A 144,179-nucleotide genomic window follows, 5' to 3' on the forward strand; every position below is an offset into this window, starting at 1 on the left:
CCTTGCTTTTGCCCAACCTCGGATCTCTACACTTCTCACTTCTCATTCTCCCATTAAAGCTCTTAGTACTACTACGATTCACTATCTAAAGTTATAGACCTGGAGCTGCCAAGAAAAAGCTTTCTTAAGAAGTTTTGCTTTTAAGCCACTGAGTGTATCTAACACTCAGGTATCAATCGAGAACATTTTACACCTCTCTAGAAGATTAATTCACTTAAGAAAACATGCCAACATAAAAAAAAAACACCTACATTACTTAACATAAAAAGACTACTGAACATCTCTACATGCCATTCTAGTATGTCAGAGTACTTATGTAAACCTAAATTAGTAATGTGTTCATTGAACTGATTTGAAAAAGCCTCATATTTAAACTGCATTACCAGTGTTTACCAAAAATAGGTACATGTTGTACTACAAAATTAGCCTAATAACAAAAAAAAAAACCACTCCACTTCCTCCCAGAGAGTTACATTGTGCTGATATCCCATAGACAGTACTATAAAGGGATTTCATTTTTGCAATACACTGGGCTCACAGTGAGTATATTAGTACAGAGACCATGGGTTTAATGTTACTGTAAGAATGTCATTAGTGAAACATATATAAGGCATGTAGAAAACTAACATTAAAGCTCTTAAGGGCAATGATCTAAACTGGCAGCTGCTAGAAAAGGTGCCGCTAGGAATAAAAAATATTAAAGAAATTTAATTTCAGCACATACTAGTTTTTAATGGTTCCACAATGCAATGAACTACTACTTATAAGTTTCTACTGCTGGAACTAATGGACCAAAAGAGAATGGACTTTTGTCCCCTTTAACTACTTTCCCAATCTTGAAAACGGAAGCAGTCGCTTGCAATCTTCCACACGATATTGTCAGCAGTAGACTGAGCAGTCAGCAGGAAGTTCTGGTTGAAGTAGTGTTGTCTGTTTCCATCAAACTTCACAGTTCCACTGGTCACCACAAGAACTGTAGCCTGGGCCTGAGTAGCTTGCTCTTCACCCACACAAAAAAAGAGAAGAGGTTGGATTCTCTCTCTAAGTAAGCAGATTTTCAGGTTTAAACTACACTGCCTAAAATTTAACACTAAAAAAAGTTTCATAAACTTTCTTTACTTTGCACATTATCTTGAGCATGTGCACCCAAAGCCAGAAAACTCAATAATCATTTCAAAGATATTAACATTATTTTCAGTCCAGAAAGATTTTGGGGGCTCTAAAGTTTAAAAATAAAAAGCTTATATCTAGAATAGGACCATTTGGTTGCTGTATTTATTAATATTTCATTGGGTTTCTAAAAGAGTTTTGTCGTATTTTGCTTCTTAAGCTTTCTTTTCAAGAACCATAAAGAAAAAAAAAAAAATCACACTCAACTACTACTTAAGATGCTTAGGACCCCACCTAGAGGTTAATCTTATAAACTGCATCAATCTACTACCTTGAATCAAATTCTGTCTTGCCAAAAGTCATCCTTTCACATAACAGAGTGAATTTCTGTGAAATTTTAATAGGTTGTAAGATAATAAAACACATTAATCAGAGATAAGGTATAATTTTTCTCTGGAGACATTTCAAGGTACAGAAGGCAACAATTTATTTAGGGAAAATAGTCATTCCTCTCCATTAACAAAAATCATATTAAGGCTCAATTTGTCACATGACTTTTACTAAGCCATAATCACTCAATCCACCAAAACCTACTAGTGGTCCTCTGGAGAGAGATACATCTAAAGGAAGACCAAAAGTTTGATTTGACAGCTAAATTCTTCATATTTAATTTGCTCAAAAAAGTAATTATTTCTACCACTGAAAGTGGCTAGCTGCTTTTGGTGTTAAAGTTCACTGCTCACTAAAGGAAAACAAAGGAAGTATCTTAAAAGACCATGATCTTACCATGAACTGGCTGGCAATCTAGCATATTGACCTGAAACTCACTAGAAGGCAACACGTCAAAAAACTTAGTTAGGGCTTCCAGCCCTGTTACAACATTTCCATTCCATACTAAGGTGGCCTTGTCCAGATACAGCCTGGTTAGTGCCTAAAAAGAAAGAAAAAAGAAAAAAGGGAAAGTTTTTTGTTTCTGGGTATTTTATAGAAATGGATTGAAAGGTTACAGGTAGTATCTAAACATTTTTATTGTTCTTCCTCCATCTCTCCTTCCCTTGCCCCCTCTCATGGGAAGACTGTGTCAACAAGGTATGTGCCTTATAACGTTGGCTTTAAATAGACATTATCCTGCTTTTAATAAACTAGGCAACTAGCTAAATACTTTTTTTTTCATATTTCACTTTAGCCACACTGAGAAAACTGTATATCAAACTGGAAGAGTTTTTTTTTTTAAAGTTTTGCTCTCTGTATTAAAATAAATTAAATGATCACAGATTTCAAGCCCATGCAGCCCCGAACCAGTTTTAATCTCCCTCCCTTTTCTAATTCTGTGAATTAACAAACTTGTCAATCAGGCCCTACCTGTACACTTCAATCCTAGTGTTTATATACATGTGAGTTATTTAATGTTTGAACCATTTCATGTTGTATGTGTTAGGAAGCATTCGTTCCTTTCACCACTATGGAAATAGCATATTTAGTTCAAAAGAATCAGGAGTACTTGCTAAAACAGAGTCTTTGATAAGTCAAGTAAGTTAAAGCTCAAATAAGGCAGAATTCAAGAGTTAACTTTTTAGTCCCAGGAGTCAGTCACAGGAATTTAGTGTGTCACAGGACACATTTGCTTAGCTCTAAAATTTAACTTTGATTAATTTAAAGGGCCAACACATATCTGGACTCTGGAAATGAACTATGTTTCCTTTTTTGGGGGGCTACTTTGTCTTTGAAGGCACCAAGGCACAATAAGCGTCCATTGTTACATCGCTTGCCCCTGTCCCTTGTCATCAAACGTCAGTATCAAGAACTTTTTAATCTTCTGCCTTAACAAAATAGTTTTTAGAGATACTAACTTCTGTACCTACAGCATAGACAAAGTTCTCTAAATCATAGTCCTATTCCGATAAGAGACCTAGGCAAGACTCTCCAGCACATACTAAAATAGTTACTTAGAAGATGTGGCTCAGGGATAAATCACAATGAAAAAAGCTGATGAAGTCAGAACTTGCTCTGCTGAAGACTAACTAAAAGTATCCAAGCCATGCAGATTCTGTTTGTGAGTGCCAGCTACAGCTGTGAGCTTTAATTGAAAATTATCAATTAATATATGAATTTAAAGGGGCAAATCAGGGAACAGTCCCTGTAATGCAGACCCCCTTCACTAGCATGAATACTATTTTAACCATATTGGTTATACAATGGAAGAAAAAAATGTAACATATTTAAGTAAATATACATTGGGTCCCATGATAAGTGCAGTAGTTAAATTAATTCCCATTTACCACCCTAAAAATAAAATGAGGTTAAGAGAGGTTAGCAACTTGCCCAAGGTCACAGAGCTTGGCAAACACAAAGCTGGGGTATGATTCCAGAGTCCACACTTCCATAATGCCATACCAACCCCTCCTTAAGCAATGTGCTTTTAAGGAACACAGCTATCACTTATGCAAGTCAGATGAATGGCTGGATCAGAAAAAAAAAAAAAGAAGAAAGAAAGAACTGGTATTTAATAAAGAGTAGTAGTCTATAACACTCACCTGTCTTCTCTTGTCCATTGTCTCATAGTAAATATTGACAAATTCCTCAGCAGCTTTGCATGCCTGATCTACATAAATTTTAAAATCCTACAAGAAAAATTTCATTAAAGTGTACTTTACCACCCCTCCAACCCCTCACAAACACAAAATCACCAACAAAAGCTGATGATTTATTTCAATCACTTTGTAGCTCCATACACAGTCCACATTTTTCCACATAAATTTGGACATTTTTAATGTTAGGGCTCAAGTTTCCAATTTTCATTATTTTTAAGAATGTATCTTCAGGAAATATTCATCCTTGATTAGTCAATTTCACTTTTTTTCTTACTTTAAATATAAATTTATAATCTTTGCGTGGCAACTGGTACCTTAGGCTCCCAGTATTTTACAAAACATTTACCTTAATAAAAATTATGCAGTCTGAACCTTAAAAAAAAAGAGAGAGAGACGGGGCGGGCGGGGGGCGGGCGCGGATTGCCATTGAATAAATTAGGAAACAAGCGAGAAGTTATTCAAAAGTAGTTGAGTGGGAAAAAAAATAGAATAAGTTCAATGAACTTGTTTGAAAAGCTAGGTACCTAGGAAACGTCCTCACATTACGTAAAAATTCACCGGCGTTTGTAAAGGATTTTAAAACCGAAGCAAATAAATGCTGTTGCGGTTTTCTCTTTCAGGAAGATTAAGTACTTTCTTCCCCAGCCATTTACCAGCCCAGCCTATTATCTGAATTAAGAACTAGTTTCGTTTCTGTCTCAGGCAACTTAAAGTTATTTAGATCGAGAAAAGATTACAAGCCATAAGCAACAGACCCCAACATTCCGGACTCTCGCTATTTCCCATCTCAGGGTCCTTTCCAGGATCGGAAAAGCGACTGCACGGCCCTGGAGGTGGGCGGTCGGGGGGATAGTGGGGGCTGCAGAGAGCGGGCCCCGCCCCCGGCGCCTGGCGGGCTGGACCCTGATTCGCCGCTTGACCACGTGACAAGCAGCCAGCCCGCCCCAGAACCCCTCCCCTCAGCCGCCCGCGCCCGGGCACCCTGCCGCGGCCGGGGCACTCACCATGGGCCTGGCCATCGGGGTGGTGCCAGCAGCCTCTTCCGCCGGATTCCCTGAGTCCCGTCGTGTCCTGCTCTCTTGCCTGCGGGACGATCAAATACTTAGGAAGACAGAGAAACCCGCCAAACCCACAGAATTCTCTGCCCGCCCATTCTCTCCCGGAAGCAACTCGGTCCGCTGTTAAAAGGACCCCGATGTACCAACCTTAAGTTCAATTCTGTTCAGTTCCGACCATACCCTCCCATCCGCCTTATGTATTCACTCGTTTGATATTTATTAACTTCGTTTGGAAGAAAAAAACACTCTGCTTTTGCAGCTGGACAATTTTAACAAAAGTATCCATTTCTCCAACATGCCCAAGGGCAGCAAAAAAAAAAGACCTATTTAAGGCGTCCAATGGGGAGACTCCTTTGCTCCAGGAGGTGGGGCCAGGGCTAGGTGAACACCAGCGAGGAACGCTAGGAGACCGGCCTGACCTGTAGCTAACCGGAAAAAAGGGTGAAGCTTGGGGAAAAGCGTGCAACCGTACTGCACATGCCTGGTAGACAAACTGCTTAGAGTTCTGGAGCCTTCTGGAAAAATCAATCTTCACCGAATTAAACCCCAGCCTCTCAGTAGTAGTCCTAAAATCATTCACTATTTTGATTTGGCACTATTCTGTGGAAAAGGTTCGTTTAGTTCTATTCTGAAAGGTCTTGCAGACCTCAAATGAAGATTAGTCTCTAGGGCCATTCACCACCTTCCACAACGCACCCTCTAAAAATATTTAAAATGTTACCGAGTGGTGACCGCAAGCAAGGTACTTTTCTAAGCATTTGAACCCCATATTCACTTCTTACAATAACGCTATGAGGTAATCATCTCTGTTATACAATTAAGACACAGAGTGATTAAGTAACCTGCTTAGGGTCACAAACTGACTGGGATTCAAGCTCAAGCAATTTACCACTTCAACCGGACTCGACTCCCCAGTGTCCTTCAAAACCGCTCATCTCAAAGTCCCCAACAAACCCGATATATCGACAGTCTTACCGCCCATGGCTGGTGTGTGGCTGCTCAAAAACATCACCACTGCCTCCTTGGTGTCTTTCTCTGTCTCCTTGGTGTCTTTCTCTGTCTCCTTGAGACGACGAGCTGCTGCTGGATTTTCTCATACTTGAACCTGAACTTTCCGTGTCGGCCTCTCCTCAGTTTCCTCAGGCTCTAACGGCTGCAACTTCCCAGCATGCCCTGCGCCCCGCTCTGAGCCCCGTTTATGGCGTCACTTCCGGTGGCGACTTCCGCTTGAAACCGCACTCCTCTGAGGTGGTCTCAATCGTTACTTGTTTGCTACTGAGTCTCAATACGTCGCCAGCACCGCCCTCAACCTCCTCTCTGGGCTCCAATTCTAAGTGTTGAATTTCCCTAAGCATGAACACCGGAACGCACTACAGGCTTCTCAAACTCGGGGAGTCCAAAATTTAAACGCATTATTTCCTCTGCACTTCTAATCTTCTGTATTCTTTCAGTCATCTATGCTTGAATTCTTGGAATATTTTTTTTGGTGTCTTCCCCCGCCATCACCATAATTCATTCCTTCATTCAACAAATACTTATTGAACGCACACTATGGGTCAGGCATTGTGCAAGGTTCTGGATATACAGTGGTGAGCAAAATAGACATGATCTATACCCTCATGAAGCTCACAGTGTAATTGGGAGTCATAGACAAAAAACAAAACAGTGAATTACAGAGGAGTTCCAAGTAACTTGCCCAATTCTGCCCATTCTTTTCTTTTTCTTTTTCTGCAGTACGCGGGCCTCTCACCGTTGTGGGCCCTCCCGTTGCAGAGCACAGGCTCCGGACGCGCAGGCTCAGCGGCCATGGCTCACGGGCCCAGCCGCTCCGCGGCACGTGGGATCCTCCATGACCGGGGCATGAACCCGTGTCCCCTGCATTGGCAGGCGGACTCTCAACCACTGCGTCACCAGGTAAGCCCTCTGCTCATTCTTCTTTTTTTTTTTTTTTGCGGTATGCGGGCCTCTCACTGTTGTGGCCTCTCCCGTTGTGGAGCACAGGCTCCGGACGCGCAGGCTCAGCGGCCATGGCTCACGGGCCCAGCCGCTCCGCGGCACATCGGATCCTCCTGGACCGGGGCACAAACTCGTGTCCCCTGCATCGGCAGGCGGACTCTCAACCACTGCGCCACCAGGGAAGCCCTCTGCCCATTCATTTTTTTTTTTTTTTTTGCGGTACGCGGGCCTCTCACTGTCGTGGCCTCTCCCGTTGCGGAGCACAGGCTCCGGACGCGCAGGCTCAGCGGCCATGGCTCACGGGCCCAGCCGCTCCGCGGCACGTGGTATCCTCCGGGACCGGCGCATGAATCCCTGTCCCCTGCATAGGCAGGCGGACTCTCAACCACTGCGCCACCAGGGAAGCCCTCTGCCCATTCTCTAAAGAAATTCTCTCTCTCTCACTCCCCTCTTTCTCTCTCTCCTCTATACACAAACTTTGACTTTGATTGCTCTATTCTGATTTTTCCAAAATTCTTCTAATCTTCTAAAGACCTATCTTGGTCTGGTCTGAGTTTACCCTTCCAGACTTCTCTCCCATTATTCACCAACATTGGCAAAGTTAACTGCTGTTAAACTGCTGTTTACCAAAAGTGACTCATGTTTATTGCTTTATAGGTAATTGCCTTTCTTGATTGAGAGCTTAGAATGTGTCTGGATTTATTATGATTTCATTCAATCCTCACAATCCCTGGAGAGGGAAATATTATCTACATTTTTAAGAATTTAAACTGAAGTTCACAGAGGTTAAGTTGGCCAAGGTGACGCAGCTAGTGGAGCTGGGATTTTAACTCACAGCTGTCTGATCCCAGAATCTCTGTTCTTAGACACTTTGCTATTCATGCATTTGCTTATACTATGTTTATTTTGGAATGTTTATTCCTTCCATTTACAACTGCCTTTCAGGGACCAGGGCAGGTACAGCCTCCTCCATGAAGCTTTCCCTCATTTCATGTCCCCAGAACCCCAGAAGATGTGACCTGTCCTTTGGCTATGAGGAGTGGCTGTTGGTGTGGGGCAATAGTGCTGGGGGCTAGAGGAGCATTGGGAGCACTGAAAAGGGACAACTGAGCTAGAGGTAAAGAGAAGGCTTAGAATTTTGCACTGAATGTTTGCACAGAATTTTGTGCACTTTTATTGATGTGCTACAAGGATGGGAGGTTGGGTAAACTGATAACATGAAACCAAGCAGGACCCTGAGGGGCTTTCCTGGGGACAAAACATCCTATGTCTCCTGCCTCTTGTTTGTAGAAAAGCTTTAGCATCCTAGGCCTTCCCTGAGTTATTTTTTTTTAATATTTATTTGGCCACATCGGGTCTTAGTTGCAACACGTGGGCTTCTCTCTAGTTGTGGCATGTGGGTTTTCTCACTCTAGTTGTGGCGTGAGGGCTCCAGGGCATGTGGGCTCTGTAGTTGTGGCACATGGGCTCCAGAGCGCATGGGCTCTGTAGTTTGCGGTAGGCAGGCTCTCTCGCCGAGGTGTGCGAGCTCACTATTTGTAGCGCATGGGCTTAGTTGCCCTGCAGCATGTGGGATCTTCGTTCCCCGACCAGGGATCGAATCTGCGTCCCCTGCATTGGAAGGCAGATTCTTTACCACTGGACCACCGGGAAGTCCCCCTTCCCTGTGTTCTAAAGAACAAATTTAATCAGAGAAATAAAGAAACAAAGGAAAACAGTCAGGTAAGACAAAATAATAAGAATGTAGCCATAAAACAAAGTCAAAGACCTTTAGTTCCTCCTTAGGGGCTATAGATAATATCCTGAGTTGTTTTGCAGATACTAAAACCCCCATCAGGTAGAAGAAGTTAACTGCTGACCACCAACATGTAGACCCCAGACCAGTTGGAGCCAGAAGTTTGATGATGTTGGTGTTGACTTCCAAAGTACCACCGAGTTACCTCACCACCAACCAATCAGAAGAACGTCCATGAGCTGATCAGGCACCCTGAGACCCTCTCCCTTACCTTGCCTTTAAAAACCCTTCCCTGAAAGCTGTCTGGCAGTTTGGGCCTTTTGAGCATGAGCTACCCATTCCTGCTTGACCCTGCAGTAAACACTGTACTTTCCTTCTCCACAACCTGGTGTCAGTAGATTGACTTCGCTGCATGTCGGGCAAATGGACCCATGTTTGGTTTGGTAACAAACACAAAACGCGCTGTTGGGCTCTGGTTGGTCAGAGCAATGAATTTAAACCATATGAAAACTATGTTTGGGGGGCAAATGGGAACCAGGTGAATAAAACACAGAATTGGTCTTCACTAAATAACTGCACATGGGCAAAAAGTGGGGCGAGTGATTAGGAAGGGTGTGAAAGGGCTTTTCTTGGAACATAGAATGGCATCTTGGTTAAATAAATTGTTGTTGGCACCAGTTGGGTTTAGATCCTGGCCATGCCACTGAGCAGCTCTGTGACCTTGGCCAAATTACTTAACCTCAGTCTCCCAATCTATAAAATGGAAATAATAATGTTAATACATATTTCATAACATTGTTGTGGGAATTAGATGAGTCGGTGCCTGGTGTACAGTCCCTGCTTGAGGAATATTATTTTCCTACCCATGGCAGAGATTATGCGGCCAGCCCCCTATTTGAGAGTATGAAGTTGGGACAGATTAGATAAATTTTGTTGTGTTGAGAGGCATCAGTACAGTTCAGGAGATGGTTGGGGGGTCTGGAAGAGCAGACTGTAGGAGCAATAAATTGGGTTGATTAGGATTGCTGTGGCTATTCTGTGCAGCCATTTCTCCTGGTCAAGTGTAGACCTAATGGAAATAAACCTCTTTGGAGTTACCAATATCCCTATCTCAACCTTCGCCTTGCTCTTGACTTGAGAAGGACTAGTCTAGACCAATCAGGGAAGTGATGTGAGCAGTCAGTCTCTTCTCAGGTCTCTAACTGGCAACCAGACTGTTCACATTAAGTCTCCTGCTCTACCGGCTAAGTTAGCCAGGTACCTTTGGCCTGTTCACATTAAGTAGTGCTTTTAAAAACAACTTTATCGAGATACAATGCATATCGACCATTTAAGGTGTAGAATTTGGTGGTTTTTAGTATATTCACAGAATTGTACAAGCATCGCCACGAAATTTTAGAACATTTTCAATGCCCTGAAGAGAAATCACTTTCCCATTAGCAGTCATTTCCCATTCCTCTTTCACCCTAGCTCCTGGCACCACCAATGTACTTTTTATTTCAATAGATTTGCCTATTCTGGACATTTTGTATAAATGTCGTTCTTTGTGTCTCAGCATAATGTTTTCAAAGTTCATCCATGTTGTAGCATGTATCAGTACTCCATTCCTTTTAATTGCAGAATAATATTCCACTGTTTGGCTATAACATATTTTATTTATTCATTAATCCATTGATGGGCATTTGGGTGGTTTCCATTTTTTGGATATTATGAATAATTCTTCCATAAACATTTTGTGTGGACATGTTTTCAGTTGTCTTGGGTATATACCTAGGAGTGGACTTTCTGGATCATATTGTAATTTATATGTTAGAAAACTAAATTCAACTCAGTAAAATTTTGAAGATCTCGCTGGCTTTATTCAACAATTCATGAATTGTGCAGCATCTAATCTAGCAGATAGAAACAAATTCCGAAGAGCTATATGAAATGTAAGACTTTTATAGTCGGAAGGGAGCAGGAATAAGGAAGTTATACTAGGTAAAAAAACGAGTTGGTTATTGCAAGGTTAGTTTCCTTTAGGGGATGGTTGAGGTCTGTCAGGCAGATTACCTAACTAGTGATGATCAGGTGATTCTTGATTGATTGGTTTAATATTCCATTTTTGGGAGAGCCCAAACTGTAATTAAGTCTTGGTCTGGTGACATGAGGCTTAGCATAAGCAACTCCATTTTGGTCCTGTTGTCTCATTTTTAAACATATGTTTAACGTTTTAAGGAACTGCCAGATTGTTTTCCACAGTGGCTGAATCATTTTATAATCCCGCTAGCAACGCATGAGGGTTCCAATTTCTCCACATCCTCACCAACACTTGTTATTGTCTATCTTTTTAATTATAGACATCCTAGTGAGCTCAAAGCGGTATCTCACTGTGGTTTTGATTTGCATCTCCCTGATGCCTAATGACGCTGAGCATCTTTTCATGAGCTTATTGGTCATTAGTATATCTTCTTTGGAATCTGTACATTCAGATCCTTTGTCTATTTTTAAAATTAGGTTATTTGTCTTTTTATTATTGAGTTTTAAGTATCTTTATATATTCTAGATACAAGTCCCTGATTTGCAAACATTTGTTCTCATTCTGTGGATTGTCTTTTCACTACTGTGGAGCTGTAGAGAGGGGTATGGGAATAGGTGAGTAGGTCAAGTTATAACACTACAAACCCTGCTGTCTTTATGGATGTTCAGCAGGTTTTCTTGAATAAGTATTCCTCAGATTTTGCAAGTGTTTGCTTAATTTCTAGAGTTCTGAAAAATTAATTTTGACAGTTTTTGCTAGTGTTTTTATTGCTTTTATGGAGGGGTGGGTTTACAGAGGTCCTCACACTGGCATTCCAGAAACCCTGCCTAGATAGCCCTTATGCATATCTTTTTGAAGACATTAATAATAAATAATAAATAAATAAATAACAAAAGTCTGCCTTTTATTATTTATATATTTATATTCTTTACAAGGTTTTAAGTTCCTGTGGCTAACCTTATGTGTTTTTCATACATTAAACACTCACTCATACCACAGGTATTGAGTAAAAACCTTACATGGAGTAGGTGGTAAAAAGTGAATGACCAAATGAAATTTCATTCTTTTTTATTATCCTCATTCTGAATCCATTCTGAAGGAAGTGAAGATGTGACCTAATTTCTTATAAAGGGAACTTTTTCTTCCTGTCATGATTGAAGTGAGAGAATAATCCATTTTCACCTCATTACTTTTCAGTTGCCTCCTTTATGGGATATTCACAAGTCTTATCTTCGGGAGGGAACAAGTCTTTCAACTCTGCTGGAAACTTTTTCTTCAAGTAATTATTTTCAGAAGCAAAACGTACAATAAGGCTTTTGTATTGGTTGAGCTCTCAGGTTTTGGGAAGTCCCACTATCATTCTGGCTCAAACAGTCTGAAAATTTCTTAGAAAAATGTGAATTATCATTGTCAAGACATCATAATGTAAGCTTCAGACAGGGGCATACGTTTAATTAACAAGATGAGAAACTAAGATCTGCAAGTTTTCTTATCTTACTTGGCTCTATCTGAGAAGTCTCCTTCATACTAAACACCTATGTTTTTTTTCTTACCTTCTCCCTGCCATCTAGTTCCAACCTTTTTTCTGCTCCCATGTATTCAGTAAAAATAAACAAAACAAAAAGTTCTCCCCCTGCCACAGAAAAAAGGAAAGGAAAGAAAATGTTGCTAGGGGCTTAATGCAGTCACTCAACTGTTCTCTATTCTTTTTACCTTTAAGTATATGTTTTCCTGATATCAACATAGATCTACAAAAATTTTTGTTAGTATTTGCTTGACAAAACTTTTTCTCATTATTTTCTTTTTAACCTTTTGAGTCCTTATGTTGAGGTGTGTCTTTTGTAAATTGCATATAGCTCTGTTTTTTTTTTGGCTTGATAATCTTTTAAAATGATGTATATGTCCATGCCACTCTCTCACTTTGTCACAGCTTACCCTTCCTCCTCCCCATATCCTCAAGTCCACTACTAAACATAAAATAGCTAGCTAGTGGGAAGCAGCCGCATAGCACAGGGAGATCAGCTTGGTGGTTTGTGACCACCTAGAGGGGTGGGATAGGGAGGGTGGGAGGGAGGGAGACGCAAGAGGGAAGAGATATGGGAACATATGTATATGTATAACTGATTCACTTTGTTATAAAGCAGAAACTAACACACCATTGTAAAGAAATTATATTCCAGTAAAGATGTTTAAAAAAATCTACAAACAAAAAAAAAATAAAAATAAAATGATATATAATTTACCTACAGTAATGTTCATAAAGTTTAAGTGTACTGCTTAATGGATTTTACAAAAGTATCCACCCATATAACTAACCACTAACTACATCAAAACAGAATATTTCCAGTGTCCCAGAAGGCTCCTTTCTGTCCCCTCTCAGTCAATATTCCCCAAAGGTAACCACTGTAATGACTTTTATGATTATAGATCATTTTTTCAGTTATTTAACTTCATATAAATTGATTTATATAGCATGTACTCTTTAACATCTGGCTTCTTTCACTCAACGTTAGTGTGAGAGCATCCAAGTTCTTGCATTTTAGCAGTAGTTCATTTGTTATTTATAAGAGCTTCAAAATGGAAACAACACAAATGTCAGTCAATGGGAGAATGGACAAGTAAACTGATCTGAGGGGAAAAGAGTTCAATATTTCATCATTAAATAATACGCTACCTTTTAAAAAATGCCCCTGATTTAGAGAAGTCCCTTTCTATTCTTAGTTTGGTGTGTATGTTTTTTTTTTCTTAAAATAATGATCGGGTGTTGAGTTTTATCAAATACCTGTCCTGCAAGTATTGGCAGCTTTCTCCTTTATTCAGCTAATATAATAAATTGCATTGGTTGACTTTCAAATACTTAAGCAAGATTCATTATTGAGATACACCTCACTTAGTCATGATTCATTTCATACATTGCTGGATTCCTTTTGTTAATATTTTGTTTAGGATTTTTTCATCTATCTTCATGACAGATATTGGCCTGCATTTTTCCTTTCTTGTTGTGTCCTTGTTAGGTTTTGGTATCAGTGTTCTGCTGGCCTCATTAAATACAACTGCTTTGGCTTTCTCTTTTGGTGTTTGCATTGTATATATTCCCACCCTTTATACTTTTAACTTTTCTGTATCTGTTATTTAATCTGAGTCTCTTTTAAGCAGCATGTAGTTGCATTTTTTCTATAAAAGAAAAAGCAGTCTGATATCTTTGTATTTTAATTGAAGTGTTTAGTCTATTTGCATTTAAAGTAATTATTGAAGATAGTTGGGCTTATAGCTACCATCATGCTATTTGTTTTTTATTTGTTCTGTCTATTCTTTATTTAGTTTTTCTTTCTTGCCTTTTTATTATTAAAATATTTTTATTACTCTATTTTATCCTTTATTACTTTTTAGTTGTATATTCTTTTATAATTCCTTTCGTGGTTACCCTGCGGATTATAATATGCATCCTTGACTTATTCCAGTCCATCTTAAATTAGTATTTTTACCATCTGCTGAACACGTAAGAACCATATAACAGTTTCACTCCATTTATTGACCTCTCATCCTTTGTGCTATCTTTGTTATATACTTCATTTCTATGTATGTAAAAACCCTATGCGAGTTAATTTTTACGTTATGTATATTTTATCACAATACAAAACTCCCTACAAGACATTATCATTGTTAAACAGTTTGTGCTCTTTGCGCTTCCCTGAAGTTTCATGCTTCCATCTGTGATCATTTTCGTTCCACCTGAAGTGTCTCCTTTCATATTTCTTGTAGTGTGCATCTGCTGGCAAAAAATCAACTTTTATTTGAAAATCTCTCTTGTTTATTGAGGTGAAATTCTTTTTTTTTTTTTTTTTTTTTGCGGTACGCAGGCCTCTCACTGTTTGGCCTCTCCCGTTGCGGAGCACAGGCTCCGGATGCACAGGCTGAGCGGCCATGGCTCACGGGCCCAGCCGCTCCGCGGCATGTGGGATCTTCCCAGACCGGGGCACGAACCCGTGTCCCCTGCGTCGGCAGGCGGACTCTCAACCACTGCGCCACCAGGGAAGCCCCAAGCACTTTTAAAAATATGTATTTTGTGTAATTTTTATAATTATTTCCAGTGGGAAAGTTAGTCTGCTAAAAGCTACTCCCTTACTGCTGTGATTGGAAGTCTTTTTTCCCATCCAGCTTTTGACTTCAACTGAAGAGGTTAGTCTATTATGTTTATTATGGCTACTGGTATATTTGGATTTAATTATACATTCTAACCTCTCACTTTGATATTTCTCATTGTCCTGCTACTCTTGTTTCTCTTCCGCTACCTTACTTCTTGCTTCCATTTGGATTGATATTTTAAAATGTGTCTGTTTATCTCAACTACTTTTTCTATTTGGAAGTTATATGCTATGTTTTTATTCTTTTAGTGGTTACCTAGAAATGTTAACAAGCATATTTAATAAAGTTTAAAGTAGGGCTTCCCTGGTGGTGCAGTGGTTGAAAGTCTGCCTGCCGATGCAGGGGACACGGGTTCGTGCCCCGGTCCGGGAAGATCCCACATGCCGCGGAGCGGCTGGGCCCGTGAGCCATGGCCGCTGAGCCTGCGCTTCCGCAGCCTGTGCTCCGCAACGGGAGAGGCCACAACAGTGAGAGGCCCGCGTACAGCAAAAAAAAAAAAAAAAGTTTAAAGTAAATCAATGTATTTGCCATTCTCCCAAACAATGCAAGGACCACAGAACACTTTAACTCAGATTGCCCTGTTCTGACTTATAGGTATTTATTGACCAGAGTTTTTGTTCTGTATTTTGACCCCATAAATTAGACATTGTTTTATGCATTCACTGTTTATTTTGGCTTACTCATATATTTACCACTTTCTAAATTTATTAGATCAAAGGGAAGGAAATGTAAGTTTGGTCAAGGCAAATACATTGACAGAGGTGTACTCTCCCAGGATTCAGGATTGAATGTGATGGGACTCAAGTACTTGAGACTGACACACAATGGGAGAAAGGAGGACTATTTTTGGAACCCAGATGGTTCACTGAGTTTTTATTACACTCCTTTGCCCAATTATATTGGACAAATGGAAACTGAAGCAACCCAGTAATATAGATAATACCATAACGAACTCACATCCTATAGACATAAAGAACTTGGTTTTCCCGTGAATTTAAGAACCTGGTCTAGCCTGGATGCTGGCAGAGGGAAAGGGGAATATAGAATGGGTGGTGGAAGAAGGCAGCTTTGATTATTATCTTAAGCAAACTACAAAAACCAGAGATTGCAGCTGCTATGTTTTATGTTATTTTTTTAACCCTATTTTGATCCCCACCACCCTATGTAAAAAGCAGTAGTGGTGACCACTGTTTTAGGTTTCACGTGGAAATTTGACTGGATTCACATCACCCTGTGGTCATACAGTAGCTGGTGGGACTTTGATCCTGTGCTTGTGAAACAAAATCTTCACCTAGATGAAGGATGATGAGTGGATACTGGGGGGCATGAGGAGTGGACTGTGTTGGATAGCTTCCACTTGCTCCTCCAGATGCACTCCTCTACTTTTCTTCACTCTGCGCTAATCCCTGGGAGGCTGACCTTTATGGATTACATCAACAGGATCCCTGTCCTTTAGTTAATTTCTAGTTAGATATGTCCATTGGAAGTCCATGGCAGGATATCCTAAAGAGATGGGGGAGTGAGGTTAGGCTATTTATTACTCCCAGCTCCTTCCTGTAGGATCACCTAGAGCTGGTTCTTTAGTCTACCAAAGGTCACAATTCTTTTCAGAGTGGTCCTTCTACATGAATCTTTGTGAGTTCTGGTAATCACTTCCCTCATTCCTTCCAACCTAGGGGTTTTAACAGCTCCAACGTATAATGTTATCCCTTGCGGTTTTGCCACACCCTTGCCTATATCTTTGTAAACAATCCCTTTATTAAACCCTCCTTGAATTTTCCTATTTTGAGTGTGTCATCCATTTCGTATTGGAACCCTAATATGTCCCTTCTCCTTGTTTCCTCCCTCTCTCTGTCTTGTCCTTTTCCTTCTCCAATTCCCTTAATTGTAGGTATTTACTGTAATTTCAGCTATTTCCTGTAAGCAGATGACACCCACATCTACAGCTCAGTGTCATCCAGGCCTCAATCTCAAAGTCATATCTGACTCACAACTCTGTCCCACTCCTACTTCCACTGCTACCAAATCAGTTGCTGTTACGTCTATTTTACTTCTTAAATGTTTCTTCCATCCACTCTCCCCTGTCTAGTCTCCTGGCTATTATAGTGTGCAGCATGGTGATGAAGAGCATAGACATTGGCCTCAGTCAGACCTGGGTTTGAATTCTATATCTGCCACTTTCTTGGATGAGTTCATTCCCTCATTCAGTAATTTTTTTTTTTTTTTTGCAGTACGCGGGCCTCTCACTATTGTGGCCTCTCCCATTGCGGAGCACAGGCTCCGGACGCACAGGCTCAGCGGCCATGGCTCACGGGCCCAGCCGCTCCGCGGCATGTGGGATCTTCCCGGACCAGGGCACGAACCCGTGTCCCCTGCATCGACAGGCGGACTCTCAACCACTGCGCCACCAGGGAAGCCCTCATTCAGTAAATATTTACTGAGCATCGACTTTGTGCCAGGTACTGTTCTAGCCCCTAGGGATTCAGCAATGAACAAGACTAACTCCTGCTTTCCTGAAGCTTACATTCCAGTGTGGGAGGCAGATTATAAGTACATGAACAAAACAATAAATAAGATAATTTCAGATTGTACCCTGATGAAAACAAAACAGGGTAATGGAAAATAAGTGTCATAGGAGGAAGAAATCTTAAGAGTCATAAGGGAAGTGTGGCTAGAAAAGAGAAGAGGCTCTTGGACTAAGCTCTGGGGCATGCCAAGATTTGGAGGTTTGCAAAAAGAAGAACAAATGTGTTTATGGTCTTTACTAAATGCCAGGCACTGTCCTAAGTGCACTATGTACAGTAATCCATTCAATCCTTGCCAGAACCCTAGAGGGTATCATTTTGATATCACCATCATTTTACGAAAAAGCAAACTGAGGCACAGAGAAGTTAAGTAACTTGCCCAAGGTCATATAGAAAGCAAATGGTAAAACTTGTATTTGGACTTACAGCAGGGTAGGCTAATGTTTTATGTAAAAGGCCAGATAGTAAGTATTCTTAGGCTTTGTGGGCTATGCGTTCTCCATTGCCACTACTTATCCCTGCCATTGTATAGTGAAAGCATTCATAGAAAGTACATAATACAGTGTGAGTGGATGTGTTCCAATAAAACTTCACTTATAAAGCCAAGCCTGGGGAGGGCTGGATTTGGCCCACAGACCAGAGTTTGTCAACCCTTGGCCTACAGAATTAATTTGGCATTCAGGTCCCTACCTGCCTCTTTCAACCTTGCCTCCCACTTGCTCTCAGTTGTTGGTTCCCACTTGCTCTCAATTGTTGGTTCACAGACTGACCCCTGTACACAGAGGGCAAAAAGACATCAAAAAAGCGGCAGAGCACTCCAGATTGGTAGGTGACAGATTTAATGAGCAAGGGAACTTACATACTAGGCTTATCTTTGGGGTGGGGGCGGGGGGCGTCCGCAAGATGAGTAGATCTCTGCATCCATTCTCCAGAATCTTAAAAGTTTATATACAGGCCTTAACTGGGTTTTGTCACGTATACGCTCCAGATGGTCTCAACACATTATTATCTCAAGGCTGTGTCCTTGGGATAGCTTGTAGCATGGGGAAAGCGAGCAGAATGCACATTCCAAAGATAAGGGCGGGGGTGAGGAGCTTCCAGTTGCCCGAGTCCAGCTTGCAGGTCAACTGGTAGTCACATCCTCTCCATGACCTCTGCCAACACCAGTCATCCATTTAATACTCCAGCCAAACCAGATGACGCTCTGTTCTCTTTGTTTACACTAGTTCCTCTAGCTTAATTGCCCCCCTCTTCAAGCTGTCTGTTAAAGTCCTATGTATCTGTATTGATTAGGGTCCTTTGCAAGCATTAGAACTAACTTTGGCTGTGGTATAGACTGCAGGTGCTCATCAATATCAGTGTTCTTTTCTTTCTGGATGCCCATCTAGATTACATTTCCCAGCCCACCTTGCAGTGAAGTGTGGCCATGTAACTGAGTTCTGGCCAACAGAATATGAACAGAATTGACATGTGCTGTTTTCCATAAAATCCTCCCACATTTGATCCTGCCAGCTGAATGCAGAGGATGCCTATTTTAGTCAACTCAAGCTGCTATAACAAAATACCATAAACTGAGTGATGTAAGTAACAGAAATTTATTTCTCACAGTTCTGGAGCTGGGAAGTCCAAGATCAAGGTGCTAGCTGATTCAGTTCCTGGTGAGGTCCCTCTTCCTGGTCTTCAGATGGCCACCTTCTTGCTGTATTCTCACATGGTGGAGAGAGATCATCTCTTTTGTGTCTCTTCTTATAAGGGCACTAATCCCATTCATGAGGGTTCCGCCTTCATGATCTAATTACCTCCCAAAGGCCCCAACTCCAAATACCATCACATTGAGGATTAGGGCTGGGCTTCAACACATGATTTTTGGGGGAGACACAACAATTCAGTCATAGCAACTCCTAAGACCTAGAGGAGAGCAGAACCAAAGAATGGAAGGAGCCTAGGTCCCTGAGTAGCATGGAGAATAGTCCTCCTGCTAACCCACTTTGGATTGGACATGATTAAGAAATAGACATTTTTTTAAGCCACAAAGATTTAGGAGTTTGTTTATTACTTACCTAAATGAATATACTGGCTAATCAAGGAATACACCTGGAAGGCAATGATTTAGCTCACAGAAGGAAAAAGTAAACAACCAGGTCTCAGAAACAAGGCATCTTGCAGGATCTAGATAGAGGGAACTAATGGACCACTTTTCTAGGCACACTGGCACTATGAATCAGCTCCAACTCTTTCCCATCTTTGCATTGCTCAGCTCAAAATTTAAATTCCTAAGAGGATCCAATTGATTTGGCTTGGACCTCATGCCCGCCTCTTGACCAGAGAAGCGCAGGATATATTGGTTGGCCGTCCTTCAAATGCTACACACAGTGGGGGAAGGGAGTCTTCCAAAGGGAGTAACACAGCTGGCGCTTGTAATGTCCTGAAAAGTAGCAGTAAACATTAGTCTTTATGTGGTCCATGGAGAATTCTTAATTTCATTTATTGTATTTTTCGATTTCAGATTTTTCATTTGATTATTTTTTATAGGTTCTAGCTTTCAGGTGAAATTCACTATGTTGGCATTTCTTTTCTTGAGTATTTATAGTTCCTGTCATACAACTGCAATAACTGGATCAATAACTGGATCAATAACTGGATCAACTGCAATAACTGAAACTATGAGTCTGTTTCAATTGCTTGGTTTATTTTTCTCTTCTTGGGCTCATTTCTTGGTATGTCAGTTAACTTTTTACTGACTGCAAGACTTTGTGCCTGCAAAGGTATACAGGCTCTAGATGATCGTGTGTCCCTCCAAAGAGGTTTCCCCCCATTTTCTGCGAGGCAGCAGAAGGGCAAATTACCTTAATCCAATCAGCCACTGAAGTGACTTGAGGCTGTTTTACAGCACTTGCTAGACTCAGCCTACCTCTAGTTTGCCCCATTCCAAGGATATAGCTCTTTACGGGGTCCCAAATGAGAGCCAGGGGCTGGATGTTTCCTAGGGACCTTCCTCCGTGAGAAGTCCTGGACTCCGACCTTTATTTCCTCAGCTCTCTGAAACTTCCCCAAACTCCACTCTACTTTTTGGCCACTCTGCTTGACTTCTAATATTTTGCCCTGTGTAACTTAATTGGCAATTTCCTGAAAGGAAAAACCTGGGCTGAGTGTCAGGCTCACTTTTCTGTGCTTCTCCTCCCTCCAGATTGTGGCCACTCAAATCCTAGTTGGCTTTGGCAGAACTTAAACCCCAATTTTTGTCGCTTCAGTCCTGTGATATTACCTAAAGCTCTGGTGGCCTCTCTGCCTCTTCAGAGTCACCCTCTACCCAGTGTCTGGGCCACGAATTGACAAATATCCTAAGGGAAAAACAACATGTAGGAAGTTGGGCTTGCTTTGATGAATTTCCCTTCTTTCTGGAATCTGCCTTCTCAAGGCCTGGTTCTCTGACATTTTCGAAAAGGATTTTGTTTTTTGGAATTTCACCTGATTTTTCTAGTTACTCTCAGCAACAACATTGGTCTGCTACAAGTTACTCCATCTTGAAGCAGAAGTCCCTTGTATGGTACAATATTTTAATAAGTATTGGGCCTCCAAGAAATTTCTTATATATTTACCTCATTTATCTGGCCCATAACTGAATTGGAAACCAGATGTTTGCAACACCTTAAATATGTAATGTTTAATGATGGTGACAGTGTTCCAGTGTGTGTATCAGTCAGATTTTAGTGCAGGAAACAGAAGCCACTCTAAGAAGTTTAAGCAGGAAGAGATGTCCCTACCTCTTTATTACAGAAATAGAATCATACAACCTGTTGTATTGAATACACCATATATCATGACATACATACACATGTCAATACACACACAACATTTTTTTCAGTTTGGTCTAAAATATCTCATAGTGAGATGTACTGTATGAATTTAGCCATTCCCCTATTGATGGAAATTCAGGTTGTCACCAGGATTTTTTTTTTTTTGCCACTAAAAATAACACTGCAATAAATGTCTTTGTGGCAATGGACCCTGATGCTCTTATTTCTGTACAATAGAATTTTCCAAATAAGACTGCTGGGTCAAAGGGTACAAATATTTTAAAACCATAATAGATAGTGAAACTACATTCCAGAAAGTCCATAACAATTTACAGCAACGAATTTAGAACAGAGAATTGAGTACTTACAGAATTGCTGGAAGGTCTAAAGGAGTGGTGTGTAGGCTGGATTTAAAAGAATAGTTACAAAAAAATACTGAACTGAAACCTCAAGGGAGCTCTTACTTCTGATGTCACCTCTAGAGCCCTGCGGGAATCAAGGAGCTGCCATTGTCACCTCTGCAGCTCTCTCTGAATACCCAGGGAGCTAGATGAAGAGCATCCGTAACTGCGATCCAGTGATTAGAAACCACATCAAGAAACTGCTGTTACTGCCTTTGCTGGGGGTAACCCCTCTGTTCCTCTTGATACCCAGGAAGCTGGAGAAGAAACACTGCAGAAAATCATTTCTACAGGCAGGACTGCAATTTCTAGCTTGTCAGCCAATTTCCATCTGCCAGACTTTCACATAAGTGCATCTACTGGGTGATATCTAATTCACATGCAAAGCCCTAGCTGGATGGGACTCTGGGGTGGAATGCAAGTGGAGTAAACCAATGCATACTGTTAGCCACAGTCTGTAGTTATTATATAGCATTACTAACTACCCAATTCTGCATAATGCTGGGCAAGACACCAATTTGGGCTATTCTCTGTCTACCACTGGACCTTAGAAGTGGGGGAAGATACAAAGAGACACTTTACAAAACAGGAAATGCATATGACTTATAAAATTATGGCAAAAGAATGTTTAAACAACTCACCAGTAATCCAAAAATGCATATTAAAGCTAGATTTTTTTTTTGGCCTGTGGAATTAACAAATATAAATTTGAGACAAGCTGGAGCTGATGACAGAGCGATAAAAAGGACACTTTTATTTTATTCACTGTTAGAAGGAGCATAAATTGGCCCAAATATTTTGGAAAATGAATACCATACATGTCAAAAATCATCACTGATATTCATATACTCTGACCCAGTAATTTCACTTCTGGGAATCTATCCTAAGGTAATAATACTAATATACTGAAGAGAAGTTTATATTATAAGATATTCGTTATAACATCACTTATAATAGAAAAAAATTGGAAACAGCCTAAATATATAATAATAGGGGAATGGTTGAGTGAATTTTGGATCGTACACAAAATTAAGTATTCCACAGCCATAAAATAATGCATAAGTGTAATGATAATAATGTTAGCCAGAAACTTTTATTTTAATCCATCAAGCACTATAGGCACAATGTCTAAGATCTATGAACTTTTATAAGACCTGCAAAGGTGTTTGACACGTGATGAATATTATTGGCTTCAAAATATGTAAGTAACTGCAAAATTAAAGTCAATAAATGTTTAAGTAAATGTCAAAAAATGTAACACATCGATTTTATGAATTACTTCTTTTTGTACTCAGAAACATTTCAATACATTGGAAAAATTGTTGGTTAGATTGAATCAGTTTGTAAGAGTTCCTGAGTATATATAATCTCTGCTAAGAAGTCATAACTAATACATTTCAAAGGCAAAATTTTAAAAAATTACTTCAATTTAGCAAAAAATATATTTAATGTAGGATGTGGGTACATGTTAAAGTATAAATGGAGAGATTGGGGTGAGGCCACCTAAAGCAAGAGTACATGGGGTTTAGCATGGTCTTAAAATGCTCTGCCTAAGAAATGCCATGTTTTGAGTACCCACTGTGTTCCGGGCACTTTATATGCATCATCTTTAATCCCCACAGCAGTGCTGGGTTGTAGCTCTGTTTAATCATCGTTTCTTTCATAGGAGGAAACCTAGGCTTTAGGGAACTTATGCAAGTAGCCCAAGGTCACATGGCTAGGAAAGTCAGAGCTGGAATTTGAAGACAGGTTGGCTTGAATCCAAATCCTGAGCCCTTAAATTTATGTATGTTATGGTATCAAATTTTTTTTAAAAGGAGCTTACAAAATTGTATATGTAGTTTGATTGTGATTTTTAGAAAAAATACAGTATTCATTAAAAACAAAATTTTTCTGATTTTTACTGCTCTGCATTTTCCAAAATATGTTTACAAGTCATGCAACACTTTAATTAAAAAAAAAAAAAAATTGAGGAGTTTGAGAATACTTGTATAATAGTGACATCCTGTGGCTATGTGTGGGTTCATTACAGTCTCAGTTTTAATTTCAGTTTGGGACCTGACTACTAGAGGGCAGCACTGAGCTTCATGCTGGTCAAGATTTGTGGGCTGAATGTGGCCGAAAACTAGGTCAGGATTCTACCTTTCCTCTCAAAACTGGAGAAAAATAAACCCATTTATAATGTCATTTTTTGGCAATTGTACTTAAATATAGTTCAATGTAATTTTATTATATTTAAAAATATTATTCTGGGAAGGGTCTGTAAGCTCCACAAAATTGCCAGCAATCCACATTAGGAAAAAGGTCACTAATGCCTTTATCTGGCATATTCCAGACAGGACGCTCCACCAGCTGGGTCCTGGAGAGAAGACCACAAGAAGCGGAGCTGGGCTTCCCTGGTGGCGCAGTGGTTGAGAGTCCGCCTGCTGATGCAGGGGATACGGGTTCATGCCCTGGTCCGGGAGGATCCCACATGCCACAGAGCGGCTGGGCCCGTGAGCCATGGCCGCTGAGCCTGCACGTCTGGAGCCTGTGCTCCGCAACGGGAGAGGCCACGACAGTGAGAGGCCCGCGTACCGCAAAAAAAAAAAAAAAAAGAAGCAGAGCTGCCACTGACTCATAAAGAAATAGAATAGATAGATGGATAAATAAATAGATAAATGAAACACCCTCTAATAGTTTCTCTGTATCCTGAAGCAATATAGCAAAGTTGTTAAGCTCGCAGCCCTGGAGCCATGCTACCTGAATTTGAGGCCTGACTCCACCATTTCCTAGCTATGTGATCTTGGCCAAGTCACATAACTTCTCTGGACTTATCTTTATCTCCATCTCTGAAGTGAGGATAAGAATTGTCTCCCACATCTTAGGGTTCTGAGAGAAATAAAATAAAATAATACATTTATAGTGTTAGTTGGGGGGTGCTTAATAATCAGTAATTATTATATCGCCTGCTACCCAAAGCTGTCCTTCCTTTAAGAACCAACATGTATCTTGTTGAGCATCATAAGCAGAGAGAACTTTGTTATTGCTACTGAATTCACAAAAGAACTTTCAGTGGGTTAGGGTTTATATGAAACATTTAAAGAGAGGTGGAAAATTGCACTTCAGAGCTTGCACTGGAATCAGGCAGATCTGGCTTTGAATCTGGCTTAAGCCTGCAAGGTACCTGCTCTGTCTAAGCCTCGTTTGTCAAAGATGGAGAAAATAATATTACATGCGTCATAGAGTTTTTGTGATGATTGAAACGAGAGAGCACCTTTCATGCTTGTAGCACAGTGACTGGCATGTAGAGCTCACAGCAACTGTTAAATTTTATTTTCCTCCTTATCTTCAGCAGGGTTATATGTGACATGGCAGCCCTTGTGGCAAAATGTGGACGTTTGCAGTCAGGAAGTCACGTGAGAACCTAGGGAGCAAGGGAGGTGGGGGAAGATGACAGAGAGTGGGAGATTAACTAGGAACACACCGTTCTGGACTTATTTTTATAGCCCAGGCCCCAGCCCTGCAGAATTATTCATCCTGTGCCTCAGTCTCAAAAAGAGTACATAGATCCCAGGCTAATGTCATGGAAATCCTTTCCCACTTTCCCATGATGTATATAATTGGGGGTTTCCTGTAGTGTTTAGTAGTGAAAAAAAAATTAAATATTAAAGGGCTGTGTTTCTGTCTTTGCAGCTAAAGTTAAGAGGGAACCTGGACACATGTGTCTGGCTTCACAGTCAGTCTTGTGGGGAGAGAGGGTGCCATTCTGGATCCTTGTTCCATGGCTCCTTAGGAAGTAAAGATCATCCAGAGATGCTTGAATTCTATAAATTGTTAGGCTTCCATATAGGGAACATAGAATGGGAACTGATATAAGTTTCAATAACATCCAGTAGAATCCCACTAATATTCTCCAACAAGACCCCTGAGGGACAATATTTAACCAGACAGTGTAGCTGATGTTTCTGACACAGCGATTCTAAAAGGTCCATAGGAATGACCCCTAAGATTGTACTCGTGAATGAACTTAAGGTTTTTGTAAAATTTTAGACTCACAAGGAACCCTAGTGGTTTTGAATCATTATCATTTATCATCATTAATTACACTGTCACTGAGGTCTAGAGATCCAATGAGTATTTTTGAGCCTATGGATAAATCCAATGGCCCCACCCTACAATTTCTTTTTTTTTAATTAATTAATTTATGTTTGGCTGCGTTGGGTCTTCATTGCTGCGCGCGGGCCCTCTCTAGTTGCGGTGAGCGGGGGCCACTCCTAGCCATGGTGCGCGGACCCCTCACCGCGGTGGCCTCTCCTGCCTCGGAGCACGGGCTCCAGGCACACAGGCTTCAGCAGTTGCAGCACTTGGGCCCAGTAGTTGTGGCTCGCGGGCTCTAGAGCACAGGCTTAGTAGTTGTGCATGGGCTTAGTTGCTCCGCAGCATGTGGGATCCTCCCGGAGCAGGGCTTGAACCCGTGTCCCCGGCATTGGCAGGCAGATTCTCAACCACTGCACCACTGGGGAAGCCCTACAGTTTCTTTTAAGAGGCAGTCATTAAGGACCTTGAGTCTAAAACTAGACCACTTGTTTTCACAATCTGGCTGCACCACGTACTAGTTGTGTATCCTTGGGCAAGTTACTTGACTTTTCTCTGCCTCCGTTTCCTCATGTATAAAATGTGGATGATAATAATACAAACCCTATAGGACTGTTGTGATGATTCAACAATTTAGTATATGTAAAGCCCATAGAGCAGTGACTAACACATAGTGAGCCTTCAGTAACTGTTAGCTATAATTATTAACATAGAGAGAGACAAGTGTTTGTGGAACTCAATAAAAAAAAATCACTTTAGAAGTTTTATTTATATGTTAATTCCCAGCTACTCCTACCTATAAACTTGGAATCTCATGCCTATTCAGGATTTTGGAGCATTCCTTGAATGTGGCCCCCTGAGCATCCTAGCCCTTATCAGAACTCTCCTGTGAAGAATCTGCTGTCCCCGTAGGTAGAGAAGGCTAGAGGGCCCTCACTTGCATGAATATTTCTATCACGTCACCTAACATTCCACAACTGGGGATTGTTTCCTTTGGGTAGTCACCAGGATTTCCTGGACCCCCTGTTAAAATGCAAGCAGCCTTGGACGTATAGCACAAGAGATGCATTAGTGGAATGTGGCAAGGCTAAGAGTGGGCTTTGTTGGAGCCAAATGGCCTTGGGTTTGAATTCTGACTCCACCACTTATTCAGAATCCAACTGTCTGGGCTTAAATTCTGGCTCCACCGATTAGTGGCTGTGTGACTTTGGGTCAGTCACTTTAACCTCTCTTTACTTCTGCAATTCAAACAGTACCTATCTTATGGGATCATTGTGCAGATAAAGGGAGATATAGGGATTCCAAGAATGCCTACCATATCATCAGTACTCAATAAATATTATTATTGCCTAACTTATCTGAGTCTTGGTATCCTCATTTACAAAATGGGGGGAATAATAGCTACTTTCATGGTTGTTGTGAATATAAAATGAGATAATGTACATGTAAAAATGCCTACCGTACTAAAAACCGGCAGCCAAATAATGACCATTGGCAAGAACAGGTGGAGAAACAAGAACTCTCGTATATTGATGGTGGGAATGTAAAATGGTACAGCCTCTTTGGAAAACAGTTTGACAATTCCTCAGAAAGCTAAACATAGAGTTATCACGTCCCAGCAATTCCACGTTTAGGTATATACCCCAAAGAATTGAAAACGTGTGTCCACACAAAAACTTGTACACGATGTTCATAGAAGCATTATTCATAATAGCTAAAAAGTGGAAATTACCCAAATGTCTATCCATTCATAAATGAGTGAACAAAATGTGATATATGCAATAAAGCAGAAAATTATTCAGCCGTAAGAAGGAATGAAGTAGTGATGCATGCTACAAGATACATGACCTTTGAAAACATTGTGCTAAGTCACAGATGACTACATATTGTACATGGGCATTTATATGAAATGTCCAGAACAGGCAATACCACAGAGACAGAAAGTAGATTGGTGGGTGACAAGGGCTGGGAGGAGGGGAAGAATAGGGAATGACAGCTAAATGGATACGGGATTTCTTTGTGGCAGGTCATAGAAATGCTCTGGGATTGGATAGTAGCGATGGTTATACAACCTTGCGATTACATATATCAAAACCCGCCAAATTGTACACTTTAAAAGAGTGAATTTTACGGTATGTGAATTATGTCTCAGTAAAGCTGTTAGCTTTTTAAATGTCTGACATACGGTAACCATAATTTAACAGAAATCATTTTTAGCCTCCAACCCCTCAGCTCTTACCTTAGGAATACAGAACAGGTCCCTGAATGAATGATGCTCGCGACAAAGAGGATTGCTAAGGGGAAGGGGATAGATTTAAAGTATGGGCGTGTGTGCAGAGTTGGGGGAGAGGGAGTTGGGGGGTCTCTCTTGGAAGGAAAGGCAGTGAGGCATTTAAGGAGGACAGAAGGAGACAAACTTCACCTACTTCCAATTTTGCAGGGAGTCAGCCTGGATCATCTTTCATATCCTGGACTGGAATCACAACTGATGAATGTTCTGGCATTTAAAGCCATCCTGGAAAAAGGACATCATGTGTGATTATTGGACAGAAGAGAAAAAGGAAGAACACAGAGGCAAAATCCGAGGGTATGTGAGTCCAACTTTGAAAGGTAGAAGTAGGCAGTAGTCCGTGGAGGATGCATTTATCCAGAGGACTCTGTTAATCTCTGGGTCAATGCATTTAGGTCAGCACTAACTCTGCTACAGGTGGGATCAATTTAAAGGATTAGAAGTGTCTCTCTAAATCCTAATCCTGGTCTTGGGCTGGGGATGCCGAAGAGTGATTTAAAAAAAAGGTGTACTCTCCCTCTCAATTATTTTCCCGTTAATGGAATTTATCAACAGACTGGAGTCCTTGGCAGGATTATGAACGCAGAGGATGCCCTGAAATGGACACACGGGGTAGCCAGAGATTTGCATGCGCAGATGGTAAATTGAAGACTTGAGTGGTGAATTACATGGTGAGTAGTTGACAGCTCTTGTTTATTAGAAATATTGTAGTGGGGAAAAAACATAGCCCACTTGGGAGCTCAATCTTCTGACTGAGATATATCAGTTTTACTGCAATGTGTGGCGGGAAAAAAGAAACAAAATAAAAAATGAAAGAGAGAAAGAAGGAATGAGAGAAAGGGGGAAAAAAGAGCTTTCAAGACACTTTAAATAAAGATTTGGGCTCAAAGGCTCTCATCCAAGCTTTCATTTAGTTTCTCTCGTGGTTCTTTTTTATTTCATCCTGATGTTGTCTTACACAAGCTGTTAACTTGATTCAGGCTGTAACTGCGAAGATCTATCATCCACAGAAGTCCTCAGCTTGACAAGCTAGGATGAGGAACCATTTTCCTCAGAGCTATTTGTCATAGTCTTTCTTTGTACATGTTTAAAGAACAGTCATTTCCCTTTTGAAATCAGGCTTCGCATCACATTGTGAAAGCTACCTGAAATAAAATGATGCATCCCTATGCTCCTTTCCATGGAAGCCCGATTCCATGCAGGTGTTCAAACCTGAGTTACCTAGGCAACGGCCCCAGAAGAGCTGTGGGTCAGTAGTATTCTATTTTCAAAATTTCATACCTTCAAACTTTTAGTTACGTCCACATTTCCCATTAATCCCAAAGAAGGCTTCAGCAGGCTTGTTGTGTCTTTGACACAAGAGCTTTATAATTTTGTTTTTAAGCCCAAATCAGCAGGAAAAAAGAAGGCTTAGGGCATCCTCTCTCCCCCCTCCCTCCCTCCCTCTCCCTTCCTTTTTCCCTTCATTCTTTCCTCCCTCCCTCCCTTCCTCCCTTCATCTTCCTCTCTTCTCTGTCTCCTTATTTTTTTTTTCAGACTAAGTTTCCTTCTGCAGAATCCTGGGATCAGGGATCAAGACTACATTCTAGAGCAACACAGAACTTTCTGGTTCTCAAGGGAGTGCTAGCAGAGCTAGAAACACCACCCAATGCATGAAATAGAGCCCAGGAAGAACGGAGAGACAGATCTTCAGCTTGGGAGTTGTTTAACAAAGGGCAACAACAACCTAGACAAATAGCAAGAGGTACTCTCTGACGTGTGTGTGGCTTGAGGAAGGACCCATGTTGTAAATGTGTAAACTTGAAAAATGCCACACAAAAGGAGCAAAATTTGAATTTGAATTTTTTATTATGATAAGAACACTTAACCTGAGATTTGCCCTCTTAACAAATTTTTAAGTGCAAAATACAATATTGTTAACTATAGGCACTGTGTTGTACAGTAAATCTCTAGATCTTTTTCAGCTTGCTGGGCTAAAACTCTCTGCTCATTGAACTTGCCATTTCCCTCTCTCCATAGCCCTCCGCAGCCATTATTCTGTTCTCTGCTTCAATGCATTTGACTACGTTAGACATCTCACATAAGCAGAATTACACAGTATTTGTCCTGGCTTTTTCATTTAGCATAATATCCTCCAGGTTCATCCATGTATTTGCATATGGCAGGAATTTCTTCTTTTCAAAGGCTTAATAATATTCCATTTTATGTATTTACCACATTTTCTTTTCCATTCATCCATCGACGGACATTTATGTTGTTTCCATATCTTGGCTATCGTGAATAATGCTGCAATGAACATGGGAGTGCAGATATCTCTTTGAGAGCCTGATTTCAATTCTTTTAGATATGTATATCCAGAAGTTGGATTACTAGATTATATGGTAGTTCTATTCTTAATGTTTCGAGGCATGTCCATACTGTTTTCCATAGCTGCTACACCATCTTACATTCCCATTAAGAGTTTGCAAGGCCTGAAACAAAAGCCTGTTCAAGAACATGGTAATAAAACCTTTCACTTGTGCTCCATATCTCCTCTTCACTATTTATTCAACAAACACTTGCTGAGTACCTGTTATGTTTCAGGCCCTGTGCAGGGTCCTGGAGATACCATGGTGAGCAAAAGCAAGCAGGGAACTTACAAATTTGACCTTTTACACATGAGCCATGTTGGTGGATATTATTGCTCTCTTCCTCCTGATGTACATAGTTTCTTTTCCTGGTAAGATTTCTTGGCCAGGCCCTATAGTCCCCCACTTTTTATTTCGTAGCTACAGGCCTAGCACAGAACAGGTCCTCAATGTATCCTTGCTCATAGTGATAAGATAGTGAATGGTTTTAGGAATCCAGATTTTCAGTAATAGTATAACTACAGCATGGGGGTGGCACTCCACATTGTAGGTACTTGGTAGAGGATTCTAGACCCAAATTTAAAATGATCAGGAACTAGATCTGCCAGATGGGAGTAAGCGCAAACCACTCCAGCAAAATCTAATTAGAACAGCAGAGCCTAGGGAATGTTGAATGAATTCAGAAAGCAGTTTCATAGTGCAGAGGTTTAGAAAAGTCACTGCTTGGAAGAAGTACAGAATCCCAGGATCAATGTACATCAGAGAAGAAAGGGACTTGAAGATCCTCTAGTTCAGCTGTGGGAGAAAAAGAGAGACCTAGAAGGGGGAACAATATCTTCAGTGTCACATGGTGAGTCAGTGGCAGATCTGGGTTCAAGATCCAGGCCTTCCGATTCCCAAAGCAGTCCTCTTTCCAAACAGCAAGGAAGAACTAGTATTTACTGAAGGACAACTGCGTGCTCAGCATTCTATCTTATTTAATCCCTTACCTCAAACGCGTTCAATTAAATTTGCCTCCATCTTGTAGATGAAGCAGTTAAGAAGCAGAACTAACGTGCCAAAGGTCGTACTCCCAAGACTTCTGTTCTCAAAGACTAGGATTAGCTTCATATAGAGTACCATGTGATTGGAGGCCCGCACCCCCAGTTGTGCAATACTGCACCCTCAGTGAGGGGTCCCCAGGTTTGGCCGGAACACTGGTGGCAAATTTCTTCTAGTTGGATAATAAATTTCTGTCTGTTCCTCCTAGTTTACTCCATCCCTCCCCCTCATTACTTAATTTATTATTTCATAGGGAACAAAGGGATTTTTAAAAAAACACCAATGAATCATTCGAGCTCTATCTGGGTAGCATAGAAGGTATAATAAGGACTGTCTCAGTGACTTCATAGATTAGGGGCTGTTGGCAGGCAGTGCTTGATCACCTGGGATACAAATCCCCATCCTGCTACCGTGTGCCCTCAGGCAAATTACTTACCCTTTCTGAGCCTCAGGTTCGTCATCTGTAAATGAGGGTAATAATAGTATCTACCTCAAAGGGCTGCGACGAGTCGATTTTGTTTATTTATTTATTTATTTTTATTTATTTTACTTAGTTATTACTATCATTAGTTGCTCTTCTTTTATTTTTTTATTGAAGTATAGTTGATTTACAGTGTTGTACCAATCTCTGCTGTACAGCAAAGTGACTCAGTTATACACATATAGATATTCTTTTTCTTATATGCTTTTCCATTATGGTTTACCATAGGAGACTGAATATAGTTCCCTGTGCTCTACAGTAGGACCTTGTTGTTTATCATCCTATATATAATAGCTTTCATCTACTAATCCCAAGCTCCCAGTCCTTCCCTCCCCCATCCCCCTCCCCCTCGGCAACCACAAGTCTGTTCTCTGTGTCTGTGAGTCTGTTTCTGTTTTGCAGATGGGTTCGTTTGTGTCATATTTTAGATTCCACATGTAAGTGATATCACATGGTATTTGTCTTTTTCTTTCTGACTTAACTTGGCTTCGTATGACAACCTCTAGCTGCATCCACGTTGCTGCAGATGGCATTATTTTGTTCTTTTTTTATGGCTGAGTAGTGCTCCATTTTAACCTGTGTACAAATGGTGGGGCATACTATTGTGGTACGTCTGTAAGATCCAGCAGATGTGCCCCTGAGTGGTTTCTTGAAGAGTCAGGCTTTCTCATAAAATTAGGGGTGAAAGTCAAGGTGATAAGCAACAGACCCGGCCCAGACAGAATTATTGCTGGCAAGCCCAGTCACACAAGAGCCGATTATTAACCCTGAAGAGAGCCATGCCATTATTTTGATCTTTGGTTGGAATTAAAAATTCACTAAGGATTTTCCTCATTACTATCTCCCCCAAGCAGTTAATTCTTCTTTTTATATCTAGTGAGGTTATTCTTGGCCTTGGAGCAACTTTAGTGTTTTATTAATTCATTTCACAAACATTTATCTGGTACCTACTATGTGTTGGCTAGGCATTAGTGCGATGAAGAAGATCCTTAGGAAATCCCAGTACAATGGGCTCTGTTCCCCATAGAGAGTTGCCCTCGTTGCCTACCCCTTGTAGTTGAAAGTATGAGGTCCTGTAAATACAGAGATAGCAAACAGTTCGGTAGCTTTGTCACAACACAGACCAGAAACAGGGACAGTTTATAAATCAGAGGAACGCCTTTCCTAATGCGTATAAGGCACAGGTGGAAAAACAATGAACTCAACCTGGGGGTGTTAATTAAGGCTGCACAGAGGAGGGAACACTTTATTTGGGTCTTGAAGGTAGAGTTCATCGGGAGAATCTGGAAGTGGAGTATGGGAGGAAGGAGGAGGACATTTCAGGCAGAAGGAATGGCATTTTCCAAATCCTATGCTTGGCAGACTATGTGACATATGTCTATAGAACTGCAAAAGATGTACTATAGCATCAGGAGAAAACAGGGAGATGGGGGGTATAGGGAAAGACAAGGGCCAAGTGGAGAAAGGCTTTGCATGCATCATCTTGAAAGAGCTCTCCACATTTACTGACTCCACTTCATTCATCCCCATTCTTTTTTTTTTTTTTTGCGGTACGCGGGCCTCTCACTGTCGTGGCCTCTCCCGTTGTGGAGCACAGGCTCCGGACGCGCAGGCTCAGCGGCCATGGCTCACGGGCCCAGCCGCTCCGCGGTGTGTGGGATCTTCCCGGACTGGGTCACGAATCCGTGTCCCCTGCATCGGCAGGCGGACTCTCAACCACTGCGCCACCAGGGAAGCCCATCCCCATTTATTTTTGACTCATTGTGGCTCCTTCCACTTGCAGCCTTACTCTCTGAATCCAAATCTAATGGACAGAGACCTTTCTATATTTAGCTCACCTGACTTCTCAACAGAGTGTGAGATGTGATAAACAGTCTTCATCCTCAAAGTGTCATCTTCCTTGTATTGTAAGATATCACTGTCTCCTGGATTTTGCTGTTTCTCTGGACTTCTCATGGAAGTTTTCATTATAACCTCCTTTCTCTCTGCCTGACCTTTAATTGTCGTGGGTTTTCAGGATTTTGTCCTCTGACTTCTTTCTCTACTTTGCAAGTCTCTTTTGTTGATCTTATACACTGCCATGTCTTCAATTACCCTCTATCAATTGATTACATTCAAATTTATATCTCTGGCCCAGCTTTCTGTTACAAGATCCAGTATGTCAAATGGTCAACTGGATCTTGCTACTTGGATATTCTACAGGCATCATCAGTTCAACGTGTCTAATAGAATACATTATATTTCCCAACCCTTCCTTTAGCGTTCCCTATCTCAGAGACTTATATCATTTTCTCACCAGTTGCCTAGCCCAAAATCATCTTGGAGTCCTCCTTTTTCCCCCTTACCTTCTGCATCTTGTCAGTCACTAAGTTATTATTGGCTTTACCTTCTTAATCTCTTTGATGTTTTTAATCTTGGTGGAATTCATCTCCATTCCTCTACGTCTTTACTACCACTCTCTTGGTCTGCCATCATTTCTCATACGGATTACTACAACAGCCTCCAAACTGGTCTCCCTGCCTCCAGTCTTGCCCCCTTCCAACCCATTCTCCACACTGCTACTTGAGTAATCTTTAGAAAATGAAGATCTTATTACATCATTTCTCTGCTTAAAACTATTATCTACAGGATTAAATCTAAAAACTTACGAATGGCATATAGGACTCTTGGTGACCTGGCCCCTGCCTTGGTTGACATCACAGACCTGAGCAGAACAAATGCATATCTTTTTCCTTTTTTAACCTCTGGGCCTTACATATTGTTGTATATTGTATATTGTTCCTTCTGCCTAGAAGGCTCTTAGCAACGACCCCCTTGCAACCCCACTCAGCTGGCTAACTTTTCTTTCAATACTTAACTCAGAGAGACGTCCTTCCCCCTCCCTCTTCTCCTCCCCTGAAATTTGGGTTTGGGTGATCCTCTCTGTTTTCCTCTGTCTGGGCTACCTCAGTCATAGCACTTCTTACTCTGCTTTGCCATTATCTATTTACATCTGTGTCTGTCCCCAAGAGGGCGGTGTGGTGGAGAAACATGGACATATTTGAAACTATAATAATGATAAAAATATCACTAATATAAAGTTAATGACCTGCCAACCCCTGTTAAAAGTGTTTGCTGTATGTCAATCCATGTAATCCTTACAACACTGTGAGATGAGCAACTATTACTGAAGTTGAATCAACAGTACTTGGTGATGGATTGAATGAGGGGCAGAGAAGAAGGAAGAGTCTCAGCTGACTACCAGGTTTCTGACCGGAGCAAGTAGGTGAAGGGTAGATGGACGCACCATCTCCTGAGATAAGGATTACAGGAAGTAGAGGAAGAGGAGGACTTTTGGTCAGGGTAGGGGAGAGAATCTTCTAGTGTAGGGACTGCCATTCCTTTGCCATTCTTTCATAACTGGTATTTCCAGAAGTTTCAGGAATAATGTGCGTAACATACCTTTTCTTCTGATTGACAGGCATTTGGAAACAACAGTGTCCATCTCGGGACAGCAGACTCACCTTCCAGTATTTCTTCATTAGCCTGCTGGAAGCAGGAGAGCTCTGTTCTTGGGACCCTGGCCTTTCTCTCACCTTATGCTCTGGTTTGCGGCTCCCGGAAGACAGCGAGGGCTCCGTGGCCTTGCATCCTTCAAGCTCCTGTGGTGTTTGTGCCTCCTGGCCCTTACGTCCCTCCCACAGCGGATATGGGCACCCCCCTACAAGATAGGGGTGGTGGGCCCTTGGACTTGTGATCCGTTGTTCTCAAAGGCCCTGCCCGAGGTTGCCGCTCGGTTGGCCATTGAGCGGATCAACAAGGACCCATCGTTTGACCTGGGTTACTCTTTTGAATACGTGATTCTCAACGAAGACTGCCAGGCTTCCAGGGCTCTATCCAGTTTCATTTCCCACCACCAGATGGCCTCAGGATTTATTGGCCCTGCCAACCCTGGCTACTGCGAGGCAGCCTCACTCCTGGGAAACAGCTGGGACAAAGGGATTTTCTCTTGGGCCTGTGTGAATTATGAATTAGACAATAAAAATAGCCACCCGACCTTTTCTCGGACACTCCCTTCTCCCATCCGGGTGCTGGTAACCGTCATGAAATATTTCCAGTGGGCTCACGCTGGAGTCATTTCCTCAGATGAAGACATTTGGGTGCATACAGCCCATCGAGTTGCAAGTGCTCTTCGGAGTCGCGGCCTACCTGTAGGGGTCGTCCTGACCGCAGGACAAGACAGCCAAAGCATCCAGAAAGCTCTACAGCGGATTCGCCAGGCAGACAGAATTCTCAGTGAGTGCCTTCTCCTGGCTCAGCTTTAAATGTGGCTTCAGTGAAAGGATATGACAATGTCCACAGTTTTCCTATCCTCACACCCTAGGATAGCGCATCACTCTCCAGTTCTTCATGCATTTGCTCCCTTTCAGTCACACTCGGGCCCCAAGACTCTCCTGCTTCAACAGAGCCTATCTCAGCACCTGGGTGGGGAAGATTAGCATCAAGAGCAGCTGTGGTCACACACCCTCCATGCCCTTAGGACCCCAGCAGTTTCAGATCAGCCAAGAAGCGGTGTTCTTATAGCTCTGTTTTTGTCTGGTCTAGTCACTGAAGGGAGATTTACCCTTGATTCTCTTCTGGGTACTTTCCCTCATAGGTGCTCAGTGCCCTTGTGTCATCACATCTCACTTAGAACCTGTCTTCTCTGGACTCAAAAATGCACACCCACCCCTTCTCACTTTCCACTCCCTGAAAGCAGGGCTTCTCTCTCTGCAGCACACAACAAGCCGATGTGGAGGGAGCTAGCTGATAATTAAAAGCATATTAAAATGAGAAGCCTGCCTAAATTGTAACCTTTCCCCTCCCAAGAGAAGTTTTATGTTCAAAGATGATTCTTAAAAAAAAAACCACAAACAAACAAAGATGATTCTTGCAGAGACCATGGACCAAGTGTAAAGCAAAGGACTGACCCACTGACCCAGGGCGAGTTGGGTGCATTTTGGGAAAGGGGAGGGCTCTTCCTGGTCCTCTTAAATCAGATGGAAGTCTTTTACATATACATACTGCAAGCCTTTGTGACACTTGGTTTTGATTTTTTTTCTATTCGAATTTTTTAATCTCCACTTTACCTTTTTTCTGGAAAGTAGCAGTGATTTGTGGGGACACTGCTCATCCTCTCTTGCAGTCACTCCATCGCTTTAGGACAGATAGCTCAGAAACTACTTGTCAAACTGATTACTTCTAGGATTAGTCCTGGTCCCAGTCATTTCCTTAACACAGCAATGGACTTGTTAGAGAATGGTCCAGCTTAGGGCTGGCCTATACCCAGGAGCCCATTTTAAGTTTCAAGTGTCTCCAGTATTGGACCTTAATTATGATCATTATGGGAGGATGAGGGCAAGAATTTTTAGTTCCAGGAACTATAGTAGTCTGCTTCCAGCTCCAGTCTACAAGATCCTATAAATGTTAAGCAATCAGTGTGGCTCTGATTACTTCATAATAGAGCTTGATTCTTTCAAAGCAGAGCACAGAATTATTTTTAAAGATATACAACCATTTCCAGGGAGGAATCATGCCAGAAACAGGCTAACATACTTAACATCATAACTTTATGTTACAAATCTTCATGAAGCCCAGTGTCTCCTGCAAGTTTACATTCCATGAGTGTTTCACATCCCACCCATTCTAAATAGTATACTCTTTGAAATGACATTTTGGCCTCTACCATGAAATGTTAAATAAATCCAGGCCCCGAAGCTCTTTGGGTTGTCAGACTGAGAGAAGTTAGGATTGAGTGTTTACCACCCACAATTCTTTTGAGGCAGGGAGGTAGCAAATGTACATATTATCGCCGTACTATTAGAGACGCATTCCTCTAGGTCAATGGTTCTTACTCTGGCCGCACACTGGAAATACCTGGATATCTTTTCAAAATGATTGGGGCCAGAGTACCACCTCCAGACATTCTGATGGTCTGTGGTGAGGCCCCAGCAAAGGTATTTTAAAGAGCTTCCCAGGTGCTTGTAAAATGTAGCCAGAGTCAAGAACCACTGCTTCAAGTTCAAGAAAATGCAAATAAATGTTCCCTACTTTAAGTTACCAGACAAATTTTTGTCTTAATATGACTTTGTTTAATCAGATTGCTTTCTGTATAGCAGTGTGGATCAGCTCGCTAAGGGAATGAAAATTTTAAGATGGGGGTAAGGGGGTAGGAGGCTGGAAGCCTAGAGAGGGAGGTATGTGGTTATGCAGCAAAGAAAGACCCTGGGTAGGGAGAAAAGCAGCAGAAAGCGCAGTAGGGACTCAGAAAGGGAGATTAAAGGGAGTGAAGACAAAGCTCTGCTCTCCAAGATTTTGCCCCGGGTTTCTGACAAAACATAGGCAGACTCAGGTGAGGTGTGCTGGGAACTCAGTGTTATGAATCAGAACGTGGGTAGGTTGGGGCGGGTGCAGGGAAACTGAGCCGTTGGCTGAGCTGCGGCCTGAGTAGGACCTCGGGCACCTGAGTGTGCACTGTCCAGAAGCGTGCGTGGTACTCACACTTGGCACAGCTAGTTTTTGGTATCTGAGGGCACTCCAAGTGATGGGTGCGATATGACAGGAGGACTTGCAGAAGGGGAGTGGGTCTTAAAGTAAGGTAAGCTTGTTGTCCACTTGATCATCCATTGAGACTAGTGCCCCAGCCAATAGGAGCATGATTCAGAGTATGAATATAAATAGAGTATCAGGACTTTAGCCACGAGGCCTAGGGTTCAGGGCACATCTCCAGTCCAATCAGAGAATGGGAGATCTGGTGAGAAACTGAGCTAGAAGTTAATGAGTATGGATTGCGCCAACTGAGCAGTAAGGACGGTTACAATACACCATATCCAGCATCTACTAGATCAAATCTCTAGCTGATCTTCTAGCCCCTTTCAACTGGTAGGGCTGAGCCTGTGAAAGTATTCCTAGCTGTTGACTATTGGGACTGAAAGAGCACTGAGGTTTTTGTGGTGACCTCAGCTGAGAAGGGCTGAGGAAGGCAGTGCCTGGCCTCTTCCTTATTTTGCTGGGTATGAGACTACTTCTTAACACTGTGGACCCCCAAGTAAACCTTCAGAGAAGGACCTTTTGTGATGTACAAAATATAGTGGAAAGGGATCCCTTTGGAGAGGACAGGCAATATTTGGAAGTAATGGAAATAGCTGGAAGACTGGTTTTGTCTGACCTACTCACTATAACAGTGACCAAAGCCCCATGTGGCAGTGGCAGTGGTGGCGGCAGTGAGAGATAGTGTTGGGGAGGGAGGGTAGAGCTGCTATGCCACTTCTCTTCCTCGTAAATTTATGTTTCCAATTATCACTGGCACATTACTGGAGTCAGAAGGAATGTCTTTCTCAGAAACTGGTCTAAATTTTGCTTACACAACAGCAGGACAATGATAAAATTTAATAGTAAAGATGATCATAACAATAATAATGGTTGTGGGCTCTTGGGAAGGGAAACAGCAGGGGTGTTACTAGAGGCTGCCGTTGAGACAATGAAAGCAACCATAATACCACTTTACATGTGAACAGCTCTCTACAGTTTACAAGGTATTTGCATATAGATAATGTCATTTAATCCTCAGGGTTATCCAGGAGCAAGGTATTTTCTTCCAAGTTTTACAACAGCTGTGAATCTCACATAACAAGTAGGTAGGTGTACGCATTATTAACACCAAAGAATGGGGTAAATGAAGTCCCAGAGAAGGGGGGATTCGGGATTCAGCCTCTCCCAGATTGTCAGCTCACTTCTTTTAAGCTTCAGAGGCAATTACCAATTAACTTTGTGTCTGACAAAGTCATATAGGAGAGATATTAATCAAGGACAAAGGCCTCAGCTTACAGGCAGGGCTGCTGTGTGTGGCTTTCCCTGCCCAAGGGAATCTAGCTGAGTGGGCTTGAGGGCCAAAATTCAGTTCACTCTCTGCTCCTTAAACCATGAGTCCTGTTGGAGATTTTTTTTTTTTTTCTGTTGGAGATTTTGATCCAATGGCACAAAAGAGCATCACTCACCAGGCAGAGCACCTGAGGGACTGCAATTACCCAGAAGTTCTTTTGCTAATTCTCAACAAAGACTAGCAGGAGGCCCCGCTAAAAAGCTCTTTAGAGAACTTTTCAAATGGCTATTTCGAGCCCTCCTCCCTTCTCCTCACCTTTTTGCCTATCAATGCTTGGCTGATTGTGAAATCCTTTCAATGTGGGTTTACAAGGTTGTTGAGCCATTTGGGGATTTCTTTAAATCCTTCCAAATTGGGAATGCTTCATTACAGTATGATGTTCGGTAACTAGGACACAGTCAGAATGTCCTTCTCTCTCTTTTTTTTTTAAACATCTTTATTGGAGTATAATTGCTTTACAATGGAGTGTTAGTTTCTGCTTTATAACCAAGTGAATCAGTTATACATATACATATGTTCCCATATCTCTTCCCTCTTGTTCTTCCAAAGTCAGATACTTTATTACTACCTCATTGTCAGGGACCTGGCTGGCCTCTTCCATCTATTGAAGATTCTTGACATAAAAAAAAAAAACCAATAATAATAATAGCAATGATAATAGCTAATATTTATTGAGAATTTGTTATATGCTAGTCATTTTGCAAGGGTTTTATATGGACCATCTCATTCAATTCTTGCAACCTCCCTATAAAGTAAGGCCAATTACTATTTAATGCACTTCACGAATGAGACTTTGGAGGCTGAGAGAGGTTAAATAACTTGCTTAATGTCACACAGCTAGTGAGTGGGAAAACTAGGATATGTATTCAGGTTGATCTAAAGCAGTGCCTCTCAAACCTAAGTGTGACCGGAATCCCCTGGGGGGGCTTGCGTCCCTCCTCCAGAGTTTCTGACTCAGGAGGGCTGGGATAGGGTACCAGAATCTGCATTTCTAACCAGTTCAAGGTGGTGCTGATGTTGCTGGTCCAGGGATCATACTTTGAGAATCACTGGTTTAATGAAAGACATGCTCTCCTGCCTCCTGTCCACTTGAGGGATGCCCCTAAAGCTTACTCACTTGACACCCTGTGTTCCATGGTGTATAATTTAGCCCTTCCATTTTTCTCTCTTAACTTTTGGGCCCACTGATGAAATTCTTTTAAGTGCCCCAAGGTAACAAGTATCGCCCCAGTTTTCCTACAGTAGTAAGAATAGTGATACTGTAATACTATGGCCAAGGGCCTTAGTGATGATAGGGAATTTGGTATACAGTTTGGTATAGATAAATGTAAGTAAATGTAAATGGTGAAAGGACAACTTGCTCTCTTGAATGGGTCCACTATCAGTAATGATATATTTACTGAAGACCCAGCCCAGGAGGAAATCTCTAAACATCTAGGCTTCCTGCGTTTAGGAGGCCTTACCTGCATAGCAATTTAGGAAAAGCTGAAGAAAACATACATTGCAAAGTATGGAGAAATATTAAAAACATAAGCTGGGCAGCAATGTGAAGGCGATAAAAGTACTTGTAATAACAGTTTTACTGGGTAAGAAAAAACACGATCTGATGCAGACAGAATGGCCATTGAATGTAATATGTGTCTGACAGCATGCTGAGCTACTTGGACCAGTTTGACACTGGTGGCAGGTAAGTTAAGTGGTGGTCTCAGAACTTAAGGCCAAAAATGTGTGCAGTGTCCTCAGTCGATAGAAGTAGCCACACATCGTGTACTACAGTGTTCTTAAAGTGTGGTTTGAGGGCCTCCTGCACTGAATCACACTTTGGGCGGTGGTTGGGAAACATGCAGATTCCAGAGCCTCCCTCCCTCTTTTTATGTATCCATTTTATAGAGTGCATGGGGGAGAACTGAGGGGAGGAAGGTGTGACTCTACTTGTTTCAGAGTGTGGCCAGATGGGGCTGAATCCTGGGGGAATGTGAGACCTGGGATAAATCACACTGTATGCCCCCCTCCTCCTCTGACCTGCTTACTCTCCCATCTCTCAACACTTGTTAACACAAAATAGGTTAAAATGAAGGTTAGTGGTAGGAAATGTCGCAAAAGGGTTAAAATGAAAATTAAGGACAATAGAATGGAGGGTTTCTGGGGATTGGGAGCAGTATTGTGGGCTCACAATATGAATATGACTCCTAAGAACTTCTTCAGCAATAGCTAGTGAAACCATCTTCATCTCACAAGGTGTGAGACTGGGCCCAGGTTCCTCCACCAAGCACTCCATAGCCAGTAATCTGGGAGAAATAAAATTTGCTTTTGGAGAAACATAGTTCCTCCACCTCGAGGAAGTATTGGATAGAGTATTTCAATATAGGAAGAGAGGTAGGAATTGAGTGACTTGGGAATTGGCTTCTCCTAGAGTTAGACATTTCCTGCTGCTAGCACTGAGGGTGAAAGGGAGGGTCCTGAGCAGCCTGCCATAGTGGGTACCACAGTATGAAGACATAGCTACTAGACAACTCAGTTGGGGCTCAGGTGGCTCAGAGAAAGCGCTAATATCATATCCTAGTGAGATGGGATCTCAGCAGGATGTATCTCCTGGTCCTTGTTTAGGCTATAGAGTGGCTTGACTGTTAACAGTCAGGATGGAAACTTACAAATTAATGTTACTCAGTGATCACCTGTTGACCCAGGTCTTGTCAAGGATTTACGGTTTCTGTCCACTAATCCTTTCCTGACAACTTACAGGTAAAATCCCATTTTAATGAATGTCATTTTGAGATAATAAAGCTATTTAGTAAAATAATCATGTAGAACAGATACATCTACAAATCCCTATTGACAAAGCACTCAATCTATTAAATTAAGATGGTGCTGTTTGAATTCAGTATTTATGCTTTCTGTTTTAATCGTGTTCGATGGAAAAGTCTTACCTTGCAAAAAATAGAGTAGCTTGTGATCATTCCCTCGAAGCTTCCATTTCATCATCTGTAAAATAATGGGGGAGTAAGACAGGCTAGATGGTCTCAAAGGGTCTTTACAGTAATAAAAACTCTGACTCTGCCTAAAATGTCCTCTGTGTGGGCCAATGAAAGGAAAATTAACGGGAGGGTAAGGTCTTGAGCACAGTTAATGACACTAAACGTTAAACACGGGCATGTTATTATCTACCTGCCCAGCAAATATCCCTTCGAATTGTTCCTCCACGCTAGCAACCCAAAATGCCCATGTCTCGCATCTCAAGGAACCCACGAAAGATACCCAGATACAAAACTTCTCTTTCTGAAATTTTTTCAAACATTCATTGTTCACTGGGTATATAATATGTACCCGGATACAGAAATAAAATACAGTTTTTGACTTCAAGGAACTCATGGTTTCATAGTAGAGGCTGACATAAATAAATAAGGGCAATGAATCTTGTAACTGCCATGGCAGAAGTCAGTTCAGGGTACAGTGGGGCTCTAAACCAGTGTCACAAGTTGGTACCCTAGTAAAAAGAATGGCAGATGGAGATCTGTGTGCAGGAAGCTTATTGGGGGAATGCTTTCAAGGATAACACTTGTGAAGGAGAGGCAGCAGTAGGATTGGAAAAATTAAACTGTCGTGCAGTCACAACAAAGGTCCCAGCCAGTCCCTGTGGGAGCTCTGGAGCTGGGGTGGCCCTTCAGTGTTGTCCAGAATTAAGGAGTGTTGACCTTTATGCCTCCATATTGACCAGTCATTGGGTACAGGCAGATACAGAGAAAGGGGTGCAATGTGATAATAATTGTTTAATAGCCAGTTTATCGGGGGAGGAGGGGAAAGCCCTGCTCTGTAGCATTTGCTAATTTCCATGGTGTTATAACACCCACCATGGCCAGTTTCAAGCTACCAACATGACATTAACTAGTTCATAATATCCCTGAAAATTTAACCATAGTCTTTTGTGAACCAGCACAAGCCAGCTCCCAACACACTACGGTGGTTCTCCTCAGCTGAGGGCAATTCCCTGAGAGGTATCAGCTATTATCTCCAAACATTCCCAGCAGCTAGGAGAATGAATGCTTCATTCCTGACGGTTGCATCTGACTGGCACACCGCAGCGCCCAATACACGTAGTATATGTTAAAATATTTGCTGTATTTCAACCAACACAAAGCACTTAGTTCTATTTAACATTTCCCATCCAGGGGAGTAATTTTAATATTCCTTTAAGTTAATTAAATGAATTTTATCTCTATTGGGTAACCTTGGTCTCATAATCTAATCTCTGTTTTTGTAGAAGTTCCCAATACTGACCCGCTTGCCAAGGATACTGTTGGAAGAACTGACCAGCTACCTGAAGAACCTGACTAAACTCAGTTTTTCCCCTCAATGGACATGTTACTGAATTAATTTGACCAAAGTGATTCATGTTTAATGGTGTAGCCAAACTTAGGGAGTTAGGGGCCTTCGGTTCTAGTTTCTCTTTCTAACTCCAATCATTGCCTTGTTGGACCTCTCTGTCACTCCATTTTCCCATCATACAATGTGTGATTATGAACAAGGGCTCAAGAACTAGCTCCAAAGATATCCCTAGAGTATTCAAAGGAAGGTTTGCACATCAGAATACGTGTAGAACCTCTCAGGGTAATTATATGGAAGGAGCTAATGGTCATTTGAAAACTCAAGTTATGGTGTGTGTGTTTGGTATCTAAATCCACTTCATAACTTACGAGGTACACCTTAAAAAATAAAGGGTACCATCTCTGGCTCAAAGGGGAAATTTTCTGAGGGTATCTAACAAGTGCAAAGAAGGTTTTCGAAAATAGATGAGGCAATACGTAAATACCAAAGACCAGTCATTGAACGTAGTTTAAGCATACTCAGTTCCTGAGATTAAAGGTTCCATGTAAGCATGTATAATTAATAGTTACCAAAGGCAGTAGGGTCTTTGCCTTTCTTCAAGGAGCTCAGAATACTTGCCAGGCATTATCTAATTAAACTACTCAATGTACCTGTGAAATGCATTGGCATCTACATTTTAAAGATGTGGGCAGTGAAGCACAAGTGGGCTTAAACTAAACTCATTTAGCATGCCAAGGGCGAAATTGGATACAAGACTTTCAGTCTCATGGTCTAGCTGCCACTCTTCAACCGTGGCCTCCACTAATCCACTCTATTCTAGCATAGCCTTGCCAAACAACATAGTTTCATAAGTCTAGGAAGAATTAAAGTGAGTGCAAAGTAATTCCAATGATAGGGAAGTTGGATTTTTTAAAATTGAACATATCACCCGTAATATTAGTAGCATTTATAGCAGAGTGTGAGTTAGTACCATTCATTGTCTATAATGGCCTTGGTAAGGGTGGGAACAGTTGGTCAACATCTGTTAGAATGTATGTCTGTAGGAGGTAGGCAATAAAAAGCAACAGTGGCTATGGGAATATCACCCATCTTCTCCCTCTAGCCTTCTTATTCTTAGGTATAATAATAGCTACCACTTATTGAGCGCTGTGTGCTAAGCCCATTGTATGTATTCCCCCTTCAGTCATCACTACCACCCCACGAAGTACATATTTACTATCTCCATTTTATGAATGAGGCAGAGAGAGGTTAAGTAATTTACCTAAGGGTATACAGCTAGTAACTGGTGATGTTAGGAATATAAACCTAGGTTTTCCAACTCCAAAGCCTCTTCATTATGCTACCTCCCACTTGCTATATTTGTTTGTTTCAGTCTAGTACCAGTCTCTGCAGCCTGTAGACGTGTCTGATTTTTCCCTATTGCCTAATTAGAGTCCCTGAAATACCTCAGCCTCAACTCAGGGTTTCAACATCTTGTTCATCTAAAGACATAAGATAGATATCATTTACAAATTGGTTATAATACAATTATTTGTTTCTCCCAGTCTGTAGTTTTTGGTACTATATTTTACTAACGTATTGCCACCATAACCTCCCTGCTTTGTCGGTTTCAGTAATCATCATGTGTATGCATTCGACCTTGATTGGGGGAGAGACTCAGACGCATCTCTTGGAATGGGCTCACGATCTGAAAATGACTGATGGAACCTATGTCTTTGTTCCCTATGACGCCCTGCTCTACAGTTTACCTTATAAGCATACCCCGTACCAGGTTCTAAGGAACAATCCAAAACTCCGGGAAGCCTATGATGCTGTGTTGACCATTACAGTGGAGTCCCAAGAAAAGACCTTCTATCAAGCCTTTATGGAGGCAGCAGCTAGAGGTGAAATTCCTGAGAAGCTGGAGTCAGATCAAGTAAGTGCAGATTCACAAGTTAATCATGAACAGAAAACCTCAAAAATCAGGAAGGTAAATATTTTTCCTATCAAGTGCCTCTATTCCATAGGAAACTCAGTCAACAGCAGGCAACCACACACAAATTAAAAACACCTTTTGTTTGCAGAAAACATTTATAAAACAAAGATACATTATTGGAGGTTTTGTTTTTAAATCTTCAAGCAACCTGCAATGATAACATATACAGCCATGAAGAAGAAATAAAATGTGTTTCAGAACAGGGAAACAAAACTTTAATATATACTAGTGCCGTTCAAGGGGCCTAGTAAAAAGAAATCTTGTTTCTCACCCGAGTTTGGAACCAATTCAACAATAGGAGAGCTGGTATGTAGGAAGATATTACCATTATTATTGATAAAGCTGGTGCTAGAGAATGCGGCTTCTGTCTACATGCATTTGAGTTTCCCAGTATTGAATCTAGGGGTTGATCAGACTTCTCCATCTAGTTACCAGCATTGCTGGACCCCTATATTTCTGCCCCGTGAGGACATGCCTTTTGTAAAACGTCCAGCCTGAAAGAGCATAGTGGAGCTTACTCCCAAGAGAAAGAAGTTAGGAAGGCTTGGGCTACACATGTTCAGTTCTCCTTCCAAACTAACCAGTCAGATTAAGTCACTCCTTTGTGGGAAGGAATGAGTAAGGGGTTGAAGAGGTCAGGTGTTTTTTGTTAGTAGAGCTATCTCTATATGAAAGGAATCATTTGGAATGGGGAAGAATTCCTCCCTAATAATATACGAGAAATAATATTTATGTATGTATAGATGAATATATGTATAAACGTATTTCAGATCAAATCACAGCCATTTGAGGGCTAGTGGAAGGAAAAGCAGTGGGGACAGGATGAAAGCAAGGAAATGAATGGACAAGAGTAAAATGGACCCAAAAATGGACAAAAGACAAAAACAAAGAGGGAAAAATACAAAAGAGACAAGGAATATGAGAGGAAGAGGGGAAGGCCAAAGATAGTTAGATTAGAAAAAATACAGAAGGGGTTTTTATAGGTTAGAGGCCAGATGTAGAAGGCAGTCATTTTCAGAATGGCCCATCAATAAGTTTAAAAATTCTAGCATTTGCTAACATATTGTATTAGTTATAATGCTCTGTTATAACTAATACATTAGTTATAATGTATTAGTTATAATGCTCTGGCTGTAACTAAGAGGCAGCTCAACACAAAATGGCCCAAGTAGTTGTTTTTTGTTCAAAACTGGAAGATATGGGGGCTTTAGGGTCAGTTAATTCAGCCTCTCATTGATGTTATCAGTGAATCAGGTTCTTTTCATCTTTCCAGTTTATAATGATAGCATGCTAAATTGCCCTCATGATCTGGGTCTTCTCCTGGTCCCAAGATGACTGCTACAGTTCCAGACATCATGTCCAAGTGCAACTGTCTACAGACAAAAATGGGGAATGTCCCTCTCTTGTGTCTCTTTTTAAGAGTGACGAAATCTTGCCCAAATGCTCGTCAAGCAGACTTCTCCCCACACTTTCCTGGTCACAATTGTGTCCCATACCCATACCCAAACTAATAATTTAGAAAGAGGAATGAGATCATCGTGACTGACTCTATGGCTGCTGGAAAAGTGTGCAAAAAATTGAAATTCCATTAGCAAGGAAGAAGGCTATCAGGTAGGCTGGTGGTTGTACCCAACTCTCACATTCTCCATGATCTTCTCCTTTTTGTATACTATTTATTCCTTTATCCTGTGCCCTGCCTCTCTATCTGAATAAATGATTCAGATGAACCTTAGGTTTTCTTATCTCTTTCTGTCCTGAGTATTGATAACAAAGATTTTGCAGATTCTTGTTCTAATAAAAAAAAGTGACCAGCAGAGGTATTAACAGTGTTGGATTTAAACTTTATTGCCACAGATATGTTTGTAATAAATCTTTCTTTTAGGAGACACACACATGTTTAATTGAAAACAATTCATTGATTTGGTCAAGAAAGGCAAGAATCCCTCAAACTGCTAAGAATGATTGCTCAAACCAGTTGTTTGGTGTATTTATAAGCAAGCAATCATATGGTGAATTTTTGTACTTTTTATCCAATGATAGCGCATCACATAGATACAGGACTAGGTCATCTTTTTACTTTAATCACAGGATTGAGGGAAATAGAAAGGTGTGTGTGTGTGTGTGTGTGTGTGTGTGTGTGTGTATCATATGTATGAGCAGATATTTTGATAAAAAAAATTCAGACCTTCTACTCTTAATGTTTGATCCAATCTCTTCGAGCTTGTGGAAAACATAAGGTAATTAAGGTAAAAAAAGACGCCATTAGTGTGGTTGCTAGGCAGCTTGTACGCTACTTTAGACAAAAAAATAGAGAAAGAGAAAACAAAGACTGTAAAGCTTATTTAAAAAAAAGCTTTTTTGGATACATTTCCACCCCCACTTTGCACGTGCCTTGGCTTTACTTTCATAACCAAAGAATGATAAAAGAGTGAGACAATTATTTTCACATCTCTGATAAACAAAACCCCCTTTTTTCCTAAATTACCTTGCTAAAAGGTATTTTTGAAGGGAGCTAGTATAGCAGAAAGAACATATGATAAGGAGTTAGACAAACTCGGGTTTAAATCTCAGCTCTCACTCTTACTAGCTGCGTGTCCTTGGGCAAGTTACTTAGATTTTTGAGTCTCAATTTTACCGTCTGTAAAGTGGGTTAGTGATCTACAGCTTCTAGGATTATTGTGAAGATTAAACAAAGTAATACGTGTGAAGTGACTAGCAGAGTGCCTGGCTTATAGCTACTTCCTTTCCACCTTTTCTTTTTGGGGCCAGGATGACCTTATTGGTTGATGGTGACCTAGCATCTAAGTTACAGTCTGACCTCAACTTCCTGCTCTCTTGAAGTTTTATGATTACTGGCACAGAATTGCTCAATAGTTCCAGCTTTCAAAATTATCTCACTTTCAGAATTCCAAATGGTATTTTCTCAGATCAAATTATGTAGCTCAATGTTTGCTTATCCCTTGGCTCCTGTTGTTTTTTCCTATTCAGTCAACAGATCAACAACTATGTATTAAGCACCTGCCATGTGCCATGTACTATGCTGAACTTCAGATAGAACAGTAAACAAGACAGGATTTTTGTCAGTAGTGTGTTGGAGCCAGTTCATAAAAGCTAATTGTGTGCCTCTTTGCCAAACACTGTGTTCAGTGGCATCATGTTGGTAGCTTGAATCAGGCATTGAGAGCATTAACACCACAGAAATTGGTAAATGCTACAAATAAAGAGTTTTTTTCCCTTTTCATAGAGCTGTTGCCAACATTTACTAGCATATCACTTGTTCCTGCTCTTATGGGGCTTAAATTCTAATGAAAGAGAGATTGTAAATGAGTAAACAAATGTATGAGAAAGATGGCTATATTTCTCCCTTGCCCAATAACTTCCAGTGGAATTGAAATTTCTATATATAGGCTATATTGCTTATAGAAGTGGTTTGCATCCTCTTTTAGTTTATACACTTGCCCATTCAAAAATTATAAAAAGCAAAAAACTAGGGCTTCCCTGGTGGCGCAGTGGTTGAGAGTCCGCCTGCCGATGCAGGGGACATGGGTTCGTGCCCTGGTCCGGGAAGATCCCACGTGCCGCGGAGCGGCTGGGCCCGTGAGCCATGGCCGCTGAGCCTGTGCATCCAGAGCCTGTGCTCCGCAACAGGAGAGGCCACAACAGTGAGAGGCCCGCATACCGCAAAAAAAACCCCCAAAAAACAAAAACATAAAAACAATTTTATACACAGTAAAATCTGTTAAATCCCTTATCAATTTCATTTGTTTTTCCTGAGGCTCTCTGTCCTCCTATTCCAATCTAAACTTGTTGTTCCCTAAGGCTGCTGTACAGCTGTTACGGTAGGATCTCTCTTTTCATCACCCTGGAAATTCGCTTTCTCTTTCTTCTGTGCCGGATTCACTATTCATGACTCTCATGACTCCCATTTTCTTGTTTACTCTCTCATTTTCGTTGAGCGCATCCTTTAGTAGCTTCTGAAAAAGGTATACAGGAGGTAAACTTTTGAAATTTTGCACTGAGAGTCTTTATTCTAGCTTCATTATTGATTGATAGTTTGATTAAATATATAAATCTAGGTTAAAAATTATTTTCTATTAGCACTTTGAAGACATGGCACATTGTCTTCTTATTTCCACCGTAGGTATTGAGAACTCCAATGTCATTCTTATTCCTGATCCTTTGAAGCAACCTGTCTTCACTCCTCCTTATCTCCCTTGGAAACTTTTAAGGGTAACTCCTTATTCCTGAAGTAATGAAATTTCATGATTATGTTTGGGTCTTTGACATGTATTATGCTGTGTATTTGGTGGGACCTTTCAATCTAGAAGCTCATTCTGCCTAGAAAATTTTCTTATGTTATTTTTTTTTGATAATTTCCTCAACAACATTGTCTTTGCTCTTTCTGAAAATATTATTAGTTGGATAGAAGATTGCCTGGGTTGATTTTTTTAATTGTATTATTAGTTCTCTTGTATCACCCATATCTTTGTTTTAAGCTTTTCTTCCTTGAAGAATTCCTCAAGTTTGTGTTCTGACTCTTTTACTGATTAAAAAAATTTTGTTGCTATCATATTTTTAAGTTCCAATAATTGATTCTAGTTGTTTGATTATTCTATTTTTATAGCATCCTGTTTTTGAATATGGTATTTTCTCATATTTCTCTGAAGATATTCATTATAATTTCTTTGAAGTTTTCTTCTGCTCTTTGTGTTTCCCTCAGTTCCTAATTTTTCATGCTTCTTTGTTTTGCTCTTTCTATTTAATCTTGGAAGCTTTCCCTAAATGTCTGATGATCCTGGCTATCTGTATGTTTTTAAGAGTGAAGCTTTAAAAGGAGAATTTGAAGTGCATGTACATGGTGGTTATGTTGACCTGTAGGCTTTAGTATAGGGCAATTGGCTTGCCAGCTGTTTTTTTTTTCCCCCCAATACCTGTAGATCTTGCCTCTTGAGCCAGTCACTTTCTTCAGAGAAGAATGTTTCAACCTCCTTCCTGGGAGTTGTAATCCTGGTTGTCACTATTCTAGGAGCCATGTTGGGGGAGATTCTCATCATTAAGTATGAAGACTTTAACTTCATCGCTCTTTTTTATGGCCCACCTCACTCTCACTGTCTCTCACTGTCATTTGGGTCAAGTGTCCCAGCTCTAGAGCTGCTCTGAATCAGTTTAACCTGTTCCCTGCAGAGATCTGGTTCTCCTTAGTACAAGTGGGATGGCAGAAGTCTAACTGCTCCTTACACAGACATCCAAAGCCATCCCTCTTTCGTGCTCTGCCTAACCTCCACTTCTGTACATAGTGCCTCTAATTCCTAAGTCTTTCCAGGATTCACAGGGAGCAAATCTGCTTGCTGCTTACCAATACTTAGATTTAATCACCCTCCACTCTGCTAAATCAGTTACCACTCCTGTAGCAGCCTTCTATCTTCATATTCTGTGGTCAAGATTATACTTGTCTTCTAGTGCCATTAAATATGGTGGTTTATTGTTTCTGTTTCTTGTTCTCCTTGTTGTTTGGGAGTGATGTTTGAGAGGAGGAAGAGAGTGAAGGAAAAAAGTCTTGATTTTGCTATCATTAATCGGGAAGTCATGAAAGGAAAAAAAGAAGTTACAAAAGGTATATATGATATTCTTTTATTGGTGGGTTTAATGACAGTCCATGAATTAACTTAGCATTTATTTATTAAGCTCAGATATAACATGGTAGTTAAGAGCATGGGCTCTGAAGGCAGACTGCTGTAAACTTACTTAAGCTCTCTGTATCTTCTTTTCATTATTTTTAGATTGGGAATAATAATAGTACCTACCTCATAGAGTTGTTGTGAGGATTAAATAAGTTAATACACATAAAGAGCTTGCCTGGCACCTAATGATTCCTCAATAAATGTTTTTCATTATTATTGTTAATGTTGTTATTTTTATTATTATGATGGCCTTGGCACTCTGCTGGTGATATAATGGAAAACAAAATAGAAGCAAGATCTTTCCTCCAGTGAAGGGGAACAGTTTTACCATTTCAGGGTGCTAAGGACACTGGGTCCAAAACTGGCACTCTGTTACATATTTGTGACAAATTCACGACTGAGACAAGGGTCTTGAACACTAACTTCCATGATGATATTACCAGAGCCCTGTGTTCCTCTTCTTAAATGCAAACAATAGCAGCTATCATGTAGCCAGTGATTATTCTGCACCAGGTAGTTTACGTAAATGATTCCATTGAATCCTCAGACTAAGCCTACAAATTAGGTATTATCAACCCCATTTTATGGATGATGAAACTGAGGCTCAAGGTAACTTGTCCAAGGTCATACAGCTGGCAAGTGGCAGAGCTGGGATTCCAACCTAAGTCTACTACCTGAAGTAATACAACCTGACCATTTAACCACACATTAGCCTTTAAAAAAAATTACATCATGTCCCATGTCTAGTGCTTTACTCAATGTAACATTGCTAAGTGACTAATACTTTGATTTGAATGGGTATTTGATTTGAATGGATTGTTTTCCTCTGATATAGGAGGTGATAGGGCTTTATGAGGACCTGTGAAAAGAGAAAAATAAATCAGAATGGAGAGATTGCGGGGGTGGGACATCAGTGAAAAACTTCCTAATTTGGTCTCAGCATGATTGGGCAAGGATTATCACTTTGTACCTTTATATTTTGGCACAAAAAGACTTCTGAAATAAGATTTTAGTTCCTGCATTCTTCTCTTTCATTGTATTCCCAATGCTTGTTTTCAATGAAATTCTATTGGCTACAAATGCATATTGCTAGAACACACATTTTGGATATTTTTTCCAAATGTGGCCTTATTTGGCTAAGCAAAAGAAATCCTCTGGATTTCTCAGCCAGCCTGGGGGACCTTAAGCTCCTACACCTATTGTTTTCCATTACCATAAATATGGGTGCTTGGCAGGGGGATGCTAGACCGAAGGCGATGTGGTTAGGACTGGAACATTCCAGGATGGGGCCCACTAGACAGGTTGTCAGAAAAGCTTGCCTGCAGCTCACAGTGGCTACAATTGTCTTTGTACTGCATTCTATGTAAAATAAGAGTGTTATCTTCATGAGTATCATCATATCAAACAGATTAGGCTATTAGACATTTTTTGGCTAAGTCCAAGGGTTGAGATCATGCATTATTGGAGGTACCACCTTTAATAACAAGAATTCAATTACCCCTTGGCTTCTTGGTCTCTGTAGGCACCTGGCTTTTTGTTCAAAGGTGATGTTGCCATTTTGTCCTTCAAGTGGTGTTTTCCAAGCCAGGTGTTTTAATGTACACTTCCAAGGACAAAGTTCTTTGGAAATCTGTTTTGTGTCCTTTAAGCACAGTAAATCTGAACTGATGATAGTCAACCTGATGACACCATGAACCATTAAACTGAACAAATTCAAATATCACTGCTCCTGACCCAGACCTTGTTCTCTTGGATACAAGCTCCAAAAATGCCTAGGGTAGAGCTAGCTAAAGTCACTGAATAATAATGAAAGATAAGTTTCAATTATCATTCATTTATTCACAATTCATTCGTTCATTCAGGCTCAGGTCTATACAGCACCCCAAACCAATAGACTGAGTCATCAGTGGTTTCACCATTCTGGCCTGTGATATAACAAGGCCATCTGCCCGACAGAAGGTCTTGCCAATCCTGTCTTGCTTCTTTAGAACCTAGTCAGAAACCAAGACAGAGGGTCGTAAAGAGGGTCCTTACTTTCCTTGTCCAGTCCTCTATCTCTTTTTCTCATTATTTGCAGCAGTTGCAACTATAGAGCTTTTGTTACCAACGCTAACAGAGTATGCCTTTGGCTTATGGGAAGGGGCAATTACCATTGCTGAAAGGCACAGCAGGTAACATGGCAACACAAACCAGCTAGAACACAAATCTAAGGCCTCACAGCAAGAGTGGGGCATAGTGACAGCCCCTCTTTTGCAACCAAGTGCTGTTGCTACAGCTATGTTCTTTCCTAGCTTCAAGTCCCCCTACCATACTTCTGTGGCTCTGTGCGCGTGCGTGCACGCATGTGTGTGTACACGTGCATGTGTGTGTATGTGTGTGGTATGTGGTGGAGGCTGGAGAATCCTGAAGAACAAGCTTCAGGTTTCATTCATCTTGGGGAGTTGCTGTCAGTCAGCTCTAGCAGGGGTCAATCCGAGAGCACCAAGGGCAGCATAGGCTGGCCAGCTGAAAACTCTGTGCGATGGGTCAGCTCAGAGGTGACGATGATGTTTTTAAGCGTTTTAATCTTTGCTTTTCGTTGTAGGTTAGATGCAGTCCCTTTCCCAGAAGGCTCTGTGCCTTTCAAAACAGAATACTAGCATTCTCCCTGCTCTCAGGGTCTTGCTGCCCTGTGGTTTTTTACTCATTTGTTTTACTAGTATTGATTTTATACTCTACCTTCCAGCCTTCACTTATCGTCATAACCTACCAAAGCCCCAGTAAACAGGCAGACTCTTGCAGCAATCCTAAATACAATTAAATGGATCATCTGAGAACGTCAGGAAGGGGAGTTAGTAAAAACCCCTGAAGGGACCTCAGTGTGTGCTAGGCAACTAAGTGTGGATGCCATGGTGGCAGCACATGTCATCCATTCACCATGCCTATATCTATAGTGTGTGTTAAAGCAGGGTGGTGAAGGGAGATCATTGGAATAGAACTCAGGAGACTGAGATGTTGATTTCTGCTCTGCTATTAGATGCTCTGTTACTGGGGCAAGGTCTTTGGCCTGAACAACTGGAAGAATGGAGTAGCTTTTAACAAAAATGGGAAAAACTCATAAATGGAGCACGAAGATTTGGGGTAAAGATCAGGAGTTTGATTCTGGGTACACTGAAACTTAATATTTAAGTAGAGATACCAAGTAAGCAGTTGACTATATGACTGGAATTTAGGAAACAGGTCATAACTGGAAGTGTAAACCTGACATTTATGGCATAGAGTGGTATTTAAAGCCATGAGAGCAGATGAGATCACCAAGGGAGTGAGTGTAGATAGAGAGGAGGACCAAGGACTGAGCTGTGCGGCACGCCAATGTTAAAAGATCAGAGAAATTAAGAAGAAACTATAAACAAACCAAACAAAAAAGTCTGCAAGCTAAATTTGCTCCCTGGACTAGATCAAGATTTGGGAAGTTTCACAGGAGTTTAGAACTAGAAGAGACCACAGAGAACATCTATTTCAACCAAGAATGCTAAAATAAACTAAGAACCAAGAGACTTGGGTTCTAGTCCTGATTTTATGCCTAGGTGAGTGACCATGACCACTGCAGGACATCTGATCCTGTCCCAAATATCCATAAGACATTTGGTCCACACCAAAAAGTCCTTGATATCTGGTCTTGACCAAAACTTCCATCAACATTTGGTCCATAAGACATTTGGTCCATGCCAAAAGGTCCTTGATATTTGGTCCTCTCCAAAACCATTTGGCATGGACCAAATATGCTCATGGACATTTTGGGTAGGACCAAATTTCCAGGACGTTTTGGTGTGGACCAAATGTCTTATGGACATTTTGGATAGGACTAAATATGACCAAATCTCAAGGACATTTTGGCATGGACCAAAATCTTATGACTATTTTGGACAGGACTAAGTGTTTGCTAATCGACCTTGACAAATCACTTAACTTCTTTGGGTCTCTCTTTCATATCTAGGAAGTAAGATCGCTAGACCAGATGACTCCCAAGGTTTAGACATTCATGATTCTATATCCTCATTTTAGAGAGGAAGAAACTGAAGTCCAGAGAGAGGGAATAAGTAACTCGCCCAACATACTGGCATTAGGAAAAGACCTCAGGCCAGTGTGTCTTCTTCTATACTGTTGGTCTTGAACCCTGTATGAATATTAGAATCCCTGGGGAGCTTTTCATAATACTGATTACTGGGTTCCTAACCTAAAGTGTCTCATTTTGTTGGCTGGGTTGTGTTTGGCGTTAGTATTTTTGACATTCCTCATGTAATGTGCAGCCAGGGTTGAAAACCCTCTGCTCTACATTTACAAGGCATGGCAGTGTCTTGCTAGCTGCTACACCACTCTGCATCTTGACTTGTATTTCTAACACAAAAATGATTCACTCAATTTTAAACCCTTTTATTCAGATGCAGATTGTTACAGGAGGATAGCTTTCTAGACCTTATGAAACCAAAGTAGCAAGTATCAGCTTTCCCTGAAGCCCAGTAAAATGGCATCACCATAGCTTTCTTGAACTCCATCCTAGAAGTGAAATGTGAAAAGCCACGAAGCCATGGCCAGTGTGGGAGGAAGCATGGAGGGATCATTTGCTCTTCTTCCCCACCTTTTTGGAAAAAGAATACAAGGTTTGTTCCAAAAATAAACTTACCAGGTTAATGAGCAGGGTATCAGACACAGGACACAAATGCTGTTGCTTTTACCATATTTATATGAGAGGAAGAGTCATGCTGTCCATTGTAGCAGCCTTGTTGCTTTACAGTGGCTTCTCACCAAAGCTTTGCCACTTTGCACAGCAATAGGATATGGGATTTCTTGATTAAAACCTACTCTCTCTATACACAACATTTGGCTCTGTATTTGTGGGTGTGTGTGTCAGTGTGCATGTCTGCATGTGTATAAGTTGGGGTATATGTTTAAAACTGTATTCTAGTGTTCACTTTCTCTGGGGAGCACGTGTCTAGGAGAATAGCCTTTTTTTTTTGCGGTACGCCGGCCTCTCACTGTTGTGGCCTCTCCCGTTGCGGAGCACAGGCTCCGGACGCACAGGCTCAGCGGCCACGGCTCACGGACCCAGCCGCTCCGCGGCATGTGGGTTCTTCCCGGACCGGGGCACGAACCCGTGTCCCCTGCATCGGCAGGCAGACTCTCAACCACTGCGCCCCCAGTGAAGCCCGAGAATAGCCATTTTGAACTAAGTCGGGACACAGACCTGGACTGTAGAGACACATTATTTATAGTCTTACCACATACACCTACCACTCTAGTAGTGCCAACCAAACAATTTTACTGGGTTTCCCTGGTGGCGCAGTGGTTAAGAGTCCGCCTGGCGATGCAGGGGGCACATGTTCGTGTCCCGGTCCGGGAAGATCCCACATGCCGCGGAGCGGCTGGGCCCGTGAGCCATGGACGCTGAGCCTGTGCATCCGGAGCCTGTTGCTCCGCAACGGGAGAGGCCACCACAGTGAGAGGCCTGCGTACGGCGCAAAAAAAAAAAAAAAAAAAAAAAAAAAAAGATTTTACCGTGCGTAATGCACTAGTAATTAACCTGGTCAATTTCCTTTGCGTGCCTCTTGTCTATTTCATACTTCTTTTTTAATGCCCTTTATAACTCTAAATCACTATCTTAGCTTAGGAGCATAAAAATATATTGTGTATGACTTGGTTTGCTCATAAAATTGTCATATTTGATATATTTAAAGATGTGAAGGCCTGGGGGAGAAAAACAGAAAAAATTCAGGGGAGAAACCAAGCAAGTCCTGAGAAACAATTGTTTTTTTTTTTTTTCCTCTGGGTCTTCATAGCTCACCTCCACTCAGACGTGCAGCCCTTAATAATGAACACAGGCTTGGAATACACTCAGAGATTGCTCTAGGGTGACTAGGGCTCAAGATAATTGTAATTTTTAAAACTAGGTTTCACCGTTGTTTGGAACCATCTACAATTCAATTTACTTTATTGCACAAGCCATGAATAATGCTATGAAAGAAAATGGACGGGCTAGCGCTGCCAGCCTGGTTCAGCATTCCAGAAACATGCAGTTCTATGGATTCAACCAGTTGATAAGGACAGATTCAAATGGAAATGGAATTTCAGAATATGTAATCCTGGACACCAACTGGAAAGAATGGGAACTTCACAGTACTTACACTGTGGACATGGAAACAGAGCTCCTACGATTCAGAGAGACCCCAATTCACTTCCCTGGTGGCAGGCCCCCTCAAGCAGATGCAAAATGCTGGTTTGCAGAAGGGAAGATCTGCCAAGGAGGTAAGGAATGGAAAATCAATGGTAGTCAATTTGGCTCAGCTTGGGTTACAGGGAACCTCTTTAGGAGGAGGCATATTTTAATATTGGGACACTCATAGAATCAGTCATTTGCATTTAGGTGACATAAACATCTTGGCACTCTACATAGTTAATTTTAAATAATAAGGACAATGATAGGTACTTTGCAGCCTTAAATAACCATCCGCAATTTAAAAGCCCCCCCTACCTGTTTTTAAAAGGATCCCACTCCCAAAGAGGTTTTTCTAATAAGAGGAAGGCATGATGCCTTTTCTTGGTCTTTCGTAGGCTGTGATCTGTGACTGTTCCCCCTGCTAGAAAATTCACCTGTCCTTCCCTTGATGTATCCAAATCCTTTCAATCAGGTTCCACCACAGAAATACCATTTTCCACCCTCTCCTCTCTGAACTCCCGTTGAACTAAAAGTCTGTACCTCACAGCTTAGCACAAAATTGCTTTTCAGTTGTTTCTTGTGTATTGATTGTGTCTCTTCCTCCCAAATGGACTGCTCCTTGAGGGCAGGGACCAGAGCTAATAATTCTTATACCCTCCAACCACCCAACACAGTTGGCATCCCATGAATACTTGCATTTGATTGACTGATGGAACTCCTCTAGTTTGTGGAAGAGGGGAAACTCCATCCAATCTCTGAGAGCCAGAGGGGAAATTTGGAAGGATCTATACTATTCCTATGCAAGTGTACCCCACACCCTTCTAAAACCAAATGCATCTATTTGAAATAGACTTCAACTTCTATTTTGTTTTAGCATGACATACCCAGCTATCTCTTTACTTGCCTCATCATATATTTCCCTCTGAAATCTTAGTAATCTATCCAAATACTTATATTTTACAGAGGACAATTTACATCCTAGTGAAAACACTAATTATCCAAAACAGACTTACCCTTGAAGGACAAGTGTTACGTTTTTCGTCTATAACTCACGAGGTCTATGGGCTCAGGTGAATTAAAAAGGTCTTTTATTTTATGAAGCCAACATAATACCCTTTGCAGGTGAGATAATATATTTATTCTCAAGAACTCTATTGCTGTCCAACTTAAAGTACTCAAAGTTTTCCATTCGTGGACTTTTTTTTCTCCAAAGAAACACCCGGGTCAGCCTTAATTCATGTGATTTGTTATTGGCAGAGTGGTGAGTGGTTTTGCTTCAGAACAGTGAAATTGCTTTCTGTGTCCATAAAGTCAACAAGACAGACTGTGCTGGAGAAAAATAGAATTAAGTTAGGTAGGTGTAGCTTGATTTTAGAGTCACCAGAAAGCACGAGGAGTCACTCAGTGGTGCCCTTTATTTACAGCCTCTTTCTGATGCCATTCTCCCTCTTCCTCTCTGCAGGCATCGACCCTGCCTTTGCTGTGATGGTCTGCCTTGCCTTGCTTATAGCCCTGCTATCTATTAATGGATTTGCTTACTTTATAAGGTACATTTTTTCTTTTTGTATGTAAAAACACAAGCCCATTATAGCCTTGTTAATATTGATTTCTGGGAAGTCATGTTGCAGTACAATTGCCTCATTACATGACCCACTGATTTTCTTTTTTCTGTAGTGATTTACCATCCCCACCGGCCCATTTAGAGTGAAGTGTTTTCATGATGCCAAGAATAACTTCCTCAGCTGTGTTGTCAGTGTTGTCGCCTGTGAGTAGATCTGGCTGTCAACACTATTGTGAAATAAGGGAACTAATACTTTAGGGCCTGCCTACTCCCTAGCTGTGCTCCCTTTTCCACTGGCAGAGTCTCCTATAACCACTTCCTTCCTCAAATGGTATGGACTGGTAGGTATGGACTGGGATATTTTAACAAGTTCCAAGAATTAGGCAGACTTTGGCTAGAATCTAAGATTTAGGAATAATGGTATTAATTCACAGGACTGTAGTGGGGATTAAATAAGCTGAAGCGAGTATTGTACCTAGAACAATACCTGACTCACAGTAGGTGCTCAAGAAACAGTAAATCTCATCTGCTTCCCAAGCACGTGGGACTCTCCTGCTGATTGTTGGGAGCCCAGGATCCTCACTTTGACAGTAATCTCTTTTGCCCAGGGTATCATAGTCCAGATTTTTACTGTCCTCCTTCCTTGGACAAAAACTATCCTAGCTGATCGTCAACATCATCAAGTCCTTGTTTTTCTCCCTCAGATCATCTAATACATGACCAACTACTCTGATGCACTAATTCAAGATCAGGGATAAATGGCTGAAGATGGCTTAATATGACATCCCTTTCTTATAATCTTTGCATTTTAACAGTTGGATCCTTCCCACATTAGGATGATTTGGGAAAAATGAAAAATGAAATCAGCCATACCCCTCCCACTTTACCCTTTCCACCCTGCGAACCACACCTGTGTTATCTCTTTGGGGGTGGTCCTAACAACAATATGACAAGAACTTGGTAGGGAACGGAGTGAGCTATTTTGGAAAATTCCAAGAAGAAAAATGTCTAGAGTGTATTAAGTAGCTGTGTAAATTTTTTTTTTTTTTTTTTTTTTTTTTTTTTTTTTTTTTTTTTTTTTGCGGTACGCGGGCCTCTCACCGTTGTGGCCTCTCCCGTTGCGGAGCACAGGCTCCGGACGCTCAGGCTCAGCGGCCATGGCTCACGGGCCCAGCCGCTCCGCGGCATGTGGGATCTTCCCGGACCGGGGCACAAACCCGTGTCCCCTGCATCGGCAGGCGGACTCTCAACCACTGCGCCACCAGCGAAGCCCCAGTAGCTGTGTAAATTTGGACAAGACACTAAATCTCTCTTGGCCAGAATTTTCTCAGTTGTAAAATGAAGGAATTGGATTAGATGATCTTTAAGAGCCCTTCCAGCTCTGATGTTCTAATGAGTCTGCAAAATCCTGGATTGAAACTATAACAGGTGTTACTCTTAGTGTTAGAATGTTAGCATCGCTATGAAAAACCACTATTATCCATCTCCCCAGTATTAGAAACTTGATAAAGCCACACAAAATAGTAGGTAGCTTATGCATTGTTAAAGCACACTTGATAAAGACAATAGTGTAGTTCAAAGGAAGTTTTTCTTTCAGTTTCTATGACTGTGACATATCTCTGCTCAGAACAGAAATTTAATGTCTTTAGCTGCTGCCAAAGAATAAAGTATTTAATTAACATCATGAGATACTTAGTGAAAATAAATGCCCTCCAATCAAAATCTTCCCCCTCTAGGGAGATTTGAAGAGTAATAGGCTCTGGTTCCCCAATGCCAAAAGATGCCATGGCAAGGTGGAAAATGGAATCACTTAGCTGTTTATTTGTCAGTCCCCCCCCCCCCACTCTCCCCCAAATGACTGATCTCACTGGTCTTTCCCATGGAATGGACTGGTTTTTTGGGCTTAGAGTGAGCCTAACCTGCAATTCTCAGGAAGGGAAGGAAAAAAAGAAAAAAAAGTCATGGGGGGGGGGGGTTTGTTTGGATCTTGTGGGCCGAAGGGCAAAGAAGACTGGAGAGGAAAATGATTGGAGAGGAAAATGAGTGAGACAATTGGTACTTCAAGTGGTCACAGAAAACTCAGAGATGGGAGAGAGGCACATCATTTCCCAGAGTCACTTGGGCCTTGGTTCTTCAGTTAACAAAGCACAAAAGGTGCCCTCTCTCTGCTGCCTTCCTGCCTCTCGCTGCCCACCGCGGCTGCAATCAGAAGAGCTGAGCGGCTGATGAGTTTCTGTAATAGATGGTGATTACTTGCAGGAGAGTGGCTCTCTGTTCCTTCCTTTTCTCTGCGTTTTGATTGTTTAAGTTTTTTTCTTTCTTCAGAAAGAAAGACGTGCAAAGAACCCAACCACCCCAAAACAAAGGATTCTTTGAACTCCTCCTTTCTCCCTACTCTGAACCAGATTGCCTCGCCTTTCTATAAAGCTCTCCCGTGCTCTGTAATACTAATGATGATAATGAAAATAATGAGCTCTTATACTTTCATAGTGCTTCGCGCTTTTCGGAGCACTTTCACATATATTATCTCATTTGATTTTCAAAACAACTCTATAAAGCGAGTAATGCAAGGACTATTATCTGGTGAGATAGATGAGGACACTGGGGCATGAAGAGGTTAAATTATTTATCCAAGGTAATCTGGCTAATTAATGACAGAATCTGGATTGAGAGTCCAGTATTTTTTCTACTAGAGTGTATTCTGTAGCATGATTATTTTTACAGGTGTGCCTGTTTTAAGACAATTCACTGCACATATGAAATAGATAAGTTAGGGGGTGATGCTTTACTTTGCCAAAAGATTCATGTGCTCTACCCAAGAATTCACTACAGGGCTCTTTTAATTTTCTCTGCAGGGCAGCAGCTCCCACAGTGATAAGGGACATATTTGTTGGCAGACAATTAGAAACACATTAATTGTTTGTTTACAAATCAGTAGAATCACTGAGAAAAACTGTCTGGGTTGCCGGTACTTAAAGCTACAGTGACACTGTAGACTTCTTAGAGCAACTTGACAAAGCAGTTTCATTCAGTGGTTGTTTTCCCCATTCTGGCTGTCGGCTTTAATACATTCCACAGGGTGACCATTAAGGGGTTATGGAAAAAGTGAAGCCAAACTGTAGCTATCAGAGCCCCCAAGACAAAACAGAACAAAACAACCACACGGACTAATCCAAGGTTCCCTTCAGGTCCTCAGGTTGCTCAGTTAGCTCAACTGAGGACCCACCTGGCTGTGTGGGTAGACATCATAAACTCCTATGTGTCTAGTAATTGATCTGTAAGAAATAATTGCATTCACCGCAAATTAATGGACATGTTTGGAGAGAATCAGGTTTAAACTGTGAGACAAGACTCTTTAAACAAGAGACCAATTCAGTCAAAGGAAAAAAAACTCAGTCAGCCCACTTGTTTGGAATCATGTAGACAAAGCAACCAACTGATTGAATTTTTCCACTTTTCAACCTGTTGCTTTGGCAACGTACAGATGCAACTTTGCAAGACAAGTGGTCTGTGGGCAGAAATCTGGGCCCACAGCCAGACACCAAGGATTCAAGTCCCAGCTCTGCCTCAGGCTATGGAATCTCACATAATTTGCTTAATTTTGTTTTGTTTCTTTAATGTGTTTTTTTGTATTTATAAAATGGAGATTAATGATTCTTGGCCTTGGTATTATCAGAATATATACTATGGCATATGAGAAAAGTTGTTGAGTTCTTTAAAAGTATTCAGAGGTGTTGTTTTGAACGTACCCTTGATGTGGAATCACTGTTTTATGAGTCTGAGATACCATCCCCATGCAGCGCTTTCCCTTTTGATACCTCTTTAATAGCATTTTCACTTTTCTCTTTTGGTCTTTGTAACATTGCAAGTTATGAGGACCAGGCTCGTTCTCTCTCTTTGCTGTGGATACTGTGGTAAACATCTATGTGTGGTTATTCTCCCAATTATCTTGTATATTTTTAAACTTCTATCATAGGGCAAATTTACCCCTGGTTTGCAAAACATCCAGCCCCCTGTGACCTTCTGATTGTATGCTTCTTTCAGACGTCGTATAAATAAAATCCAGTTGATTAAAGGACCCAACAGAATTCTACTGACTTTGGAGGATGTGACGTTTATCAACCCCCACTTTGGCAGTAAGGTAAGGAGCATCCCTTGCTCTTACTGCACGGCCCAAGCTGGTATCCACACGCCACAAGTGACTATTGGGCACTTGGCATGTAGCTAGCCTGAACTGAGATGTGCTGTAAGAGTAAAATACACGTTGGACTTAGAAGACAGTATAAATGTAAAATATCTCATTAAAATTTTAAAATATATTAATGACGTGTCAAAATGATAATACTTTAGATAATATTGGGTTAAATATATTACTAAAATTAACCTCACCTGTTTCTTTTTAGGTTTTTTAATGTGACTACTAGAAAACTTAAAAGTACATATGTGGCTCATGTTACATTTCTATTGGATAGTGCTGTCTTAGTTTTGAGAAAGTGATGCAGTGCACTTTGAGCAATAGTGTAGCTTTGACTACATATAGCCCTTGTTTGTACATTTGGACTCAACATGTGATTGCTAGTTCCTCAGTGGTGGAGGTACATCTTTTTTGTTTTAATGTTAGCCCATAGCACCTGATGTGGTGCTGATAGTGTAATAGGTGCTCTTAAAAGTGGTGAATGAATCAACTAGTGAAAGAAAGTTAAGCGTCACCAGGGGTCCTCTTCTGATTGTGATTGTGTCGTAATTGGCTATTTTCACTGAGTGCCTGCCACTATGTCCTGGCCTTGGGCTAGGCTTTGTAAGAGATGGCATGTAGTCCCTGCCTTCATGGAGATTACAGTCAAGTCAGAGAGACAAATCATACCATACGAGTCGGTAGATGCCATATTGCACAAAGGACACTAGAAATATGGTAGAACTTAAGAGGAGATAGATCAGTGGAGGAAGGCTTCTTAGAGACCCACCACCGAATCTGGGTCTTAAAGAAGGCGGGAGAGGATTTGTCTAGGTCCCAGGTCACAAACTGGTAACCACTTTTGTCTGACATTTATGGTTTAAAAAAATTATAGCCAGAATTTTGGAATTGTGAGATTATACATAAAAACCTGGATTTCTGGATGTTCTTTATAGGTTGAAAGATCTATCAACTTTGGGCATCATTGTGGCAACTGGCTGAAACTCTTCAGTAGTTGCCATTTTGGGAAGAATTTGCAAAAATGGTGTCTGCAGTTTGACACAGTTCCCATCACTCTCTATTGTCTTAATACTCAACTTAATTCATCAATTTATATTACCTGCCTCGCCCCTATAGGCCTCCTAGGCAGAGAAAACAGCACAAACAAAAGCTTGGAAAAGAAAACGTGTAGGGAAGAGTTTTGTCCAATGCAGCTAGTAGTAGGAGACTGTGCCTCTTTGTGCCCAGTATATGTGGTCAAAATAAAGACATTAGTCTTTGCAAATTCTAGTATGGTGGTGGCAGGGCGTAGGGAGAGGATTCCCACACCTCACATTGTTCTTATGTGCTATTTACTTTTGCTACACCAGCATACCAGATCTGAGAATTAATTATCTCTGTGACAGAACTGATCACTTGCCTAAATGTGACACTAAAAGGTATGCTTTAACAAGTTGGCTGGGTGAGAGTGGATTTACATGATAACACCCTGTGCATTTGGAATCAAATGAAAAGTTCAGCTGTTTGCTTTAAGTCTCAATTACAACCCTAACACTTACTTGTTTAAATCACCAGATCCTTTTGTAAGGTTGATATCATGTTCCTGGAAATGTATTGCTGAATGCCAAAATGATCACTGTGGCTGAAAGCTACATTCTACCCTTATGCCATCAAAACTTATTGATGTTAGTCTCTATTTTTGAAGCCACCAGAGGACACTGGAACTCAAGTGGTGGAATTTGTCTGGATTTGTCATATTCAATATAACTAGATGTTTTGGGTCTAAAGTGTCAAACAATAAACATAGCTCAATTTTGGACTGAATTAGCCTCTCCTTTTTATAGGCCTTGCAGTAGTCCAGTAAATATAAAATCTCCTCCACCTATGCCTTCTCTCTTTCCTACTGAGACACAAAATATATTTGGGTTTCATACCAGTTCTCACAAAATCACCATAAATAGCAGAATAGTGCTACCTTCAGATGAGCAAAGTGCCCAAGGTTTTAAAATCTTGTTCATGATAATAGATCTTTTCTTTTACTTGTGCATAAATTCTGACATAATGAGAGTTAAAAAAAAAAAACAGTCATCACCACTTCTCACCATATGAGTGATAAAAATTAATAGCAACAGGGATAGATAGCCTTACAGGGCTGCTGCTGCTGCTTCTTCTTCTTCTTCTTTCTTTGCTATATTGGCCCAGGTGGAAAGGGATGGCATTACCTAGAAGAACATAGCCCTTGGCCTCCAGATCCTTTGTGGCACTTGGCTTGTATCATGGGTTCTTATGGAAGAAGATAAGGGGAGCATATATTTTCCTTAACTGCTGTGTAGTCACAAACTTGCAGCTGGCTGTGTCTAATCAGTCAAGAAGCCAAGGCAAGAATTCCATCCAAATGGAATGTCTGAAAGTGTAAACTCTTGGTGAATAAAAAATTAATTCAGTCTAGAAAAATTGGCAGGTCAGTAGAAGTCAGGTCAGGAAAGGAAGTTTTTAGAAGAAAGTGAAGCTGAAGCCCAAATATATGTGGATTTTGGCAGATTCTCTTGCTTTCTCCTTTGCCCTTCATGGAGAGGTTTATATCTCAATATACAGATCTAGGTGCTCCTGCTGAGATATGAAAATAAAGAATGAAAGGGAAGTGGATTCCTCTCTGGCCTTGCTCTGTTGAGGAGAGTTCAGGTTGATGCAAGGGATATGTGAAGAGTCGTTTTCCACCTTGTCTGAATCTTGAGCTGTTGGGACTTCAATACATTAGGGGCTAAGTATAGTTTACTATTGCCTTGGAGCTTTGTGATTGTCTTGTCTTGGTAGAATGAACTGAACTCGGGGCTAAATCAACTGGTGATCTTCAGTTTATCAAAGACTGTTAAGGGCAGAGTGTGTGAAACTACTTAAGATTAATTTTTATTGGCAAGCAAGAGAGAAACAAAGCATGATGTGGTACAAAGAACACAAGACCGGAAACATAACATCTACGTTCCTCTTCCAGTCCCTAAGTCCTTCTCTAGGTCTCTGTTTCTTCATTGTAAAATGAGAGTGTTGGAGTTGGTGGTGGGGAATGGCCTAGACAATACCAAATGTAACTGCTAACTCTGAATTGCTATAATTTTAAGAAAGGTATATTTAGAGAAGTGGAGAAGGATATGAGGAACTTGTTGACTTATTATTTCTTCATATGAAGTACATCTGCTGGTTCAGTTGAAGATATTAAGTTCAGTTGAAGATGTTCAATTTTAAAAGTTAACACAGATTGGAGATAACCCTTCCTTTTGTCATTCAACTGTACACTTCCTAGCCCTCTCTTATCAGACTTATGTGTACTAATTAACAAATAAAGGAATAAGAAATTTGGCCTATTTAAACATCAGACTTATAAATCATGGGCAGATGATCTTCTCACTCTCTACCATCTTATAGCTTTCTGAGATATCTTCTGCCATTAATCTTGCCTGCACAAAAAAGGATGCCATTCAAGATGGTATAACATAAAGAGCTAGGCCTAAGAGCCAGAACAGTGGGATTCTGTCCTAATTTTTCTATTGATTTTTTCAAAATGTTAGATTCTCATCTTTTTCTCATTTTTGTCTATAAAATGAGGGTCCCAAATTAAATTATGACAGGCGTTCTTTCTTGTCCCCCAAAATCCATGGCTCTAATCTTCTCTAGGAGATGGAAATATCTGCAAAGCTTTGCCTTTCTTTTGTGGTATATGGAGGTGAATTGTGGTATACGGAGGTGAAGCACAGAACCAATCCTAGCATTAAAAAATGCTGGGGATAGGAAAAATTAATCAATCTCAGGTTTATAGAGCTCAACTCATAGAGTTACTCGATTAGGAATTAAAAAAGAAAAAGAATACCATGTAAGCATAGTGTCTATACCATAGCTCAATGCTCTGTCCTTAATCACGATAATTTTGTTCATAAACTTTCTTTTCTAATCCTTTCACAGAGAGGAAGTCGTGTCAGTGTAAGCTTCCAGATCACGTCGGAGGTCCAAAGTGGAAGGTACCCAAGGCTCTCCTTTTCTTCAGGGAGTCTAACTCCAGCTATCTATGAAAACTCCAACATAGCAATTTATGAGGTAGGATATCCAACAGCTATCTAATCTGCTGCCTTCTTGGGTTTTAAATTGAGACAGTGACGTAGGACTTACTTAGTCTTTGTGCCAAAATATTGAGGCCTTTGGTAAGTCTTTCCTTTTGATAAGTTTTTTTGTCCATTATCCCCTTACAGACTTGTTTGGTTGACATTTTTGACGATGATTTTCCTCGGCAGCTAATCTACTTACTTCCAACTTCATTGATCTTTCAACACCATGTATTTACTATGAATGCAGAAAAAAGTTTGTGAGGCCCAAACACTTAACCATGTCACTTATTCCAGAAGACATAGATATAATAATAGAAGAAATGACTTCCTGAGTGAACTGTTTGTGATGGGATGTCTAGAGACATGCTTATATAGAGTAAGGCTTGGGGCAAGCTCTTCCCTTCAAATACTGCTTGTTCTTCCTTTACCTGTTATTCTCTGATATTACTGAAATCTTTAAAAAATTATTCATTTCTTTCCTTTCCTCAGCCTGTACTTCCTCTTGGAGTAAAAGGTTACCTTCTGATGTCTAAAATAGAAATCCTTTTTATTTCACTTAAATTTCTGTCTTTCAAGCTTTAAGAGACCACCCCCAACCCCTTGTTCTAAGATACTGGAATTTGGCAACCAGAACAAATCTTGCATCAGTTAGAGAGACGAACTGTTTCTTCTCAGCAGGAAAGAGTTAAGCAGGGGGTAAAAGGGAAACTAGACTGCCTTTCTGTCCCTCCTAAGTAAGGCCTTCCCAGTATGGTTTCCTTGTTTTGTTTGAAGGTACTCCCCAAAGCAGCAAACACTCTCAACTTCAATAGTAACTAAAAAGAAAGTCCAAAACAGGCCAGAATGAGTTTTTAGGTTGTCCACCATTGGATTTTCCAAGTGAATGCTCTCCTTCATTGGATAAATAATTTATAGCTACATAAAAACACCAAGATTAGCGTGGCATATATTTTCTCAGTGTACCTGAAGTGTGTTGACTTAAATTTGGAGCAGGAAACCTCTGGATCTTGCCTTGAACTTAATTTAATCAAAGAGGAGATTTGATTCAAATGTAAACTTGAGGTATTGGGGAATTGACAGTTCTACTCTCTCAAAGACCAAAGGCAAGATAATCTCAAGATAATCTTCTGAATGTCAAATGGAATGGGGCTGATGGCTTTACAAATATATTGACATCTCTAAGATTCTGAAGTAAATCTCAATACCTATGGCAGTCTCTTGGTTTTTCATCTGTAAATTGAGGGGTTGAACTAAATTCTTAAACTTGGCTGTTCATTAGAATCTCTGTGGGAAACTTAAAAAAATACCTATGCCCAGGCATAGTAACTCTGATTCATTTGGTATGGGGTGGACCCAGGCATTGGTATTTCTTTTAAAAGTTCCCCTATATGTGCAGCCAGGGTTGAGAATTGCTGAACTAAGAGTAAGGCCTCTTCTGGCCCAGATATGCTATGAATCTCTGATTCTGTGGAAGAATTTATGTGTTTAATTGTGGTATGTTTTATTTGGTGGAGCTGGAAGGTGATAGTGTAGAATTAAGAAGGGAGAAAATAAACATCTGTATGTAATTGGCCTTTAAGAATTTGTCAGATATTTCCTCACTTTGGAAGGAAGCAGACAGTTGAGTTAGTTCCCATAATGCCTGTTTTTGGTCAGTCAGATCATGGGTGTTTCTGAACTGTGTAGGCCAAAGGAGGACTTTATCTGCACAAAAGGAAGGTGTTAGTGAGAATGATACCACGCCATGAGGTCAAGATTAGGCTGATGGCAGGGTGTAAAGGAAGACAGTTGAAGCTAGAAAACTGCCTAGCTAGAGCTAACGGGGACTCCGGGAGAGAGCGGTAGTCAATCGAATCAACAGACCAAAGAAAGAGGTCCAGTGTGCCTTCTGAAACAGCCCTCTATTAGGAGTGTTTTAAAGATTCATTATCTAGTTTCTGTTTAGAATAAACCGAATTTTCATAAGAATTTTTACTGGAAGGTGTGGAAGTTCCAGACAATGTGCCTGGAGTAGCAGATACCTAATAACAGAGGACAGGCTTCTTTAGGACATGCCATAACATTGTAATACACTGACACAGATTCACACTCTGTTGGGACACACAGATGCATAGCCTTCGGAACTGTACAGGAAAATCAGCCCTTATCTCAGAGATACTCTGTGAGATGTAAAAGGAAAGCCGGCTGAGCAGACTGCTGGGGAAAGAGCAATGACTGGCCGATGCCATGGGGACGTGTCAGGATCTGTTCTAATAGCCACAGTCTAGGGGAGAGGGGGTGAGGTGGGCAGTAGTGCAACCCTGACACACTCAGAGAGAACCCACTGAACTGATCCTCCCTTTTCATTCTCTGACTCCTTCTGTCCCTCAACCTCTCCCTGTGTTTTGCTCTTTGTCTCATTTCTGTCTCTCCCCCGCACACCCTCCCCATTCATCTCTCTTTTCCAGAGCCTTTTTTTCTATCTTCCCACCTTCTATATCCCATATAGCTCTCTCTCCACTCCTCTCCTTTGCACCAACCATCTTTTCTCTCTCATCACAGAATTGGATCATCAAAGCTGAAAAGGACCTTAGAAATCATCTAAGTCGTCCAGCTCTATCAGTGAGGAAACTGAGGCTCAGGTCAATGAGGTAGCTACCCTAAGACCACCCCTGAATTTGAGGCAAAGCCAGGTCTAGAACTTAATTCTCTTGACTCTTAGTTAATACAACAGGGCCTTAGTGCAAAACTGATGGACTTTAAATTACTTCTAAAAACTTTGGTGGATAGAGTTTGATGTTTCTTCCTCTTAATTAAAAAGTGAATGATGAGTGAAGTATTTTATCATTCTTTCTCTTGAAAGAAAAAACAAAACAAATAGTGCATGCACGGTAAAGATAAAACCAGCCCATATCCTCCCTTTTCCTCATTACTCATAAAGTAGGATACACACAGACTTAATAAACATTTGCTTATAAAGTTCATGAGAATTGTTTAAATCTTGAAACAAACACACACAAATCCCCCAAACCAAAGAAAGCCCATGGGAGGAAAGAGCAACAAAGTGGGAGATGGAAGACCTTGGTTCTGTTACTACCTAACCTTCTGACCTTGGGCAAGTCATTTAATCTCTTCAGGCTTCAATTACTTTAAATATGAAGCCCTCAAATTTGGTGATTCGGGAGGAAAAAAAGCTCTGCTTAACTACTTGTAAAAGTTAATAAGCAAGAGAGAAAGCGGACCCGTATCTGCAATAGGGCGGACTCCAGGAAGAAGGTATTAGGCACTGGCTATAGGCAGAGTCAGGGCTGCCAGTACTGATATTCAGGCTGTACACTGCACAAGGGAACCACTTCTAAGAGGGTACTATTCACATTGTAGACATATAGTAACGTATATGAGAGTGGTGCAGGAGTGAGCAAAGAGATTCTGGCCTCTCAGCCTAGTTCTGGAATGAGGTAGCGGACCTGACAAAGAGGCCTTACCTGGCAGGCAGGGCTTGGTGGTACGCAGAATACTGAAGCTGCTAGTGGAGTGTTTTCCCTGGTGTCTGGAGGATGTATGAGTCAACGAGAGTGTGGTACATGCACAGATATGTACAGCTGGGGCTGCTGCCCAACATCACAGGGCTGCCACAGGCTGCAAAATAATATTCTCACATTATTTTTTTACTTGAGGGGAAGCACCCTTTGCTAATTAGCACAAAGTTGCCATAGAAGCTAGCGGTGACCATGGTCCATGTAATATAATTGCAAACGTGCTGGGAAGGCTTTACTATATACACATCAGTGTATAACCCACACATGGGCTGACTGTAAATTCCCAGTTAGAGTTTATTCTTTCAGATTAAACCTCAGCCTTTGATCTCTCTAAAGGGCAAAATCCTTTAGATTTTGTGGGGCCTTACGATGGGCCTTTCTAACCAGTTCCTAAGTGACTATGATGTAACTGGTCTAGGGCCACACTCAGGGAATTGCTGGGCAAGAGACCAGGAAAGCTGCCTTTGGTACTTTGACCAATCTGCTACAGACAGGCACTGGTCCTGGACTACCTTTCTGAATTTTGTGGGCGTGAGCCTGGCTGGCACAGTTTTGTTCAGCTGCTGAAGGTCTCTAGAAGCCATTTCCTAGTTAAAGGGTTTTGAGCTCCTTGGCCAGAAGATACCCTCTAACACCCAGTACGGCGAGTAACTCAGATGCCTGCAGCTCCCATTATTAGCCTTTGCCTCCGGCTGGTCTCCAGATGTAGTGCCACAGCTGGATATATTCCATAATAAGAGAGTGGCTACACTCTCTTATTCTCGGAATTTGACTGTACAGAGCTCTCTGCTTTATTATCTCTACTTGATGACAAATTGGTGCAGCCTGAAATGGAATCTCCAGGCTATAGGTAATAGACGTGAAAGCACTTTGAAGAGGAGAGAGCGCTGTGCAAATGTAAGGCATTATTATTATTATTACAGAGAAAAAGGAATCTGTGTGTTGCTTTTTTCAGATTTGGGCTGGACAGAAACTAAATAGGGCTTGGTGACTGACGAATCCTTGAGGCTATGCACGTAGAAGAAAATTATCTATCGGGCACTGGCGTTAAAGTGAAGACAGTAAAATAATTGTTGTTTTTGACTTGACAGCAGCCTTAGAAATAGCTGTTTTGTGCTTAAAAAGTCAGAAATAGACTTCTGAAAGAGTCTAGATTACTCTATTACTATGGTAGTACATTTGTACATCCAAATAAAAAATGTTTAATCGATGTTTAAGCCAATCAGTTTATGATTAAAGCATAACAGGCTCCCAAAATGACCTGTCCCACAAGAGAAAAATGGATCAAGGTAAATGCAGGAAACATTTGCTGCACTGCATCTCCTGCCCTACATCTCTCGACATAGACGCCTCAAGGCAGTGAGAATTGCAACCACTAACCATCACCATTAATCGCAGGAAACCTGGTGCTACGTCACTTAGCTATGAATGAGTGAAATGACCCGGGACTTTCTGCAGTTAGTTAAGGAAGTCGTTGCAGAGAGCAGTATCATTCCTTTGATGGCATCTGCATCCCTGCAATTGTTTCCCTGCTTTAGTTAATTGGAACTTTAAACTTTAACTTCTCTGTGTGACCTCCTTTTTAGCTCTGAATACAGAATGTCCATGGGGTGGAGGGTGAGAGAGGAGGAACAACGCTTGTTTAGGTTGATGGTCTAACTATAGACTCTTCATGTGGAAGGGACATTGCTCTAAAGCTGCTGGCAACTAAGGCTCACCAACAATCTTTACCTTTTCTTTCTAGGGTGATTGGGTGTGGCTGAAAAAGTTCCCCTCTGGAGATTTTGGAGACATTAAATCCATCAAATCAAGTGCAAGTGATATGTTTGAAATGGTATGAGAAACCCTCTCTTATATATATTCCCACTGAAACCACCAATCGTTTCTCCAAAGTAACTAATACCAGCTGTTAGGAAGATCCTTTAACAGATCAGTGCAGGGAAACTATAGGGTAGCTACTGACTCATTACGACCGTATGATGCAATGGCAAAAGTATGGGCTCCGGAGTCAGAAAGACATGAAGGATTCACTTCTCAGCTCTACCACTTAAGAGATACATTAACTTGGAAAAGTCACCTAAACTCCCTGAGCTTTACTTTCCTTATTTGTAAAAGGAGTATATTAATGTCTACCTCCCAGGGTTGAGGTAATACACGTAAAGCATCTTGCACATTTCCTGACATATAGCTTCTTCGTAAAATGGTAGGTATCTGATTATTATTAAGTACATATCCCATAATCATTCAAAATCTCCGTTTGCCAGGCCTGGAAAAGTCATCTGGTAATTTCTATTTACATAAGAAAAATGGTGATTTCCCAATGCCACCAATTATATTAAAAAAGTCCTTGGGGGCTTCCCTGGTGGCGCAGTGGTTGAGAGTCCGCCTGCCGATGCAGGGGACACGGGTTCGTGCCCCGGTCTGGGAAGATCCCACGTGCCGCGGAGCGGCTGGGCCCGTGAGCCATGGCTGCTGAGCCTGCGCGTCCGGAGCCTGTGCTCCACAACGGGAGAGGCCACGACAGTGAGAGGCCCGCATACCGCAAAAAAAAAAAAAAAGAAAAGTCCTTGGATAGTTTGTTTAAGGAAGCAGTCTGTACATAAGGCAGAGATGATGATGCTTCCTCTCAAACCATTTAAAATTGACTCCTCCTTGAACTTTGAGTTCATAAAAGATTTACGGAGACTGTCTCTGGTTCCTTCAGACTCATGAAAGTGGGATTTCTAGAAGATAATGATATATTTCTTCACATTTATGAATCAGGCAAGTTCAAATCAATCCAATAGGTTTGAATGAGACACCTGCTACATCCAGACTGCTGTACAAGTGAGAAAACAAGGGAAATGGGGAAATGGAAGAGGTGCAGCCCATGAGGGACCCAATGTGCCTCATGGATCAGAATGAGATGTTAGGATTTGGTATTTCCCTTACATGTGGTGCTGATGCCTGGAGCTGAAGGAAAAATAATGAGAGATGAATCCAGAAGGGGTGACTAAGGTCAGAGCTAGAATAAGCAGTCCCACACTGGTTTGATGATCTGGGATGCTAAACAGAGAGCTAGATCCAAAGTATGGAGCCAAACGATGCCAAACCTGGGGCAGCTGATAAACTAGAAGTATGGAAATAAGAAGACCCAAGGTAGAGTGTGTCCATGATACCTTTTTCTGGGTAATTTAAAATTTTGACATAATTTCAAACTTGCAGCAAAGCTGCAAGAATAATTCAAGGAACTACTGTATATCCTACCCAGATTCAGCAATTGTTTACATTTTTCCTAGTGCTTTTCATTCTCTATTTATAAATTTAGGTACAGTCGGCCTTCAGAGTCCATGTGTTCGGCACCCCTTGATTCAACCAACTTCAGATTGGTTGAATCTGCAGCTGCAGAACCCACGGATACGGAGGGCCCACTGTACTATTTTATTTTATTTTTGTTTTTTTTAAGTTGACAAGTATTTATTACATTGTTTGATAACAACCAATATTATGTGTTAACTATTATTTTTTTAGAGGATAAAATCATGATTCTCGCACAAATACAAAATGAATACATGTCAAAGGTTTTGTTTAAATCATTAAATATATAAGGGAATCAGGAAGATATTACAACCACTTCAAGGGAGAATTCAAAGTACTGCTGTATCATTTTATATAAGGGACTTCAACGTCCATGGAGTTTGGTATCCTCCTGGGTTTGGAATCAATCCCCAGTGGATACTGAGGGTTGACTATATATTCTTTTTTTCTCAACCATTTGAGAGTAAGGTGTAGACATCATGCCATTTTACCTCTAAATACTTCAGTGTTTATTTCCTAAAAACAAAGACATTCTTGTATATAACTATGGTATCATCATCAAAATCAGAAAATTTAGCATTGATACAGTAATATTATCTAAACTACTGCTCATATTTTAATTTTATCATTAGTCATAATACATTATAGCTAATTTTTCCCTGGGCCAGCTTCCAATCCAAGTTTACACATCGTAGTTGGTTGTCATGTCTTTTTAGTTGCCTTTAATCTGAAACAGAGTCTCAGCTTTTTGTTGTTGTTGTTTTTCTTTATCTTGATATTTTTGGAAGAATTCAGCTGAGTTATTTTGTAGATGGTCCCTCAATTTGGGTGTTTTCCATGTTCTTCCGGTTAGATTTAGGTTATGCATCTTCAGCCAGAATGCTACAGAAGTGATGCAGTGTTCTTTTCAGTGCTTTGTATTAGGAAGCACATAATGTTGGTTGTCCCATTATTAGTGGTATTAACTCTTATTGCTTGGTTTAGGTGATGTCTACCAGATTTTGCCACTGTAGAGCTACTGTTATTTTTTTCCTCATTGTAATTAATACATAATTTGTAGAGAGATCATTTGAGTCTGTATAAATAGCCTGTTTTTTGGATCAAATTTTTACCTACTAATTTTAGCGTCCATTGATGATTCTCTAACTCTAGCATTCTTTCTATGTTTATTTGTTGGCTCTGTATTGTAAGAAAGAGCCTTACCTTCTCTACCGTTTATTTATTTATTCATACATTTATACCAGTGGTTTTAATTTTATTCAATTATCTATCTATCATCTATCTATCATCCATAATACCTCCAATTGTAATTGAATGCCACAGAGTTCATTCTATCCTTTCCCTTTCCGTATTTGTAACTCCTTTCTCCAACAGTTAGAAAACTGGCCCCCATTATCCTCATGACATCTTTTTGTGTCCCCTTACTAACTTGTGTTACTATGTCAGGTGCAGATAGTAACTCAATTCTAGGGTGAAGGCCAATTTTCCAGAATTTACCATGTGAAAGGCCCTAATTCCTTTCTAGTACTTTTATGAAGCAGGAAGTGGATCTGACGATGCTATCACTGTGAGTCTAGCACTGCTTTGACTACTATGTGCCTTCATGATTTTAAAATTTTGGGACTGAGTATCAGGGGCCAGACTGGAGAACACATCTTGGTGAGCCAGCTATAGAAGGGAGTCGTGTACAGTCAGATAGATATTCCTTAAAGGGAAACAGCTGGAGTCAGAAGGCCAAAGGACTGATGACTTCCAACATCTTTTAGGGTCCCAACTTCTCCAAAGACGTATGCAGGAAAATCAGGCTGTATCTGTCTCCCAGTCTCATGTTCTTTCCCATCATCTGGAACTGAGTGGCATACTCCTTGTACCTTCTAATACCTTGGCTATTTAGTTCCTTGCCATATAATCTCTAATCATCTTCTCTTCCATTTCACTTTGGCCATCCACTACTATCATTATACCTCGGGGTTTGTCATTATCTATAATTGCTACTGAAAATGCTTCACTTCCAAAATCATAGATTCAAACATCACACTCTCTGACTATAGCCTTCTCTTCTTTCAACTGTGCCTATATTTTACATTGGGTCTTCCTATCTACTGACCTCTACTTTCTCCCATCCCACAAGCCCTTCTTTTATCTTCTTTCATGCCCACCTTAGATTTCATAGTTGACCGTTTGAACACATTCTTATTTCTGTCTTTTTGGACACACATAAAACTCATATTCAGGATGACCCTAACTCTTAACTTTCTTTGTGCCTGCATCTGAACAGTTGAGTATTATGGCAGAAAGTCATGCAACAAGGTATATTGTTTCCATCTTAAAATGTCCCTTAAAATTATCCTTTAAGTCCATTATAACACTTCATTAGTTAATTCACTTTCTACAACCTGTATTTCAGAGCTTCTCCATTTTCCTTAAAAGTCCAATGTTCTCTTCCTCTATTTTTACTGTTACCATCCTGGTCCAAGCCACCGTCATCACCCACTAGAGCTACGGCAATTGTCTGTTGTTTTTTTTTTTTTAAAGAGACAGTTTAGTTTTTAGAGCAGTTTTAGGTTCACAGAAAAATTGAGCCTCCCCCACTATCAACATCCTGAACCAGAGTGGTACATTTGTTATAATCCATGAGCACACATTGACACATCATTATCACTCAAAGTCCATAGCTTACATTAGGGTTCAGAGGGTAGTACATCCTATGCATTTTGACAAATGCATAATGATGTATCTACCATTATAGTAACATACAGAATAGTTTCAATGCCCTAAAAATCCTCTATGCTCTGCCTATTCACACCTTCCTCCCCATAAACCCTGGCAACCACTGGCAATTGTCTTTACACATATCCACTTTTATCATTGTCAAATCTTTTCTCCACATTGCAATCTGAATCAAAATCAAACCTGATCTTGTCAGTTCTCTGCTTGAATCTCTTTAATTAGATTCCTATCGTTCTTCTCTTTGTGTGGAGATTTTAAATTACAGATTCAATTTCTTGAATAGATGTTGGACTATTCAAACTTTCTATTTCTTCTTATACCTGTTTCAGTAAGTTATGTCTTAAAAGGAAGTTGTCCATTCCATATATGTTGTCGAACTTACGGGCATAAAGTTGTACATAATATGCTCATGCAATCTTTTAAGTAGCCTTAGGATCTGTAGTGATGCTCCCATTTTCATTTCTGATAATGACAATATGTGTTTTCTCTTTCTTGATCAGTTTTGCTGGAAGATTATCAATTTTATTAATCCTTTCCAGAAATCAACTTTTGGCTTTGTTGATTTTTCTCTGTTGTATGTCTGCTTTCTATTTCATTGATTTGTATTCTGGTTATTTCTTTCCTTCTAGTTTCTTTGCTTTTAATTTGTTCTTTTTCTAGTTTTTTGAGCTGGAAGTTTTTATAGTTGATTTTAACCGTTCTTAGTTTCCAATACAGTCACTTAAAGCTAGAAAACTTCCTTTAAGTACTGCTTCAGCTACATCCTGGAAGTTTTTCTTTTCTTTTAAAAAATTTTTATTAAAGACGCAGACCTCCTAGAGAACGGACTTGAGGTTATGGGGAGGGGGAAGGGTGAGCTGTGACAGGGCGAGAGAGAGTCATGGACATATACACACTAACAAACGTAGTAAGGTAGATAGCTAGTTGGAAGCAGCCGCATGGCACAGGGATATTGGCTTGGTGCTTTGTGACAGCCTGAAGGGGTGGGATAGGGAGGGTGGGAGGGAGGGAGACACAAGAGGGAAGAGATATGGGAACATATGTATATGTATGACTGATTCACTTTGTTATAAAGCAGAAACTAACACACCATTGTAAAGCAATTATACCCCAATAAAGATGTTAAAAAAAAAAACTTTTATTATAGAAAATAACAAACACACAAAATAAACAGAATGATATAAACAAACTCCATATGCCCGTCACCCAACTTCAACAATTATCAACATTCTACCATTATTATTTCATCTCTACCTCCACCCACTTCTCACATCTCTAACTTGGTTATTGTTGTTATTTTGCAGTTCTGTATTTCTGAGGTACAATTACACGCATTGAAATGCTCATATCATAGATATATAATTTTGATGAAGAGATATGCGCATATAATCTAGACTTCTATTATGATATAGAATAGGGGTTGGCAGAGTTTTTACATCCTGGCCTGTTTTTTACATCCTGGAAGCTAAGAATGTTTTTTACATTTTTTAAGGGTTGTAAAAAAAGAAAACAAAGATTATGCAACAGAAACTATACATGATCAGCAAAGCCTAAAATATTTACTATAGGTACAGAAGAGGATTGCTGACCCCTGATATAAAACATTTCTTTCTCTCAAGAAAGTTCCCTTGTGTTCATTAGTAAATTATTGCGTTCCCCCCCAAACCAAAGAAAACCACTGTTCTGGGTTTTTGGTCTATCTTGCATTAATTTTGCTTATCCTATAACCTCATATAAGTGGAATCATACAGCATACTGACTGATTCATTCATGTTATCATGTGTATAAATAGCTTGCTCTTTTCATTGCTGAGTAGTAGTCAATTGCATGAATATAACACAATGTAATTATCTGTTTTCCTGCTGATGGGCATTTAGGCTGGTACCAATTTTGGCTATTGTGAATAAAACTGATACGAATATGCTTTTTATGTCTTTTTATGGACACATATTTTAATTTCTCTTGGGTAAATACCTAAGAGTGGAATTTCTATGTTAAAATATAGTATATGTTTAACTTTATAAGACACTATCAAACCTTTCCTAGTTTAATTTCCTACACGCAAGTTATGAGAGCTCCATTTACATCATCACCAATGATGTAGTCTTGTCAGTCTTTTTGGTTTTAGTATTCTAGTAGGTTTCTATGGGTATCTCATTGTGTTTTTTTAATTTTAAATTATGATAAAATGACAGAAATTACCATCTCTAAGTGTTGAGTATATTCACATTTTTTGGCAACAGATTGTCACAGCTTTTCTCTTGCAAAGCTGAAACTCTGTACCTATTAAACAAAACTCTCCTTTTCCCCAGTCACCCTCACCGCTTGATAACCACCATTCTATTTTCTGCTTCTATGAATTTGACTACTTTAGATACCTCTTTTTGTCACTGGCTTATTTCACATAGTATAATGTCTCATTGTGTTTCGAAAAGACTTTTTTATTTACGTATAATTTGATGAATGAATTATCTGTTCAGTGAGTTTTGATAATTGCATATATTGCATATATCTGTGTAACCACTCCCCAAAACAAGATACAAAATATGTCTATCACCCCAGAAAGGTCTCTTGTTTCCCTTCTCAGTCATTTCTTTTATCCCAGAGGCAATCATTGTTCTGATATCTATCATCATGAATTAATATTTTTTCTGTTCTTGGATTTCGTATAAGTGGAATGATAGACTATATACTCTTTTGTGCCTGACTTTCTTCTCTCAACATAGTGTTTTTAAGATTAAATCCACGTTTTTGCAGGTATCAGTAGCAGTTCACTTTTTTAAATTTCTGAGTAGTATTTCATTTTATGAATATATCACAATTTGTTTATAATTTTCCTGTTGATGAACATTTGGCTGGGTTTCCAGTTTTTTGGAGTTATGAATAAGACAACTATAAATATTTGTTTAATTAAGAAAAAACACATAACATAAATTTTACCATCTTTATTTTTAAATGTACAATTCAGCAGTGTTAAATATACTTGCATTGTTGTTAAACACATCGCCAGAACTTTTTCAATTTGCAAATATAAAACTCTGTACCCATTAAATAGCAGCTCACTTTTTTCCCCTCCCCCTCTTCTGGGTTAACCACCATTCTACTTTCTGTTTCCATGAATATGACTACTTTAGACACCTTATATAAATGGAATAATATAGTATTTGTCTTTTTGTGACTGGCATATTTCACCTAGCATAATGTCTTCAAGGTTCATCCATGTGGTAAAGTGTGAATAGATTTCTTTCCTTTTAAAGGCTGAACAATATTCCATTTTATGTTATTCATTCATTTCTTGATGGACATTTGGGTTGCTATGAAAATGGGTGTGCAAGTATCTCTCTGAGATCCTGCTTTCAATTCTTTGCATATATACCCAGGAGTGGAATTTCTGGATCATATTGTAGTTCTATTTTTAATTTTTTGAGGAACCTCCATACTGTTTTCCATAGCAGTTGCATCATTTTACAATCCTACCAACAGTACACAAGAGTTCTAATTTCTCCACATCCTTGTCAACACTTGTTATTATCTGGTTTTTTTTTTTAATTTATAGTAACCACCCTAATGGGTGGGAGATGATATCATATTGCCATTTTGATTTGCACTTCTCTGATGATTAGTATGTTGAGTATTTCTTCATAGGCAACTATAAACATTTTTGTCCAAGTATTGATATTTTTGTGAACATGTATTTTCGCTTCTCTTCGGTAAATGCTTAAGAATAGACAAACTGAGTCATAGAGTAGATGTACGTATAACTTTATATGAAACATCCAAACAGGTCTCCAAATTGGTTACAATATTTTACACTCCTGTCAGAAATGTACAAAAGTTCCAGTTGCTTTAAATTCTCAGCAACATTTGTCTTTTTGATATTTGCCTTTCTACGGTGTATAAAATGTTATCTTATTGTGGTTTTAATTTGCATTTTCTTGATGACTAATGTTATTGAGCATCTTTTCATGTGTTTATAATTCATTTGTATATCTTCTTTTGTGAATTGTCTGTTCACATTTTTTCCCATTTAAAAAAATTGAGGGTTTTGCCTTTTAATTGTTGAAATGTAGACGTTCTTTATATAACCTTCCTTTGGTCAGATATATGTTTTACAATATTTTTTCTCAGTCTGTGGATTGTTTGTTTAATGGTTTTGATGAGCAAAATTTTTAATTTTGAGGAAATCCAATTTATGATTTTATTTTGCGGCTTGAAAATCTTTGCCAATTCCAAGATTTTAGATTTAGGATTATGATCCATTTTGAATTAGTTTTTATGTATGGACTGAGATAGTGGTCATGGTTAATTTTTTTTTCATAGCGATATCCAGTGTTCCAGTAACAATTATTTTAAAAAGCCTTTCCTTTCTCCACTTAATTAACTTTTCAACTTGGTGAAAAGTTGACTGACTATATATGTGTGGGTATATTTTTAGACTCTGTACTCTGTTTCACTAACTCATTAGTGTACCCTACTGCCAATATCACACTATCTTGATTATCACAGCTCCAGAGTAACTCCTATAGTTAAGTGGTATAAGCTCCTGCAAATTGTTCTTTTTCAAGATTGTTTTGGATAGGGTAGTTTATTTTAATTTTCAATAAGTTCTTGAATAAACTTGTTCATTACTTCAATAAAGCCTTCTGGAATTTTTCATAGGGGGTTATATGAATTTATAAATCAATTTAGGGAAAATGGACATCTTAACAATACTGAACCTTCCAGTCCATTAATGTGGTATAGATCTTCATTTATTTAAGTTTTCTTTAACTTTTCTCATCAATGTTTTGATGCTATTATACAATATTGAGTAGAAATGGTGAAGGAAGACATCCCTGTCTTGCTCTTGACTCTAGAGGAAAAGAATTTAATGTTTTACTCTTGGGTTTGATGTTACCTGAAGGTTTTTTCACACATGTCCCTTTGACTTCTGATTTTCTGTGAATTTTTTTTTAATCATGAAGAGGTTTTTGTATATTCTCTGACTGCCTGCATAAGTTTAGATTTTAGGAGTTTAATTATGATGTGTCTAGGTGTAGCTGTCTTCATCTGACCTGACCTCTCTAGTATTTATCACATTTTCCTGAAATTCCTTCTGGCATTTACCTCACTTCCCTGAAACTCTTCCTGTGGTGTTCATAATGTTGTTCTAAATAAGCCTTTCTCCACTTCTCTAGCCTCATTTCTAAGTCTTTATGCAGGATGTTCTTCCTTTTCCCATCTTTTAAATGTTGATATGCACCCCCCGCTTTTCTTTTTATTTTATATGCTTCCCTTGGGTTATCTCATTCACTCCCATTAATTTCATCTACCATTTACATGTTTACAATTCCCAAGTCTATTTAGCTAGAACACACTATCTCCTTGGAATAGTTCCACCTTGATGTTCCACAGGCACCTCATTCTTAATGTGTCTCAAACTGAATTAATCAGCTGTCCCCATCACCCAGAATTTGCTTTCCCACTGTCTTAGGTCAGATTCTCTAAAAGCGGAGCCTGAGATGGAGATTCTTGTTCAAATTACTCATTGAGAGAATGCTCTCAAGAGAAAAGGAGTGAGGATGCAGGATAAGGCAGAAGCAAAAGCTCGGCAAGTATGTGATCTCAGCTTGAGACTAGCTTCAGTATGATTTTATGGGAGAAATACTGGAGCACAAGTTATACCATGAGTTCCACTTTGAGGTGAGGGAGTTGAACTTTTGTACCTTTCCCAGTCAGTCAATCATTAGCTGAGGTCTGTGGGTAGGCCCTAACCTTTCAAGTAAGATAGCTCCCCTTTGGCTTAGCCTCTAGGACAATTTTCCAGAGAATGGAGCGACTGTGAGTTACCAGCCAACATTTACAGCAGCTGCAGGATGCACTGTAAAGGGGATATAGGTGGGGCACCAACATATCCACTACTAAAACATCCCTGAATTTCTTATATTGATGTATATCACTGCCATCTATCCAGGAATCCAAGTAGAAATCTAGAAGCAAAAATGGAGCCCTTTTCTCTCTCATCCCCCATTAAAAAGTAATAATAATAGATAACAATTATTGAGTGACCGTAATATTAATTTCGAATTCTATAGCACGGTTCTCAAAGCTGCACAGGATGTGGCGCCTGTCTAACTCTCCAGCCTTTTATAAATTTATTTATTTATTTTTGGCTGTGTTGGGTCTTCATTGCTGCACACGGGCTTTCTTTAGTTGTCTTGAGTGGGGGCGACTTTTTGTTGTGGTGTGCAGACTTCTCATTGCGGTGGCTTCTCTTGTTGCAGAGCACAGCCTCTAGGTGCACGGGTTTCAGTAGTTGTGGCACGTGGGCTCAATAGTTGTGGCACATGGGCTCCAGAGCGCAGGCTTAGTAGTTGTGGCTCACGGGCTTAGTTGCTCCGTGGCATGTGGAATCTTCCCGGACCAGGTCTTGAACCCTTGTCTCCTGCATTGGCAGGCGGATTCTTAACCACTGCGCCACCAGGGAAGCCTATCTCTTCAGCCTTGTGTCTCATATTCTTTCCTCTGCACTGTGTTCTGGCCACCCTAAACCTGTTGCAATTTCCTCAGCATAACATGCTCTCACTCTCAACCCCTCCCACCATGTCACCTTCACATGGTCAGCTCTTACTTGCGCTTCATGATGGTCTAGACATTACCTCCTCAGGGAAGCCAGATCTCCCAGACTGAATTAGATACTTACCATCTGAACTCTACCAGCATCCCATTCTCCCATAAGAAACCACTTCACAGGGAAATACAGCTGTCAGTTTGTTTGTCTATCACCCTTCTTTAAATGTGAGCTCTTTCAGGATATTGATTTCATTTTGTTTATCTCTATATCACTAGCATGCAGTCCAATGCCTTGGACATTGTTGAGACACACTAAATGCTTCTCACATTAGTGGGAAAAAATGAATGGATACAAAGGTAAAATGTAGTCAAAATTCGAAGTGTTTCTTCTGAAACAAATTTTGTAAGCTTTGGCCTGATGTTTATGTAAGCTATTTATTTTAATAGATGCTGCATAGATGAATATTCACGGAAAGACAATCTATTCCACCTCTTACTGTACTAACCTCTTTAGTATTCCTGGGTCACTGAGCTCCACTCCACAGTGTCCCTAAAGAATCAGGAAGAAGGCCCCAGCTCCAATTGAGACAGAACAGCTGTGACTCTCTTCTCTCCCTCTGTTTCCAGATGAAGGACCTACGTCATGAGAATATTAACCCTTTAGTGGGCTTCTTCTATGATTCGGGGACGTTTGCCATTGTGACAGAATTCTGTTCCCGAAGGAGCCTGGAAGACATACTGACAAATCAGGATGTGAAACTAGATTGGATGTTTAAATCATCACTCCTGCTGGATCTCATCAAGGTTAATGGAAAGACTGAAAATCCAGGATTTTCCCTGTAGATTAGAACTTCAATATTTTGGGATGTTTCACTTGCCTTGGATCATTATGATGCTCTTACTCCTCCACCTTCCTTCCCTGTGTCTGCCCTCACTTCTTCTCATAGCCCTTTTGTCCATATCTGTTATAAGGTCCTGATACAGAAAGAGTTTGCTTGCTCCTCACCTGCTCCCCTGTTTGAGGGCCAGATTTTTGTCTTTACTTCCTATAGCTATTGAGCACTCTTCTGCCTTAAGCAATCCTTTCTTCCATCCCATTTCTCTGCCTTCTGGATGTGGGAAAGTGCTCATTCCCAGGCTCTTTGGTTCTGCTTAGCCCCATCTCCTGGCTTTCACGTTCTAAAAGGTGGTTCAGTCTAGAACTAGGTGATGGGTCTTTGCATAGGTCTATACCATAGGTATAGATGTGGAACTCAGCATGACCAGAAAGCCAAAAGACCATCGGTTCTACCAGGCAGCACCTCCATTCTCAGAGGCAAGGACTATTAACAGCCAGCGGGGTTCACAGATGGGTCCATGGATGGACTTCAGTGGAGTCTATGAACTCCCTAGAGTGATATGAAAATTGTGTCTGTGTGCACTTGTAGTGGGCTGATTTGGATAGCCAATAGTCATTGAGCTTCCTGCATATTAATCACAGTCTTGACCCTTGTATTGTGGCCTAACTCTTTTCAAGGTAGCTTTATAGACATAATCTCATTCCAATTTTCTATAAAAGAAGTGTGATTATCCTCCTTTTACAGAGGCTCAGAGAAACTAAATGAGGTTTTTGTTATATAGTGTCTACCACACATAGTAGATACTCAATAAACATTTACCAGCTGTCTATTAAGTGGCAGAGCTAATAATAGAATCTAAATCTCTTAATTCCTATTCTAATACTCTTTCCACTCACTCTGTAAGCAAAGTCCCGTGAGTTAAGGGAGAGTCCTCTAAATGAGTCCTCTCAGACCCGTGATGAATGAAACCTAAGCATTAGACACCTAGGGAGAAATCTCCCCCACTATAGACTCTGCTTGGAAGTACTGGGGACTCTACAGAATTTCCTAGGGTGCAAGATGTAAAGCATACAAATACAAAGGGGTGTCAGGTGGCAAAGTAGAGCCAGATACTTAAAAGGACTCAGCATAAACAGTTCCGAGATGACTGCACTAGAAAATGGATGTATTTATATGTGAATGATTAAACCCATCTGGTAAAGTCCTGGTAGATCACATTTGAATGTCATAAGGTTGCCAAGCAAACTGTAGCAGTCAGTATCAGCTTTCTTGCTTTCAGCTTTCTTTTTTATTGTCTATTTTTAATTAAAAATATATAAAAAATAAATTGTATATATTTTATATAATTTTAATATATTTTATATAAATTATAAAAATAAGACATTTCTAATTATAAAAGTAATGCATTCAATTAAATTTAGAAATCAAGTGATATAAATATATTGGGAAAATACTGACAATTACTCAATCCTCCTTCATATCTTCCCCCCAAATTAATCACTGTTGACAATTTGGTGATTAGCCTTGCAATTCATTTTTCGTGTATTTACATACATTATAGATTTTGTTTGTTGTTTAAAATACATACTGTCACATAGTTCTGCAACTTACTCCTTTTCACTTACTTTATGGCTTAGATATGGTCCCCTATCGGTACATACAAATTGATCTTATTATTTTTAATTGTTGCAGACTATTCCATAGGTTGGATGTACCACAATTTGGACGTCCCTTCTCGATATTTATTATACATCCAATTATATAATATAAAGCAGAGCTGCAAGGAGCATTCTTGTGTATGTGCACATGTGCAAGCATTTCCTTGGAGAAGTAGAATCCCTAGGTCACAGGGTACGCATACTTTCCATTTTGATAGCTATTTCCAAATTACCCACCCAAAAGGCTGTACCAATTTCCATTCCTGCCAGTAGTAGATGAGAGTTTGGCTAGACCTTTTGGGGGAAAATCAGAATCTTCAAATTCTTGACAATTATATATGTGTAGATCTCTCTGTGTTTGAAATGTCAATAAATCTTCCAATAACACACAGTTCTTTATGCCCACAAGATATGATTCTTCATCAAAACGTAAAATTTTAGCGCTAGAAGGGACCTGGAAACGATTCTTGTTGTCAGAGTTTTGCTTTGCCTGCGTGTAAGAGAAAAAGGCTGAATTCTAGATCATAATAGCTCATGCCATTAACAATCTCAGAAAGTGGTTCTAAAAGCCCCAAATAGTTAAATAAGTTGCTAAATAAATCCTGTTTGTATCATCTGCAGGGCATGAAGTACTTACATCACAGAGAGTTTGCTCATGGGAGGCTGAAGTCTCGGAACTGTGTGGTAGATGGGCGTTTTGTACTCAAAGTGACAGATTATGGCTTTAATGACATCTTGGAAACGCTAAGACTCTCCCAAGAGGAACCTTCTGCGGAAGGTAAGCGATGTATTGTACCCTTCTGATGCACACAAGGTAACTCCAAAGTTCAAATGAGAACATGCCCTGAATTAAAGCCTCAGGCTGATTCAACTCCCCACTTTTGTTGAAAAGCAGCCTCATTTCCAAGCCAAAGGAGTTGAATGAAGTCTGCAGGCTGTAATCTCAGCGCAGCCAAGCCTTCTGAACAAAGCCAGTGCAATAATGTTGAGTTCCTGCTGTGGCAGGATTAGGTTATATTGTGTGGAGACCCCAGGTGTCCCTGGAGGAACTTGCTGAGCACTAGGCACACAGTAGGTGCTCAATAAATACTTGTCAGATTGAATGGAAGGTAATTTGGTAGCTGGACTCCCACAAAGCCCATTCTGGAATGGGATGTCACTAGAGCCTACCCTCACTGTCTCTGTCAGAGAGAAAGAAGCAAGGGGGGGGGTCGGCAGCAAGTAAATGCTCTGTGGGTTGTGTGGGATGGCTTCAGACCGAACTATGGCCTTCTAGTAAATCAGTAGGCATGCCTGTAATGTCCACTTTGTGTTTTTGTCTTCTATTTAGTGCACGTGTGGCAACACCAAACAATGCCTGTAGAGGTCATAACAGATCAAAGAAATAGAAACCTGAGATGGGGCTTGGGAGTGGGTGATTGAGAACTATGAGGGAATGAACTGATGGAAGGGAGGGAGGAAGAAAGAGAAAGAGTAAGGAGAGAAAATGAATAGGGTTAAATACATATAGGAAGTTTGCACATTAAAAGTTTTAACCGGTATTGCAAGGGGGAAGAAGAGAAATAATGACACAAAAACACAGAGAAACAGACAACCCAGAAGAGACACAGAGAGGGAGAGATGCAAAATGACAACATATACTCATATTCTTAAAATGATCTTTGGTGTTATAAGCTTTAAAATTGCTGACTTTATAGGAGAAATGAAGAGTGCAGGACACAGAGAGACACATGCACGGATAGAGACACAGTCCAGTCATCAGTGGCATCATCTTTGAGCTTTACAAAGCTAGTGGAATACGAAATTTTAGGGAGTCATCCGGTCCAACTTGCTCATTTAACAGATGAGACACCTGAGTCTCAAGATTTGCCCGAATCGTGCAGCCACTTAGCAGCTAAATTAAAACATTTAGTAACAATTTCCTCTTTCTCTGCCCATCCATGCTTTGAAGGACTTGCAGCTCATGGTAATCACAATAGCAACAGGTGCTATTGTCTTCCTCTGGGTCTCTGTTTCTCTGTCTCTCTCTGTCTCTGTCTCTCTCTTCGTCTGTTTCTCTCTGTGGGCCTGTTCTTGTTGACCACTTAGTCGTATGGGTATTATTTGGCTAATCCCAATTTGAGAGCTTGGAGTAGTTGCCTGGTGTTAGTGCTAGGATGTTGGGACAACCGCTGTAGAGTGGGAAGTACTTAGCTTCCTGTCAAAATTACTCATCTATAAAAGATAAAACACAATGTCCAGCTTCCCAGAATTCCATTGAATTCACAGGTTGGCTACTTTCAAACTTAAGAAACTCTGGTTTCAGAGTGAGGAAAGCTAGCTGCAGTGGGTGTTTTTTATTTTTATTTATTTATTTTTAAAATTTTTTATTATTATTATTTTTTTGCGGTATGTGGGCCTCTCACTGTTGTGGCCTCTCCCGTTGCGGAGCACAGGCTCCGAACGCGCAGGCACAGCGGCCATGGCTCACGGGCCCAGCCGCTCCGCGGCACGTGGAATCCTCCCGGACCGGGGCACGAACCCGTGTCCCCTGCATCGGCAGGCGGACTCTCAACCACTGCGCCACCAGGGAAGCCCTATTTTTATTTTTATTTTATTTTATTTTTGGTGGACTGTGTCTGTCTCTTTCCCTGTTTCTCCCTCTTAACGTTTCATTCCATTCTCCAAATTGCAAGGGCAATCTGGATGCTCAGTCCATTCTTTGCACACTGCAGCCAGAGGGAGTTTCCTAAACTGCAAATCTGATCATGTTACAACGGTGCCAAAATTCATTGAATGGCTTCCCATTGCTCTTAGGATAAAGTTCAAACTCTCTTACGTGGCTTACAAGCCCTTCATGGTCTGGGCCGTGAGGACCTCTTGTGCTTAACCACTCCCTCCTCTGTCTCTGTGCTCCAGCAATGCTGACTGCCTTCCAGTTGTTTATTTGCACCAGGCTCTCTCTTACTTCCAGAACTTCACACATGCTGTGCCCATTGCTTGGGACACTCTTCCCTTCCTACTCTGTTACCCACTCATCTGAGTCTGGCTAGATTCTCCTCCTCCCACAGGGCTCAACTTAAATACCACTGCTTCAAGAGACTTTCCATGACCCCTTAGGCTTGGCTAAATTCTCCTCTTTATGATCCTTTAAGGCTTTGAACTTTGTTGTAATACCACATTTTGTTGGTATTACATGTTTAATTAGCTGTCTTCTCTCCCTCCCCAAACTGTAAGTTTTGTGAAGGGGAGAAACAGGTTTGCCTCCCTCGGTGCCTTTCACAATACTTGGTGGAGTAAATGTTTGTTGAATCAATGAATGGATGAAATAAAATAAAATAAAGAAATTTGAGGCTCCCTGCCTTAGACGACAGGGCTAATAGAATCTTATCATTGGAAGGCCCTTGGAGGTCATCTGGCTCAATTTCCATTTTATGGATGGGGAAACTGAGGTTCAGAAAGGTGAGCTGATCAGTGACCAAGTTGAGATTGTGAACCCAGGTCTCTTGACTTCCACCATGTGTTCTCTTGTACCACACCACACTGGCTCTCCAAGGTTGATTTTATCACCATAGCAGGGCTCAAGAGTTAGTAGTAGCTCCAGCAAACACAAAACAAGCCAAAGTGATTTTTCTAGTTTTTTTTTTTCCTGAGAGTTCAAGTCTAATGGTAGGTAGTGGCTCTTACTTGGCTCTGGAGTGGGAATGGGAAATGGGGGCAGGTTGTAAGTGTATTCATTACTGCCCACTCTCAATTACATAAGTATAGTCCAGATAAAGCCTCATTTTAGCCATTAACAACATACATGTAAGTGCTCTCTGAAAATACTGTTTGGTAGTGATTGTATTTAATAACCCAGCTTTTTACCAGAGAGTCATGTCCTCTTTTCCCTTCTTGTGCTTTTTTTTTTCCTTCTTGTGCTTTTAAATGTGCAGGGAGAGAGGATGCCAGGAAGAAGCAGCTGCATACCATTTTCCCTCCCCCCAAAACCGTATGCCTGAAATCCCATGGTCAGAAATGTATTCCTTTGACTAAAGTGTTATTCAGTCTTTTTGGCTTTATTTGCAAATATCAGTTCTCCTAGGTGAGGAGATAGAAGGGCAAAACCACTATAGTGAGCGTATCAGAGACTCACAGGGGTGGTGGGGCAGGCGAGTTGGGGGACAAAGGCTGGGGACACCTGGAGGGCAAAGAGAGATGAGTATGTGATTCGGGGTGAGGCTAGAATTCCCTGTTCCACCATTTTGATCAGAGTTGCCTCAAAGTAAGAATTTCCAGGGTGAGTTTCTCTTTCCTGGGTTTCGCGAACAAACCAAAATCATCTCTGACCTTTTATCCTCCTTCTTGCTTCATAGGACCTGTCCTTTGGGCTCCCTTCCCAATACCCCAAATTTGAGAAGATGAAAAGTTAGCCAGCGCTTTCCGCATGCCACCTTCACCCTCAGGAGGCACTCTTTTCCAGCCTCCCTATCTGGACATCAACCTGCTGTTTACTCTACCTCTCTCCCCTCGGAAGAGCATACTGAGCCTGTCCCCAGCCCTGTCCCTTCCCTGTCCATTGTAGCCTACCTATATATCTCGTTCCCCATCCTGCTGCCGTCGCCCCTGCCCCCATTCAGGCCCCTTTCACCTCGCCTCTGGCTCTTACTGTAATAGCTTCCTAGCCGGTCTCCCTGATTCCAGCCTCTCTCCTTCTTCAATCCAGTTTGTGCAGGTTGCCAGATTAATCTTCCCGAACACGGCTTTCATCAAATCCCTCTCCAGCTCCAGCACCCCTACTGCCTTTTGTATTCGCTCCAAATGCCTTCATTTGGCTCTCAGGGCCTCTCACCTTCTGCCCTCATTCTTCCAGCCACCCTCCCTCCCCCACTTCATCAACCCCATTTCTCATTTCTCATTATTCCTTAACAGAGCCCTTCTCTTCAGCCAAGCTAATCTGCTTACCAGCACCCCCATCCGCAATTTGCTCCTTTCTACCTCTTGTTCTTTTGCACATACTGTTCTTTCTCCCTGCAAAGCCCTTACCCTGTCGTCGGCTCTAGGAAACTGCATCCTTGACCTTCTTAACAAGCTCCTTTAACTTTTCCGGGAAGCCTTCCTAGATTAATTTGATCAGCTCAGTTTTTTTATTAGCTTGAACCTCATGGAATTGCCAATATTGAACCATTTTTGATCTACAGAAATGGAATTTCATATGTTTCAATATGAAGCATTCCCTCCAATTTTTGACTACTCAATTTATATTATTAACTGGTATTTCTTTATATATTGCTTAAGGGGCCCTCACCCCAAATTTCTGAGTCTCTGCCATAACTCTCTGAAAGCAGAGATAATATCTTTTTTTCCCTGTTCGGGTCTGAAATGCAGCAGAGCACACAGTGGGTTCTCAAGAGTGGCTTTTAATAGATTCATTTCCTTACACTAAATAGTGGCCCTCATCACTATCTCTGTTGTATTGCAGTTAGGGGTACACGTGTGTGTCTTGCCCACTGGTCTGTGAACTCTGCAAGGGCAAAGGCAAGGTCTAATTCATCTCTGGCACTGCCCCTGTCGTTAGCACAGTGCCTGGTACATAGTAAATCCTCAATAAATATTTGCAGAACTGAGTTGAAGGAATTGCTGCACCCTTTTGCTCTGCAAGGAACAGAGGAGACTTGGGGATCCTCTAATCCTCTTAGATAAGACCTGGAGAAAGCAACTTATGACTCCTCGAGCCCCAGCACAGTCAAATTATCAGACACATATAGATCTCAGCACACAGCAAATCCATGGCAACCAGTCGGGCAGGGCACTCGCCTTTCCCTGGAAGCCTGCCAACTGCTACTTGCAGGCTCAAGAGAGCAAGAAAGTCAGCACCAGATAGTTTTTTTATTTCGAGCTTCTTTGCCCTTCCCCACACCTCCGCTGTGTCTGCCTGCGTGGTCCTGGTGTGGGGAAAGTAGTATGCTTTCTCTGAGAGTAATTCCTTAGATTCATAAATGCAGACTCCAGGGGGAGGGGGGGCGCGGAGGCACTAGCATGCCAGTCTGTCTTAATACCAATATAAAGCAGTCAATGAAACAGCACCCTTGGAGCCCTCGAGGGCATTGCAGATGCTGTCAGTTAATCCGCCCTGTATTCATTACACAATGCTTTCTTTTCAGAGTTGCTGTGGATGGCCCCTGAACTGTTGAGAGCCCCGAGGGGCAGCAGGTTACGTTCTTTTGCAGGAGACGTCTATAGCTTTGCCATCATCATGCAAGAAGTGATGGTCCGGGGCACCCCATTCTGCATGATGGATCTGCCTGCCAAAGGTAAGCGGGAGGTGAGAAAAGGGTACCAGGAGCCCACCATGACCCAGATCATCAGGCCAACCCAGGCTGCTGCGATATGCCAGAAGAGTGAACACGATTCCGTGCTTGTGCTAACTGCCCACTGGTCTGCAAGCAGCCCTTGTTGTGTGCAGGTGGGACTTGGAGCCAGACAGCTTTAGGCATTTGGAAGAAATAACCCTCACCCAAGAAGCTGGTCGTTTTCCAAACTGTGACATAAGCCAAGGGCCTACAGGACTTACGTTAGTCCTTTTTTTAGCAGCCCCCTACTACTCCTTTGAGACACCCCCTGCCAGACATTTCAGTGCCCCCTCAGTGATGCTCCTGGATGTCAAAAGTCCTCCCATTCTTTCCCTGTGACACGCCATAGTCTTTCATCCTTATCTCCCATCAGAATCTTTGGCTACCAGGCAAAATTTGAGGGGAAGCAGGATGTTTACGTATTCTAAAAGTATGAAATCACTAGATATTTACTAATTACAAATGGAAAAAGAGTAAGTTTATTAGTGGAGGATCCTGCAGACACCACCTTAACCAAGTGATCAAGGTACATCAACATCATGTACCCCTGCCATGATGCACTGAGAAGGGCTCAATACCACCCTCGTGGTATTCTTGCCCCAAAATGCATAACCTCAATCTAACCATGAGAAAACATCAGACACACCCCAGCTGAGAGGCATTCTGCAAAATAACTGGCCAGTACTCATCAAAAGTGTCAAAGTCCTGAAAGACAGGGAAGGAATGAGGAACCATCACAGATTGGAGGAGACTGAGACATAACAATTAAGTACGATATGGGATCTTGAATTGGATTGTGAAACAGGAAAAGGACGTTATATATATGGAATTTAAGAAAAAAAAATGTCATGAAGAACCTAGGGGTAAGGCAGGAATAAAGACGCAGACCTCCTAGAGAACGGACTTGAGGTTATGGGGAGGGGGAAGGGTGAGCTGTGACAGGGCGAGAGAGAGTCATGGACATATACACACTAACAAACGTAGTAAGGTAGATAGCTAGTGGGAAGCAGCCTCATGGCACAGGGATATTGGCTTGGTGCTTTGTGACAGCCTGGAGGGGTGGGATAGGGAGGGTGGGAGGGAGGGAAACGCAAGAGGGAAGAGATATGGGAACATATGTATATGTATGACTGATTCACTTTGTTATAAAGCAGAAACTAACACACCATTGTAAAGCAATTATACCCCAATAAAGATGTTAAAAAAAAAAAGAAAAAGGACGTTAGGGGGAAATTGATGAAATTCAAATAAAGACTCTAGATTAGTAATAGTATTGTACCAATATTAACTTCCTTTGTACTGCAGTTTTATAAGTTGCTAACATTCGGGGACATCCCTGGTGGTCCAGTGGTTAAGACTCCACGCTTCCACTGCAGGGGGCATGGGTTCAGTCCCTGGTCAGGGAATTAAGATCCCACATGCCACATGGCATGGCCAAAAAAGAAAAAAATAATAATTTGCTAACATTAGGGGGAAACCGAGTGAAGGATATATAGGCAATTATTGTACTATTTTTACAACTTTTCTGGAAGTCTAAATTTATTTCAAAATAAAAGATTTAAAAACTGCAAAATCAAACCAAACCAAACCTAAAATACTTAGTTGTCTCTTGCCCCACTCGGAGTTTTAGTTCACTCCTCTACTTAGAACCCCCCAACAGTTCCTCATCACAAGTTAAATGAAGCCCAGTCTCCTCACATGAGGTACAAGGCCCTTCACAATCTGGTCCCTAGCCACCTCTCTAGGCTTATCTTCTGTCACTCCCCATACTCCAGCTAAGGCACGTGACTGGCAGTGCCCTGAAATCACTACCTCCCACCTCTGTGCCTCCACACGTGTTGCCCCTACCTTCTCCCCACCTTGCCTCATCCAGCTCATGTCACCTCCACTGGGAAACCTTCTCTGACCTTTTCAGTCAGAGAGGTGACCTATTTCACTCGTTGGTGTTCTCAGAAAGGGACTCCCTCTACCAGAGAGTTGGATGGGGCGGTTGCACTCCAAGGGGTCGACGTCCATGGAATCTATTGCACTGGGGGCAGGGTGAGAGATGTGATGGAGAAACCATTACTGGTGTGGGCCAACCTGGGTTAACAGAGCAGAAGGTGTGGTGTCACAAGGAGCTGAGAAGTCAGAGGCAACAACTGAAATTCTTTCATGGAGGCAAGGGGACGCTTATAATGGTATAAAGCAGTGCTGTTGGAGTGTTACAGCCAAGGCAGGGGTGGGAAAGGCACACTGGTGGTGGAAGCAAGGTTTGGTTCACGATGAGGATGTTAAAGTCAAGGGTGTGGAGAGGGGACTAGGGGTAAGAAGTGAGCTGAAGCAACTATACACCAGTAAAAATTAATAAATAATAAAGCTATTCCGAGAAATGTGGGACATTAAATTTGAAAATGGAAGCTCCAACTTCCATGTGCAGTAAAATCTTTCTTCAACCAAAAAAAAAAAAAAAAAAAAAGAAATAAGCCGAAGAGATAGTCGGGGCTTGGATTTTATCCTGTGGGTAATAAAAATCCATGAAGGGATGTTAAGCAAAAAAGTGACACGGCCAAATCCATGTTTTCAGAATGGTTTGTTGAAGGCGAGGCTGGAAGCAGAGAGACCATGCAAAGTGCTCGGCCCATAGTCTGATACACAGTTAATGTTCCACTGAAAGTGGGGTTCAAGTACCAGCAGCCAGAAGGATCCCAATGGGGCCCTGAACTATTTACTGGAGGTTTTTTTTTTAAATTTATTATTTATTTATTTATTTTTGGCTGTGTTGGGTCTTCATTGCTGTGCGCGGGCTTTCTCTAGTTGCGGCGAGCGGGGGCTACTCTTCGTTGCGGTGTGCGGGCTTCTCATTGCGGTGGCTTCTCTTGTTGTGGAGCACGGACTCTAGGCACACAGGCTTCAGTAGTTGTGGCACGTGGGCTTAGTTGCTCCGCGGAATGTGAGATCTTCCCGGACCAGGGATCGAACCCATGTGCCCTGTATTGGCAGGTGGATTCTTAACCACTGCACCACCAGGGAAGTCCCTTTACTGGAGTTCTTAATTCCCTTACCTTAGGGGCCAGGCAGGACCCATAGCCCGGAACTGGGCTGGGCCTGGGCCTTCAGCGGGGGCTAATTGGGTCTACTGTAGAGACTGAGAGGCTTAGATGATTTGGGGGTGGGGGAAAGGAGCCAGATCATTGAAACAATGGATAAACAACGAGGTCCTAATGTATAGCACAGGGAACTATATTAAATATCCTGTAATAAACCATAATTAAAAAGAATATGAAAAAGAATATATATATGTGTATATATACACACACACACACACACACACACACACACACACATATATATATAAACTGAATCATTTTGCCATACACCAGAAATTAACACATTGTAAATCAACTATACTTAAATGAAAACATAAATAATATCTAGCAGAAGCAGAATAAAGCTGTGCTTAAATGATACCAATAGCTCAATTGATTAGTTTCTCAGTCCTTCCTCCATTGATTGATGTAGCCTTTGTTCAGATACAATTTATATTCAGGCCACCTAAGGAGAAAGCAAAAGACATTGCCTTTTTGTAATTTCTCCTGACCAACCCTATTCTTGGCTAAAACTCAATTATCTTTGCCGAATCTTGGTGCTTTCCCCACAATCTGTAGACCTTTTTCTTCTTGCTTCTGGACAGAAATCATAGAAAGACTTAAGAAGCCTCCTCCTGTCTACAGACCAGTGGTTCCTCCCGAGCACGCCCCTCCAGAATGTCTCCAGCTGATGAAGCAGTGCTGGGCTGAGGCTGCAGAACAGCGACCAACTTTCGATGAAATATTTAACCAGGTAAGGACTCCGTGAATCTTAACACTCACAGCCCAGAAGCCGTACTGAAACCAGCCTACCTAAAATGAACTCCGTGGGTTGTCATCACACTGTGGAACCTCTTGCAAGAGAAAAAGGCGTTCGTCTTGGGGAAGAAGCGTGGAATTGGCTATCTGAAGGCCTTTGGTGCTGAAGCATCCCCAGCACATCCTCCAAGAGCACAAGGATAGGTTTTTGTGCTCTTTATCTGATGAACCTCTGTTCCAGACCATCCACAATCCGATCTAACTGACCTTTCAAAGATGGAGTTGAGCCACTAGGCACTTGCAGGACAATGGCATTGAGACCATTAGAAGATGGAATAGATGTATCCTGGACTAGATGGGGATCCTCGTAGAGCCCCCTTTGCTTTGGAAATTCCAGAGAACTCTGATGAGTATCCCATTTAAGTGAAGCCAGATTGCTTTTGGAGGGTCAGGGAAAATATGGGGTGTTTGAAACAGTGTTCCAGATGGAAGGAAGTGCAAATGTGGAGTACAAGAGCAGGGGATTCCTCAGGTTTCTGGGGAATGACTTGAGGCAATGGAGTGCACGAAAAGTGATAAGCTCTCTCCTTAAGATACTGAGTTTCTAAAGAGGTTGACGCTTTCCCTAGAGTTGGGGATTAAAAGGGGGAAATGGGGAGCAGACAGAGAGAGCCCTGCTAAGGGAGCCCTGCTAGGGTGTGGTTCCTCTGTTGGAGCACGCTGTTGAGGGATTTGTTCAAGCTACAGGATACCGAAGCTGAGGGTGCTCTCTGGGAGTGCTGTGTCAGCTCTGGCGGAGAGGCTTTGGAGCCTGGCTAGGGTACAGCACCGAGATGCTTTGTGAGTGGCAGGTATCTGAGGCGGAAAAAAGAAAGACTTGGATTGAAAGCCTGAGGGGCCCTGAATATGAAGTCATCCGTGTCCCCAGGTAACAATGCCTCCATTAGCCCGGCTGAGTTTTTTGAGGACACTCAAACAGGTATGCAATAGTATGGAAAAGGCAAAGGACCATGAAGGTCAAATTTCTGAAAACTTACCATGAGGCAGGAGAAAAAGCATTTGCCCTGGTGTTGATGCTAGAGATGTTATTTCAGAAGGCAGCAGAGAAGCCGGTGATAGATAGAAGGAGTGCACATCATACGACCTTCAAACAAGATTGCTTGGAGCTGCCCTCACTGAAATGCTTCAGTGGAAGTTTGGACTGTCTGAAAGACAAGGGTAGCCTCCCAACTCCCTGCAGCTAATAAAACTGAAATGGGAAGAGGAAGAGAGGGAGGCTCCCTGGGTTAGGCAATAGGGGGCGCCCAAAGCATCTGAGCTGGCTACTGTAGGACCTTGGTGGACACGTAGATCTGGACCAGGCTAAGAAGGAAGCTCCTAGTGTTAGCCTTGGGACATTGAGTGCTATATAGAGCACGTGTGGCTCAGCTGTATAAAAGGGTTCATTGGGACAGATTCCTAGGCATGTGCTGAGCAAAATTACCACCAGTCTTCCCTTGTTGTCAGCCCAGCATTTTGCATGCTGAATACAGCAGTAAGGAGGGGTTACCCCTCGTGATTCCAATGCTATGCCAAGCTCCTTGTCTCTGTAAATGAACAGGGTCCCGGGAGGGCTTATTAAAAATCTGTGGCATGCAGCCACCTCTAAAGGACCAGGGGCAAGACCAGTTGAATTTCTACATGACCCTGACTGACATGAAGGCCAAGTGCTAGGAGACACCATTATTCTTGGACCCCATGGTGAGAAATAGGGGTAGATCTTACCACGTCGAGCTTGGGTCGTATTTAAGAGGTCAAAGAACCTCCCACTGTCTGAGAACTGGCAACATGGTAGCATTTAGAAGATAAGGATGATTTTATAGGTTGATGATCTAGAAGAGTAAAAGAACACTCCCTGCCCTCTTCCCCTGACCCCACTCACAACTGGCCTGAGCTCAGGACCAAATCCTGGTGCCTTTGAAGTGGCTAACTATTCAGGTGCTGGCATCTCAGAACCGAAGGATCCTGCCTGGAGAGCACCTTTGCTTAGACTTGAAAGAACCAGAAGGGTAGGGGAAGAACTACTCACGGAAGAAGAGCCCTGTGAGTGGGCCAGGGTGACAATAAGGGTGGGTAGTGACTTTTCCTCTTTATACCTGGGGTCACCTCTCCTGCCTTTTCATCTTAGAGGAAGGGGTTTATGATAAGGGGGTCCTGTTCCATCATCTCTAAGTTTAAGAAGTAAGAATTCCCTGGCTCCTCTTTCTGTTTACTTCCAGTTTAAAACTTTCAATAAAGGGAAGAAGACTAATATTATTGACTCTATGCTTCGGATGCTGGAGCAATATTCTAACAACCTGGAAGATTTGATCCGGGAGCGGACTGAAGAGCTGGAAATTGAAAAACAGAAGACGGAAAAGCTTCTAACACAGATGCTACCACCGTATGTGTGAACACCTGAGGAGTGTGAATGCTTGTAACAATGTGTTCTATTAAAAATAGAAAAAAATTACCCATCAACTAACTGCTCCCTCCCCCTGTCCTGTACACTCTCTACTCCCGGTAGGTTTGAGTCACACCTTCAAATCAAAGAAGAATTGGAAAGCCAAGGGGGCAGAGCGCACTTCCTAATTTTCCACTGCTTGTGGATAATGCTAGTCATTTAAGTTTTTGATGCCTCGATTTTTCTATGTGTCACTTCGTGACTTTGCCTGGAAGTTGACCAATTAAAAGGAGGCAGATTTTTTAGCTCCTAGAGGAAAGTAGCAGTGTTGTTTTTCTATGTTTTTCCTTCCTTAGGTGAAAGCCTTATGTGTTGCTACAATTTCCAAAATTTCCAAGGCACCTTATCATGTTGTAACATGATCTTCGAGGAGATAATTGGGGAAGCTAGTCTCATGCAAAGGCAGCTGCCTGGGAACATTTCCCCCTCAGGTGGGGTGGAGTTGGGGCAGGGGAACTGAGGAAGGATAGAGAGTTGAAAAAAACTCCACAAAGGTACAGATCAGGGCTCTCTGCTCAATGCTGCATCCCAGCACCTGTCACAGTGCCTGGCACATTGTAAGCACTCAATATCTATTTGTAAAAGAGATGAAAGAATGAGTGTTCGCATCCAGGTGACATTTTCTTCCTTATCACTTACTTGGTAGTGATTTTTGGAGAAGTTGTGTTCTAGCAGATGTTTTGTGTGGCCTGGAGGGAGACCTGTGTCCTCTGAGGAATAGCTGTGTCTGTTTTCAGATCAGTTGCTGAATCCCTCAAAAAGGGCTGCACGGTTGAACCTGAGGGCTTTGACTTGGTCACCTTGTACTTCAGTGACATTGTGGGCTTCACTACCATCTCAGCCATGAGTGAGCCCATCGAGGTGGTGGATCTTCTCAATGACCTGTACACGCTCTTTGATGCCATCATTGGCAGTCATGATGTATACAAGGTACGTTACTTAGCAGAGCAGTATATTCCAGAGAGAAATTTTGATATGAGGCTCACCTATGTGTACTCCAAAATGGAAGGAAGGATGCAATTGTATTGAATGCTGTTATTTAGGAATTAAAATGTAAATAGTACACTACTTCCATTGGTCTCCCATTGGAAATGAAGGCCAAATAGAATGCATAGAATTTCACACTTTCCAAAACAACAATCTCAACCCGGCAAGAGATTGCCAGTCAGATTTCTTTTGAGCTATTTTCTAGAACTGGGACTAAGGAGAGGTTGGGGCCAAAAAGCATTATTGCACTTCAGTTTCTAAGTACCCACAGTGCAGACACGGAAGGGGATACAGAAAGTACTGGTGTCTGGCCCATAGTTGATGACTATGACAGAGTTCATCCTGGTAAAGTTTGTGTACATCTAATACGTGCTGTTAAAACTTGGTTTCCTCCTTTAGGTACCGTTTTTATACAGGAGGGAACTCTGGCATTATACATGTCAAAGAGCTATTGGACCTGAGGCTCTCTGGGATTGCTGTAGGGTAACCTAAAGCCCACCTAGTGGTCTGAGGTCTTGGGAAGTGATTAATTGTGAGGTTGCAACCTACTGCTTCCACTTCCCCCCACCCCTCCAGCCTGTCAATTTCCACTCTTCCTTTCAAAGGTTGCAGAAGATGAGTACAGAACAGATGACTGCATTCACTCATTGCGGTGCCATGCTTCTTTACCCTTGATTGTATGTGCTGTCCTGTCTCTAGGCAGAAAATGACTAAAAATCTCATAGCTACATAGGAACATTTCCACGTCTGCAACATGGTTACTTGTTTTATTGATGGGGAAAGATGCCCCAGGCATCCCACACTTTAGACAGCTCCTCTGTCCCAGGAACCCAGGTAGAGCTGGAGAATGAGTAGCTCCATTCATTGGATCCTTCACAGTAGTCTGAAATGTTCCAACTCTCAAATCACACACAGGGCAGTGTGTTTATCTCAGATTAGACAGGGCCCTTTCAGGTCAAGTAGAGAGCCTCGGGGCTAGGCCAAGCTGCCTAAATAGGGCTCAGAAATAGACATCATACCTGTCAATCAGCAGGAGCTGCAAACTAATCAAGAAGCACACATGGAAACCACGGTGGAGGAAAAATCCATGGAATCAGACTACCTGTCTTAACTTGTTGAACTCAAGCAGCCTGAAGAGAAAAACAAATCACTGGAAGCTAATTCAGTTGAAACTAAAATCAAAGATGACTCAGTGTGGGCAGTAACACAGCCACTGGTTTAATCAATCCAGCTGATACTGTTCAGACAATTGTCGGGGGTCTTGGGAATGAGATTGTTAGGTATTTTGATACTTCACGGCTGCAGTAAGAAGCTAGTGGGCTGTTTTCAGGACAGAGTCGGGCTATATAAATCCAAAAATGGAATCTAAGTTTTCAGTCATTTTTAATCAAAACAACACAGTGCAAAGGAAATAAACATTGAACCAGCAGCGAGTTACCAAAACCGTTTGTGTTTTCATTTTCCTTACCTGTAAAATTGGAGTCACCTCCCCTGGCACTTGATAATCTGAAATGGAAGGAAGAAGGCTGCTGCAGAATTATGAAGTTAGTGATTTGTTTTCAGTTTCAGTTCTCCTACTACCACTCCGTCTCAACCAGACCCCTTTCTATACCTCCTCTTCCCTTTCTGTGTCCTTATGGTGGTTTATACAACCCACAGTTCACCACAGCAGTCTCACACCAAGGCCAAACAGTGCCCGTGCTCCCTGCCTTTCTAACTGTCTCATCCATATTCCTGGGGGCTCCTGGATGACTGACTCATTAAAGCTGAAGTGTCAACCACCAGTCAGTGATAATGGCCAGCCAGTGAGTTTCCCCCTCCCATATAGTATTTGCATTGTACTGTTGCCTTCCTCCGTGCAGGCAGGCACGCTTATCTGAGAGCAGGGATCCTTTTCTCAAATTGCACCAGGTATAGGAGGCCCTGAATGGAAGCATCCTGAGGTACAAAGTACCATAGGTGCAAAGGATCGCTGTTATTGGCTACATGGGAAGTCATGATGAGGGGCCTATTGCCAATTACAAAATTTTCTCTGGAGCTGAGTCATAGGCACAATCCTATGACTTGTTTCAAGACACGTCAGTTTGACGATGATGATGTGGTGATAATGATGGCGGTGGTGCTAATGGCTTGCGTTTATTATCCACCAGACAGGTTTTAAGTGCTTTGATATCATTTAGTACTTAGAAAATTCTCGGAGGTAGGTGCTGTCATTTTCCCTGTTTTACAGGTAAGGATACTGAAGCACAGAGAGGTTAAATTACGTGACTAAAGCCACACAGTTTGTAAATGGTGCATCTGGAATTCTGAACGAGGCTGTATGACTTCAGAATTTCATGCTCTTAACTATGGCAATCTGTGAGTTCAGTTCTTTAGGAGAACATAGATTTTAACTGGATCCAAACTTGTACTAGCAGAGTCTGACAGGCACATTTCATAGAAGTCCCTTCAGCTTACTTATCTTTCGGATTTACCTGAAAAGTTTCACCTTACTAATCACCTAAAAGAGTGAGTACACTTCTGTGGGGAAGATGAGCACAGATTCATTTGCCTTTATTTACAGGTGTCCAGCTCTAATTGCCCCTGCAAAGCAACTGAGGGCTACTATTGCTGCTCCTTTGAGAGGTGGCAGTAGGACAGGAGGAGGGAGCTGGTGGGAAAAGACTGAGTTCTCATACCCAAGGAGACTGCAAAACTAACTCCATCATATTAGCGAGGCAAAGCAGAAGGAACAGAATCGTTCACCTCCTTCCTTTCCTTTTCCCTATACTTTCCTTAAGGCTGTTCTAGCTTACTGACCCGAAATCATCTAGAGAAATGCTTGCTGGGAAAGCACCTTCTCCTAGGATGATGAATTTGGAGTCTGATAATTCTCTAGGGTCAGACAGGAACCTGAGAAGTAACTGCAGAATCTATAGGTATGGGACCTAGACATCAGTATTTTTTTAAGTGAAGCTCCTTAAGTGATTCTAATGTACAGGCAGGACTGTGAAGCAGTGACAGCCTCTCTCTGGCTTCCTCACTTTACAAGAAGAACACTTGGCCTCCATCATACCCTTTAAGCTCTGTGAAAACACACACACACACACACACACACACACACACACACACACACACACACACACACGTTATTTACTTGCTAATTCTATCTCCCCTGATCTCCAGGTAGAGACCATTGGAGATGCTTACATGGTGGCCTCAGGCCTCCCAAAGAGGAATGGCATGAGGCACGCAGCCGAGATTGCAAACATGTCCCTAGATATCCTCAGCTCCGTGGGTACCTTCAAGATGCGGCACATGCCAGAGGTGCCAGTCCGGATTCGAATAGGCCTGCACTCAGGTAACAACCAGCAGCTAAAGCAAGAGAAGACATTCCCATGTACCTCAAGGGAAGGCTAGAAACGGGAGGAAGAGGGTAGCTCTCCCCTGATTATTGGCAGCTGGATTATCCAGGTGTCTAGTGCTACATCATTCCTTTATGTCTCCCCAAGTTTACTCTCTTCCCAGCACCTGCCCTACCCCAGTGGGCAGCAACCCTTGTTCTAGGTACCATACCCTTCCAGTCTACCTTTCCTGTTAGAGCCAACAGTTCCATGTTTGACTATGATACAAGACCAACCTGCACATGTGATATTTAGGATAATTGCTTTAATTCGTTAAAATCTCAACTCCTGGAGTATTTTTCTCCCACACGCCTCTTCACTTGCTTGAACATCTTCAGGACTCCGCTTCATCGTACCCTTTCCACCTATCTTCACATTCATAGGTATCTTCACAGGTCTCTCACCTACTAGCCTCTTGCTCCCCTCCTCTTTATCTTTGCTTTGTTCTTCTAGGTTCCTTTTCTTCTCCCATCATTTTCATCCCTTTCCTACCAAATTTTGTAGAAGAATGATTGACATTTATCCTGCCATTTCTTCACTATCCATTGCCTCTTTAACCCCTTTGCAATCTGGCTTTAGCCCTACCACTTTTCCCGGTCCTAGTCTGCCCTTATCTCTGCAGCATTTGATATTCTTGACGATTCTCCCTCAATTGGCTTTTATGACCTCCTCCTCAGTCTCTGAATTCTTCTTCTCCATGTCATTTACTGGCTCTCTTAGCAATCCCTGCTCTCTAACTGCTCCCACATTTTCTGCAAAGCTCTGAGCTGTGATCTCCTTGCTCTCTGTATGTTCTGACCTCGAATTCATTTCTCAACCCACTCCAATCTGGCTTTCATTTCTACCATTGTCTGATAATCTCTTCTGTCTTTTTCTGTCCCATCAATATTGATATGCCTCAGGGTTCTGTCTTTCATCCACTGTTTCTCTCCCCTTATACGCTCTTCTGGGTCATCTCATCCATGTCTATAATTTAACTACCACTCGTGTGCTGATGACTTCCAACTCTACAACTTCAGCACCCGTCTTCTCCCTTAAGCGTCAGCCCTATATAGCAGACTTACTACTGACATTTCCACTTGAATGTTCCACACAGACTTCAGACTCAACAGATCCAAAACAGAATGATTTTCTTCCCACATAAACAGCCTCCTCTTCCTGTACTTATTTTCTATTTCAGTTGTTGTCACCACCATTCACCTAGTTATTCCAGTTAGTCTTGAGAGTCATCCTCCTCGACTCCTCCCTCACCCTGACCTTCACCATTCAACCAATTACTAAGTCTTAAACGTTTTACCTTTTCAGTATTTCTTGATTCTGTCTTTCTCTTCTTGACTCTCACTGCTTAAGTCTAGGCCACCAGCATCTCTTGCTTGAATCACTGCAATAGCATCTTCTTGCTTCCATTCTTGCTTCTTTCTATCCATCCTTCTCATGGTCATCACCACATCTGTGTTTGCTTGCCTGTCCTTCCATTAGACTGTAAGCTCCTTGATGGCAGGAACCAGATCTTACTCATTTTTGTATCCTGAATGCTTAGCACACAGCAGGTGTTCAGTATTTTTCTTTTAAAGAAAAGCCTTCATCTCCCATTTGTGCTTCAGTTTCACATCAACAACCCCCCTCAGCACATCTCTTCTTGGACGATTCACCATTACTTCAAATTCTGCATATCTAAAGCTTCAAGTCATCTTTTCCCACAAACCAGTGTAAGCTCATAAGCCCATGCCAATTTCCTCACGGTTGTCAATCAGACAGTCAACACTTCTCCTTTGATAATGTCTCTCTTTTATCACTCCTTTTTGCCCTCCGTCCATCATCACCTCCTTTCCAGTACTTACAACCTTGTGCTTGAATTACTGCTATTACACTTAACGGTTTTCCCTGGTTTTACTTTCTCCCCTTTCGATGCATTCTATACACTGACCTGAGAAAGAAAAAGAAAAAGGATTTTCATCATGTAATTCCCTGCTCAAACTTCTCTAACGATTCAAGGTCTGCCATCTTGTACAACCCAATAGCCAACCTTGTCTCTAGTTTCTCCTTAGGCACATGAACTAAGCAGACTGCTTTCTCTAAGAGCTTCCCAAAATTCCATGCTCAGTCCCAACCACAAACCTCACCTTACCTTACCTTCTTCACTGGGCCATTTTTGACTGAACCAGGTCTTAATAAGCAACCCCTCCCCCATTTTCTAAACTATTAGAGCACTTCTGCCTGTGCCATTTATCTTGCCTCAGCCATACATTGTCTTGGGTTGTTGCTTAATTGCTTCCAGTTTGGTAGTCTCTTTTCTTCAATTAGATTATAAACGCCTGGAGAACTGAGACCACATGCTACATTTTTTATTCCCCTTGGTGCCTAGCTCAGGGCTTAATGAATGCTTCTTAATGGGTGAGAAATGAATTAAAATGAGAAACATAACTTTTATTCTTCAAAATTAATGTTCAGAAAGAACTTTTTGAAGCAAAAACACTTAATTATTTTCTCTAATTCAGGAAACAGCAAAAAGATAATCCTGAACACTTTTCACATAGAAACAGAACAGAGACCAGAAAGGGGAAGGTGGAGAAATTTCTAGATCATCTTGAACTAGGTTTTCAGTAGGGTTGCTGAGATTTTTTCAAGTAATGTTCACCCTCTGGACACTTAACATGATCGTACTAAAATGCAAGAACAAAACCCATTCTAAGGGCAAATAGAAAATATTCTCAGATTATCTTTATATACCACTCTTCCATGCCTCTAACACAAACGATTGAATGTCAACTCTACTTCTTTTCAGATTTTCCAACTGTCTTAGCAATAATTCTCTTTATAGACACAATTTGTGAGACAGCCCTATGAGATCCCTCCTTCCAACCCTAAGGCACGAGAAAGAGTCACATTTTTTCCCTCGCAACAAACATGTTTGGATCCTGAATCCCTGCCCAGGCTTTTCTGATTGGGTTTAATGCTTATTTGTCCCTGTTGACAGATATAAGCATCTTGGGTGTAACTGTTACTTGGAACAAAGGTATAAATCAGAAGGGTAATCATTTCTTCATCATTATAAATTTGCTTTCTGGTAGGGCAAAGAGTTCATTACTCACTGTAAGACTTCCTTCAGATGCCCAGAGCTATTTAGTGGCAACTTTATTCTTTTATGCAGCTGCATTCCTTCCCTTGGCAGTGTTCCTCTATTAGCATTGGATGCATACCTGTTGACTATACTCCCAATTGCCTGCTACTCTATAGGGCCGGTTGCTGCTGGAGTGGTGGGCCTCACCATGCCCAGATACTGCTTATTTGGAGACACTGTGAACACAGCTTCTCGGATGGAATCGACAGGGTTACGTGAGTACTTCTAGAGGGATGGATGGGATGGTAACCTCCTGCTACTGACAAAGTGATTCTTCGTCAAGAGAGGAGAAAGAGGGACTTCCCTGGTGGTCCAGTGATTAAGACTCCGCGCTCCCAATGCAGGGGGCCCGGGTTCGATCCCTGGTCAGGGAACTAGATCCCACGTGCCGCAACTAAAGATCCCACGTGCCGCAACTAAAGATCCCACGTGCCGCAACTAAAGATCCCACGTGCCGCCACTAAAAACTGCCCAAGCCACAACTAAGACCCGGCACAGCCAAGTTAAAAAAAAAAAGAAAAAATATTTTCTTAAAAAAGAGAGGGGAAAGAGAGCAGAGAGATGTTTTACTGTTTCAAAGAAAAATCAAAGATAACTTGAGAAGTTGAAGATTTAACACACATTATTTTGGTCTCTAATGACAAACCAGCAGGGGGTGATGTTGGATTGAACATGATGTTGTTCTAGACGTGAAGCTGTAGCTAGGTGACGCTGAAACAGCCAGACAATTTGATCAAAACAACTCAAAAAAAATCCTTTGGGTAAAGGAACAAATTGGCCAACCCGGTAGGTTTGGGAGCGTCATATTGAAAAAGGAAATAGGTAAGGGATTGACATTTTTCAGTTTTTCAGCTAGTTTGTGGAGACACACCCAGAGCCAGCTGTCTCTCAGCCAGCTTCTGTTTGCTGCTCTAGTCCTCTTTTTGAACTCGTTACGATCCCAGGAGTTCTGGCTTCATCCAATAGTGCCCTCAAATTTAGCTAGCAATAATCCCTCAATCTAAGGAGCTTGGAATTCTGAAATAATTAATTTCAACTTGCCTGTATATAAAACTCTTAGCTTCTTTCTATCAAAACAGGCATGGTATCAAAGATACCATTTCTCCCTACTTCTCTGAGAAGAAAACTGTACAAACTGTGCGCCGCTGGCAACTCTTCCTTGGTTATTTCCTGCTACTATTAAGGCAATGTCAGAATCAAAATGTGCTTTACCTATGTTATGGTTGAGCAAAGCGATTTGTTCAAGCTAGTATAAAAAAAGCATCAAGAACCACAATAGATTCTATATATAGTTTTCATGGATTTTACATTAAAAAAAAACCACTTAAGCCCTTAGCAGCCCTGGCTGTGGCAGCTACTAAGCAAGACAAGCTCTTCTCAAACTTCAGCAATATACGTAAACAAGTCCCTGATGATGGTGGCCTATATCACAGTGGGTGGTGCCCTGTGTGACCCCCCCCTCCTCATCACTCATGTGTGGAAACAGCCTTGCACAACATGTCCAGTCTTAGTCAATCTAGCCTGTGCAGCCATGATTAAGGAGGCAGCATGGAACTTAGAAGCTGTTGTCAGAATACATTTTCTGACATCTGGGAAAGTCTTCGAACTCCACAGATATGGCAGAGGCCATGGAAGGAGTCATCCAGGAACTGCCGCACGCATATAACTTTGCTCTGGAAGTGCAACCCGAGATGAAGTGAAATTGATCATGGAAACGCAATGCAGATTTGGCACAGTACTCTGGACTGATGTAAGCTTGGAGAACGCTGAAGTCATGTTCTGGTCTGCACCAGGGAAACTCACTCCACACATTTCACGTTGGAAATAGAGTTGAGAGCAGAAAGTGAATTTTCAGATTCCGGCAGCACCTCGTCCAGGGATCAGCTAGCAAGGAGCAAATGGAGTGAACCATGCACAGCAGTGTGTATTAAGCACTGACTATGCAAGGAAGGCATTGTGAGGGATACAAAGAAGCATACGTATGTGGTCTCTGCACTACAGGAACTGGTTAGAGTGCTTTTCTGGAAGCTAATGACTGACTGAAATAGGACATTAAGCGCCACTCCTGAGTGAAGATCTGTAAAGAGGTAGACTAACTTCATGTTGGATATGAGACTAGGACGTGTCATAGGTCTATTTTTTTAAAAAATCAATCTCATCAATACCTCCTTTATGCTCAGTTGAATCTACTGATTCTGGAGTGGAAGCGACTAGTAACCCAGCCCTGGAGTGACCTTCCTTGCCACACAACTGGATGGTGGTTGGCATGAGCCATCTCTCTGTATTGAGCTGTGTGTTCCCCATCAGTAGGATTATTCTACTGAAATGTTCCCTCACAACAAGATGCTAGTGGAATGTCACACATAGGGCTGGCTCGGGACACACTAGCTGAATTTTAAGGATGGGACAACCTTTTCGGAGCAGAGGTTTTGGGTGACCATGAGGTAGTGCGGAAGATACAAACGATACTGAGCTGTCAAGAGAAGGAAAGTCATTGTAGAACACAGCATAAATTTCTTGCAGTTCTTTTCAGCTACTCAGATTGTACTCAGATTCTAAAAGAATTACTTTCTCAAATGTGTGTGAGACTGCCTTGGACTTTTATTGAACAAAACTTGAACAAGGTCTTACTTCATAGGATGACAGTTTTCAGGACAGTTAAGGATCCTACCTCAGTTAAATGATTGTTCTTCACCAAAGAATTACACTTAATTTCTAAAAAGAAGTTTTAGTCATAGTTCCTCATATAAAGCTCTCATCCTAAGTTGGGATTATTAGTTGGAAAATAATCCATTCATGTGTGTACACGGCTAGAGCCACCCACCCAAAGGACAGCTATAGATGTAGTCACCACAGAATGTTGGCAGAGGTCTCGGTACATTTCTCACTGATGTTTTAAGTTCAGCAATACTGAAAGACAGTTGGATGGATGTATATGGAAGAGACACCCTTTTGCCTCTTAAGTAGGATGGGCAGACCTTGGGGGTTCAGATCCAGCAGCAGCCTGTGAGAGTAGCTGCTGAAGCTTAACCTCCCTCAGAGGAGGTCACGCTTCAGCTAAGAGCAAAGTAGTGGTTGCTTTTTTCTTCATCTCAAACCTCAAGTTGAATGAACACCTTTCTATTGCATGGTCTTTCATCTGAGATAGAGTCTAGGAGGCTGATAGGTGCTACAGCTAACGTTTTATTTGGTGTTTTGCCTGGTGAGAAAGGCCATCCATCTCCGTCCCCTCCTCCTGTGAAACTCTAACTAAAGCTCGCTCTCTCTCTCTCAGGGACTTTGCTTAGGGTCTAGTTCATTTAGAAGTGGGGGCATTTATTACATTAATATTTTTCTCACTGATTTTACCTGAAAAGATCCAAAGTCATGCCTCTCTTGCTTTTACAGCTTATCGCATTCACGTCAGTCACAGCACGGTGACAATTCTTCGAACCCTGAGTGAAGGCTATGAAGTGGAGCTTCGAGGAAGGACAGAGCTCAAGGTATAATGTCCTTTTGTTTTTTGAGTCAAACCACTTGGACACACCTGCTCCTGGAGAGGTCATGGTCTGCTGAAAGAGTTTACCTGGGTGTCTGACTATAATTTGGGCAGAATTTCCAGCTCCATTTCTGGTTCCCAAAAGATTGTTCCTTTTTGCCTCACCTTTCATTCCTTTAAAATATGGCTACAGTGAGAAGGATCGTTAAAATCCCTCTGCATTTTTCTGACTAGGAGTTGCATTTTTCTCTCTTAAAAAATTGCCCAGAATTTGGCATTTCAGTGAGCGGCACTATTATTTACATTTTCTAACTTCCATTTCATTTAGTATGTGGCAGTGCTACAGTATTGGGGAGTTTGGGTTTTCTGTCCATCTGCTTGGTGGCTCTCCTTTCTGATTTTTCATCCACAACATTGACCCCCTGTTTACAGAGAGGCTTTATGTCTTTCCCCAAGGACCAGTCAATTCTGATGAAAGACAAACATTTTATAGTGCCTTTTCTCTGTTAGGACTATCACTTGATCTGGGATTCAGGATTATAGTAATATTCCTTTTTCTTGTTTCACCATTTCCACTGGATTCTTCTCATCTTCCTCTGGGTACCCCAGGGCCCCTGGTCGTCCCGACTGGAACAGACTCTAGAGATTTGATAATTTAACTCCATTTTCAGATGAAGAGCCAAGGCCCAAAAAGGTGAAGTAATTTGATCAGGGTCATATAGTCAGTTGATAGCAGAGTCGAGCCATAACCCAGGAAGCCTGACTTCCCATTCAGTAGTCTTTCTATGATACCACTGTCCATGAAAATTATTTCCTCAGTGATTATTCTTAGGCAAAGCAAAATCCGGGCACTGAGTGATGCACAATTTGTTTCTGTCATTTGCATGCCTACCCCAAATAGTGGCAATTTACATATAAAAGGATTTCAGAAGTCAAAGATTGGAAGGCCTGGTTCTAGTTGATCAATTAATTCCCTTAATGGCTAGTCCTAGATTGTCCCTTCCAATAGATCCTTAATATCTTCTAGCAGGGGGGATGGGTCACTTATCAGGGGACAGAGGTTTCTTTCCCACCTCTGCAGAGAATGCAAAGATAGGATGTGGGGGACGATATTACTTAGGCAATGAATCAAATCACCCAAGGCGTTTGTGATCCCTCTGTATATTTGGACATTTCTCAGCAGAAGAGGACGAAGGTGGCTTGGCTTCCTGAAGCACTTGCCTGCCTGTGTTACTAGACACAGATTCCCTCATTTAAGAGAGAATTTAAGAGCTGAGGAGGTGCCACTTTTGAAACTGAAAAGGAAAAATAGACCCCCATCCCCATGGTTTTTATTGCCCCCCGAATACCAGTCAGGAGCAATCACATCTTTGGGTGGTTCACATACAAAAGCAGGACTGCTTCAGAAGGGCCCTTTGCAACTTCACAGTTTCCCCTGCCCCGGGGAATTTGGGGGAAGAGGCTGGGAGAGGCTTCCCCTAAGGCCATGTCAGGCCTTGGTTATTGGGGTGGCAGGGACCTCCTGAGGAAGAGAGATCGAGAGGGAGATACTGAGAGAGAAGAAGAGAGGGTGCCCCAGGGGAAAGGAAGGGCCAATGAAAAGAAGGATAAGGACAGGAAGTAAGACCCACAGAAAAGAAGGGAGAGGAGGGGAGATCTTTTCTGTCTCTGTACCTCTGCCTCCCCACCAGAGGCAGGTATTGGCTATTACCTAGTAGGGACTTGGGGACAGAAGATTCCTTGTCCCTTGAGGGCATGCAATATATCCCCAATAAGACGACATCACCAGCACACTTTAGAAATTCTGATTTAACATTTCCACCACCACCCGCCCCCCCTCCCCCATCCACACCGTGTTGCTGGAAAGCAAGAATCGCTCTAGTGCCTGGGTCAGAAGGACTACATTTGATGGCCAGCCAGGTGTGATTTCAAAGCTGATGGCCAAAAACATCCTCTCCTTCCAGCTGGCTGATGCTTAAAATTCCTCCATCAGAGCCTCTTCTCTTCAGCTCAAGGCTTGGATCCAGTAACAACACCACTCTTCCCCCCTCTACCCCCCATCCCATTTCCTTCACTGGAGTGATGACGCTTTAAGTTGTTTCTTTTAGTGGGATCAAAGATGTGGATTGGATTGGCTGAGAGAGGAGAACACAGAGAAGTTGAGTCATTGGGTGGGAGCGGGGTACAAAGAAAGAGACCAAAATGAGGAAGCTTAGAGGAGGACACATTTAGAGACAAGAAGCTCATACTCTCTGGGAATCTGTTCCCCTGCCCACTCCGACCTCCCCTTGTACTGTACTGGCACAGAATCATCAGTGCTTAACGGGCCATTTCTGCTTTTTTCAATATTTTTCTCCTAATGGCCTGGCGATAAGTCATCTTATTACCTCTTCTCTTACATGAATGAGTCCTGTTTCAGTTACTGTTTTCCTAACAAGTTTGAAGCTCCTTGCTGAGACTTTGTATATATCTAGGCTTATCACATATATTTGCCAGGGCCTCTTAGGTAGCTTTACATTCTGAAAAGATTTCCCCAAATGGTTGTTCTTAGCTGGTTTCTGTTGTCCTTGCCAGAGGTGGACATTTACACACCAGCAACTGAGCTAAGAAGTAATGGGGTTGTATTGACAGAGTCATGAAGGTCAGAAGGTCTGGTCCATAATTCTTGTCCCATCAATGACTCAATATGTGACATTGGACAAGTAACTTCATCTTCTCTGTGCTTCCATTTCTCAACATGGAGGCCTCTTCTGACCTGTGATTATCAGGCAGATCATTAATCACAAGCTTTAAAATTCCCTGCAGTTGCTTTTTGGCCTCTAGACCTGCCCCTTGACTCCAGTGTGTTGGAAAAGCTATATGGTGTAGAGGGAAGAACACTTAAAATTTGGAGTCTAAGATGTTAACTAGACTTCTTGTTGTGATCATTTCACAATATATACAAATATGGAATCATTATGTTGTACACATGAAACTAATATAATGTTGTATGTCAATTATACCTCAATAAAATATAGCAAAGTCATAGTAAAAAATAAATAAAGAAAATTTGTAGTCTAGTAGGGTTAGGTTCAAGTCCCAGCTATGCCTGCTTATTGACAAGTCATTTTATCACCATAAACCTCAGGGACCCCATTTGCAGAATGAGGTTAATAATAAACCTAGTTTCCACAGTTTTTGTGAGGATTAAATAAGACAGGAGTGCCAAAGTATCTTAAAAGTGTCAGGCCAAAGTAAGGTGCTATTATTTGGGAGGTCTCTGGGACTGCCTAGGGATGGATACTGAGTCAGAGAGTTCGCCTTAGGCTTCGGTTGTTACATACTTGTTCCCCCCCCCCCCCACCTCCCTTCAGCAGATTTTTGAAAGTAGGGTGGGTAAACAGAGAGCTAGGATTCTAAGAATTCTCCTGGATGGGCTCCAAAACCTCAGAGAGCCCCTGGAGCTCCCCAGCATACTCTTTGATTTGGAAGCTTGCCTGAGTCCATAACACTTCCATCCTATTTTGCAACCATTGGTTTTGGCATGCCAGTATGTCCCAGGACTCACCCAAATATCTAGACAATCCTGGCATCTGCAAATCTCCCTTGGGGATTGGCATACTGTCCTGGTAGCCCCTAGAGCTCAAGAAAAACAGTCAACTACGGTTGGGGGTTGGGGTCAAGTTTTGAGAGTATGTTTTACCAAAATGAGGTCCAACGACACCTTGAGTATTCCAGGCACTCAAGGAATGAGAGTGCCAGTTAATGGAACAGTCTATTTACTGAGCACCTGTTCTGTACGAGACACTGTACTAGGTTCTGTGAGGAAAATAAAGAGCTGAGGAAGCAGAAGAGTTGTGCTTCTGTTTAGGGCCCAAGACATGGCCTGATAATTGGGGGGGTTTTTTGTTTTTTTTTTGTTTTTTGTGGTACGCGGGCCTCTCACTGTTGTGGCCTCTCCCGTTGCGGAGCACAGGCCCCGGACGCGCAGGCTCAGCAGCCATGGCTCACGGGCCCAGCCGCTCCGCGGCATGTGGGATCCTCCCAGACCGGGGCACGAACCCGCGTCCCCTGCATCAGCAGGCGGACTCTCAACCACTGCGCCACCAGGGAAGCCCGTGATAATTGTTTTTATTTAATTACACTGTGAGCTCCTTAGGGACAGAGCCATCTCTGTATTCCCAGCCCTGACACAACGAGGGTGGAATAAATGTAAGAATGAGTGATGGGAGCATATTTTCAAGTTGCTCACTTCTTCTGAAAACAGAGTGGCCCCAAACAGTCCAATTATTTGAGGTTTAGGTTTAGGGTGGGTTGGCTGCCTGTTCATGGAGGTTGGGCTGTTGTGGTATTCTCTTCCTACTTGCCTCATGGAGGGCTCGTTCAGAGCCTTGAACCAAATATTTGCGAACGCTTTGAGATTCTCCAGTTAAATGTGCTAATTTTTATTATGGTTGTTGTCGTGATTGTTAAGGGATGGATATATGTGATGTAACATAGAGAATAATGGATTTGATATTTAAAGGGGGGCAAACCTAATTGGAATTTCTAAGTTAAACTATTTAGAACTGTTCCAAATGAGATCTGCCGAGAGTGAGACCATATTTCAGATTGAGTTGGAAACACATCCCATTACTTTTCTCAGTCTTAGTAAACACATTTTTTTCCTTACGGATTGGGGGAAATGACAGGACAGAGAAAAGGGAATTGAAAGGAGGAGAGAGAACCATGTTGTTGAGGAGGGTTGATTGGAAAGAGGGGAGGACAGCGCCGAGGCAGAAAATTTGGCTCTTCTGAGGTCATCACTCAGGCTCTGGGGCAATGAACTTGAGTTTACATTCCCTTCCTCTTCTCAGACCTGTGGTTCTTGACAGTCAACTAATGGGGCTGTAGGTGGAGGCCTCCCTGGGGTCTCTCTCTGTAAGACTCCCTTGGCAGGAAGAAAAGAACATTGCAGAAATGCAGACTTCTCAAAGCAGCCAGGAGGCCCTGGGCTTAAGATCAAAGTTGCATGGCGTGCTTTCCATTTCTATTCCCTTTTTGGGTTTTGTGAGAGCCATTGGATGGTGGAGTGTTGGGGATGGAGGTGGACTCCGAATGTATGTACTCTAGATACAAAAGACAATGGGTTGCCTAATTCCAAAAGACCGTGGCAAAAATGACAAACGGAATCTTTGATTGAATGTACAGATGTTTGGTTGCTATGAAGCGGAACGTCCACGTATTCCCAAAGATGGAGCTGCGTGTCAGCGGGTAGACAAAATATCTGGATGACAGCTTGAAATGCTGTTCGCTTTTCATCTGGCTCCTGTGGCAGCTTATGGAGCTTGTCTGAGCCTTAGGTATATATGGCAAAGAAGCCGTGTAGGAAGGAAGACTCCAGCGAGTGGTGATAAGGGGAAAGCAGAGGCAGTTTCTGAGCCAAACAGAATGTTTGCACCCTATTGAACAGAAGGACTTCTTTAGGAAAATTGGTTATAGCACGTTTAAGAGTTTCCGTATTTTCTATAATAAGGGCAAAGGCACAGAAGAGACCTTCTGGCTGGTTGGAAAAAAAGGCTTCACGAAGCCCCTTCCCGTGCCTCCACCAGTGGGCAAAGATGGGTAAGTGGAGATCACACTTAGTTAGCGTCGTCCCATGCCCCTCTCTGCCACACTCTCTTCGTTAACTATTTTTGTGTCTCTCCTGCCCCGCAGGCAAGTGGGCCATGGCCTGCAACCAGTGGAGATCGCAGCCTTCCAAAGAAGAAAAGCAGAAAAGCAGCTGGTGAGAAACAAGCCGTAAGGTAATGGCCAGCAGGAGAACAGAGCCCAGGAACTGGCCAGATATTCAAAGCTGGGGCTCCCTTTGGCATGGATGCCAGTCTCAGCCTACATTCTGTTGGCAGAGTGTGATGGAGTTGGTGAATTTCCAGGCTCCACTGAGTTGTGCAAAAACCTTGTGGGGAGGCCTGTTGCAGAGCAAGCTGCATCTGAGGGAGGTCAGCTGCCCCGGCCTTAGAGAGATCTTCACCTCCTCACTGATAACGTATTTGAATGTTAATGAGGCTGGCCTTGTTATCCAGTTATCAGGCAGGTGCGCCCATCTGTCTCATTGTGAGCACTTGGGCCTCACGGTGGGCCACCTCTGGTCTTCAGAGACTCACCTCTATTTAAGCCACACAGCAATATTGCCACGACCCCCTTTTCCCAGGATTTATTGGCAAGATCATCTTCGAGGGGATGCTTATGTCATTTCCTCTGCAGGCCCTGCCCCATTGCTTCTGCCTGGCAACTCCCTGACTGCCTGGCTTGAATTCAGGACAATTTCCCTCATCCCTCCTCCCCTACTAGAAGCAGCAACAACAGCCTAATTATCAAGAATTCTCCCCATGTATTTATTTCTGAGGAATCCATTGCTTTATTGGGCTCCTGTCAGTATCTTTTCTCTTCTTTATCTTGCTTTCTTATTCTCTCTTTCATGGAGACACTGACCCTCAGACCCATTGCTCTCTCCACATATCCGTGGAAATCACACGATTCTAAAGTAAACATTAGGGCATCTCCACACACTCCTGCTCCCTTGTCTTTTTAACATGTTCCAGAATAATCACAATTCCAACAGCAGCTACCAAAGGCATCCACATTCTTCCTATATTTCCACTAGCCTTTGTTGACTTTGTCAGCTCTCGATGACTGCTTTTCTCCTAAGAAAACCCAATGCATCCTCATTTCTGTGACGATCACAGGTACCCTCTATGTGTTGTAACATTTATGCTTCAGAAAGCTTCTGTACTGAACATGTGGCTGCCCTGCGGCCCCCTGCCACCTGGGACCCGGCTCTGTTCTTTCCTTCTAACCAATACAAGCAGATGATCAACTGGGACACACATTCATCCAATCTCCAAGACATTCTTTCCTGTGGGGAAGGAAACACCCAAGACACACAGCACACAGTCAGTCTCGGTCTCTGCCTCTGTCTCTGTCTCTCTCTCACAGCAGAAAAGGGGTTTGGAAGCTCTTGAAGGGTTTTCCCTCTGGCAGGGTGGCACAGGCATTGGAGGTACCACACAAGAACCTATCCATTCCTAAGAATGTGTTGGAGTTTGCAGCAGAAAACACTGCGGCTGACTCGCCGTCATTGGTTGTGTGCTTGGTAGCGCTTTCCCAGCACTGGAGATGGATGTAGCTGAGGCCATTTACACTCACTCATCTGGATCCCCTTGATAGAGGGCAAGATTCCGTGGGCTGTGCATCTGTGGAACGGATTGAAGCCAATTGGCCCCAAAGTGGATTTGACCTCTGATCCTGGCCTCATCAGCACTTGTGCTCTAACCAGCGTGTTAATTGACCACAATGGCGTTGGCAGGCTGTACAAATCACAAAAGTCCTCAAAAAAGAGCCCCCTTAACAAATTTCAGAAGGCTTGACCTAAATCCAAGAGCTCCCAGACATCTCACTTACCTTTCATTAAATGTCCTATGTTGATGCCACCGACTAACACCACCTATTCCAGAATGTTTCCAACTTTCTATGAAGTTTCAGGCTGACTCTTAGTGAGATAGACTCAACTTATAAAATACCCACAAGATCTAGGAATGCTCACACGCACTGCCACTACCATGGAAGCCATTGAGGAGACACTTGAAACCTTGAGAGAGCATTGTGGTGTCAGACAGGGAGGAAGGAAAGATACTGTGAAAGGGGGTATAGCTTTGGCGAAGTGACTGCAGGGCTTGCCTTTCAGGCTGCACCCTGCTGCCTACCTAGTAGCTTCTTCCTCCTGTCCTCCAATATCTACCACTTCCTAAAACTTCCTAGAGGTTGTTACTTTCCCTTAAATTTCACCAACTGGGGTTCATAAGCCTCCTCTTCCAACCATAGATATACATTTTGGAGGGTAAGGGGCGATTCATCACTAATATCATAATGAAGGTGAACTGAGCTCGATGCTCAGGAGGACTGGGAAGTTTCATTTTCATCAGGACTAGGAGAAATGAAGAAGTTGGCAGGTTTGTTTGTTGTTTGTTTTTTTTTTTGCGGTATGCAGGCCTCTCCCTGCCGTGGCCTCTCCCGCTGCGGAGCACAGGCTCCGGACACATAGGCTCAGTGGCCATGGCTCACGGGCGCAGCCGCTCCGCGGCATGCGGGATCTTCCCGGACCGGGGCACGAACCCGTGTCCCCTGCATCGGCAGGCGGACTCTCAACCACTGCGCCACCAGGGAAGCCCGAAGTTGGCAGTTTTGAAGAATGAAGGATTATAGTGGAAGGCTTGGGACAAGACATGAGCAATGGATCCCTAGGAGATGTGTGAAGGGTGAAACAAGTATGAGGGTGGAAAAGTCAGTTTAGATTCCTCTACTTTAAAACTTTTGCTTTGGGTTTTCCTTGGACCCAAAGAATGGGAAGAAAGAATGCTTTTCCTTCTGCTCTCAGGACCTAGGACCTCAGCCAGAGGGCTAATATAACTCTGCTTCATGTGGGTTAAATCAGCCTTTGTGTACTGGCCTAGAAACCTGACCACCACATATGTAACACAGTTTCTATGCAGCAAGGCATTCCAAACTCCAAGTCACTGACTTATAAATGTTTAGGACACATCTCATTAGGAAGTTGAGAATTACCTATGTATTAATGTGCCTCCTCTTTTTTTGTTGTTGTTACATCTGTAAAAACCTTGTAAATAGCAACATTATGCAATTGTAACTATGGAATCCTGACAAATGTAATAATGTTTATTTGTTCGACAACCCAGGAAAGTTTAGCAATTTGCAAACTGCTGGTGGAGTAGCATGATGTTGCAGAGCTTGGAATCATTCATATTGAAATCCTGTGAAAGGCCTAGGATGGAGAAGGTATACTTACTGTTTTCTCTTTCTCCCACCCAGGAGCAAATGGCTCCAAGATTGGCATCTTCTCTTGGTGAGGCAATGGAAAAGTTCACTCCAGTTCAACAAATTGTTCTGCCTGGGCAAGAAATTAGTGAATGACTGTACCTCTGAGGATGATGACCAATGTCTAGGGTTATTCAAGCCTAATTCCACTGTAAGGGCCCCTGGGAAGTAACTTTAATAAGCTTCGCTCACGACACAGCTATCACCCAAAGGCCATTTGAATGTATACTACAATGGATGTGAACCCTAAGGAAGGGCAGAGAACCACCTCCAAGTTTAGTCATTCTAAAAGAGCAGACCCTACTTGGACTAAGATAAGAAGCTCTCTGTTTTCACAGAAAAAAAGTAGGAGGCACTTTGTTTTCTTTTTCATTTCGTTTGAATCTCTAGAAAGTATTTAATGAGCACAATTTACAACTCAGATACTGTGAGATTAGTGCCAGGAAAAAACATCTTCTAGCAAACATACATCTGAATCCCAGTGCACTGTGACCTCAGTTGGCTGGAATGCATAGGGAAGAGGAGGGGGGAGAAGAGTCTGGTTAACTGTGTTGTTTGGATAACTGAGGGCTAAGAAGAAGTTCCTTTGTTTTCTGATTGCTTATTACTCAAAATCTTTCCCAAACTGTCATGATCCCTTTTCTTGTCCAAGTAAGGAGAATCTAGGCAACACAATTGAATTGTCCTTGCTAGGCGAGTATCTCACTGGGCCTCAGGGTCACATTCTGAACATGACGGAAGAGATGTAAGAGATATTGTTAGGGTAAAAGATATAGCGGTCGTAGATTGACTTGAGCAATTCCCTTAGAGTTTGGTACTTTCCCTCCCTTCCCCTGTCCACCCTGCCTTTCAAGCCCCTACCCCTGCTCTTAAACTAAATCCCTTTGAACATTTGCTTTTACTTTATTCTTTTAGTTTTCCTACTTTCAAGGGGTTATTGGCAGTGGATTGCCACAGTCACATGGACCGAAGCAATAAGGCTTAAGTCACAGGCATGTTTAAAATAGTTAAGCAAGCTTTTCCTCTCTTTTATTATAAAAAATAATCTCTTTATTAAAACAGCTGAACCCAAACATATCAGCCAGTAAAGCAGTTAATTCTTTTAGAACAAGCCTTTTTAAAGAAAGAAATGCCTAAGGTATAATTTGATACCTTTCTCACTAATATTTAATTTTTCCATTATCAGCTCACCCCGAATCTGAGTCACAAGCTCTTCCCAGCATTTTCCCCTCAATCTTCAGTCAGAGCGCCCTTAGACTACTACTCTCTTCACAGAAGCTCACTTCTCTCAGCCTCAGGGTGGTCTATTTACTATACTAACGCTGTTCAAGAGGATGCAGAAAAGGCTCAAGTTGCCTTTCAGTCTCCTCGAACTGAGTTTCTAATCCCTTTTTCTAGACGTGGCAGTGGAGGAGGAGACATGAAATATCATCTTCTACTGGTGGCAAGGTTCAGTCAAAAGCTGAACTTTTAAGACTTCTAGAAAGAGGCAAAGCCTGAGGGAAGTTTCAAAGAAAGGTACCAACTTAAAACATGACTTTACTTCTCCTAGAGGAGGTGGTACTGCCCTCTTATATGAATATGGAAGGATTTTGGGGGGCAAGGTAGGGGGAATGAGGCTGCAGCTGTAGGTGCCATGGATCAGGATTCTCCCGGACATCGTGTAGTGCTTTAGCCCCGGGGACTGTCTAGCCCCTGGGCTGGCCCTGTAAAGTGAGCACTGACTAGCCAAAGTCTTTTAGTGGCCATAAGATCCACTGAGTGTGATCGCTAGCTCTGTATCGAATCCTACCCTCTAGTTCCCCCTTTGGTATTTCTCTAGTCCAGCATGCCAACCAAGCCTACCTTGTCCAGCCTGCTAGTTCTGTCTTGGTCATGATCACATCTTCCTTTGCTTGATTCTATCATGAACCTCTATCTAAAACCATCCATCCTTTCTTGGATTCTTTTCCATTAAGGCCTTCTGCCTTGACCAAAACTAAGCTTTCTTCAATTTGCCTTAGTGTTTTAATTATTTATGGAGAAGAAAAACACTCTCTACTTTCATGTACCATTTGATTTATTTAGTGGAGTACAGCCTGATTCTTATATTTCTCTATTCATCTGTCACTAATAACACAGGAGCTTGAGTTGGTGGTTAAGAGGGACCAAAATGATTTTTTCAAAATGATGTTTTCCTAAGTAAACTATATTCTTTGCGCAAAACAAAATATTTAGGAAACAACTTAAACAAGGTTTTCAAATAGCTATTTAAATCAGTTTCACCACATCCCTCATATCTGCTTGTTTTCTTGTGATTCGCCTCTACTCAAAGTGGATTATTGGAAAAAGAAAGCCAAATGCTGATGAACTTCAAGTTGGGTTCTGCTTACTTGAGGTTGGACTGTACTCTACAAACGTAACGTAACAGAATGGTCATCCCATGGGGGATTATTTAAATCTCTTTAGATTTTTTTTCTTACTGATCTCAACAGCAATACATGTTCATTGTAGAAAATTTAGAAAACACAGAAAGGCACAAATTGCTCGAAATCCCTTTAGATCATTTATTCTATTTTATCCTTCCTGTTTGGGCTCACTTCATAGATTATTGCATGTTATTATAACATCCAGCCAGCCAAAGAATACCTGAAGTCAGCCTGATTCTCAAATTAGTCCACTTGACTTTTATTTTATTTTATTGCTGGCAGTGTTACTCATGTGTCTGGTGGCGGAGGCTGAATCTGTTTAGATTGTGGGCAGCTTTCAGTGATCCACTTATTCCTTATTTCACTCCATGTAGCTAAGCAGGAGGAGATAGCAGATGGCTATCTACCTCGTCTGTAACTTGGTTTACTACACAAAACTACTCTACCAAAAAGTGTTGTTCCAAGGACTCCCATTCTGCCTACCTCGTCTTAGACTTAGTATAAACAACTTTATTACCAAGCTACTCATCTCATCACATTCTTGCCCTTAAGCCAGGTGGAATCAACTTGCAAGGAGTGGGAGGTGGCAAACAGCCAAATGGTAATACTTCGTACACTGGGTGGTCACATCTATGTGACATCAGACAATTGGATGTAACTTGAAAACTCAGTTGAATCAAGTAAGCATTAATTAGACAAAAGGCCACAATGGATTGGCCCTTTTATTTTAGCCTCCTCTTCAGCCAAAGCTAGTCGACTTAATCAAGCACATTTCCCACCTGGCTGGTTACTCCTAGCCCATTAAAATAATGGAATCTGTGCAATACGATTCTCTCTTACCCCTTCTCTGGTCCATGCCGTCTTCTCAGCTCAAGATGACTGATAGGTAGACCACAGACATAGCCACAAGGTACCTTTTAAAAACCTACAATACATCTGTTATTTGTATGTTGTTTGGGTTTCTCTGGAGTGGTTTGTAAAAACTGTGCCATCTTACCTCCTTTCCAGTTTGGATTTGCTGCAGGACAAGCAATAGTGGATCTCTTTCAAAGAGGCACTGAGAGCAGAGGTGACTATTAATCTGTATTCTAACTTTGGCTCACTGCAAATTAGAGTGGCTCCAGATGCCACTAAAGATTTTTCAAAGGTGACCTAATTCCAAGCAAATGAACGTGCGCACATAGAGTTATAGACCTGGCAGGGCCCTGGAGACCATCAACCGTGTTGAAATGTGGAAAAGTATATTAGGGTCCAGAGAGCAGAAGCTATCTTCCTAAAGTCACCATCTAGTTAGTAAAAGAAGAACTGCTCTTACCAAGTCAAAAAGAGATCTGAGTTATCAAGGACAACCCTTGACCCTTAGGAACACTCCTTAGAGATCCTGGGGAAAGACCCCTAAGTGTACGTATGGGCGTAAGCTTGGCAGGAATACTTTGGTTTGGGGTGTTTTGAGCTAGGTGACTGTATTGACATCACAGTCCAGAGAGAGAGAGAGAAAAAATTGCAGATTCCTTGGTCACTGTATCACCTTTATCATGCAGACAGGATCTCATCCAGAGCCATACAGGTTCCTAAGTTGATTTGGCCCGAGTGGATGAGAAACAAACCTCCAATTCTGCCCAGCCTTATGGATTCATTTGTCAGTTGAAAGCACATGGTCTTAGTCCTATTTATAGAATTAAAGTCTCAGAAATACCTGAGAAGAGGCCTGACTTCAGAGGACATCTTAGGAACATTTTCACTGTGCCCATCATCCAAATAAGAGCTCCAGTATATGAGGAGGGAAGTCAGAGGAGAACCAAGCCTGCAAACTTCAAAACGAGATAAGAACCAATTCTGATTACTATGGTTGACAACACCTTTCTCCTCCAGAGCCATGAAATCTGAGTTGTGGGTACAGTTCTGTACCCAGTGGGAATAGTCTGGCCAGGAAGGGACTTTGCCCCTGCACTCACTGGCTCCAGCTACCTCAGGATGATTGAGCCCAGCATGGGAAGTAGTCCCAGGTGAATTTCTCATGACCATGCTTTTCTGGAACGAGAGATCAAAGGAAAAGCAATTGCTCCAAGCAAATGCTTAGAACCCTCTGGGGACTAGCTGATGGAGGTAGGTTCTTTATAAGTGGCAGTATATTAACTTAATTGGGACATATTTGATGTGACTAAGAAGCAAGACCTGCTTGTTCTTTTGGGTATCCCTCGGTCCAGGAGCAATCTAGGGTCAGATTAAATTCACTTGGATGGTTGTGAGTCTGCAGAACCCGTCTCATAGGTCAGACTTGGGTTGACTTGGTCTCTTGTCCCCAAAGGACAAATATTAACATGAAATATCCTTATTTATGCCTATGAAGTGCAACACTACTTTAATGGTTTGTAGTGACAGTGTTCCAAAAGGGTGTCAAAAGATGGTTATGTTACTCCAGAGAAGTATATTTTTTCCCTCTCTGTGTATATCTCTATCTATATTTCTGTGTACCTTTCTGGGATTAAAGCTCAGATCTTATAATCTTCTCTATCCTCTTTCTACAGTTTATGCTCTAGCCCAAACCTAGTGCTTGCTCTTTCCCCTGACCTTTTCTGATTCCATGCCTTTATTCATGCTTTTCCCTCTACCTGAAATTCCCTCTGAATACTACCATAGGAGGGCAATCCTTCAAAGTCTAGTCAAATATCACTTTCTCCAAAAAGCCTTCCTTTTTCCCACTAGTGATATGTTCCTATTTCTGAAGTCCTGTAATAATTGTACCTATACTTCTTTAAAAGTTATATAATATTAACTTGTTTTCTAGCTATTTGTATATTTGTCTTGTTGTCTCTACTATACTTCATTCTAGAGAGAAAAAAAATGTTACAAGCTTCTTGATGGCAGGAACCATGTTCAATTCATCTTTGTACTCTGCATAGTGCCTGACATATATAAAAGGCACTCAATAAATATTTGGTGAATGAATAAATGAATGTTTCTATGCCTCTCTGTATATCTTTCCTCTGTGCATTTTCATCTCTTTTCCTTTTTTATTTAATGTTTTTCCGGGGTTTCCATCCATCTATCTATCTCTCACCACCCTTCTCTATCTGTATCTCTATATAAATATATATATATATAATTTAGTTAACCATTATAAAAATGTATTTTGTATTTTTTGTTTATTAAGTTGAGGTTAAATATCTTGCTTTTCATTTGAAAAGCAGTAGTGTTTTTATATCCCCCTCATAAAATTTCCAAGAGGTAAATTAAGTCACATTTCTATTATGCCATTGTTGCTTAACCTTTTTTTACTTTGAGAGCCACTGTCTTTTTTTTTTTAACATCTTTATTGAAGTATAATTGCTTTACAATGGTGTGTTAGTTTTTGCTTTATAACAAAGTGAATCAGTTATACATATACCTACGTTCCCATATCTCTTCCCTCTTGCGTCTCCCTCCCTCCCACCCTCCCTATCCCACCCCTCTAGGTGGTCCACAAAGCACCGAGCTGATCTCCCTGTGCTATGCGGCTGCTTCCCACTAGCTATCCATTTTACGTTTGGTAGTGTATATATGTCCATGCCTCTCTCTCGCTTTGTCACAGCTTACCCTTCCCCCTCCCCATATCCTCAAGTCCATTCTCTAGTAGGTCTGCGTCTTTATTCCTGTCTTACCCTTAGGTTCTTCATGACAGTTTTTTTCCTTAAATTCCATATATATGTGTTAGCATACGGTATTTGTCTTTCTCTTTCTGACTTACTTCACTCTGTATGACAGACTCTAGGTCTATCCACCTCATTACAAATAGCTCAATTTCGTTTCTTTTTATGGCTGAGTAATATTCCATTGTATATATGTGCCACATCTTCTTTATCCATTCATCCGATGATGGACACTTAGGTTGTTTCCATCTCCGGACTATTGTAAATAGAGCCGCAATGAACATTTTGGTACATGACTCTTTTTGAATTATGGTTTTCTCAGGGTATATGCCCAGTAGTGGGATTGCTAGGTCATATGGTAGTTCTATTTGTAGTTTTTTAAGGAACCTCCATACTGTTCTCCATAGTGGCTGTACCAATTTACATTCCCACCAGCAGTGCAAGAGTGTTCCCTTTTCTTCACACCCTCTCCAGCATTTATTGTTTATAGAATTTTTGATGATGGCCGTTCTGACTGGAGTGAGATGATATCTCATTGTAGTTTTGATTTGCATTTCTCTAATGATTACTGATGTTGAGCATTCTTTCATGTATTTGTTGGCAGTCTGTATCTCTTCTTTGAGAAATGTCTCTTTAGGTCTTCTGCCCATTTTTGGATTGGGTTGGGGTTTTTTTTGTTGTTATTGAGCTGCATGAGCTGCTTATAAATTTTTGAGATTAATCCTTTGTCAGTTGCTTCATTTGCAAATATTTTCTCCCATTCTGAGGGTTGTCTTTTGGTCTTCTTATGGTTTCCTTTGCTTTGAAGTTTCATTAGGTCCCATTTGTTTATTTTTGTTTTTATTTCCATTTGTCTAGGAGGTGGGTCAAAAAGGATCTTGCTGTGATTTATGTCATAGAGTGTTCTGCCTATGTTTTCCTCTAAGAGTTTGATAGTTTCTGGCCTTACATTTAGGTCTTTAAACCATTTTGAGCTTATTTTTGTGTATGGTGTTAGGGAGTGTTCTAATCTCATACTTTTACATGTACCTGTCCAGTTTTCCCAGCACCACTTATTGAAGAGTATGTCCTTTCTCCTCTGTACATTCCTGCCTCCTTTATCAAAGATAAGGTGACCATATGTGTATGGGTTTATCTCTGGGCTTTCTATCCTGTTCCATTGATCTATCTTTCTTTTTTTGTGCCAGTACCATAGTGTCTTGATTACTGTAGCTTTGTAGTATAGTCTGAAGTCAGGGAGCCTGATTCCTCCAGCTCTGTTTTTCGTTCTCAAGATTGCTTTGGCTATTTGGGGTCTTTTGTGTTTCCATACAAATTGTGAAATTTTTTGTTCTAGTTCTGTGAAAAATGCCAGTGGTAGTTTGATAGGGATTGCATTGAGTCTGTAGATTGCTTTGGGTAGTAGAGTCATTTTCACAATGTTGATTCTTCCAATCCAAGAAAATGGTATATCTCTCCATCTATTTGTATCATCTTTAATTTCTTTCATTAGTGTCTTATAATTTTCTGCATACAGGTCTTTTGTCTCCTTAGGTAGGTTTATTCCTAGATATTTTATTCTTTTTGTTGCAGTGGTAAATGGGAGTGTTTTCTTGATTTCCCTTTCAGATTTTTCATCATTAGTGTATAGGAATGCCAGAGATTTCTGTGCATTAATTTTGTATCCTACTTTACCAAGTTCATTGATTAGCTCTAGTAGTTTTCTGGTAGCATCTTTAGGATTCTCTATGTATAGTATCATGTCATCTGCAAACAGTGACAGCTTTATTTCTTCTTTTCCAATTTGGACTCCTTTTATTTCCTTTTCTTCTCTGATTGCTGTGGCTAAAACTTCCAAAACTATGTTGAATAAGAGTGGTGAGAGTGGGCAACCTTGTCTTGTTCCTGATCTTAGTGGAAATGCTTTCAGTTTTTCACCATTGAGGACGATGTTGGCTGTGAGTTTGTCATATGTGACCTTTATTATGTTGAGGAAAGTTCCCTCTATGCCTACTTTCTGCAGGGTTTTTATCATAAATGGGTGTTGAATTTTGTCAAAAGCTTTCTCTGCATCTATTGAGATGATCATATGTTTTTTCTCCGTCAATTTGTTAATATGGTGTATCACATTGATTGATTTGTGTATATTGAAAAATCTTTGCATTCCTGGAATAAACCCCACTTGATCATGGTGTATGATCCTCTTAATGTGCTGTTGGATTCTGTTTGCTAGTATTTTGTTGAGGATTTTTGCATCTATGTTCATCAGTGATATTGGCCTGTAGTTTTCTTTCTTTGTGACATCCTTGTCTGGTTTTGGTATCAAGGTGATGGTGCCACTGTCTTTGGATAGCAAAAATGGTCTCCATTCATGCATTGAAAAGAATCCAATTATTGTTTACTATGGTTTTCTCTTAAGGCATTGAGAGGAACCAATTTTAGGAATTATAATACCTAGCCAAGAAAAGTGGAGACTAAAGAACTAAGTGGGGGGCATGATAGCTGTCTTGATATATGTGAAAGGCTACAGTGAAGAGCAGGATTTCACTTTGTTTTAGGTGGTCTCAGGAGACAGAATCTGAATCAAATGATGGAAGCTAGAAACATAAGGTCAATATAAGGAAGAATTTCCTAGAGATCAGAGCAGTCCAAAAATGAATGTTTGGGTCTCAAAGACAGTGAGTTCTCTGTTATTAGGGGTATTCAGATAGAGGCTGAATGGCCATGTGGTGGGGATAGAGTAGATGATATTTCTAGGATTGTAGGGGGGTTGCAGTAAATGATCTTTGAAGATCTCTTCCTACTTTGAGAGTCTCTTGGTCTATGATTCCCTAACATGCCTACTTAAAAGAGACTAAGGTGGTTTTCAAATTTTAAGAACATATAAAAACAGATCAACTCAAATTAAAAACAGAAGAAAACATTACAGGAAGTAGAACTAGAAAGTTCAGACAGCCCAATGACAAATCACTGTCTTTGACCACTAAGTTTTACTCTGAGTTTCTTGGCAGTTAAGGTAAAAATGGAAGAAAACAACAAAATTGAGTCATATGGTTCTCTGTCGAGAAAAAAAAAAAATGCCTGTGAGTTCATCTGCCCAGATTTTTTTTCCTGCCGCTGAATTCTAAGAGGAATTTATTATGTAATTCCTTGTACAATAGGTAGTGTTTATTATAATGGACAATGTGGTTTTACAAAAGATACAGATATAATCTTCAAATGGAAATGTCTTTTCTTCCCCTTCGAGAAAAGGGGATGTGTGTAAACTGTCAAATCTTAAGCCGTTTTCTGTCAGAACACTAAGGTATTATGGTTAAGGTAAGTTGCTTTCTGTTGATCTGCCTCAATATGGAGACCCAGAACAGAGAACCTAGAAGAATGGACAGTTGACACGATCCTTATCTATTCTCAAGTGTCTCCTGTATCAAGTGATCCTTTCGATCACAGACAATTCATTGTTGAATTCTCTGAGGGGTCTCTCAAGGAGGATTGAGATTAGGAACCTAAAGATTTGTGGTCTTTGCCAGTTACTTGCTGGCAAAGGACAATAGAGATATGCATCCTGGTCCTACCTACCCAGTAGGGATGCCGTGAGGATGGAAGAAGAGAAAATTGATGTCAAAGCACTGGGGAAAGTTACAATATCTAACCAAATGTCAGGGATGAGGGATAGTGCTATTGCCACCAGACTGCATCTCACTAGGGCCTAGGCCTCTGGCAGGGCTTTGGTAGTTAGCTACTGGGAAAAGCCAATTTGTGAGATCTGCTATGAAGTGTCATTGCATATTGACAGGGGCAAGACATTCAACCTCACAGAAAGATGATTTTGTGAAATTAATGAAGCTTTGATAGAGTAAGGACCCTCGTTGTCCAGTATCAGAGTAGGTCTTATTCAAAGACAGTCTAGCAACCAAAAGTAATTTCAAAACAATTCAAATTCTTGTGCTAATCAAAAACCATGAAGGAGATTCAGAGCAGCTCGTTAAATTCCCCTTTATCTCGTGTGGGTTTTTTTGGTTTTTTTGTTTGTTTGATTTTTGCATCATATTCCACAGGTCTCCAGTGTCTTTCTCTTCAATTTATCCACCCCACTCCCAACTTTCCCTGGACCTCCAGGCAGAGCAATTCTCTTTTCTCAATATTTTCCTCTGTCCAAGCACTTTATTATGTATATTGGTTTAGAATGCAGCCTAAATCCTTTCCCCCTGCCTCTCATGTATTCTTGCTTTCTCTTCTTGATTGTGTATAGCAAAAGGCCAAATATCAATTTTGCTAAACATAGGAGGGAGAAGTTGGAATGGCGAGAATCCGAGAAAATACAACTCAACTTCTCCTTGATGCACTGGGAGAGGCAGAAGATTGTTAACATCTACACATGCATAATTTTTCACTCCATCACACCATGACATGGAAATTTAGTCTGTTCTTCATTATGGAGAGATGGATCATCAGAATAACTCACTTTAACTCTCTTTTGTTATTAACCCAATTTCTCTTGTTTTTCGCTCCAACTTATAGAATAGATTTTCCCACAAGAGTTGGAAACAAAGACCTTTGGAAACAATAGTTGGTTATCACAAAACCTTCTTGTGGATGAGGTGAGAAAAGGTAGTAAGCCTGGTGGAAAGGCTGGGGTTCCTCTTGGACCGGTTGTATACATCATTCTAAGAGATGTCATCTTCAGCATGTAGAAGGAGCAAGGAGGAGTTGGCTAAACTTCCCAGTGTTTCCTGTGTCTTCCCTTTGTAGTGCAGCTTCAATATTTCACTTGTGGTATGAAATCCCCAAGCATTAGGAACACCTCTTCAAACAAAAATCCAACCCCAAATTCTAAAGCCAAATGTAAATATTTTGGTAACTGATTGCACCAGTCATTCTTCCCTATTGGTAAAGATTCTGGCTAAGAGAAAGAAAATTGAGTTGAAAGCACCTTAAAGATGTGGAGAAAACATCTTCATCCTCTCATTTATGGCTCTAAAACACTGGCTATAGAGTTAAAGAAATGCCAGCTTCTGTACATTTTAGAAAGGTAAGGAAGTATACACTATGTATAGATTTCTTCAAGATTCTTCCCAGATTAACAATGTAAATCACTTTAGTAGTCACTCTAACCTTGCTATTTCATGTAAGTCATGGGATGCTGATACCAGATGGGATATGCATTCTGGTTTCATACCAGTATTGGCACAATGTCTAAAGCACTTAGCAAAGGCTCTGGCATGTATTAATGAAAAAGCAGGTCAAGCTTAACGGTGATGAAAATGATATCTATCCTTAATCATCTACCCAAATATCTCGCCTACAGACCCCCCAATATTCAGTTTTCATACCTTGTTTTTTTTTTTATGGTGCCAATAAATAGATTCATATAACTTCAAAGGTGGAAGGGACCTCAAAGATCATTTAGTTCAACTTCTTATTTCACAGACTGGTAAACTATTTCCAGAGAAGAAAGTACCCTCTCTTAGTTTGCACAGCTGGTTAGTGGCAGAGCTGGGACTAGTGCTTCCTTTCTCTTTGTTTCAGGTGCATAGTTACTGTTAAATTCAAACACTAGCTGTCGGCAAAATATCCACTATTGAAAAAGCACCAAGTGTCCTCAGTAACTTCTGCACTTCACTTCAATATATTCTGACCCCTTTCCATTATGAAGCAGACGAATCATTAGTGATTAATTAGGTCTTCATACGGCACTATCATTTCTAGCCTGCTCCATGATCTTGCATTTTCTCCCTTCGTCTTTGGCGCCGATTGAAAAAGCTACACAAACTATTTTTTGGACGAGCTCAGTTGGTTAGTTATATCACATCAGTAGAAAGGAAAGGCCTCAACTTTTGATTATTTAGTCTACACTCTTAAGAATTTCCTGACTTATACTTTCTAAATGGACTTAGTCTTTAGACCTTACAAGGAAGTAAATCATACTTATGTGAATAATGTATTTATTCAGCGTTCTCCTCCCCCATGGGAGAGAGGCTTGAATTTGCCAATCTATGGATCAGTTTAGGATCACATATCAACCAATTAGTTTCCAAATCCACTAGCCCAAATCTTCTGACTGTGAAAGGTTACAACTAGAACAAGAATCTGCTAAGAGCTGCCAGATCTCCCACATAACAGTTTTTCAGACTAACTTGTTAAAATAACGCCTTCATGATATTAGGTTACCTGATTTTAAAATTCCACCTTGTATTTGTGCCAGTGAGTTCTAATTCACTTAATTATGACACTCACCAGTGTGGTATTATCTATCCTGGGAAAGAGAGAATTGAATGTATTCAAAGTCAGTTGTAGGCAATGGCAACAGTAACTTCAATGGAACTGCAGTTCTGACCTGTCCTTCTTGTCCCTTATAAATATAAACTTAACTTCCAGAAGCCTGATTTAATATATTGAATATTAACCAGTAAACAGACTATTACCCAGAGGTCTAATATACCATTCGCTTACCTGACTGCAATAGAACAATTTGGAATAGGCAGTTGTCTAGATTCCGTCCAAGGCGTTACTCGTTAAAGTGACTCATTGGTTAATCTGCATCCTGTGAGATCAGCTGGATATTCATACAGCCTGGTGACCCTGAGAATGTGCTTGGAAGTTTCTCCAGTCATGTTTTTCTTTTATCATAGTGTCAAAGAGGTACTGGCAAATGGGCAATAGTTGGAGTTTCTTTTCTGCTTCTTTTCCAATCCCATCTCTGAGCCAAGGAATCAATGCAAGGATGACACATATGGCAAAGAGATCTGGGAAAATACTCCGTTCATCAGGTCTGCAGAAGCAGCCAGACCAGATAAATGGTTTCCAGAGTGGAGTTTTGTTTGTGGTAGGGGTGCTGAAGTGATCTGGATTGTGAGTTTATGAGCAATCAGGTAACTGTGGAATTTCCAAAGCATATTTCCACTTTAGCTCATCATCCTTGGAGTAAACATCAACTGTGGCTATTAACTCCAGGCATCATTAGCTTTCTGAAGAGCCAGATAACCTGTCACTTTCAGATCAGGAAATTGCTAATCTATTCCTTTTAGCAGAAAATCTCATCATAATCAAAAGCACTATCAACTGTGTACCTACTATGTGGCAGAAACTGTACATACGTGATCTCTCCTGATCCTCACAACAGTTCTGGGAGGCAGGTGCTACTATTAACTCCAATTTTCAAATGAAGAAACAGGCTCAGAAGGGGTAAACAAATGCCCAAGGCCACAAAGGTGGTTAAGTGGCAAGTGGAATCAAAACCAGATTCACATTCTCCTATACTCAAATGAGGCAAACTTATCCAAGGAGACCAAAATAACATTTTCACTGCAGACTTTGTAAGGCAGTGGACTATTTGGAATTCTGAATTCTAGGAATTTATTTCCCACTTGAGGGAACAGTCTCCTAGCTTTGAGGCGTGGTTCGACAGATACTTGATGGATGAAGCAGCTACCGGAGAACACATAAGGGTGGGGGGCGAGCGTATTCAGCAACCAGAGGTAGAGTGTGTGCTCCCTGTGTTTTGCCTGGCTGGGTAGGTAGAAATGAGTTCCTTCAGAATGTGAAACAAAATAAGCAAACACAAACCATTAAATCACATTGCTCTTAACTGAAATTTCAGCCTGTTAGAGAGGTTTTGTTTTAAAGCATTAGTCAGAAGAAAAACAATCTACTGAATCAAACATCTTTTAAAGTTTTATATCACTAAAACCATCAATGCTTCAAGACGGTCTACCTTTTCTTACAGAAGGGGCCTCTGATGGATACTGAATACTGGAATTTGGATGAAACCAGACCAGGAACCAAATGCCAGGACTAGCCACACACACTCATTTGCTAAGCCGTACTTCACCAACTGAAGCCAAATATTCTCACTGAACTGTGACCTGAACCAAAGTTTGTTGTTATTGTTTTTCTTTTCTTAACAAACAGTGAATTTATTCAAACTGGAACCAATGCTGTATATTTTCTGAAGTGACTGAACCCAAACTAACACCGAACTTCAAAGTACATAATCTCAATATTAAACCTGAATTTAATTGATATACATGTTAGTCCAGTCAGTTTCAGTCCTTGATTGATGATGCCACTGAGATCCTAGAGTTAGAGCCCTACTCTGTGTTTAGAGAGCTCAGCTCTGCTTTGACTGAGCAACTCGGTCAAGACCCCTGTGTCACATCACCCCTAAACTCACCCACGTTCTGAGAGAGCATGAGCAATAGAATAAGGTGGAATTGTCTGCTTTCAAACACAATAGGATGCATGTGAATGTCACTATAAGATATGAAACACACAGGGCTGTTTCTTAAACACACCGTGTATACTCTTGCCTCGTTCTTTGCACATGCCTGGAAGACTTTACCTCCACATACTTCGCTCTCTCCTTTTTTTCAGGTCTCTACTCAAATGTGACCTTAATGGAGAATGCTTTCTATGATTACCTCATCAAAAATAGCACCCATCATACTTTTCTTCTTCATATTTTTTTATAGCATCCAACACCACTTGACAAATTATACTTTTATTTTTAGTTGTTTATTCTCTCCCACCACTAGAAGGTAAGCTCCATGAGAACAAAGACTGTTTTGTTCGCTGCCCTATCCCAGTTCTTTCAATAGTGCCTAGAAGGTGTTCAATAAACATTTGGGGAAAAAAGAAAAATATGACATAAAATAATACGGCGTAGTCCAATGAACATAACTCTGGGAGTCAGAAGCCCTCAGATATAGTCCAAGCTCTGTCATTAACTTGTGGTCTGGGACAAATCATGTTTCCTCTCTGGTGGAGTGGGACTATTTGATTCTCCTTACCTAGTGCATGGGGATGTTGTGAGATTCAAAAGAAATGATATAGATGGAAGTCCTTGGAAAAGCAGAGGGTACTAGACTTGTGTATGTTTCCCTTCCGACCGTTGAGGTCAGGTCTTCTGCAAGAAGCCATTTTCACTTGTTTAACCTCTGGCGATTGTCATGTTGTCGCCTTATATTCCTAAACTAAGGTAAGTTCCAGGGGACAAGAAGCAAATAAGCTACTAGTCAGTGGGCCTGGCCAGCCTTACTCCTTGGCAGAATGTGCCTAAAGGCCAAAAGGCCGGTCTAACTGAAGCCAGAATCCAAACCGATTCTCTTTGCCAAAACTTGCGCTGGTCCTGGGAATGAGCTGCACATTTGAAACAGGGACTCAGAGCAGTGACCTATTTGGTTGAGCCACCTCGTGTGCCAGGCTGGAGGCCCCTTAATCCTTCAGGATTTGGTCAATCATCAGTCTTTCAAATGGCCTAGGACAACCAGGCGCAAGGAAGTCAGCAGTTGCCTTCTTTCCTGGCATCCTGTTCTGCCCTCCTCTGGCTTGCCATGGACATACACTGAACAAGTCATCAGAAGTCACCAGATACCTTGGTGTCCTGGCAGGTATTCACCGGCTCCAAGCCCAAATCCAATACAGCTAAACAACAAGCTGTTGATGAAGTCTCTGAATTAAATTTATGTGAAAGGTGCTATAGTCTGTACATACAAAGATTCTTATTCATTTTCCATCCATCACCTGGGCATGCCTTTAGGGATCGCAGGCTGGCATGGTTACTTTGATGAAGTACGAAAACAAATCTGCTTTCCCCCAAAGTTTCAAATGAATCGACTGCACAGCCATTAGCTCATACCCCAAATGAGACTTACTACTTCATGCTGCAAGAGATTTTGAAGGCGGTAGAGTGGACAGAGTGGGTGAAAGCTGAGGTTGCCTTGTGAATAGAAGAGAAAAAGGCATATCTGAAGAGTTTTCTGATCTCTAAGGCCTCTGAGTTTAAGATAACTTAAGGGTAGGTTCTGAGATAGGGGAAAGGGGACAGGAAATAGACTTCTTTATTTTCCCTGCCCACAACCCACCGCATTCCAGCTCTGCCTCAGCCACTCGTCCCTTTGGTCTTTTGTTCCTGGGGGTGGTGGGAGTAGGGTGGTGATGATGAAACAAGTCCATGAGCGCCCCTCAACTGCAACTCGTAACCCCTGCCCAGCCTGGGAGGGGCCCTCATTGCTTTGCTTCCAGCTGACCACACCCATCCCTGGCTCAGGGATCTAAGTACTCTTGGCACCTCTCCCTTGCAGGTGTCTCATGGCCTAAGCCTGCCCTCCTTCTTCAACCAGTTTAAATTGGCACCAAAATGACATTCACAGATTAAGTTACTTTAAATATTTTAAATTACAAGAGACAAACATACTTGTTGACAAATTTTCAACCAATACCAATGTGTATAAACTAGAATGGGAAAGGTCCCCTTTAATCCCCCAATTTCCACCCCAGAGGTAAATGCCATAAGTGGCTTGGTACGTTTAGTTCCAGACAATTTTCTATGTACTCTGTGTTCAGGCAATTCAAGCAGATCATTAAAATTTCCAGGGAAATTCAATTTTGAATTCTGGTAATGCCAGACGCTACCGACCACAGGATAATTAGGGAAGGTGAAAAAGTCCTGGGTAGCATGCCATGGCTCTTTGAGACCCCTGCTGGTGGGTGGCAATGCACGTGTTGGATGACTAGTCGGCTGTCCATTAATGAGGTGCTTGCTGAGACATACGTGGGACACCTATACCTCAGGAAGCTGTACTGAAGCAGCCTAGAACCTAGGTTGAGCATTCTTAGCTTACCCGGCAAACTCTGGGTTGTGGTTGAAGCCAAACATCCCTGCCAGCCTGAGAGATACGATGTCTTCCTGGTGAAGGTGAAATATTGATGAAATATTGATTTTTTTAAATGGGCGCCTCTTACACTGCTGCTTGCTCTGCTCTGGCCCCTCTCCCAGAAACAAAAAGCCTTAGTCAACTTAGTCAATGGAAAGCTCTTAGTAGAAGAGCCTCAGATGCAACGAAGAAAAGTGACATACATACATGATGGGTTCATGGTTAGGGGTTAACCAAGCCGGTTTACTGTGGAAGGGATGAAGACGCGTGCGTCAGAGATTTCTGGAATGGCTAAGATCTTTACATTTAGTCCTTCATTCAGAGCACCCTCCAGTCTTTCACCGTTAAGCACTTTTCCCTGCCACCTCCTCACAGCCTCACAGGTGTCATAAGCTGTTGTCCTCTTTGGGTCACCAGTGAAGAAGCAGGGAAACGGTGGAGGTCAGGTACTTAACCTGTGATAAGGACTACAGAAAACCCAGCAAGGGGAGAAAGAACTAGTGGAAGCCAAGTGTCGCACACCCTGATGTCTGCTTCTCAGAACTGTGTTCAGTAGAGTCAGATTTTTAGCCTGCTTGTAAGTGTTCACTCGTTCACTCCCCACTTCATTTTACCAAGGACCTGAGGAAGTTAGGAGTCTCAGCTGTTCTATCTTACATTAAAAGTGCTGCACAACGGGAAGTGACGCCTCTTTCTCCAATGTGGATAGCCGCCAAGCAGCCCGGTAGGGTTGGGCTTAGGGTCTGTAAAGCTCAGGTTAGAAAACTCACTGTTTTAAGAAATATGTTGCCTTGTTCAGGTAGGTCCTAGTCTAATCAGAAGGTCTAAAGATCACTGGAGTTTGCAGCTGATAATGTATAGATCCACAGAACGGCAGAGCTGGAAGGGGCCAAACATAATATAATCTCCCTACTTTTACCATAGACCTGGGAACACCGAGGCACACCAAGACACATGGTCTCATCAGACCACAGGCATGTCATCCATCCCCTCCTGTGGCTACCACTGGCCTATCAGAGACCAGAGGGCTTTGAGTCATTAGAAAGGGTCCTTCTCCTGCCTTGCAGCTTTCAGGTTTCCATTCCTCTAAGAGCTTTGTATTTGTCTTCCTTCCCAGCTCTATCATGAGAAGAAATTACTTTTATTCAGACTAGAACATTGAGGTGGGAGGATGATAATGGTCGTAAAAACCCTGAGCAACTTTCTAACCGCACCCTTTGCTATCATCAAATTCCCCTTTGGGGTGTCCCCGGTGGAACATATTATTTCTTTTAATCTTGCCAGTTGCTAGGAAGATGAGCCTAAGGGTGTGTGAGGTTCACATCACGAGGCAATTAATTTATTAATAATACTGTGGCTACCTTCAGTTCCATTAACAAACAGGTCTGGTGTGTGTGCCTTCCCTGAGGCATCTCGTTAAGCATTTGATAGAGCAGTGATTAGCATTAGCGTCACTAATACCTGACACTGGCTGTGTTCCTGGCGTCTGCCCTTTCAGGGCAGGAAGCAAAGTCGAGAAAATAAGCAGTAAGCAGAGAAAATAAGGCGAGTGAGGGGCTAGATATATTACTGGAAACAGGATGGGTAGCTTACACCAGCAATCCCCAGAATTTAGAATTTCATAGAAGAGTACAAATCATTTAATTTGGGAGTGGCATAGGGTGGTCAGCTTTTATTTTGTTAAAAAAGGAAAACCTCTATAAGCAAAAATTTCCACCACTTCATTCATCAGTGACACTTAACTCCAAAAAGGTAGCAAGGACAGAATAAATTTAAAGTAAATGTAATTCATAAAACAACCCCTGCATTGTCCTGATTCATCTAATTTCAACACAGACCAGTAGAAACACGGTTATAGACTAGAACTAGGCACCTACTTGCTGGTCTGGAGTGACACTGGTAAGTTTTCCAGAAGAACAGACCGGTATGAAGAAGGGTAGGAAAGTTCTGGGCCCAAAAAGGCAGGAAGATGGAAGGTTCTTTTCACTATCCTTCTGGGGCATGAGGGTATGCTAAAAGCAGGAATGTCCTATGGGTAGACACATCGAGGGTTTTCCAGTAACAAACTGGTATAGTTCCTGGATACAGCAACGTAGCACAAGCAGACTTCCCACAGCATGGTCTTTTACCCACCCCTCCAAATGTACACACACTTAGGGGGCCCCCTCTTTTCCAAATCCCGGCTGCCTGCATTATGTATTGATAGGGTGAAAGAGCCTTCTACTTAGCGTCCAAACACTCAAATTCCAGTCCTGATTCTAATACTAGTCAGCTGTGTGATTTCTGGCACGTTCCCTCCCCTCTTTGAGCCTTGATTTCCTCACGGGGATAATGAGGGAGTTGGACTAGACATGTCTATAGGCCCATGTAACTCTGTCATCCTCCCCACGCTACCCCACCCCTTACCCAAGGGGGTCTCTGTTTACTCCATGGCCGCTGCTCAGTTTGGGGTTGATGGAGTCTTTCCTGGTAGCTCATCCCTCTTTTACCAGCAAGTTTATTATCTGGTCCCTGCTGGATTGGTGGTGGAGGCTTCCTCACCCCGTTCTTACTCTTCTCCTGCCCCATTACCAGTTCAGCAAGGTCGGCTCAGGACTGCGTTTCCCCTACTGCTGTGCATTATATCACCAAAGAGTGCTTCATGCTGGGGTCTATTAGCTGAGAACCCGAGGTCACTTCACTAATTGTCCATGGCTCTCTGGCTATATGCTTTTCCTCTAATAGGCCAATTTGTCCATTTGTGATAGACAAGATTGCCTTTGGTCCAGAAACCCTTTTAGAGTGGATGACTCTATGATCCGGAGGCTGCTTCTACACCTAATTGCTGTCCTCCATTAGATATTGCTGGAGCTGTGCTATCAAGACCAAAAGGAGGAGAGAAAGGGGGAGTTCAAACAGAGGAAAGAGGAAGGAATAAATGTGGTTGAAACAGAAGGGTCCACTCTTCCAAGCATTATTTTCCCCCTCACTCTATACTCCCACCAAAGGGCACTGACATACCTGAATTTTCACCCCAGCTCTGTCACTTATTAGTTGCATGATCCCTGGGCAATTTTCTTAACCCCTCCCTCTGAGCTTCAGTTTCCCCCAATTGTAAAGTTGGGAGGATGTTTGTACAGATTAGACGAGAATATACATATAAAGCAGCACTCAATAAATGGTAGTTCTTGCAATTCCTTAAAGCAGCTCTGTGGAGCTCCGTATTGCTATTTAATGAAACCCTTACTGCCCTGCTGGGCAGAGCTGGCTAGTCTCCCTAGCTAGGCATGCCTATCAGGAAACAGGCCAGTCTCTTCAGAGAGATGAAATATATACACCCAGGCTGACAGTGACAGGCAGGGAACCATCTTCAGCCTACGTATCAGAGAAGAGCTCACTGTAAGATGCTCTAGGCCTCACTACATCCTGGGGAAGCCAGACTGAATGCTTCTGGAACCACTTCGGGGATCACGGATCTTCACTAGGGCAAAGTGAAGATTGAAAGGGTATCTATTTCCTACCTATGTCTGGCATATGGTGTTTTAAAATTTAATTAATTTTACATTGAGGTTTAATTGACATACATTATATCAGTTTCAGGTATACAACATAATCATAATGATTCAGTATTTGTACGTATTATGAAATGATCACCACAGTAAGTCTAGTTACCATCCATCACCACACACAGTTACAGAATTTTCTTTTTCTTGTGATGAGAACTTTTAAGATCTATCCTCTTGGCAACTTTCAAATACGGCATATGGTATTTTTAATCCTGACAGCACTGTAAGATAAGCATTACATCTGCACTTTACCATTAGAGAAAGGGGCACAGATTAGTTTCATGTGTTACTGTGGCCTTGGTGATGCCATGCTCTACGTATTACATTAGCTTTGAGGTAAGGTTCACGTCCACAGCTAGCTAGTTACATCCATCCTTCTATGTGTGTGGGTTAGGAGGTAAGGTACTTCCCTAGGGGCCAAACACCAAGATGAAAAAGGAGGGACAAAACCACAGACATAAACACGGGCAGAGACAATCTTATGTGTTCACCAAGTCCTGTTTAATTTTCCTCTTTCTGGGCTCACAGGAAGGTTATATCTCCCACACTTCCTTGCAGTTAGATGGGACCCATGTGACTGTGTTTTGGTCAGTGGTATGTGGAAGAAGGGATGTAAACCAGTCCCTAGGCTGGCCGTTAAAATATTTCACGGGAACTTTCAGCCCTCTCTTCCCCTGCCGCAAAGAGCTTGGAGCCCCACGTTGCCCAAGTTGGAGGAGAGCCCCTGATGACTCCCATCAGATTTTATGTCCATGTGAAATAAACTTTAGTTGTGCCAAGTCACCGAGATGTAAGAGTCTATTTGTTATTGTCACATAGCTGATCTTATCCTGACTAATGTATATATCAGTCATATATAGTTAGAAATATATGCATACTCAAAAGAGTAGGTAAAGAAAGAGATGTCAGGGGAAATGGTTTGGCCTGTCACGCATGGGGGGATAGACGAATGACAACACGGATGGGAGTAACAGGTTGGGGAGGCAGTGCAGGGGGTTTGTGAAGATCAAAACAACCTGAGGATGCCTAGCCCTCTAAGCTTCTTGTTTCAGGTAAGAAGAAACCTTATCTTCAGCTCTTGCTGAAGCTGCTCCCCCATCCAGAAAGACAGAGCAACGCTGGGAGAGGACATTCACAATAACTTAGATTAGGCTCACGTGTTAATCGCATCCTGGTTGAGCAGATGCCGATATTCAGCAACCCCTTGAGCTAAAAGCCATTTTGCAGATCATTTAGTGTATTTTCCCTTAAATCTTCCTTAGAAAAAAGGAATTTTCCTGTTTTATGTCCTAAGAATAGACAAAAAGAAGTCTCATCTGGCTGGGTACCATGGGCCAACCCATTCAGGTTGTCCTCTTGATCAGAGGCCCCACATGTTACACTGGAGAGTGGTCTCTACATGTCATGCCAGGTATGCACATCTAGCCCCTGAACTGCCAAAGATCTACGCTGGAGCAGCTGTCCATGTCTTCCTCTAAGCCTGGGCCATTGCCTGCCAGCAATCCAGGCTGTTGCTTTAAAGTTCCCCTAAAGCCCACATGCTACAGTTTAAGAGCATTTCCTTTCGTGCTGTTGTCAGTAGACATGGGGAATGCCTATTACCCATTCTGGCTAATTGCCTCCACCCAGCTTAGCTTCTCCCCTAGGATGCTGAGTTAACTGCCTTTCATTAACCTAGGAAAACTTCCCTTTTTGGAAAGCCTCCCTTAGTGAGTATTCCGAGCCTGACAGCAGCTGTATTCCTTCCAATGTCTATGGAAGTCATTGACGATTCTACAACTTCTCGATGAAGTCTGAAGAGGAAGTGAATTCTCAGCTAGGTTGGGCCATCCACAGTCTCCCAAGGGACTGTAGACTGGCTTGAGGAAAACCTCATCCTGGCCTATTACAACAGTGCTGTCTTGCCAAAGTACACAAAGCCAGCCACTGCGCTCTGCCTCGAGCTGAGCCCGAGCAATGGAGGGCAGAGTGCAAGAACGGCAGGGCTTCCCTGACCTGACAAGTCAGGAGGCCAGTCCTCAGGCCAGTCAGCTCTGTGCCATGCAGGAGTCACTGCAGCCAAGCGAGCACACTGGCTTCCACGCAGCCGTGCTGAATGCGGTGCAGACTTCCAAGAACTGCCTTTAGTTTCTGATCCTAAAAGAGGCACTGAAATGAAATATAAAGAAAGGATGAAAGAATGAGAGAGGGAGGTAGGAAGGGGGGAAGGGGAAATGAAATGAAATAAAAGGAAGCAAACCTTGCCTCTGAGTGTTTCTGGGACGTGACAATGAGCCGTGTTGAGATTATATCTGCACATAGCTAGACAACCAGAATGTGTGTGCCTGGTAAATTCAGAGCTCTGGAATTATGGCAGGAACTTAAGAACCAGGAGGCCCTCCCTGCCCTAGTGTGCCTTCTCCTGCTATCTAAACATATGCAAAAGGACTTTAGGACAATTCCAAGAAAGCATAGCAGATGTGAAGTAATAGAGTCCAGGTGGATGTACAGAAGTGCTTAGATAATTTCCCTCATGCAACTTAGCACCCCAACCCGGGCATGGACCACTGGATTTCTCAAGTCCCACTGTTTTTCCTATTGGCCCAAACTGCTACCTGGCTCCACCTTGGAGCCAGCCATAGTCTTCCTCTTGCAGCAGCTTTGTGGAGCTCTGATACCTCATTAAGGTTGCTGGAGAAACACCAGACACCAGCAACCCAGTATCCATTACACTCAGTACAGCAGGGGAGACTTTAAGGCCTACATTATGAGGAACTGTGTTGTTTCTGGTGTCACTGAAAGGAAGTAGCAGGTACATCTTCAATGGATAGAGATGAAATAAGCACATTCTCTGAAGACCTGAGGGCAGGGGTGCTGGAACAGATGTGATTGTTTTTTCTTCTAGATCTCTTTCAGTTCCAAAATCCTGTAATTAGTACTATCGTTTAAAAACTTTTATTTAGAAAAATTTAAACTTGAACTCTTGCCCTCCATGATAAGGGCATAGTTCTGTTCAGCTTCCCCGTAGTAGTCAGCCTGTTTGAGAATGCTGTGTGCGTGTGTGTGTGCACGCGCGCGTGTGTGCATGTGCACGTGCTCATGTCTCTATAAGTGTGTGTCTATTTCTTTCCAAAGACAAAAGACTCCTGAAGAGTTATAGAGACCCACCTAAAGGTGCCCCCCATCCCAATCGCCCTCAACCCACCCGCTTAGATAGGCTCGAACTCTAGGGATTCCTGAAGCCAGTGTACCCCCCAGCACACACTTGAAATTGCTCTTTATGTTGCCTTCCACCTTTTACAAGCGCTGTCAACAAAGCCATCAGGGCTGAAAGGTGTCTGAAATAAGCAAGTAAGCAAAATGACCTGAAGGAAAGCGGGCAATGGGATGTAGGGCATCGCGCCTCTTGGATTAAAGTTGTTTTTCCTCTGGGTCTTTAAGAAGAAGGGCATTGAGGTGACAAGGTCATAGCGTAAGAAGGGACTTTGAGAAATAGAGTCACACTTAAACCACCCCAGGCAGATGCCACAGCACCCCTATTTTTTAAATTTCTTGACAAATTCCCTTAATTATTGTTTGTAAGTGCTCCCTTTTGGTTGACTTCTATTCCTTGTGCTAGTTACTTCTCGGTTTGAGGGTGATGATGTAGGTAGTAATGAGTCGGCTGTCCTGGGTGAGGCACTATGCGGTATACAAAGGAGGAAATCCTCCAAGATGTGGTCACCCTCTCTGCTTACTAGAGAATCTGGGTGCAGTTTGGACAGCTCAGAGCCTCAGTCTGAGGGAATGACAGGCCAGGCTAACAAGAAGTAGCAAGGGGATCCCACTGAGATGTGCGACACTTGCCCAAGAAATGTTCAGAACCGTCTTCGCTCTCGCTATTTCTGAGTAGTCCTACAGGAGTCCTCGAGAGTCAGAGCACTTCTTTGTTTCCTGGGTACTTCAGAGATTCCTGGCGCAGCTAAAGAAAACCAATGGAGAAAGCAGCTCCTTTCTCCAGCTTGTCTGTAGAGGGGTTATTTTCAGTTCTCCGCACGTAGCTTGGGGCTCCCTTTCTATTAATGCTCTGCATCTCAGAGGAAATAGGGATTCTTGTTTGAATGATAAGCCACGTGTTTCCACTTAGCATGTGGCAGTCAACTATTGTTCTCATGCCACCTTACTGGTGGTGGAAGCTGTGTGGATTGGGACCTGTTAGTGACATTTCAGAGGAGGGGTGACAGAAGCATTAGTTTGTCTAGCAGCATCCAAGCTGGGACACAGTGTGAAAAATAAAAGAAAGTGCAAATATATAGACGCATGCACACACATCCACACATCCACAAGGTTCTGGGCTTTTCTAACCTCCCCTCCCTTGCACCCCTCCCATACACACACACATAAACAGCCATGGAAGCAAAGCTTGGCCTCCCAGATGTACCCAAATAAGAGCTATAGGGCTCATATCTGGAAGAGCAAACATCAGGATTAAGGAAGTTAGAATCTTCTCCTCTCCCACAGATGTTCCTCCAGGCAAGGTCATCCCTAGATAAAAATAGGGCTATGAGGTTCCTCTTCTTAGTGTTCTCCATGCCCTGTGCCCAACTTGCTTGGCCTCACTGCCACATCCCACTAAAGCACTCACCTGTCCTCCACCTGCCTTCTGTCTGGTGGCTCCTGCAGAGGCTGGCCTCTCCTCCAGTTCTTCCTGGCCAGCATAGCTGTGCAGGTCAGAGTGGCAACCTGGATGGAAAAGGTCAGCAAAAGCTGAGAGGGCTGTTCGTGCTTCTGTGCTCTGTCCAGACTCTCCTCTGCGGTCAATCACCTGTGGCGCCTTCACTGAGGGAGGCACTATGGGTTGTGGAAAGAAGGAGGAGGCAGGTTCTGGGCTCAGGAATCTCACAACAGAGCTGAGGAGGAAGAGGCTAACCTACTCACTGGAGACTGAAAAACTGGATATAGTGGTGGAGAGAGAATTGCCAGCAACCTTCTTGCTGAAAGAGCCGAGAGGGCATGGAAGCTTCCGGGTGAGCTAGAAGAGCTTGGGAAGACTTTGTGTAGGACGTGGGAATTGACCTAGTATCCAGTGAGACTCACCATCGAGCCCCATACTGTGACGGGTTGGCGATCAGCTCTGCCTGGGTGTATTGGGGTTTGGAGTTGGGACAGAGGGGTGTGGCGGGGAGCCATAACCTAGAACTCTTCTAACTGCAGTCCTCCTGTGGTTCTCTTCCTCCTTCGCTTTGCCTTCTGCACCTCCAGCTACCCCTCCAGGTATCATCTCCTTGAGCTTGGAAAATTCACCAAGCAGCAGCTGGAAGCCAGGCATTGGCTGCTCAGACAGCATTGGCTAGATTTCAAGTTGCTTTCAGACCATCACAGGGGGAAATCTGCTGTGCTCTTGCTCATTCTAATCAAGACCATGTGCTCTGGGCCCCATGGAAACATAATTGGTGGAATACTTTCTCCAATAGTTCAGCTTGCGGATTCAACAG

The 144,179-nt window shown here is 41.8% G+C and overlaps 2 protein-coding genes across 4 annotated transcripts in view; one reads left to right on the forward strand and one right to left on the reverse strand.

The window, feature by feature from the left end:
- Nucleotides 1-4,846, reverse strand: part of NXT2 (nuclear transport factor 2 like export factor 2) — a 6,070-nt gene extending 1,224 nt beyond the window's left edge. Inside the window, exons 1-4 of one of the 3 annotated variants that reach the window (XM_060001811.1) lie at nucleotides 4,706-4,846; nucleotides 3,645-3,731; nucleotides 1,897-2,041; nucleotides 1-1,000 (exon numbers count right to left, since the gene is read on the reverse strand). The exon at nucleotides 1-1,000 is cut by the window's left edge and continues 1,224 nt beyond it. In XM_060001811.1, coding sequence (XP_059857794.1) covers nucleotides 819-1,000; nucleotides 1,897-2,041; nucleotides 3,645-3,731; nucleotides 4,706-4,720 — 429 coding nt within the window. In that variant the 5' untranslated portion in view covers nucleotides 4,721-4,846 and the 3' untranslated portion in view covers nucleotides 1-818. Of the gene's footprint in view, nucleotides 1,001-1,896; nucleotides 2,042-3,644; nucleotides 3,732-4,370; nucleotides 4,421-4,456; nucleotides 4,543-4,705 lie in introns of those variants that run through there. The other 2 variants (XM_060001812.1, XM_060001813.1) reach the window with 2 other exon arrangements.
- Nucleotides 4,847-34,852: 30,006 nt separating this feature from the next.
- GUCY2F (guanylate cyclase 2F, retinal) lies at nucleotides 34,853-115,424 on the forward strand. Its single transcript, XM_060001996.1, has 19 exons — nucleotides 34,853-34,918; nucleotides 35,101-35,851; nucleotides 45,413-45,714; nucleotides 57,383-57,737; nucleotides 59,111-59,195; nucleotides 63,254-63,350; nucleotides 67,338-67,469; nucleotides 72,740-72,829; nucleotides 84,202-84,378; nucleotides 86,693-86,849; nucleotides 92,194-92,343; nucleotides 96,056-96,204; nucleotides 98,468-98,631; nucleotides 99,429-99,621; nucleotides 102,844-103,018; nucleotides 106,299-106,397; nucleotides 109,570-109,664; nucleotides 115,155-115,243; nucleotides 115,337-115,424. The coding sequence occupies exons 1-19, from the start codon at nucleotides 34,853-34,855 to the stop codon at nucleotides 115,422-115,424; spliced, it is 3,414 nt and encodes a 1,137-aa protein (XP_059857979.1).
- Nucleotides 115,425-144,179: the final 28,755 nt, after the last annotated feature.

This window comes from Delphinus delphis, chromosome X (assembly GCF_949987515.2).
Source record: "Delphinus delphis chromosome X, mDelDel1.2, whole genome shotgun sequence".
NCBI classification, from domain to species: domain Eukaryota; kingdom Metazoa; phylum Chordata; class Mammalia; order Artiodactyla; family Delphinidae; genus Delphinus; species Delphinus delphis.

Coding starts and splice junctions, on each gene's coding strand:
- GUCY2F (XM_060001996.1), top strand. CDS start 34,853: ATGGACGCACCATCTCCTGAGATAAGGATTACAGGAAGTAGAGGAAGA. Junction 84,379..86,692: donor TCCTGCTGGATCTCATCAAG/GTTAATGGAAAG, acceptor TATCATCTGCAG/GGCATGAAGTACTTACATCA. Junction 115,244..115,336: donor CCACCAGTGGGCAAAGATGG/GTAAGTGGAGAT, acceptor CCTGCCCCGCAG/GCAAGTGGGCCATGGCCTGC.